Genomic DNA, 144,179 nt, shown 5'->3' on the forward strand with positions numbered 1-144,179 from the left:
TCATCAGCCCAGCCGAGAGGAAAATAAAATAAAATAGGAACATGACACAAATAGGAAAAAGACAGAAAAAAAGCTCAAAACAGAGACAAAGAGACAGAAAGAGCTGAAGAAACAAAGAAAAAAAATTGACCCCGTATATGCATGTTTCAGTGCAAATGTCGTCGAAAGACGACATTTGCACTGAAACAATGCACATTGCGTGTGCATTGCACATTGCGTGTGGAGAGAGTGAACAAAGCGTTTATTTGATGTTCTGCGCGAGAAAGCCGGTGATTTGTATTCTGGAAGCGCTGCGTTGCAGAGTCTCGATCCATGCACACAGGCGAACGAGCGCATCGAGGCACGTTAGACACGAGCGCTATCTGGCAGTTATCTTCGAAAACGATAGAAGGCGTTCGCGCCCACTATAACCTCTTTGGCGCCCACAGAGAAGGATGCGCGCCTGTCTCGGAGGCGATAAGGCGTAGAACGCAAAGCGACGGGCAGGCACCACCACCGTGTCCTCTTAGCAAAATGTTGGAAACACTTGCCTCTTTGAGCATCGCGTTGCACTGTCAGCGCAGCGTGATAAGCGCTATGGTCCTTAGAATTACTTGTGTGTGCCTTCTCTAGTGTAAAGACGTACATACGAAATATCGACGTGTTGTTGTGGTGCCTCAGATATGTGCAATAACTGCTTTTTAATTGACAATCACACAAGTATGAACGCTGAAACTCGAGCAATATTGGTGAGCGCTTGCGGATGGGGTTGGCCGCTTGGAGCTTCGTTTGATGCCGTTTGGGGTATTGTTTTAACGGAGAAACAGGCAAATGTACAGACAGACCGAAATTTTGGCGTCGAAGATCCCCAAGAAGGACTATCGTCTTTAATACATAGATAGAAGGAAAGCCGCTTAGGCCCTTCGCACATTTAGGCATGGTATACTAGGATAATGATGCCCTAAATTTTGTTAGCATTGCATCAAGTTTGCGTTGTATCAAGTGCGCTCCTTTCGCAAACGCGGCCGTGGCAGCGCGGGAAGTGACTTTCCTCCTCTCCCGTCCCGAATTACGAGTCTGATAAGCACGCCTGAAAGAGAGACCATGGTCCGCAGAGGCGGCGCTTCGTAGAGATGATAACCTTTAGAGCGCGCCCAACGCTAAACGCGTGCCTGTCGCGCCATCTCGCCACTGATAACACAAACGCGCTGAAGTTTCAAGGCTCTGGGGACTGCTAAACGGTTTATGGTGTACATAAACCGCTTGCCGTTAACACTCCCGTGCACGTATACGTTCCGTGCTGTAGTCGTTAGCTCAACTCGCTGCGAATCAAGAACTTGCTGGTTCGACTCCGCGCGAGAGATTCTTGTCTTCTCGTCTTTATCTTTGCAATCGCTTAGCACAATGAAATAGCGACAATGAAATATATATGCATATATATTTCATTGTCGCTTTTGTGTGGAAGTAGGTCAGCGGAACCGTGGTGGAGCCCGGCATAAAAGACTTTCGTGTTAAAATAATGTTATGGCATCACCATGTGACTGCATCATGGCGTCACAAGTTATGGCACTTGTCATGTGAAGATGTCAGCACATAACATCGTCGTTTGGTCAAAGGTGGGGCTGATCCCAGAAGCAGTGCGAAAGCCCGGGAGTTTCAAAAAGCTTGCAGGGCCTGCAACCTTGAAGGGAGTGCAACGCCAAAGTGCAGATAGCTTTCGGGGGGGGGGGGGGGGGGGGAATCGGTAAAGTTACTTAAAAAAAAGATGAATTTCGCTTTCAATAGAGTGTACTAAAACTATAACTTCGTGTCGCCTTAGTCGAATTCATAAGAGTCCATGTGAGTATTTGGTTGTTGCAGTTTAGAAGTGTATTTACTCTTGCAGAAATACTGCCGGTTGCTGGCAAAGAAAAATATAGATCGTCTATCTTTGCATGCGTGTAAATGCGTCATCTGTAACACGTTACGACGTTTGTAACACTTGTCGCATTTGCGCGCCATAGAATCCTTGAAGGACGCGACACAGAACAGGCATGCCATGCGAGACAGACCACTTGCATTTGATATTCAGTGGTGTCAAGAGCTATTCATTTTTTATATAATCAAGAAAGAATGCTCGACTCGTCCATGCACACCGTCTGAAATCTAAAGCTAAAGCTTTGAAGAAGTGTTTGGATTGCCAGATACAAAGAAGTCTCAGAGTTGCATTCACAGATTTCAAGTCTTACTTGCTTGGTTAAATGGCCCTTTTCGATATCTCATGGTACTATCTAGAACGCAAATATTGGAGGCGTCTTTGTAGTGGTGGCTTGATTTGCATTCGTTATTGAAGCACATGTTTGAAGAAATTGATTACGTGAACTGGTCTAACAAAGCTAATTTCTAACTATGTGCAAACCATGCGGCTTGCACAGGATTGTTATTGGCAGGAACTTGGGGTTGAGTAAACATGCGCGCTCCCAACGTAAGTGCTTCATTGCGCAGGAATGTGGGAGCCCATTCAGCGTGAAAAACCACTTGCGTATGCGCGTACGTTCAACTCTCCTCAATGGAACAGTGGCTAAGGCGCTCGGCTGCTTACACGAAGGTCGTGGGTTCGATTCCATTCGTGACCGTCACATTTCGATGGAGGCGAAATGGTTAAAGCCCGTGTACTGTTCGATGTGGGTGCTCGTTGAAAAACATCAGATAGCCCTCCACTACTGCGCCTGTCATAATCATATCGTAGTTTTGGGACGTTAAAGCCAAGATGTTATTATTGGAGAGGCAGGTACCCGCAGACCTCCATTATACGAACGTGATCGTCTAAGGTTCAACGCTTGTGTTAAGTCTGCAACTCTTGTCCTCCCGAGGTACAGTCATAAGCGAACAAACCATGTGGCTGATAATAATATCTCCAATTTTACGTGCGAAAACGATGGCATGATTACGAGGCACTCCGTTCAGGGAGTTCTCACTAATATAGCACGCTGAAGGGGCCTCTTATGGTCTGTCACCTGCGTCAAAACGAAAAGCCGCGGCTGGTAGTGAACCAGTGACATTGGGGTCAGCACCAAAACGCCTGCCCGAAAGAGCGATGGAGAGAGATGTGAAAATTGCGCATTCAGATACTGTGGTAAATAAATATCAAATTCTCCACCTCCCCTCACCCCTCACAACCCATAAGAAAAAGAAGACAGAGATGCCGAGTCTCAAAGCGCCACACATCAGGTGTCGACGACTTGCGGGCCGTGGACCGGTATTATGCAGCCCCGACAGGACGCCAGAATCCCGCCCCTTGCCCCTTCTTATCTGAAGCTCCACGTTACAGTTCTGACCTCAGGTGATGTTAATACATATAACCTACGGCTGTAAATTGTAAGCGGGCTGCATCATCGGCTAATTGATTTCCAGTAGAATGGACTGACTATTTAATGTACGGGACGGCTATGTGCTCTCCCAGGGTAGAGTACCAAGTGATCTAAATCGTTAAATACTTTTTCTAAACACACACGTTTGTGACGCGCGGCCAAAAAAATAAACATAAATTATATATTCTTATTTCGTTTTCAGAAATTTTAGTCAATTCACTGATTTTTTTTCTTTTCGACTGCAATGAACACAAGAGCCCTGACTTGGGCTTCAATATTTCCAAAAAGAAACATAAGAAGAAAGATAATAATCATAATAATAATAATAATAATAATAATAATAATAATAATAATAATAATAATAATAATAATAATAATAATAATAATAATAATAATAATAATAATAATAATAATAATATTAATAATAATGCTGAGTTATAACTTCCCAAAATTTGGCAGTTTCCACGTACTGTGGAAATCGATGATATGCGAAGCACGAATGAGAAATGTTGATATGTCACTTTAAAAACCAACACAACGTTACGAGGTGGAGGTAAATGTTGCCGTACATGACTTCCGTCTCATGATTATGATGTTTGGATGCGTCGTTTACCTTCCTCATCTATTCACGTGACGTGATACTAAATTAAATATATCTGGAGCTACCAAATGGGCGCAAGCACGCTGTGAGTGTGGAATGTTGTCATGTGTTTACATGACACGCGTGTCAGGATTATCATGTTTGCTCCAGTCATTTATTTTTTGTCATCCAATGATGTCACGTAACACCAAATTTAGTGTGTGTAGAGCTAGCAAAAAGATTGCCCGCAGCTTGCCTCGAGGGAACACTGAGGAGGATGCGGAGCATATAATTGGTTAACGGGGTGTTTAATTGCGACTTACTTGGGTCGATGGCTAAATTGGTTAACGTGGTTGTGAAATGGGGTGTTAAATTGCGACTTACTTGGGTCGATGGCTAAATTGGTTAACGTGGTTGTAGGAGGGGGTGTTAAATGAGTGAACACGTACGACACGTATGCGAAAGGGCGGCGCTGGTCGAAGGGACGTCGATCATTGTGTTTGTGGATTCGTTGGCATTCATTTCACCGCGACCTCGGACGTCGACGCGCCGTACAAACCAACCGACAAGCGGCAACCGAGCGAGCGAGCGCCGACCTTGACTATATATACAGCGCGACGGCGCATGCGCTGTCAGCTGTTGAATGTTCTCGAAGCGCGACGGCGCATGCGCGCGTCAGCTGTCGAATGTTCGCGAAGCACGACGGCGCATGCGCGTCCGCTGGAGAATCTGGAGAATTGTAGATTGTTCTCAAAGGGGAGAAGCGCGCGAGGCACAGATGGTGGGCGATGGCGTGACGGCGCATGCGCGCGTCAGCTGTCGAATGCTCGAGAAGGGGGAGAAGTGCAACGGCACATGCGCGCGCGTCAGCTGACGATGTTCTCGAAGCGCGACGGCGCATGCGCGCGCGTAAGATGGAGAATGTACTCGAAGGTTATCGAAGGGGAAAAGCGCGACGGCGCATGCGCGCGCGTCAGCTGCCGATGTTCTCGAAGCGCGACGGCGCATGCGCGCATCATCATACAGCTGGCGAATGTTCGTGAAGAGGAGAAGCACACGTGGTGTGTAGAGGAGGAAGGGTGCACAGATGGTGGAGGAGAGAAGCGCGCGTGGTGTGGAGAGGAGGAAGGGATGCACAGATGGTGGAAGAAGGAGGAGGAAGCTTGCGGACGGCGCCGCACTACAAGCCTCGAGTATTAGATGCTCCGCATCTAAAAGTCCGCGAGCGCATCGTGAAAAGCCCAATATACTCCTATGTAGCGTTGACGCACGCGCACGCTGGGCACAGCGACGGTATACGTTAGTAAAGCGCGAGCATAATTTGAGGCCAGGCGCGACCAGTGTCTGTGGGCGCGGCTTGACAGCAACCGGTGCGAAATGCGACATGCTGCATTTCGTGCCGAAGCCATAAAGTAACAATACTGTACCGCGATGCGTTACCCAGACAACACTGCGTCTCCCTCTTTTCATGGCGGAGGAACGCCGGACGCACTGAAACGCGCATTGCGTCAAAGCAACGCAGCGCGGCTCGTGCCTGTGAGTATATGGCAGGGCCGGCGCTGGCGCGGCAACGCCGGCGTGACAACGCCGGCGTGACACGACGAAATGAACGCCGGCGAGCACGCGCACCGCGTCATGTCGAAATGTATTGGCGCCTTGACTGTGGCATGTAGTCATGTTCTCACATGACGCGCATCTCATTATGGTCTTTGCACCAGTCAGATACCTCCGTCATCCATTTACGTACTGTAATACCAAATTTGGTATATGTGACGCTAATGCAACAGCCGTGAGTGCATCATGAGCGTGGCATGTAGTCATGTTGTTACATAACACCCATGTCATGATTTTCATGTCAGGGTCTGTCGCTTGTGTTCGCCATGCAATTATGTCATACCATACCAGTTTTGCAACATGTCATGTGAATGAAACCACCGCAAAAGCTGCAGGACCATGAGATGTAAAATCATGACATTCATAACACACATGACATGGTTTTGATGACAAGACTGGTCATATATGTTCTTCATACAGTCATGTTATGCCATACCAAGTTTCGATACCTTTATCGAAACGACCAGGACAGCTAAAAGCCGTTGGTGGCAAGATAGATAGATAGATAGATAGATAGATAGATAGATAGATAGATAGATAGATAGATAGATAGATAGATAGATAGATAGATAGATAGATAGATAGATAGACAGACAGACGGGTTCTGAGTCACCGAAGGTCGCTAAGAAATGCTTTGCATTTAAAAACTGCGATATGAATATGAAAGACGCTGTAGTGCAGACCACCTGGGATTCTTTAATGTGCGCCGAAATCTAAGTACACGAGCTTCAAGCATATTCGCCTCTACCGAAAGTGCGGCCGGTATTCGATTTCGGCGACCTTCGTGTCAGCACTCTATTACCACATCCATGGGACCTCCGTGGTGGCGCCAGTGAAAAAAAAAAAGACTTTTTGTCTCTGTCTCATATAGCAAGCTTTTATTGCAAAAACCAAATTAAAGAGCTTGTGCCTGAAACAAAGTTATTTATCAACGTTTTGCAAATGGTTCTTACTTTCTGATAGTCGTGAAGTAGTTGAACAAACACCCGTTAAAGTGCGTAGAGTAACCGTGGAGGTTGTTTATTGTGACATCCATCAAGCATACCACTCGTTAATGGATTCCATTAAACATGTAACGTATGCGCAAGCTCCCATAGCGACTCGGGACGGCTTTATGCTCTCCCATAGTAGAGTACCTAGTGCTCTGAATCGTCAACCACTTTTTCCAAACACAGTAAAGTTTTTAGCAGGACCAAGGTTTTTAGCAGGACGGCTCAGTGCTCTCCCATAGTTGAGTACGAAGTACTCGAAACCGTCAAACTTTTTTTCTAAACACACAAGTCTTTTTCGTGACCTCGACGTGTATTTTCTAGACGGTCGTCATGTCATACTCACTGGCCCCAACGCGGTGGTCTAGTGGCTAAGGTACTCGGCTGCTGACCCGCAGGTCGCGGGTTCGATTCCCGGCTGCGGCGGCTGCATTTCCGATGGAGGCGGAAATGTTGTAGGCCCGTGTACTCAGATTTGGGTGCACGTTAAAGAACCCCAGGCGGTCAAAATTTCCGGAGCCCTCCACTACGGCGTCTCTCATAATCAAATGGTGGTTTTGAAACGTTAAACCCCACAAATCAATCAATGTCATACTCACTGGAGACTAATTGTGTATCAGACACGCGAGCTGACGTGCAAGGTCCAGGATGGGGTCGCTCTGACTGCAACGCGCGAGAGCTGCGTCGCCTAGTGCAACATTTCTCTTTTATAGATACGTACAGACTAGTGCATGGACCAAAGTATGCCTGGACTTGGCGGCGTAGCACGTCGTCTAGTCGGTTGGATCGTTTCTATGTGCCGAGCGCGCTAGCTTCTTACGTATCGCACTCTGATGTAGTAACATTACCATCATCGCCTGTTTATATAACAGACCACCGACGAGTGACGCTCGAGGCTCACTTTCCCTATTCATCATCAGTGAAGCCTTGGCGTCTTGACATCCGCATTCTGCACGACACGCGTACACGCTCCAGTTTATCTAGAAGCTTGCGTGCCTCTCTTTTGGGATGCGGTCCGGAGGTGTGGGACGCGCTCAAGACACAGTGGCGTTTACACTGCTCAGTAGCAGGGCGGGCCATTAGACGCCATACGTCCGAAGAACTAGCGGACACTGCCACAAAGCTGCGTATTGCTCTTCGGGTTGATCGACTAACTCCCTTGATGCGCGCATGACAGCGAGAGTTAAGGGGTCGTTTTCAACGCCTCATTGCAGCTTCGTCATTTACGGCGGCTGCTTGGCGTTGCAGACGTAATCCATGTGCTGAGGTTCTACGCTTTGCGAAAAGCTCGCTTCTCAACCCGTCGAGTCGACTAGGAACTCCGGCGGCCAGATTCTTACACACTGCGTTGCCGCCGACACGTGATCAATCAGTTTTCCTAGCTCACTTTGCCAACATGGCTGGTACGACAATGTCATGACATCGCGGTACCACCGAGACAGCCACAATGTTAAGTAGGCTAGCTCAAATTTCATCTGAATTGGCTGAACAACTGTGCACAAGTCCGTCAGCTGACGAAGTGAAAGAGGCACTGTCTTCCATAAAGCGTGGCTAGGCCCCCGGGCTAGATGGGTTGCCTGTTGAGTTTTATTTAACGTTTTGGGACGACATTGGTGCTCTTTTCACCTCTGTTATTTGCCGCTGTTTCGGGAACTTTGATTTTCCTGATAGCTTTCGCGATGGTCGAATTGTTTTTTGATACCTAAACATGACCCATCGTCAGTTCGCCCAGAGGAGTTGCGACCAATAACGCTCCTCAACGTTGATCATAAAACTTTCGCGGCAGTTATCACTCGGCGTTTGAGAAGCCTGATGCCCTCCCTAATAGGTCATCATCAGGCGTGCTCTATTCCTGGAGGAAAAATCCACAGTCTCTCCTTTGTTACGCGCGATATAGTTGCGTACACGTTAGCAAGATCAGCTCGGGGACTCTTGGTTTCACTTGACCAGGAAAAGGCATTCGATCGCTTCTAACATAGCTTTATATTTAGCGTAATGGCAGCATTTGGCTTCTCACAAAACTTCATCGAGCTTCTCAGAAACGCATACCGAAATACACGCAGCACGTTATTTCTTGATGGTTTAGAGAGTGCGCTATTTCCGGTTACCCGTGGTGTTCGCCAGGGGTGTCCTTTATCCCCTGCGCTTTTTGTATTCAGCCTCGAACCATTCCTTCAATCGCTAATCGCTGATCCTTACGTTAGAGGCCTTCCTCTTCCAGGTAGTGGTACCGTGACAGTGACAGCATTTGCTGATGACATCACGTTGTATTTGAAGAATGAGGAAGGTCTCTCATTAGTTTTTCAGATAGAAAAAACGTGCGTGATGTTCAAGGCGATCTCTTGGAGTTTTTATGTAGCTCAAAAGAACATTTATTTGAATATATTTTGCCAAATGATGGAATAAAAGTGTAGAAAATAAGTGGGCTATTTTCTAACGCTGTTCCTGCCCACTTATACTATTCCGGCGCATCAGCGGATAAAAGTGGTGGTCGTCAAGGGTATGGTGAAATACTTTTTCTTCCCTGTCAGAGCGCCATCATTTGGGTTCTGGCAGTTCCACTGCACGTTGTGCCCCCATGGGACGGCCTTTTGCTCTCCCATAGTAGAGGACCAGGTACTCCAAGTCGTTAGGAACTTTCTCCAAACAACAGTAGGCACTGGATCGCTCGTACGGAAATCAGTTGAAGGCGTTTTAAGTGCAAATGCACTTTATGAGCGACCCTGAATCCGCCATACGCGGTGCGCTTCCTCCTTTCCCCTAGCAACGGCGCGAGGAGCGGAGTGGAGCGCCTGTAGCAACGGCGCAGCGACGTCACACACCACGTGATTGCGCGCGCTCCGCCCTCCGCTTCGTCCACGATTTGCTCGAGATCGGCAAGTCGTCATAGGTATGGATCCATCGCAGGCATCAACCTCGACCGCGATACCTCCAACAACGAGTACAATGCAATCAAATGCGAGCAATGCACGCAAGGCAGCGCGGCGAAGGGCCCGTGATGCCGAGCGCAAGCGGGCGAAGCGGGCCGCGGACATAAACATCATTATAGTGCGAATTTACTCTCACATATACGAGTAAACTCAACAAGATTTCCCGAGAGGGTCTAACGGTTCCTGTAAATCGCAATCTGATCATACGGGGCAGTTTACGTTAACTCACTGGCGAATGCCAACGGATTTTAACCTTACTCCCCCTTATAGCATCACCCCGTGCATTCGCGCTTAACCATATTCACCCTCGGGGAAATGCTTGGGAGTTTTGTTTATAAAGCCTTTCCTTGACTTGGCGTTTTGCTTGACTAGAGTAGATGTGTAGATGCAATGAAAGCAACAGTACCTTCAACCAGTAGTGGGGCACAACCATGGTATAAAATACAAACATATTGTTACACCGTGGGCACAGCCACCATCAGCGTCCCACCACTCGTTGAAGGAAACGCTTCTCCTTAATTCAATAAATAAGACTAATAAAGACGAAATAACAATTAAGTATTCCCAAACCATACCCAATTACGCAGCATTCACGCGAAATCCCCACCGCTCTGCGACGCATTTACTCGAATTCTCCTTGTGAGAAGATGCAAGTTGCTCTTTTTCTGCCTCTGTGTTACATCGCAAGCTCGTATCACGAAGATTAACTTGAAGAGTCTGCGCCGGAGAGCAAGCGTTCGGTCGCCGTTTTAAAACCGACTGGATAATTGTCAATACTTGCGCTGTAATTCAATGCACACTTAAGTTGGTAGTGTAATATGGACGGTTGTCTATTGTGGCATGCAGCTAGCGCCAGACGTGGCATTTGGCTCCCTTCAAAAATCTGGAGTGACTGCTGTGCCTACTACCTATTTACCAATTTGACCCATTTCCTATAGTGTCAGATGTGAGTTATATGCATTTGTTATTCTGTTGATGTGATTTCTCCTGTTTGCTCTATGTGAAAATGTGAGTTTTTGCTTTGTGGTGATATAATGTCATTATCATCAGCAGCAGCAGCAGCCTAACTACGCCCACTGCAGGACAAAGGCCTCTTTCATGTTCCGCCAGTTAACCCGGTCCTGTGATTGCTGCTGCCAATTTATACCCGCAAACTTTTTAATCTCATCTGCCCACCCAACCTTCTGTCTCCCCCTAACCCGCTTGCCTTCTTCGGGAATCCAGTTAGTTACCCTTAATGACCAGTGGTTATCCCTTCTACGCGCTACATGCCCGGCCCATGCCCATTTCTTCTTCTTGATTTCAACTATGATACCCTTAACCCCCGTTTGTTCCCTCATCCACTCTGCTCAATTCTTGTCTCTTGAGGTTACACCTACCATTTTTCTTTCCATTGTTCGCTGCGTCGTCCTCAATTTAAGCTGAACCCTCTTTGTATGTCTCCAGGTTTCTGCTCCGTAGCTAAGTACCGGCAAGATACAGCTGTTATATACCTTCCTCTTAAGGGATAGTGGCAATCTACCTGTCATAATTTGAGAGTACTTGCCGAATGTGCTCCACCCCATTCTTATTCTTCTAGTTACTTCAATCTCGTGGTTCGGTTCCGCGGTTATTACCTGTCCTAAGTAGACATAGTATTTTACAACTTGCACCATTACCTATCTCGAAGCGCTGCTCTCTTTTAAGGTTGTTCTACATCGGAATGTACAACTGTGAAAATTTACAATGTATTCCTGAGTGCTGATTCGTCACGCTTAGTTTATGCTTTAATAAAGAGGAAATGCAGCATTAAGGAATGACAGGTGCGTGCTGTCGTTAAATAGGTTTTGTCGACGGGACCTCATAAAAAATGATGCCCATGTGATGGTTATTTCGTCTTCCATGTAGAGTAGAGTACCAAGTACTCCAAATCGTTCACCAGTTTTTCTAAACACAGGCATCAATAAAGGGGGACGGCATTCTGTTCCCCCATAGGAGAGTATGAAGCACTCTTAATCGTTAAGCACGTTTTCTAAACACAGAAATGCGAAAGTTACAAATTTCCGTCTTGCATTTTTTTGCACGGCTTCACGACGCTGGTACGGCTTCATGCTCTCCCTTACTAGAGTGCTAAGTACTGTAACTCATTAACCTTTTTTTCTAAAAAATTACAATGAAATTGTACGCTTGCTCATTACTTACATAAGTCTCAAAGACAATTGTGTGATATTTTTTTTTTCGCTTCGCGATGTCTACTTTTTGGACATGTCGGTACCTCCACACAAGTCGTACGTCGCTCAAGGAATAGCAACAAGAAGAAAAGAATCAATAAAAACAGATAAAGAATGGAATAATCTCTCTGTAGAGGGGTCGCGGGGGTAAGTTAACACACCAAAAAAATTAAATACGAGAAGTGTACGAAATAAGTATCGAGAGCATGGAATTCACGAAAAGTGATTTTCCCCCGAAATCTTCATCTAGGCTTTTCATGGTGGGCTAACCCCGTGGAGTGTTCGCGAAAACTATCACCATAGCGCCGGCTCGTTCTTCGTCCTCCTTCTCTATATAGGCTGTATCGCTCCACGAACACGTTCCTCCGCCGTACGCTCTCTCGCGGCACCGGTAACTCTAGCGGGCGATGCAATAGCCACAGAATGGCCGAGAGGGCAAGTCCAGAGAGAGCGTAAGGAAGATAGGAAAGTAGAGAAATAAGCAGATAGAAGCAAGGAGAAAAAGAAATGGATGATAATATAATAATATACGTCCGAAACCAATACGAGTGACGCCATATATATATATATATATATATAGTCGAGAAATCCGGAAAGTGACGACCACCGGGTACTCCTTACGCGTGCTGACGTCGTACAGTACACGGGCCTCGACCATTCCGCCTACACCACAATGCTACCGCCGGGATCGAACCCACGACTTTAGTGTCAATTGATTGATTTGTGGGGTTTACCATCCCAAAACCACCATATGATTATGAGAGACGCCGTAGTGGAGGGCTCCGGAAATTTTGACCACCTGGGATTCTTTAACGTGCACCCAAATCTGAGCACACGGGCCTACAACATTTCCGCCTCCATCGGAAATGCAGCCGCCGCAGCCGGGATTCGATCCCGCGACGTGCGGGTCAGCAGCCTAGTACCTTAGCCACTAGACCACCGCGGCGGGGCACGACTTTAGTGTCATCAGCCGAACCGGGGGAAAAAGAAAATGAAATAGGAACAAACACACGATAGGAATAGAATAGGAACACGCACGAAAGAGCTGAAGAAACAAAGAGAAAAAAAATGGCCCGTATCTGCATGTTTCAATGCAAATGTCTTCGAAAGACGATAGTCTTGCGTGTGGAGAGACTGAACAAAGCGTTTATTTGATGTTCTGCACGAGAAAGCCGGTGAATTGTATTTTGGAAGCGCTGCGTTAGAGAGTCTCGATCCGTGCAGTGAAGGCGAACGAGCGCATCGAGGCACGTTAGACACGAACGCTATCTGGCAGTTATCTTCGAAAACGATGGAAGGCGTTCGCGCCCACTATAACCTCCTTGGCGCCCACAGAGAAGGATGCGCGCCTGTCTCGGAGGCGATAAGGCGTAGAACGCAAAGCGACGGGCAGGTGCCACCACCGTGTCCTCTTAGCAATATGTTGGAAACACTTGCCTCTTTGAGCATCGCGTTGCACTGTCAGCGCAGCGTGATAAGCGCTATGGTCCTTACAATTACTTGTGTGTGCCTTCTCTAGTGTAAAGACGTACATACGAAATATCGACGTGTTGTTGTGGTGCCTCAGATATGTGCAATAACTGCTTTTTAATTGACAATCGCACAAGTATGAACGCTGAAACTCGAGCAATATTGGTGAGCGCTTGCGAATGGGGTTGGCCGCTTGGAGTTTCGTTTGATGCCGCTTGGGGTATTGCTTGAACGGAGAAACAGGCAAATGTACAGACAGACCGAAATTTTGGCGTCGAAGATCCCCAAGAAAGACTATCGTATTTAATACATAGATAGAAGGAAAGCCGCTTAGGTCCTTCGCACCTTTAGGCATGGTATACTAGGATAATGATGCCCTAAATTTTGTTAGCATTGCATCAAGTTTGCGTTGTATCAAGTGATCTCCTTTCGCAAACGCGGCCGTGGCAGCGTGGGAAGTGACTTTCCTCCTCTCCCGTCCCGAATTACGAGTCTGATGAGCACGCCCGAAAGAGAGACCACGCTCCGTAGAGGCGGTGCTTCGTAGAAATCGATAACCTTTAGAGCGCGCCCAACGCTAAACGCGAGCCTGTCGCGCCATCTCGCCACTGATAACAAAAACGCGCTGAAGTTTCGAGGCTCTGGGGACTGCTAAACGGTTTGTAGTGTACATAAACTGCTTGCCGTTAACACTCCCGTGCACGTATACGTTCCGTGCTGTAGTGGTTAGCTCTGCTCGCTGCGAATCAAGAACTTGCTGGTTCGACTCCGCGCGACAGATTCTTGCCTTCTCGTCTTTATCTTTGCAATCGCTTAGCATGTATTTTACATTGCCGCTTATGTGCGGAACTAGGTCAGCGGAACCGTGGTGGAGCCCGGCATAAAAGACTTTCGTGTTAAAATAATGTTATGACATGACCATGTGACTGCATCATGGCGTCACAAGTTATGGCACTTGTCATGTGAAGATGTCAGCACATAACATCATCGTTTGGTCAAAGGTGGAGCTGATCCCAGAAGCACTGCGAAAGCCCGGGAGTTTCAAAAACTTGCAGTGCCTGCAATCTTGAAGGAAGTGCAACACCAAAGTGCAGATAGAAGCCCGGGAGTTTCAAAAAGCTTGCAGTGCCTGCAATCTTGAAGGGAGTGCAACGCCAAAGTGCAGATAGCTTTCGGGGGGGGGGGGGGGGAGAGCATCGGTAAAGTTGCTTAATATGAAAAAAAAAGACGGCTTTCGCTTTTAACAGAGTGTACTAAAACTATACCTTCCTGTCGCCTTAGTCGAATTAATAAGAGTCCATGTGAGTATTTGGTTGTTGCAGTTTAGAAGTGTATTTACTCTTGCAAAAATACTGCCGGTTGCTGGCAAAAAAAAAATATAGATCGTCTATCATTGCATGCGTGTATATGCGTTATCTGTGACACGTTACGACGTTTGTAAAGCTTGTCGCATTTGCGCGCCACATAATCCTTGAAGGACGCGACACAGAACAGGCATGCCATGCGAGACAGACCACTTGCATTTGATATTCAGTGGTGTCAAGAGCTATACATTTTTTTTATATAATCAAGAAAGCATGTTCGACTCGTCCATGTGCACCGTCTTCAATCCAAAGCTAAAGCTTCGAGGAACTGTTTGGATTGCTAGATGCAAAGAAGTCTCAGAGTTGCATTCACAGATTTCAAGTCTTACTTGCTTGCTTAAATGGCCCTTTTCGATATTTCATGGTACTATCTAGAACGCAAATATTGGAGGCGACTTTGTAGCGGTGGCTTAATTTGCATTCGCCATTGAAGCACATGTCTGAAGAATATGATTACGGGAACTGGTCTAGCAAAGCTAATTTCTAGCTATGTGCAAACCATGCGGCTTGCACAGGATTGTTATGCATTGAAAGATAACCAAAGCGTAGATGCTTGTCTAAGATGCACGGTAAATATCCTTCCTTTCTTGCTCTGCTCAATAAAAAGGTGCAGTTCGGCAATGGTGCAGGCGATTGGTTATATGTAGATTAGGATCATTCACGACATGGTGAGCATAATCTTGGTTATCTGCTTAGTAGGTCTAGTGGGACAGTATCCGCTACTTAAGTATGCAAAGACGATTTTTAAACTCGCATCACGGTGTCACCACAGACTTCTTTACTGCTGGCCGCCAGAAGTGTTCCCAGCCGCTGGTCATACCAGAGAACGGTTAGCATGCGTGGACAAGACCACAACTGTTACGTGTAACATTGTCCGGCCCAGAATTTGAGCCTGCCTTTACGTTCTGGACAATACGCCGGATGCTCACATGGATACACGAGCTCGAGGTGTGGGTCATAAACCGTCCCTGGGGTTTGGGGAGACAATACATCCCGCGGATAGCATTGCTACGAACACTTAAGCCAAATCATGCAGTCGTGCGCGGCAAGCAGAGATGAAGCTCTAACCACACGTGCGCGTCTCAACGCGTCAGTGCGTCGCGTGCCCACGCACTGACGCCCTCGCACTGAAGGGAGAGGGGGCGCAGCCTCGTGTTAACGCACGATCCCTCCCCCGATATGGAGAAGGCGTGGCGCCCTCTCCGTAGACAGGGAGGGGACGCGTGCTTGCGCGTTGTAACGCGTAAGTGTGGTTAGGGGGTTTGCAAGTAGAGCGCGAAGTTATCGTTTTCACAGGCGCGCACTCTCTCATGCAGAGGCCCATATTCACTCTCTTCCGAGAAGCCGGCACCCGTCGTTTGACGTCAAACAGCGAGTACGTGCTATTAGCCAATAGCCGGTATATAAATTTAGTGCAGCGTTTAGGTGACGTGCACCTCTTGGCAAGGGGTGCCGCCACGTGCCAGCACAGCGTATCTATACGCAGTGAGCCACACTGGCGCACCAAAAAAGCGACTGGAGAGAGCGATGGTGTTTCTTCACGCGCGTTCATGCTCATGACTAATGGAAGTTTTGCCCCCTGCCATCTCACCGTCTAGCGCGCTCGCCGGCACGAGAAAAGAGAGAAATAGCTTTAAGCGTGCAACAAGCCGCTGTGACTCTGCTTGTTCTCGACGTACACAATAAATTACTACAACAATCGATTCGTGAGGCAATAAGCCTAGAAAAGTTCTTCCTTGGAAAAGTTATTAAGGAAGTTGGTTACTTAGAAAAGTTGTCCATGCGTCATCGTTTAAGAGCAAGTGGCGACGAAACTGAATTTAGGGCACGCATTCTCTTTTACTTACATTGCTCATTCGGGTTACCTTCTTCCACGTTTTTTTATTCTTTTTTAATAATGAGGACTTTTCATTGTTTATACGCTCCAGTGGACAGGGTTGGCGCGTTCACTGGGCTCCGTCTACTACTCACCGTGTTACAAAGGAAGTGGACCTTCCAGAAAGATTCAAGATATTGCGAAATATACGACAAAAACTACGACAAGAACTAAGCTTTTTTGCAAGGACTTTTGATACGCGCAATATTTATATTAGTGCATAAAAAGCATTTGCGTTGCGAAAGCTAACAAACCTGAGTGACTCTCCTCCGTAGGTGATTGACAGGTGCATTGTGGTATTGTGGGTGGTTCTTGTATTTATTTTTAGGATATAACCGACGTGTAGACTTCGCCCACGAAAGAGACCTCGTCCTTTACGTATTGCGAACCCTATTTATTTATTTATTTATTTATTTATTTATTTATTTATTTATTTATTTATTTATTTATTTATTTATACTGCATAACAATATGTTGGCGCATGCAGGAGGGGTAATAGTGTGACAAAGTAGTGAAAGAGTAAAGTAAACGCAATAAAAAATTCATAAATATAAGCTGTACATGAAACTTATGCCAAAAATAGCCATATTGCACAAAACGAAATGCTCGCTTGACGCAGTAAAAGAATTGACACTTTTGACAAAAAGGTTTTGCGATAACATTAGGCAACTAAAATGTGACCCCATATATACACTGAAAAGAAAAAAGCTCATGTTAAGTCACGCATTAATAAGACAAAAAAAAACGCTCCTTAAGCAATAACAGGCACTCAGCACAACAACGGTTCGCATTAAAATGACAACCTTTTCAAGCACTACTTATAATTTGTGGCTAGCTTTTGGGTAAATGTTTTTTTTTTTTAACTCTTAAGGATGGCGGACATGAAGATGTAGGGAATCCCATTCAGTTCTGGTGCACAGATAAAAGCTGTTCATGTGAGATTTAGTTTTAGCAAATGTTTTTATAAAAAAAATGTGTCGGTGTCTAGTTCGTGTTTCTGGCGTAGTTACATAACGCCACCTATGCCATGTTATGTCTATGGCGACCTGACAAATGGCGACCTTGCTTATGCGTTCACCTAAGACGACTTGAAGGCGAAAGCTGTGTCTTTCTTCTTAGTTGATGCATTTTTATTCCACCAGCCGCCTCAGAAAGCTTCCTGCGCCTAACGTGCTTCAGCATTGCCTCCAAGATGGGAGGCCTTGCAAGCTTTTGCATCTAACCTAGCTTTATATTGCCTCCGTGATCGAGTCACCGTTGAGCAAGTGACAATGGCGTGTGATGACGCCATAATAACCTGTCTTTACTGACGACATGATGACGTCACAAATTTTCGTGACCTGTGATGTCTTTGTGAAGTCACATGATACGCCATTGCATGATGATGTGTTTTTTCATCATTCGTGCTGATTCCACCATCGCAACGAGCAGACGGTCAATTTGCCGCAGGCGTCGAAGGCTTCAAGCCTTGTAAGGAAAGTCACACACACACACACACACACACACACACACACACACACACACACACACACACGCACGCACGCACGCACGCACGCACGCACACACACACACACACACACACACACGCACGCACGCACGCATGTACACACACACACACACACACACACACACACACACACACACACACATATATATATATATATATATATATATATATGTGTGTGTGTGTGTGTGTGTGTGTGTGCGCGCTCATCATGACTAACAAAACAATATGTTATCTAAGTAGCTAAGGGAAGACTCGTTTAACCCGTGGCCCTCAAGTGACGTCAAGCGCCGCTATCGAGTGCGCAACAATAGGCCTTCGGCGACAATTAAATCCGCGCATGTTGACCGGTGCGGAAGTGGGTAAAGTGCACCTCCATTACGCCGACATCCGCCAACATATAACGCGCCCATTCTTTGTCGCGTACAATCGGCCGCGGCACGCGCGCATCAATTGCTCTTGTGCAAACCCCGCAAACGACTCGCGTCTGATGACCGGCCGCGGCAGCGCGTGTGATGGGCGATGAATCAACAAGCCCGAGTTGACAAGGCGCACCGCGGCGCAAAGAGATTTTTTTGGCCGGCTCCGTGCGATTGTGTAAGGCAGATGACGTGGGGGAGGGAAAAACTCGACGATAGGAGGGTTGTACGAGACGCCTTCTGGAGTGGAAGGCGAGATCAAAAAGTGTAACTTACGCGAGAATTTTAGTTCGTTCGTAATGTTCTGAAAGGTTGCGGACTCTGCCGCCGCGGTGGTCTAGTGGCTAAAGTACTCGGCTGTTGAACCGCAGGTCGCGGGAGGGAATCCCGGCGGCGGCGGCTGCATTTCCGATGGAGGCGGTAATGTTGTATGCCCGTGCGCTGAGATTTGGGTGCACGTTAAAGAACCCCAGGTGGTCGAATTTTCCGGAGCCCTCCACTACGGCGTCTCTCATAATCGTATGATTATGAGAGACGACGTAGGTTTTGGAACGTTAAACCCCACATATCAATCAATAAAAGGTTGCGGACTGCTGATTTACGATAGATAGATAGATATATAGATAGATAGATAGATAGATAGATAGATAGATAGATAGATAGATAGATAGATAGATAGATAGATAGATAGATAGATAGATAGATAGATAGATAGATAGATAGATAGATAGATAGATAGATAGATAGATAGGAGAAAGCTTTATGCTGATGCAGCTGGCCAGTCAGTGAGAACGCGCCAGTGAAAACGCGTTAGTGATGTCCATCCCTACCTCTCTTCTTTCTCTGACAACCTTGTACCGTCAACTGCATCCGGCCTAACGCACCAATTTTTCGCCACTCATCATACCAGCACCCAGGCAACACCTATCGCCAGAGAAACCTTCTCAGAAACACAGTGCAGAAGGGATTATTATAATCCATTCACGCTGTGCAGTTGAGCTGACAGGGCGCTGCATAAAGAATCGGCGGGCGTAGGCGCGCGCCAACGCTGGGCCATCTAGATGGACTTCACGGGCAGTGGCGTGACCGGCGCTAGATAGATAGATAGATAGATAGATAGATAGATAGATAGATAGATAGATAGATAGATAGATAGATAGATAGATAGATAGATAGATAGATAGATAGATAGATAGATAGATAGATAGATAGATAGATAGATAGATAGATAGATAGATAGATAGATAGATAGATAGATAGATAGATAGATAGATAGATAGAATGTGCAAGTGGAAAAGCCCCCCGCTCAAGTTTATAATGAGAAACGGTCTCTCGAAAGGTGTGGAGAAGGCGCCTATTTTCCTTCTCAGTCGATCCCCCCAGCCTGCCAGGTGTCCGAGTAGTGAACCATACTTGAATCTGCTTGCCATGACTCCATCTCTTTCTATGCGTACATTTCCGGCATCATTCATCGTTTTATTGGCACAAAACAACTGGTCCGCTTTGCTTCTTCGTGGTGAGCCCGGTTAGAACATCGGTCAATAATGACTTCCTTTAAGGATCAGCACTTTGGCCACCCGTGTTCTCTATAGATTTTTTTTTAACTGAGAGAACCATCCCTCCCTTTCTGGGCTGTTGCACGGGACCAAAAGCTGACGTCACACCCTCGGCAGTGCATTTTAGAAGGGGACGGGGGGAGGGGGGGGGGGGTAACGGATGTTAACAATATCCGAGACAGGATTATGGCGGTGCCCGAAGAGCCTCCGTTGACAAAGTGCATAGGCTACAACACAGTGACTGCCACTCCATGGAAATTTCGATATACCCTCCTAACGGGTCCTAAGGTCCGCGGCGTCTATCCGGTCTCCACTCTGAGGAGGAGCAAGCGTCCGCATCGCCGCACGGCAGCCGTGGTGGCCACCGCCGCTAATGATGTGCACCGCGCATATTCATGGCGGCGGAGCGATTCGCTGCGTCGGCGTGGTTCCGCTCCGCTGACCTTCGCCATTTAATTTGCCTGGGCGGGGAAAAGAAGCGGCGCGCCGGTGATCCGCGCCGAGATGTCTCTTGACGAGGAAGCCAGCGGCCGGAACTGGAACGAGGACGCAATGTGGACCGCCGCAAGCACGACACAGCAGCGCTCTGCTCCGTGATGCCTTCTCCCTCCTCTGCATCCCTCAAGGGCGTTCGAGAACGCTATAGTGCGGACATTTACGAGCGAGATTAAACGAGGAGGATGCGGTGGGGAGGGGGGGCTGTGTTGTTGTAGTGTCACTGGCTGGATTGCCAGGAGTATACCTGCCGCCCGGACTGTATAACAACTTTCTCTCACTCTCTATTGGTGTGTGAACGCGGTGAGAAGCTTGTGTTCACGCAGGCGAGATATATCTTTGCAAAGCAAGGATAGCAGAGATTTTCACGCGATGTTTACCCATGCAGATTGCGGCTATTACTTGTGTCATATGCGAGAGGGCAGAAAGACATGCGCGAAGCGCTCCGAGAAACGGACTGTCGGTAGGGAATGCAGCGCTCAGCTGGAAGTTAAAGGGTGGCAATGTGAATGAGCATACCATTGTGAAAAAGACAATCCGCAAACAGGAAGCCCAGTAAGGGAGGAATAAAAGAGCATTCTGTTGAGAGTACGCGTCATACAGCCGCTAGGAGTGACTGAATGGTTGTGTGAATTTAGCATGCGGGCATGCGTAGGTGTGCGTGCCTTTTGCGTAGGGAGGGGTTGGAGTGGGCACTTTACCGGCGCGTATACGTAGGCACGGCTGTCTGCGTTCGCTAACAGTGAACGCTGTGTACGATTTCGTGCAGATGAGAAAGCTTTGTGAAAGTGAGTGCGATAGTGATGTCGCCTTTGTCTGCGTGTTTTGATGAACTTGAAAGATAATACACTTTATATAGGCAAGTTATGTGCACTATGTCTTGAGAATTTGAGAAAAGAATGTTTTCTTTCATTTGTGCATCATGCGTTCGTTCGTGCATCTTTGCGCTATACAAGACAAATCGGGAATGGGAGGATTGCGCTCCTTTTGTGCGACTGCCTGGTCTTTGCCCACAAGGACTAGCAGCGCGCTCATGAGCGTGATCAACAAAGCTAAAAAAATCGAGGTTCCTGACTTTAGGAACTTGGACTCAGCCGGCGTCAGTCGTAGTTGCTTTAAAGGCACGGGTTCGTGCACGCGCGCGTGTGACAGAGAGAGAGATTGGAACTTTTCAGCACAGCGCTGGGAAAGAGCCCCAAGTTGTTCGCGTGCGGAAAAGAAAGCACTCGAGATGGCATACAGCCTGGACGTCGACAGTCGTGTCATAAGCGATTTTGATGCTTCTCATCGGCATCGAAAAGTTGGCTACAAAGGCGTTCATCCGGCCTTCGCTATTGAGCTTCCGGCGATGCCTGTTTGCAGTGCACAATTTCATCCTTGCTGTACAGGAAGCGTTGGCCGGTAGTCATGCGACTCCAGATTGCGAAAAGCACTCATGGGCCATACCACATGCACTTTATTTATTTTATTTATGACATACTGCAGGCCCAGGTAAGGGCCCAAGCAGGAGGGGCATGGGAAGTACACATTATAATAACCAAAGGGAAACAACATTGTAAGTATGGAACGGGAAAAGAAACAATACAAAAGTTGACATATAAACTAAGCATATGCAAAGCATATACTAGGCAAGAACAAAAAGGTATACACAAGGCATATACAAAGCATAAAAAACTTAACATCTTAACTGAGCAATAGCGTCAATATTGGACAGCCGTTCACAAGGCAAGTTGTTTCAGTCTGTTATTGTACGCGAAAAAAAAGAATACTTAAATACGTTGGTTTTAGTGCTATAAGGCGTTAGGGATTCAGCGTGGCGATGCCTTGTCCGGCGTGCTTCGAGCGGAGTTATGAAAGGCTGCAGGCTAAGGGATAAACGGTTATTTTTCAGCAAGAACATAAATTTTAGTCTGAGAATTTTACGCCGTAGTTGTAAAGTTGCACTTTGCACTGAGACACTCTGGCTTCCGGTTATGTCCCACAATACGACGTCCTTGTCACCTCCGTCGCGTGTCGTGGTACGGTAGGTGCAGTCTTGATTGTTGGCATCATAAGTGTAAGCTGTTAATCGATAGCGCATAGGAGCCCGGTCGACCTCGACATGACCACGTGACGTTGGTGCCAAGAAAGTGTGCTGGTGACAGTGGTCCAGACAACTAGCCCTAGCTACTTGTGGCTGGTAATTAATGATCTAGAAGGTAGTGAACCAGGTGGATTGTTTTATCTCTAATGAGTGCTGATCGTAAAGAGGCGAACAGAGGAGTATAACGAAGAAAATCCAATTGAAAGTTACATAATAGTCATCTGATTGAAATAAATAGATAATAATAAACAAAGAAGGAAGCTAATGGGCAAACTGTTTTTCACACTCTTCCACTCCTTTCTGTTTATATTTTATTAATTTATTTATTCCAGATCAGTAAATTACAAGTAATTTCCCGTACTCTAAATTTCTTTCATCTACCTCGTCTGTAGTCCTTCTCTTCATGGCGATTGCGAATAATATATTTCGCGTCTCCAATTAAGCGATTCACCTCTCAGAGATATTACAGCAGCACCTTTAGCGCAAAATCTCACCTGTAAAGAAGTCTCTGAAGAGGAATAGAGAGAGAGAGAGAGAATGAGAGAGAGATAGATAAAGATGCAAGGAAAGGCAGGGAGGTTAACCAGACGCACATCAGGTTTGCTACCTTGCACTGGGGAAGGGGTAAAGGGGAGAAAAGAGGTTGCAGAAAGATGAGAAGGTACACACAATCACGAGCACACTCGGGGAGCACACACAGTCTACAGGCGGTCGCTCAGGTTTGTTGACTTGAGGTAAAGTAGCAGTGCTTTTGTTGCTTTCTGCGCAACTGAGGCATATGCCCAAGGTCCTAGTATCTTCTGCACACAAAATGGTCCGGGGTCAAGTCGATTCCAAACCATCCGGAGCTGGCATCGCTGTGTGTCGTAGCAAGCGCAACTGCACAGAACGTGTTCGATGGTCTCTTCAGCTCCGCAGTAGTCGCATGTAGAAGTGTCTGCCATACCAATGCGAAAGGAGTACACCTTTGTAAATGCAACACCCAACCAAAGGCGGCATAACAGTGTCGCATCGGAGCGGGAAAGTTGTGATGGTAGCTTTAGCTCGAGCGAAGGATCCAGTTCATAAAATTGACACCTTTGGAAGCTGGTAGACGACCAGAACGTGCGTGTGAGATCTCGAGCCAGCAGGTAAAGTTGTCTTGCTGCATCATTCCTTGATAGAGGAATCGGGACTACACGGGTTCCTTCATAGGCTGAGCGGGCTGCATCATCGGCTAATTGATTTCCGGTAATACCGATATGTCCAGGCAGCCATTGATATATAATATCATGCCCTCGTGCAAGAGCTTCATGATGCCAATGTCTTATTTCTTGTACCAGTTGGTCATGACTCCTCCTACGCATGGCAGACTGCAAACTCTGAAGCGCTGCCTTCGAATCACAGAATATGACCCATTTTCCTGGACGTTCTTGAACGAGATATTGTAAAGCAGCCCTTATAGCAGCAAGCTCTGATGCCGTAGATGTAGTCATATGCGACAACTTAAACTTGATTGTCATTTCTGCAGCCGGAATTACAACGGCACCTGATGAGCTGCTGGATGAGACGGACCCATCAGTGTATATCTGCGTTCGGTCTAAGTACAACTCATGTAATAATAGCAGTGTTGCTTGCTTCAATACTACTCTGGAGTGACTGCTTTTCTTTTTGATTCCCGGAATTTCTAGACGTACTTGTTGCTGGTCGAGGCACCACAAAGGACAAGCCGTTCTCGCAGCTGGTGTATATCCTGATGGAATGCTGTTTAGGTGCTTGGCTATGACGTCTGAAAACGTAGCACGTGGTCTTCCGGAAGGTAGAAGGGCCAAGTGGTGGTCGGGGACACGGCTAGCATGTCGAATGTGCGCTCTGAGGCAATCCACAACTATATATGTCCTGACCGGATGGTCTTTGGCAAGCATGATTGTGGCATAAGTAGAAGCGCATCGGGGCAGTCCTAGGCAGATACGCAGTGCCTGACCCTGCAAACTCTCCAATGAATGAGTATTCGATTTGCAAGTGTTAGTCAGTACCGGCAAGCTGTAGCGCAATAGACCCAGAAATAGGGCCCTGTACAGCTGTAGCATGGAGGCCACAGAAGTTCCCCACGCTTTACCGCACAAGAATTTCATGATATGCACAATAGATAGCAGTCTCTTCTTCAAGTACGCACAATGTGGGCTCCACGAAAGACTTCTGTCGATTATTATGCCCAGGAAACGATGCGTCCATGCATATTTGACACTCTGACCATTGATGTAAACAGGGTATGGCGTCATTGGTTTGCGTGTAAACTCCATCATCGCGCACTTCACAGTTGATATATTTAGGCCTTGTTTCTGAAGGTATGCTGTTGTGAGGGTTGCTGCCCGCTGTATTCGTGCACGCACCTGAGGGCGAGTAACTGCACCACTCCAGAGGCAAATATCATCGGCGTATATGGATAGGCACACCAACTTTGGCAGAACCTTCACCAGACCAATGAGGGCCACATTGAACAATGTGGGGCTTAAAACACCTCCCTGAGGTACTCCGCAGTAGATGTAATGTTGGGAAGTTGTACCCTCATATGTTTGTATAAAGAAACCCCTGCCAGTTATATAATCTTTTATCCATTGAAACATTCGTCCACCAATGCCCATTGCTGCGAGAGAAGTGAGGATGGCATCGTGAGCTACATTATCATATGCACCCTTCACGTCAAGAAAGAGTGCTACTGATATGCGCTTGCGACTTTTTTCTTGTTGAACAAATGTCGATAAGTCAAGGACACAGTCAATGGAGGAGCGGCCTCGACGAAAGCCTGCCATGCAAGAAGGGTATTTGGTGTATCGTTCCAAGTACCACTCGAGACGAAATAGAACCATTCTTTCCATCACTTTTCCGAGGCAGCTTGCGAGGGCAATAGGGTGATACGCTGTAAAGTCCAATGGTGATTTTCCCGATTTCAAAAGTGGTATTAATCGACTTATTTTCCATTCTCGAGGAACACTGCCGCTGAGCCAGGAGTTGTTGAAACATGTTAAAAGTTCTTTTTTTGCTTTTTGTCCAAGGTGTCCCAACGCACTATAAGTAATACCATCAGGACCTGGCGATGACATGCGCTTAGAAGCGACTAACGCACCTTCCAGTTCTTCTATGGTGAACGGAATGTCCATTTCTGGTAATCGCGTCTCAGGAACGATCACGGCGTCGATGCTCTCGTTCATAATATTCCCGGCAACTCTCGTGCAAAATTTTTCAGCCACCTCGAGTTCTGTTTTTCCATGATGGAGTGCCAAAGCTTTAAAAGGGTGCCGTTGTTGTGGAGAGGAACGAAGACCACGAACTGTTCTCCAGATATATGACAGAGGTTTATGAGGGTCTAGAGATTCGCAGAATGCTTTCCAGCGTTCGCTCTCCAGTTTGTAAATTTGTCGTTGAATCTTTTTCTGGAGCCGCCTTGCTTCCCTCAGATCGTAAATTGATCTTGTGCGTCTGTATCGTCGTTCAGCACGCCATCGTATAGCTTGTAATTTTTCCAGTTCGATGTCAAACTGTGTTACTTTAGACGAAAATGGTAATTTACATTTGGACGCTTGCATAGTTTCCGCTATGGTATTTTCCAGGCTGCAGGCGAGGCCTTCTTGGCAAGCGTTCTCAACACGCGATGCAAAGATCGACCAGTCAGTGCCAATTGCAACACCGGAAGAGAAATTTTTTATGATACCATCGATCGTCACGTAGGTGGGTATGTGATCACTCCCATGAGTCTCAATATCGCAAAACCACTTAACTTTGTGAGATAAGCACCGTGACACCAATGTCAGGTCAAGGCAACTGCCATACGTGAGACCCCGCAGATATGTGGGGGTACCATCGTTCATGATGGAAAGGTCGTAATCGGAAGCGAATGTCACAATGTTCCGGCCCCTGGCATTCATCCTAGTGCTCCCCCAAAGCATGTGATGGGCGTTGAAGTCACCGGTGATGATCCAAAGCCGATCGGTTCTCATTAGGATGTCTTTTAATCTGTCGCAGTCAAATCGCGATGACGGAGATATATATCCACCAATAAGCGTGAACGAAACTGCATTCTTCTTCACACGAAGACACACGTACTGGTTGTCGTCATTTGAACTTATTGGGTGCGAAAGATAAGTCAAGTCTGTGCGAATGTAAAGAATTACTTTGCTTCGTTCTTCGCAAGCGGCTGAACAAAAAGCTTCATAACCGGACAATCGATAAGGCGTTGATACGTTTGGTTCACATATGACAAGTATAGGGAATTGATTGGCCCGAACAAATTGGCGAAAGTCCGAGATACGGGACTTCATGCCTCTGGCATTCCACTGAAAAATCGACGCACTTTTAACTTCAGTGTGGAAGATGAGATTTTGTTGAGCCATTGTGCTTATACGAAGTTAGCAAGAACTGGATTCAGTGCATCCAGTATTTGCAGTGCACTGTTAGCAGACGGAGATTGTATGCTGCTCAGTAGCGTGCGAATCGTGGCAATTAATGATTGCACGATTGCAGCCACTTGCCTGTCTTGGTTGGAAAGATCTCGAACCGGGACGATTGCAGTCACTTGCCTGTCTTGGTTGGAAAGATCTCGAACCGGGAGCGCGGACTGGCCGTCATGGAGCTCCTTCGGTTCGCTTGATGCTGCTTCCCTTTGAAGTGCAGGCCGATCGGTCACAGTTAGGGTATGCTCACTGGCTTTGTCCTTTACAGCCTTTCCCACGGCATGTGGTCTGGGAGGCAAAGGAGGTGGTACTGATGAGGGATCACGCAAACGTGTCGAGGAGGTAGCGGGCGTCCTCGAAGACCGACGTCGACGTGAACGACGCCTTCTGACTTTAGCTGCGGCTTCTCGATGAGATGAGTGATCGCGCACCATCTCCTTCAAGATGGCAATTTCCTTCTGAATCCGCGGGCAGTCCTTCGATGTGGCTTCATGGGATCCATTGCAATTAGAGCATTTCTTGACAGTTGCGACGCACTTATCCGCTTCATGGTGCTCGGCGCAGCGGTGGCATACCACCGAATTCTCGCAGACGCTGCTCACATGTCCAAGTTTCATGCATTTACGGCACTTGGAATGAAAATTTACGGCTTTGGAATGAAAGGCCGCACAGCATGTCTGAAGTACCCCACATTCACATGAGAGGGGAGTGATGTGCTCTTAAACGCAATCTTCACACAGCGAGACTTGCCTAGCCGGGTGACATCAACAATTGGAGTATCAGTTGTTGACTTGACAAGAAGTTGTAAGTCCTTATTGGAAATAGCGACATCAATGTCGTAGATCACGCCGGTTACTACATCACATCCCAAGGGAACATGAGAGCGCACCTGGTTGCCGTCCAAGTAAGTTACACTGCGCAGAACGCCCAACGCACTTGCGTGCAAAACGTCCACAGCCAGTATATTCTTTCTGGCGTTCGCTCTTATGTCCGTGATCTCATTTGGCACGAGCGTTTCCAGAGACCTCGACACAGACTGTCTGTTAAGGCGTTTCATGCTGACGGTAGGAAGTGCAGACAGAAACAGGATGGTATAAGTGTTCGATTTTGGCGCTTCACTTACAGTTTGAATAGTTGAGGATGAGGATGTCCTCATGTTCCTTCTCTTCGCCTTGCGGCCCAGCAGAGGTTGGAAACCGTCATCTGAGAAGTCCTCACTGCTGAGATAGTAAGCATGAGTATCTTCACTGTCGCTGTCACTCGCTTGTCCCATCCGCTTCCTGGAGGCGGCCGCCGCTGACGCCGCTGGTGCCGGCAGGCGCCCGGGGTGGTCTACATCCATCCCCTCCAAGGGAGCAGCGAAAACTGATAAACAGACTTAAATTACAACTTAAGTACGCCGGAGTTAGCAGAAGTAGCTCCTATTCAAAACACACTTCTTCGTCTTCTCTCTGAAGTGGAATAGGTTCGTGTTGAACTCATGGGCTGTTGCTCGTTTAATGGTAGCGATCAGTGTGGGAATAGCTTGCAATTCCCGAAATTCATTGCGTAACACGTGCCTATGCGGCGGAGGCTAATGTGTTATGAATGTGGTAAAGAAGATGGCAGTGATGATCACGACAGTACACGGGAACAACGATTGTTGTATGGATATCTCACTTTTTCAGGAAATAATGCTGTGACGACCCGATCGAAAGTCGCCCGCCTAGCATCAACAATTCTACATAGCAGATTAACTGCTAACCAATACAAAGGGTGACTCATTCAGTTATGGCTAATGGAGGACGTAAAATGTGCCGGAAGCAACGCAGGAAAAAGAAAGCATGCTCGTTGCCTTGTGCGTTCACGTATATAAGATAATGCCATCAATAGTCATCATCTATGCATCATTACACATTATTATTTCTCCTTCTCCCTCCGCTTCCTCCCCAATTGATTGTATTGATCCTTTACGATGCATATTTGCCCTATTAACACAGTCATTGGCCGTGCTTCACATGGAGACGAGGTCCTAGCTGCACGTGCTGAGGCTGGTCTTATATCCGTGTCTCTATCAAGACAGCCGAGTCTACGTTTTTTCCACGTCTTATGCCGCAAGCAAACTGTGCTCGAATGCGTTCTTTTCAGTAAGTAGCTAGCTGCCATAGGAGAAACTGCATAGTAGGAACGATGCCTAACGATTATTAGAAAGTCAATTTTGGTAACATACGCACTGGAAGGTACTATATGCATGGAAGACCCAGCCGGACGGTCACATTAAGCCTCACATGAGTCACTTGACACTGTCGCCCCAACAACTTTTCGTTTCGGTCAATGACGTGCTATCGCCTACTTACCCACACTCAATTGTATACGGAGCAGGTGGACCACGCACTGCCGGGCATGCACAGCTAACTCGCGTCATCCGGAGGCCTTGTAGCCCTTATCAAGGGTGACAGTGTTAGAGCTGAGGTCACTACAATACAAACGTGGGAGGTGTCAGGGGTGGAGAGGAGGTTTCTCATCTTCACACCACTCAGCTTTCGACACCACTTGGCGACCATGATGTAGAAGGGGGAGGAAGGGGGGGACAGAACTCCGCGCTTTCTTGTGGAACCGCGAGGCGGGGAAAGGTCGTCGCGCCGAAACGAAGGCTTCGGAGGGGTGACAACCGGCAGCGTCGGCGTCTCGACTGACCTTCCCTTTTGTGGCGCGCCGACGATCTCGTTAGGTGCCTGCTCTCCGGAGAAGAACACTGTTGCAGGGACGACTCGAGCGCGACGGGGCCCCTGCTGACGCAACGGGGCCACCTTTAACGGACTCATTAGACCCTCCCCGCGGTCGCCCCCGTATTGCGACGCCCGATTCCATTGAACGGCGCTGACCCCCACCACCGGCCCGTTGTTGGCACACTCGCTCCCTGCAGCCCTGGGGTCCGACTGCCACCTAAATGAACCCCCCCCCCAACTAGTCTCGTCTTCGAGATACCACCTATATCGTTGGTATAGGTATGCCGTATAAGATGGGAAAGGGAGGAGGCTTCGCCCCCGTCATATATAAGGGTGTTCTCGACATCTTTGGCGGGACTCTGTGGTTGCTGAGACTTGCCTTATACCTGTGTGCTCCGAACGTCGTCATACACCTGCAAGGATTCGTGTTCTGTCAATTTTACACCTCGGCATCGGCAAGACGGCGCGAAGAGATCCGAGATGAAGGTTGGTAAATTTACCGATTACATTCGAATTGGAAACAGTCTAAACAGCGTCGATAGAGAGAGATGTAGATTTATCAGTGACCAGTGTATACCTGCGGCGTCTTCGATGGAATACACCAGCTCCACTACGGGAAACTGTGTTGTATCAGAAATCGTGGAAGTGCATTCTGTCGGACTTCCCGGGTTATAGAAGCGAAAATACTCATACATGCCATTCTAGCATGCCCGGGGTCCTGCATCACATGGGAAGCGAGCTGTGTCCAATGCATTTTCCTTCGAAGCAACCGAAGCTTTAAAAAATTATTTTGCCGTTACAATATGTCCTAGCACGACTCTGAGTCACTATGGTTCCATTATAGTGCAGTTCAACAACGTCATTTTTGACTTTGAATGCTTGCACCGGGTCAGAAGTGTACATGTCTGAAAATGATGCAAAGCGCCGAAACCTTGCAAGGCATGATTGTACATCTAGAACGCGAAATCATAATAGCTACAGATTTATTCAGGCTTTAGTAAATCTGCCTGAGGTAGTCATACAAATTCCTTCTTTACAGCCTTTTTCATATGGCAGAAGCTCGTGGGCGATGTCAGTGCTCATTAAAAAACACAAGATGGTCGAAGTTTCCATAGCTAAAGCGTCCCTATTATCATATTGTGGTTTTGGGACAATAAAACGTAAATATTGTTATAATAGTCTTTATATAAGTTAACTGTTCCATCTTCGACTTGTAATACATCTGATTTTGTTGTCTGTGCAAAATGATTTATGAAACCTCTCCCGCTTACGGTTCTCCATATGAAATGTTCGGATTTTTACATGCACCCATTTGACCGTTTAGCAGGTCGCTTGCGGTGGATTCGTTCGAATCATTACGCCTACCACTGCCATTCCCGTATAATAAGATGCACATGCTCGCGGAGACAAGGTGCTTCCTCTGGTATAGTTGGACACATTCTCACAGAGAGAAAGTTACACAAAAAAGAATAATGGTATGAGGGTTGGCGTGCACTGATTGGGGCGCACCGATGAATTTAGCACTTGAAACACCTCTCGGAAGTCTCTTTTGCATAGATGAACTTATCTCTCGAACTTACCGTAACACGGTACTTCGCACACCCGTCGTCGAAACTAGGAAATGTATCACCACGACATAAGCCCAAACCATTTTCAAGAAAATGGTGCAGGTTGAGAGTGGCAAGTGTACCGATAACACCATCACGGCCTGTTGTGCCCGGCGCCAGAGCTGACGAGGGAGCGGCGTTCCTTTTGATGTTCCTTTTGGTCGCCAAACGGGTTGGCGGCCTGTGTCCGCCATGTATTGTTCCCACCTGGCCGGGGGGGTGCGGCGTCTTGCCGCCACGGCACCGTGAGCAGTTCGGGAGACCACAAGTGCAGCTTCTTCTTTGGAAGATGACGGCGGCGGCGGCGGCCGGGAATCGTCCCGCTAATTAAACGAGTCGTTCGGCGACCATTTGAAGCTTGTTTACGGCGGCCTTTTCAATGGATGCAGTCATGGCCGGCGCCAGGGCTGGCGGGGGAGCGGCGCTCCTTTGGTCTTCAAACAAATAACCGAACGACCGGCTGCCTACGCCGGCCCTGTATTGTCCGTCCTAGCAGGAGGGTGAGACGTCCTGTCGCCACGACGGAGTGGGCCGTTCGGGGGACGACAGCAAATGCGACATCTTCCTGGGAACAAGAGGTCGCGGCGGCCCCCGCAAATCACCCCGCTCATTGAGCAAACAGTTCGGCGAACCCTTTGATGGATGCCGTCCTGAGCGTGGGACCTCTCGACCAGCGACACACACGACGAGGAAGAGCCCTGCTGGCACCACCTTTGAGTGCAGTGATCACGCTTCAATTTTGAACGTTCACGTGGACCGTGCGTGCTCGTCACCCTCGCGGGTAATGTGTGATCCGTGATTGGACGGTGCCCTCTGTACGCGGTCCCCGATCTAGGGATCTGGGGAGGACAGACCCTTTATAATGAGCCCCCACGGCTCATTCGGTGTGCTTTTTCGAGAGGCAGAACCAGGGAGAACGATGTAGAACCAAGCACCATGTAGCGCTATGTTAGGAGTCATGTAGAGGCTTGCCACGTTTGAGAGCTCACCGTGTAGGGAGTTCGCAATGTATATATTGTAAATAAACCCTCTTCAAGTCTCTCTTCCTCCTGCCTCGACAACTTCATCCCGGACCTCCGGTGTCTGGAAACTCCGGTCGCAACAACTGGTGGCAGCGGTGGGATACGAGTCTGCGACGGAGAGCGACATGTACCGGAGGCCAGCCGAAAGCCCTGGAACTCGGCGGGATCGAAGCAGCGTACCACCACCGCACGTAATGGGGTGAGTGCCTGGCTTTGTGCTTGAGATATATCGAGTCTTTTAGCCTAGATTCGTTAAAAGATAGATATAACCAACAACTGCCTGGCCACTGTGGTTGTTATCTCAGCACAAGGCAGCACTGGATGATTATCTGAGCAAGTACGCTAAAGCAGGAAAGCTTAGATGATTCAATAGGAACAAGTGGTAATGTTTCAAAATTTCTAAGGGTACGTTGCGGGTTAAATTTTAGGATGTTGTAAAAAGCAGGAGTGAAAATTAACAGGAAACAAGTAGAGAGGGATGTTGGCCACGTAGTGCTACTTGGGTGCTTAAGCTTGTGGTCTCCGCTGTGAGATTTGCCAGGCTTCAATTTCTCTAGACCCAGAATTGAAACGCTGGTGGGTTTGTGTTTTGTCACAGCTGAGCCAAAGCAAAGTAGTCGCCATGGATCTTACGAGATTGACGAGAGAGAACCTGCTGAACCTGTGTTGGGATCTGGAGCTAGATTTTAATGATGATATGCCTGCTTCTAAACTCCGCGAAGTGATTCTCGAAAGCAATAGTGACAATGAGGAAATCGAGCACTTCGGGAATATGTACTTATTGGACCAGGAGGAGGAAGTAAAAAGGGCGCAAAGAAAGGAAAGATGGCGCCAGGAGGAATTGGAAGCTGAGCGCAGGCATGAAGAACATATGGAAGTACAAAGGGCGCAAAGAAAGGAAAGATGGCGCCAGGAGGAATTGGAAGCTGAGCGCAGGCATGAAGAACATATGAAAAGGATGCAGGAATTAGACGAAGAGATAGATAGGATTCGGCGTAGAGGGGTGGCATTGCAGCAGAGTGGTCAATCCGTAGATGTAGCGCACGAGCGGTGCAAGGTAGCGGCGGTGCCGTTTAAGGTTGAAGAGAAGGCTACAGGTCAGAAAGTTGTAGATGTAGCGCACGAACGGTGCGATGTAACGGCGGTGCCGTTTACAACTGAAGCGGAGGCTACATGTCTGATATCTGTAGATATAGCGGCGGTGCCGTTTGAGGCCGAAGAAAAGGCTAGTGCCTGTAAGGGAATGGAACAGGTTTTAACCCATTCTGAGGGAAAAGAGCTCGCGGTCGCAGCAGGGTGTGAGGGTTCCGTGGTGGTGGAAACGGAGTTAAGATTAACAGAGTGTTCCATCGAACCTTGCAGCCCTGTAGACCATGTTGATGAGCATCAGAGGCGGACGAAAGGCTCCAGGTTTGGCACCAAGGAATGTGCCAAACGGAGAAAGCGTCCGAAAAACAGAAGCGCGGCAAGGCTCGCGATCAGCGCGGCGCGTTTGACGAGGACCTTCAAACGGCGTGGCGGATTCGCGAGAAAAGGCCCGTTGTCTTCTCTGACTGGCTCGAATCGCATGCGTCTAAGCGGCCGGAGAGTGAGGAAAAGAAAAGCGCAATCTACGCGGCCGCGGTCTAGCGATGAACTGATAAGTGATCATCAGGACTGGGCGCGCGAGACGGCGGAGGAGCATATCGGTGATGAAGAACGTCAGAGTAGGACGAAAGGCTCCCAGGTCCGCGCAAAGAAGCGTGCACAGGGGAGAAAGCGTCCGAAGGGCAACAGTAAGGCAAAGCTCGCGATGAGCACAACGCGTTCGAGTAAGGTTTTCAAACGGCGGAGTGACATCGCGAGAAAAGTGCCGTTGTCTTCTCTGACGGGTCTGTATCGTATGCGTCCGAACCGCCGGAAAAGAAAAGCGCATCGTACGCGGCAGTGTTGGAAGGATGAATTGCTAGGCAATCATTCAGACAGTGCGCGCGGGAAAGCTAACAAGCAAGTGGGTGCTGACGAGCATCAGAGGTTGGCGAAAGGCTCCGTAGACGGCACGAAGAAGCGTGACAAACGGAGAAAGCGCCGTAAAGACGAGGCAAAAATCGCGACGCGTTTGAGGAATGTATTCAAATGGCGGAGCGAAATTTCAAGAAAGTTGCCGTATCGCAAGCGTCCGAGCGGCCAGAGAACAAAGAAAAGAGAAGCGCATTGTGTGCGTAAGTGGTCGAGGGGCAAGAGACCCTTCCGTTGTTCTCGCGGTGCATTGGACGGGGTGCGGGGCAAAAGAGTCGGTGGTTTTCGAGGGGCAGGAAGCGACAGCAAGTCGGCTTCGAGGAACGTCGCGGGGTTCGGTAGCAGGGCGATTGACGCGTGTTGTAGACCCCGCTTCTCGAGAAAATCGTTCCGGGCGCGACCACCGCGAGTTCGACTCAGAGTTGTTGCGAACAGCTGTTAGCCTCTCGGAAAACGTCGACTCGGGACTGTTGAAAGGAACATTTTGTTTGTTTTTGTGATTTTGTAAATAACTCGTTTGTACTTTGTTTTCGTTAGCGCTCTATCATTTTGGTAGCCTATATGCGTTGTATAGATCTATTGGAAGGATAGTGACACGCATTAGAGCGTACAGAATTAGGCGTTTGTCATCGGCACCGGAGTTGGTTTGTATGCGTCCGAGCCGCCGGACAAAACGAAAAAAAAAAAAGCACGTTGGGTAGAAAGGCAGACCCTTTCGTCGCTCTGTCGACGGCATGTTTGATGGACTGCGGGAGTGCGAGGTACTCAGCGAGAGTAAGAACGCAGGTTGTCAGCGCAGAGCTTTGCGGGGGTCGGAGGCGAAGCGAATGGGTTTTGCCATTGTTCCAATTCCCGTTCGCCTAGAAAGACCCACAGGACGCGACGCCGCGCGTTCGTCTCAAAATTAAGTGACAGCGGTAAGCGTTTCGGAAGGCTCTCCCGCGGATTTGTATTTTTTAGTTTTGAATATCTGTTTTGACTGTTTAGGTCAGTTTTCCTTTTGGAATGTGTTCTGTACTTCTGCTACTAGATAGCGTTTACGTAGCAGGTACCATGCTGTTTATTTTTTAAGCTTTGTATGTATTGGTTTTAAAGGTAACCGTTTTGCGGCCGTATAACGACACGTTAGGGGCGTTTGTCAAGTAGGACCGACGTTAGAGACGAATTTTGAGTGAGCGCACGGACGCAAGGATATTCTTGCGAGGTTTTCAGGATTCATGCGAAACTTTTTTTGTTGTTCATTTAATGTTTTGTTCGCATGTGTCCGGTGTGTAAGAAAAGCTAGCTCGTGAGTTTATATGTATGCTTTGTGAAAGTGGCAACAGCAAGGGAACGGTTAGGTGGTATCTCATCCAGGCAGGAGCACTGTGATGTGCGTTTGCGGATGTATAATAAAGATGTTCCTGATGCAGGTACAGCACGGCAGTTATGCTTTCGTCTTCTCAAAAGGAATTGACGACTGGCTTTGGCGGCACTAAATTTCGGGAACTAAAAGATAGCGTGAAGTAAAATGCTTTATTTTATGAGTATGATACCTGGTGGGTTACGGCGGATTACTCACGCAGGCACTCGGGTATGCCACGGTGAGCGCATCACTTGACAGTTAGTTTTCTTGAAAGCAGTTTGATGGGAAGATTATTATCGGATCGGGATTAGGAGTTTTGGTGAAACCTCAGAGAAACGTCCCGATTGCTGCTTTGTGTTTGGTAATACTGCTTAAGTAAGGTTGCTTTTGGATAATTTGTCGGACTCGACGTGTCTCAGTGCGGGCAGGGTGCTCTCCCGTGCCTGTGGTGGTGTGTATGAATGCTTTTCCCAGAGGGGAGCCACAAGGAACGAGAGGGAAAGAGTCCTTGGCTGAGCGTCATCAGCAGTGGCCTGGAAGCCAGCACTACACAGCGACACTTCGGGCAACCTGTGCAGCTGGTCACCCTCAGGTCGCTTCTCCCGCCGGCGGACGAGCTGTTGTGCCCGGCGCCAGAGCTGACGAGGGAGCGGCGTTCCTTTTGATGTTCCTTTTGGTCGCCAAACGGGTTGGCGGCCTGTGTCCGCCATGTATTGTTCCCACCTGGCCGGGGGGGTGCGGCGTCTTGCCGCCACGGCACCGTGAGCAGTTCGGGAGACCACAAGTGCAGCTTCTTCTTTGGAAGATGACGGCGGCGGCGGCGGCCGGGAATCGTCCCGCTAATTAAACGAGTCGTTCGGCGACCATTTGAAGCTTGTTTACGGCGGCCTTTTCAATGGATGCAGTCATGGCCGGCGCCAGGGCTGGCGGGGGAGCGGCGCTCCTTTGGTCTTCAAACAAATAACCGAACGACCGGCTGCCTACGCCGGCCCTGTATTGTCCGTCCTAGCAGGAGGGTGAGACGTCCTGTCGCCACGACGGAGTGGGCCGTTCGGGGGACGACAGCAAATGCGACATCTTCCTGGGAACAAGAGGTCGCGGCGGCCCCCGCAAATCACCCCGCTCATTGAGCAAACAGTTCGGCGAACCCTTTGATGGATGCCGTCCTGAGCGTGGGACCTCTCGACCAGCGACACACACGACGAGGAAGAGCCCTGCTGGCACCACCTTTGAGTGCAGTGATCACGCTTCAATTTTGAACGTTCACGTGGACCGTGCGTGCTCGTCACCCTCGCGGGTAATGTGTGATCCGTGATTGGACGGTGCCCTCTGTACGCGGTCCCCGATCTAGGGATCTGGGGAGGACAGACCCTTTATAATGAGCCCCCACGGCTCATTCGGTGTGCTTTTTCGAGAGGCAGAACCAGGGAGAACGATGTAGAACCAAGCACCATGTAGCGCTATGTTAGGAGTCATGTAGAGGCTTGCCACGTTTGAGAGCTCACCGTGTAGGGAGTTCGCAATGTATATATTGTAAATAAACCCTCTTCAAGTCTCTCTTCCTCCTGCCTCGACAACTTCATCCCGGACCCCCGGTGTCTGGAAACCCCGGTCGCAACAGGCCACGTTGAGGTCGTAGTAGTTGATTTCAGACTGCATGCCAAAGCGGCAAGACAATCCGATCTTCTGAGGGCGTTGAAGATCAGACATGTAGCGAAGCCTGAATTTATTTTTTTAGGATGATTGATTGATGATATGAGGCGTGCAACGTCCCAAAACCACTATAAGATTTCAAAAGACGCTGTAGTGAAGGGCTCCAGAAATTTCGACTAACTGGGGTTTTCGAATGGGCACCCAAATTTGAGCACATTGCTTTAGGATGATCAGGCCTATCCTAAAGACATGCGTGCGATACTTTAAGTTGCATCATTATGACACATGTGTGGAACATGGTATCCTAGGACAGGGTCTATTACGCTGCACGCAACACAAGCACCCATCCCGGACGTACTGTAATCGAAGGCGTATGCGGACCCGTCTAGGGAGGGGGAAGATATACAGAACCAGAAGTTCATACATACATACAGACAGACAGACAGACAGACAGACAGACACACAGATAGATAGATATATAGATAGATAGATAGATAGATAGATAGATAGACAGACAAATAGATAGATAGATAGATAGATAGATAGATAGATAGATAGATAGATAGATAGATAGATAGATAGATAGATAGATAGATAGATAGACAGACAGACAGACAGATAGATAGATAGATAGATAGATAGATAGATAGATAGATAGATAGATAGATAGATAGATAGATAGATAGATAGATAGATAGATAGATAGATAGATAGATAGATAGATAGATAGATAGATAGATAGATAGATAGATAGACAGACAGACAGACAGACAGACAGACAGACAGACAGACAGACAGACAGACAGACAGACAGACAGACAGATAGATAGATAGATAGATAGATAGATAGATAGATAGATAGATAGATAGATAGATAGATAGATAGATAGATAGATAGACAGACAGACAGATAGATAGATAGATAGATATATAGATAGATAGATAGATAGATAGATAGATAGATAGATAGATAGATAGATAGATAGATATATAGATAGATAGATAGATAGATAGATAGATAGATAGATAGATAGATAGACAGACAGACAGACAGACAGACAGACAGACAGACAGACAGACAGACAGATAGATAGATAGATAGATAGATAGATAGATAGATAGATAGATAGATAGATAGACAGACAAATAGATAGATAGATAGATAGATAGATAGATAGATAGAGAGATAGATAGATAGATAGATAGATAGATAGATAGATAGATAGATAGATAGATAGATAAATAGATAGATAGATAGATAGACAGACAGATAGATAGATAGATAGATAGATAGATAGATAGATAGATAGATAGATAGATAGATAGATAGATAGATAGATAGATAGATAGATGGATAGATGGGTGGATAGATGGATAGATGGATAGATGGATGGATAGATGGATAGATGGATAGATAGATAGATAGATAGATAGATAGATAGATAGATAGATAGATAGATAGATAGATAGATAGATAGATAGATAGGAGAAAGCTTTATGCTGATGCAGCTGGCTAGTCAGACAGAACGCGCCAGTGATAACGCGTTAGTGATGTCCATCCCTACCACTCTTCTTTCCCTGACAACCTTGGTCCGTCAACTGCATCCGGCCTAACACAGCAATTTTTCGCCACTCATCATACCAGCACCCAGGCAATACCCGTCGCCAGAGAAACCTTCTCAGAAACACGGTGCAGAAGGGATTATTATAATCCATTCACACTGTGTAGTTGAGCTGACAGGGCGCTGCATAAAGAATCGGCGGGCGTAGGCGCGTGCGCCAACGCTGAGCCATCTAGATAGACTTCACGGGCAGCGGCGTGACCGGCACGCGATGACGCTCGTAAACACCGTGGCGCCCTGAGGGCTCCACAGTATTTGGACGCGCCTCCCTGCTTCGAGCGTCGGAATAAACGTCTCACCAACGGGGACCCGAAGGTCTTTCTCTTGCATGTGTCATCCTCTAAACAACGAATGGCCTGGTGCACGAAGCGAAGACTGAGTTTTTACAAAAACGAAGTACTATAGGGTATACACTGCAGCAGCCGACAACTTCCCAGCAGATCGCATTAGCATAGGGCGTACGAGACGGCTGCGCAAGCTTCGGAATACTGAAGAATGCCACCAGCGTCACAGGAAAAAAAGATGCATAAACAATAGAGCGTGGCGCGCCGTTGCTGCTGTTGTCTCGACGATCGGCGCGCATAGTGGGAGCAGCACCTCGCCTGTAACTCTTTTTGTTTGTCTCTCTTAACCGGCAGTGGGTGACTGGCGCGCTCCTTGTCGTTCGTGGTCTGGCGCAGCGAGAGCACGCGCCGTACTTGTCTGAGTCACCGGCGGAGCACGAAGACGTTAGCATCTGCATTTTTAGCGGAGCGTGCATGCATGCATCCGCAGTGCGCACATGTACAGTCGTTATACGTGGGCCACGCGACTCCCAGCCTTGTCCTCGCTTCATGAAAATGTGACCCCGCCCCCGTCCCAAACCTCCCAACGAGACGCGGTTGCTTCTCGCTTAGAAGAACTTGTTTTTGTTCATGTTCACCTTCTCTTGTTCCCTATAGGAGGAGGTTGGCCGAGAATTGAGTGGTCTTATAAAATATTATGGAATTTGTTGTGGGAATAGCTGGCGAGGATGATGATAATGATGATGATGATGATCATCCTTGGGTGATTGGCACCAATCCACTCACTCAGCCGGATCTACCGAGAGTCGGCTGGATCATATAGACCTAATTTATTATTATTATTATTATTATTATTATTATTATTATTATTATTATTATTATTATTATTATTATTATTATTATTATTATTATTATTATTAAGTGCTAACAGAGGTCACAGATTAAATAGTAATGAAGCCTTAATTATGATGGATCCTATATTCGGCATCGTCTTTCTTCCGCTGCTGCTTTGGTGCCCGAATTTCTTCCTCGGTGCTCCTCGCTTGCCTCTATGTAGAGTTTCTTTTGCGTGGAATTCTGTAGAGTGGAAAACAGCGACTCATTGCGTAATGCGTTGCATGTGCCCGAGAAGATCTGGTGTGAAAAAAAGAAACTGACAAAAACATTTCAGCCAGCTTGCAAGCCGCAAGAGCTGCAGGACACTGACTCCTATCTTGTAGGACACTAATAATTTCGAGCATCATTATTATCATGACTTCGTATTAGTTATTCTTATTAACGACGACACAGGGTATGAAACCATGGATTTTTCTTCCATCGGTAAGACATCTGTGCCATCGAAAAAAAAAAAAAAAGCTTGTGAGCAGGCGAAGATACGCCATTTCACTTGCAGTCGTCCAGGCAACGTCTTGGTGTAGGATAGTGGCTTTGACCTTCCGTTTATGAGATCGCGGTACCGATTCTGGCCACGGGGCCACGAAATCAAAATGTACCGGCCCAGTCACGGGGCGTTAGCGTCACGTTGAAAAAAATCTAGATAATCAAACCTAATTAGAAGTATGCTGCTAAGGCATTCGTCATAATCAGTTTGTTCTTTTCATCATAGACACTTGAAAACGCTAAATTTTCATTTTCTTCTCTCTCTGTCTCTTTTTTTTTTCAATTGTCGCCCGAAAAATAAATCTTCACTACACCACCTAGTGTATAGCCCTTCACAAAAAGTAATCGCCATTGTAGGACAGCGGTGATAAAAGACAGCCCCCCCCCCCCCTCCAAAAAAAAGTAAGAAAGGAAAAGGGGGTGGGGGTGGAGGAGAGTATTCAGGGCACGAGACACACTTAATGCGACAGCTGCTGAGAGGCTAGCGCCCAATTCTAGTCCTCTATATAGTGCTGTCCGCGTCTTTTCCAAACGCGATATCATGTTGCACACACGACGGGTTAAAAAGTGTTGACTGTGTCCGGCATGGTCTAGTGGCTAGGATACCTGGCTCTCACCCAGGAGGCCCGGGTTCGATTCCCGGTGTCGGAATGATTTTTTATATTTTTTGCACCTATATTCTTATTGCTTTTTTTTCTTCTCTCCTGAAGTATTGACTGTTGTCAAGTCTACAGTATAAGCTGCCGAGTGCAATATAGCTCTCTACGATCAGCAATTGCCAGACGGATTGCAGATATGGTAGAACAGCAGTGATAAGAGTGTCGAAATGAAAATAAAAGAAAATTCAGCTCCACTCGGAAAAGTCACTTGATGCGATAGCTCCTGAAACGCTCGCTCGCACTTATAGAGTCCTTATCATAGTGCTTTTCTCGTCTTTCCTAACGATAGAGCATCTGTGTCACTGCCCTCGCTACAGCGCGCAAAGACTGCAGCTAGCTGCTGCGTTATAACCCACGAACAGTCAGTGCTCGAATGCCGGCACCATCCGTATTCTCACAGAATGTCGGTCTAGGCCTCATCGAGCTTTTTGCGTCGTAGTGGCCTATTGAATACGTTGTACCACCCCCGATTTTTTTTTTCATGTCGCGGCTACTTTTCTATTTGCTTTCCTTCTCATCTCATCCCAATTCTCCCTCCCCTTAGTGCAGTGAAGCAAGCCGGATGCTACAATTTGGGTTGACCTCCCTGCCTTTCTATCTATCTATCTATCTATCTATCTATCTATCTATCTATCTATCTATCTATCTATCTATCTATCTATCGCAATTCCACATCGCTTCACGCGCTAGCCACGAGCAGAAAAAGCGTTGTATGGCTCTCAGTAGGCATGTCCGGCATGGTCTAGTGGTTAGGATACCTGGCTCTCACCCAGGAGGCCCGGGTTCGATTCCCGGTGTCGGAACTTTGTTTTTTTTTCTTTGCACTTTGTGCAACGTCTTTAAACTGTTTTCTTCTTACAAATTTTTTTATTTCGTTTTTCAGCAACCGTGCACCACGGGTAAATTCTCAAGGCTAATAATTATTAGATGCGAAGCAGCTCTTGACTAGCCTTGTAACCCTGTCCCTCCGTACGAGCGCGCCGCGCACCGCAGGTGTTGGCGCGGTGCCAAGTAGGTCATGCCGCTGCTGCACATTGACGTGACGCTCCCTTTGCAGTGCTCGCTGACATCACTCTCTCACTCGCCTGCTGCGCGCTTGCCGCTGCCGGCTCATCCGTTTGCCAGCAACCCCTGCCGCGACCTCCGATATCAACACCGCCGGCTTGTTGGTTCACGCGCAATGAACATGACGCGCGCCTAACGTACGCGTTGAAACATATCTGTACGTGTTACCTACGAGGCTTATGCCAGCCATCTCTCCAAACAAGTTTTCCAGCGTTCACCGCAGCACCCGCGTTAGCATCATTGAACCCGTGACGCGACCCGGGCGCAACGCTGCTGCTTAACATCCGATCAGCGTTCCCTTTGGGGAGATGGTCCAAGTTTTTAAAATCATTATTGTGGGTTGGTTGAATGACAATAAACTGGCGCCCGGCCCGGAGTAATAGCAGTTTGCTTTTGCAAGGTCATAAAATCGTGTCTGTCGCAACACCCGGAATTGTAGTAGGTACCAACATAGTTTTCTAAATATACACTATAGAGGGAACTCTGGCGCTAGTGTCTATGGGAGCTGCAACACACGGCGCTTCAGTGAGCATAGAATTGATGGGTAGTAGACGGATTTGTATAATCTTCGTACTTCGACTTCGTGTGTGTTCGTGTGGCTTGGAACTGTTTTTTCACGAAGCAAAAATGAGCAAGAGCTAAGCGGTTGCGCTTCACCACCTTATTCTTTTAGGCTTACCTTTTCAAATTGGGCCACGAAGTTCATAATGGTTCGTTCTTTCTTTTGAGAAAAAAAACAAAACACAGCAATAAACAAAGCCACAAGTACGATTCGCCTCCCGAAAGTACGACGACTAGGCCAATCCGTGTACTACCCATGCTCGCCGAATGATCGCAGCGCCAGAGTCCCCTCTGGTTAATTTTAGGAAACTCTATGGTTACCAAGACATGACCATTCCTAGAGGGGCCTCTGCTCCAGCCTTCTGAATGCATTTATAGATGTCATCTTGCACCAACTGGTGTATATATTCTATATCGCGCCATAGACTTATGGAACACAATTCCTTTTGCGACTAAACAACCGACGATGAGCTGACACTTGTGGCTCGCTCTTTTGTTATTGTTTGTGCCTTTATGATCTCTCCAACGTTTGTGATTTTAAGATAACGGGTGATTACGTGGCAGCTTGAAAACATTGGGTGAGGAGCCACAGTCACTTCATTCAACCAATGGGTCTCACCGTGATCTTCTTTTCATTAAGCGCATCGAAAAATACACCATGCTATTCCAGCTAGCGTAAGTAACAGCACTTGTGATGACGTGCTTTTTGTAACTGTTGTTGTCTCATCAGAATCATCATATCCTCAACGAACAAACTTGCTTAAAATTCGAGAGTATGCTATTCTAACTATTTATCAAAAAACAGCACTTAGACCATGTTATCTTTTCTTGTTTTATTTTTTTCTCTTTGCAGAAATCGTTGTACTCTGCATAGCAAGGGTACAATGTTCACCCGCAAATAAACTTAAAATGTGAAAAAGCTTAGACATTCGCTCCATGACCCATAGCTAGCCACCCTCCGCGGTGGTGCTTTGGCGGCCATTTGGCGGCCTGGCGATGTTTGAGGTTGTTCTTTCCATTCTTGGAGCGATCGCGTTTAGCACTCGGCTCTCTGTTTACTTGGCCCTTCGGAAGTAGAAGGAACGACTCTCGTCGAGTGACTGGTAACGTGGGGAGTATAAGACAAAAAAAGACGTGGAGGCGTGGTTGATGCGTTGGCGCGGCTGATTGCTGAGGACCTTGCGAGATCAAGCAGTGCACTGCGGCGAAGCAGGAAGTTCTCGAAGGCGTTGATGAACGTTAGAGCGTCCATATTTTACGGACCGTTGTTTGTCTCGCCCAGTAAGTGCCTGCTTGTTGTTTGTTTTTTTGTTGGTTCGTTTGTTTCCTTTACCTGGCGCGAAGGTCACGTGGGAAGCAGACCGTCTTTTCCCAGCTCGTCTCACGGCGTAAGAATGCTCGCTTTGCGCGCGAGAATGCTAAACGCAATATGTATGGCGGCGTTGACTCGCCAGCATTTTCTCCACGCTGTCAAAGGCACTGCAAAAAGAGCAAGAATAGCAGGCTATCGCCTAGCCTGAGTGCTCCGTTGGTGAGCACAACAAGGTCTCGTAATTCGCTGACTCATTCCACGTCAAGTGGGAATATGGGTTGCCGAGTGAGTGGCATATCACGTTAGTAGGCGAAAAATAAAAAGTAAAGGAGATAGTTTATGACTTCGAAGCTCACGACAGACTGTTCAACGTAATGTAGCGACAGCTTTAACACAGCTCGCACTTACTAACGTAATTCTGTATTATTCTGCCAATTATGGAAATTTTGTTCTTGTATATATTTATCAAGTGTTGTTTCCCATTTTTACATGTAACATGCCCCTCCCCTCTGTAATGTGAGAACCCTGAGGGTACAATAAATAAATAAATAAATACTAATCTTTTATATGTGTGGTTTAACGTCCCAAACCCACCATATGATTATGAGAGATGCTGTAGTGGAGGGCTCCGGAAATATTGACCACCTGGGGCTCTTTAACGTGCACCCAAATCTGAGCACACGGGTATACAAAATTTCCGCCTCCATCGGAAATGCAGCCGCCACAGCCGGGATTTGAAGCCGTGACCTGCGGGTCAGCAGCCGAGTACCTTAGCCACTAGACCACCGCGGCGGGGCGCACATGCTAATCTTTAGCTTGGGTAATCGGAAGTGGTTCCTTTGAAGTTTGCACCCACGTAATTCGCAGAAGCTTTGAGCTGTGATATCGTGAACTGCTCCGAGTTGTCACTTCGTGGCGTCTGCACTCGCCTTTGCACAAACTGAATTAGCGCACCAATATCTTTCTAAAGTGACACAGAAAGAAAGCAAATTTTTCTCATATTTGTAATGTATTCTTTCGCAATTCCAAAATCAATTTCGCCTCCAAACGATGCAAGGTAAGCGAGACAATGTGTGAAATAGAAGTTTTGGTGGTGCCCACCAGAACTTGCGTAGTTCCCTATAGGTAAAAATGAAATACATGGCCCCCTGAGGCGTCCAGAGATTTAATATACTCAGTTTCAGATAATTTCGTTCATCCAATATCGCCTAAATACGAGAGATACATGTTGAAATCCGAGACGGCCCGTATTTTAGCGTCAGATTTAATGGTGAGACTTTGAGCTCACATTTCTTCTGCTCTATTAAAGCTGCAGCGGTGGAATTATTGACATTTAGAATGATTTAGAATGAATGTTATCATTCTAAATATTTCTTTTTGTTTCTTTTTTTCTGTCGCCCCGCCGTGGTGGTCTAGTGGCTAAGGTACTCGGCTGCTGACCCGCAGGTCGCGGTATCAAATCCCGGCTGCGGCGGCTGCATTTCCGGTGGAGGCGGAAATGATGTAGACCGTGTGCTGAGATTTGGTTGCACGTTAAAGAACCCCAGGTGGTCGAAATTCCCGGAGCCCTCCGCTACGGCGTCTCTCATAATCATATGGTGGTTTTGGGACGTTAAACCCCACAAATCAATCAATTAATTTTTTGTCATAAAAAGCAATTTCGAATGCCGAAAAATGCGTTTGCATAGTTCCCTTGGGAACGCGAGATCGATAGACAGTGCGACAGCGCAGTCAGCCGTGCTGATAACATAGTTTAGCAACGGTTAAAGGAAAGCAACGCTCACGCGCTGCGAGCGAGACAGCAAAACGGTATTGTGGCACACGTGACTCAGAGCCACCGGAGCACGGAACACTATAGAGTGCGGGTGAATGAAACCGAGTTTTCATCAAGTTTTCTAGTTTTAACTGTTGCACCTTCATGACCCGAGCAAGTAACCGATTCAGCTTTATTTTTTCACATTTTCTTTTTAGACAGCGAAAGGAACATTCTTTCCTTATTTGGCGGCCTAGCGGCATTAAGCATCGCTGTTCAATGTCATGCTGCGGAAAGCCCTTGCGCCACCAGCCCCATGAAGCGACACTGAACATCGTTGCTCGTTTCAGCACAACCTGTTGATGTCCTAAATAATAGCCGGCTTGTTTCGTGAACCTTGATAACACATCGTCATGAAGCCGCTCGAGACATGCCGTATGTAATTCGTCTGCTTCGTCTGCTTTGCAGGCTGAAAAGGCTGCCACCATGACAGTGCTTTTGAGCTTAATAGCTGGGAACCTCGCCTTTCCTGGCGCGGCGGAACTGGCGGCCCATATGGACGAAATACTGCCACCGGAGCAAATACAAGACGCCCAGGTAAATCGATTGCCTTAGTGTTTTCTTAATTACCGAATGTTTTTTTTCTGCTTCGCAATCAGCTATATCGTGTGGTCATCACAGATGAATCGTGTCGCACAGCTTCGCGCTCAGCGTGATTATAGGTATTGTCCTTTTCCAGGTGGGCGGGAACGAGATATGTTTATTGTGGACATCTCTATTAGGTCTGTTCACGGTCATCACGCTTTCAGAAGAGGCTTAGCGATACATCGTACTCTGCTTAATTGTCCTTGTCCTGCTTTTCTTGTTGCTTGCATCCTTTCATCCGCTTGACCGGTGTACCGTGCCTACGCAAGTTTTTGTGGCCACCATATTGCTGTTTGTTTCTTCATCAGAAAGCAGCTAGCGGTTGAGAAGTGTGCTCCGTGCGTAGTGTGTTTGTGTGACCACGTCTTGTTGCTGGTGGGAAAAAAATGTAACAAAAATACAGTAGCTTTGTGAACCTTGTACAAACCACTCCATTAAAAGACACAATCCTGCTATTGATACTTGGGCTTATAACGTGCATTAGACGCACTGCAGATAGGCAATCGGCATGCGTCTGTACCACCACTTGTCATATTGCTCCACATTTTCCTGTCCTCCCTTTACCTACCGCGTAATTACACAGCAGCAGTATGGCGTCATGGCCTTCCCCCTTCTTCTCAGATTATTAATGTTCCTCTCTCCCAAATCGCGGAAGCACAATTTTCCGTGCGTAGTTAAAAAGACCTGAAATTAGTTCGCGATTGCTTGGAAGAAAGTAACGTTGCACATTATGCTTATCGGAGGTTTCAATCAATCAGCATTGGCTGGAAGGGCTTTGTATAGGCACTAAAAATCAAGGGTAAGTTCGCATTAGTGATTGAAATACGACTCGACTGGAAGCGAGGTTTGACGCTCGAATGCAAGCCCTGACAAACGGTCTGCTACCAACATAAAGATATCCTAAATTGCTACGTTATGTCTTGCGCTGAACAATGCTTGGTCAGCTGATTAGTTAACGCAGCGTTCAGCTGAATTGCGGTGCGGCATTCACCCTGTAAGTTAGCTGGGCTTAATTTTTTCCTTGTGTCAAGCGATTCGGTTGCGGAAAACGTTGCAGTATAGATTATTTCATACCCAGGACTTCCAGAGACGGCTGGGATATTTGTAATATTTAAGGTCCAGTGAAATGGAATAGCCACGCAGTCCGTGTATACTTACCAAAGAAAGATTTAATGGCATGTTGTGGGTTTCTGGTGCCGTATAACTGTCACTTTGTGTCCCCCGCTAAGAAAACGTTGAATTCCAACTGATGTCGTTGTTTAGGCCAAGTAGCGCTGTCCATTGCCCTGACCGGTGCGACGATCAGTCTGATGGTCGTGCTTCTCAGGACACCGGTGCCGCGACCAAAGAAATCGCTCGCCAGGAGTATGCCAAGCCGCACTTGACTTTTATGTACAACAGCTACGACCCCGACCACCGACAGAGTTTAGTAGCTAAACGGAAGAGCAGTAGCAGAACAGCTTCACCTTCCAGATACACTGTGGCCCGGCACAAAGGTCAGTTGTCGAACGAGACTGTTCCATCTTTGACACCGCCAGCCTCGTCAGGTGGTCTGATCTTACCTACTCAGAATAGCCGCCCACTGAGAGGACTTCTGATGCTCGTGCAGCCTAAATTTGGTCAGAGCATTGAATCATTCACAGTAGATGGTTTCCTACGAGCCGCGTGTGACGTTGTGAGTTCCGGGATGATCAGCTCCCGGCTGACAGCGCGTGGGGGTCTACTCGTCGAAGTCAGCTCTGCAAGCGTCGCCAGAAGACTGCTGAAGACCCGAACTCTCTGTGGTCTAGCTGTCGATGTTCAGGTTCCCAGGAGTGATCAGCAGAACGTGGGTCTCATTCGTGACGTCACAAAGTGGTACACGGACGAAGAGGTCGCCGATCAGCTCAGTTCACAGGGCGTCGTCCTGGCTCGACGCGTAAAGACGCGCCCACGTGAAGGCCAGAAAGGGGCCGTCGTGTCTTCTGAGGACAACGCGCAGCCGACGGACAAGGTCGTGCTCGTGTTCATGCCCCACGAAAAGCGACCGCGGTACGTCACGCTGGACGCGGTCGACCACGAAGTGGAGGAGTACAGGCCCGATGTGCCGCAGTGCTACGAGTGCCACAGAGTCGGCCACGTCGCCAGGCACTGCCCGTTCAATCTGCGCTGCGCGCGATGCGGTGGACCTCATCCTGCGATGCACTGCGATATGCAACGGATGCGCTGTGTCAATTGTGGTCAGGGACACCGGGCGACTTACAGATTCTGTCCTGCCCGTCAGAGATGGTGTGGCCTGCGTTCCGCGAACGCCGCCGGCAATGCCAAAAGTGTGCTCCCGAACTTCCAAAATGTGATCCTCTTGCCTGACAAGAAAAGCGAAGCAGACACTCCCACCGAATAGAACACATGCTCCTAGAGCAATTCATTGACGCTTGCCCTTTTTCGAAGTGACATGCAATCTCTTCTATACGTTTGCGCAGAGCCTAAAGAGCGGTGGCTGTTTGTGCCATGATGACGTGTGTAAAAGCGCTAGTAAAAGCCGTAGCCTGGATCTCATGTGTCTTCGTTAATGGCAGACACAGAAAGCTCCCTATGTGTCCTGTCCTATAAGTCTCTTTTCATCCTGCATTCGCTCTTTTTCCGTGCAAAATCGAACTTCATTCCGTGTTATGCTGGTCTACACAATGCCAGGCTGAATGCCTAGTTCCTCCACTTCCTGCCGTTAACTTTCAAGATATACTCGCACTTCGTGCTATTGTAGCTGTAAGGGTTCAGAGTATGCAGCCCATGCGGTAAAGACCTTCAGATTCTCAGCAATTTTCTTTCATCTATACTTCCGGATCAATTTGATATACTAAAGCCTTATCACCATCATAGCCAATTCGTTGTTGGAGTGTGGCTTAAGCGTTTGTTGTTGTTTTTTTACTCTGTCCTGAGGTTTTGCCGAAGCAAGCACAAATCAAAAAGGTTGCTCCTTTCAGTGACGTAGTCTAATCTATTCACTGTTTGATTATTTCATCTCATTACCACTATACTTACAGAATTGTTTTTTGCTGCGTGCTCACATCTGAGTATGTAATTTGGGGAATATAAGTGGTCGCTGGGCTAAAATAGCCACTATTTGGTTCCAAACTCTTAATTCTTCTATTTTCAAGCTCCTTTAAAACTGAATAAATTACGTGTGATTATGCACATACACGTGAATATGAACGTAATTAAATCACGTGCATATTATTATACGCGGTATAGAGAATCAATGCATTTCATCTTAAATTTTGGCAGCATCAGGCCTACTCTGAGGACAGAGCGAGAAAAAAAGAAAGACTGAGGACGATGTAATAAAGGGGAAAAGGGTAGGTTAACCAGAACAGATATTATGTTGGCTACCGTATACACTGTACTGTGACAGAAGGAGACTAAAGGGGTCGATGCGGAAGAGAGGTAGAAAAAGAGCACAAGCACGCAACCACTGGTGATCATTGCAGAAGACCGCATTCGTCTGTACCGAAGTCGCTCAGGAAAGCTCGTTGTTAGCCACTAGACCACCGCGGCGGGGCTTCTCGCCGATGTCAAAAAATGCGTTAAGCTGTGGTCGACGCTTGTGCGAAATTAACGCGAGAGCCTTAGGCCTGTATTCACAAAGCTTCCTCAGCTTTACTTCGAGTTTTTCTTATCAATTGGAAGCCTTTGTTTCGCTTAATGTACAAAGTAAGCTATAGTATTTATGAACCAATCTTGTTGTCATCTTTTACCTCGTTATCATGTTCATGCCTGCACAACGCATGTAGAGGATGCGAAAAACTTGAGGAAACCTCGAGGTAAGGCCAACGTTGGTTTGTGAATACGGGCCTTAGATGCCTCGCGAAAAGCGAAAATTGACCTTTGGTGGCCTGCAGCGTCAACTCGAGTGACTCGAAGAAGCATCACTTGATGATGCCAAAGATAACCAAAAGTTCTTACGTCCATATGGCGTCGCTATGACGTTCATATTACTTCGCTTGCTTACGTCACCGCATGATATCGTCCCTTGGGTCTAAGGTAGCCGATCACAGAGGCAGTGCAAAATCAGGGTGATGTGCAGGAATGTAAACAGAATACGTTTTAGCAAGACTGTTTGCTTTCCCACTACGGCGTCTCTCATAATCATATGGTGGTTTTGGGACGTTAATTCCCACATATCAAACAGTCAATGTTTGCTTTCCTGGTCTAAGGGAGCCTGCGAGTTTTTATTAAACAATTGGAAGGGTGAACGGTTAAGCTACACGCTGATTTTATTGTGCAAATTATACGGCCTCTATTGAACGGCACTCATATTATCTTTTCTTTTTTGAAGGGCCACTATTGTAATCTTTTGTAGAAACTCGTGCACTTTATACCCACGCACTGCGTCCCTCCTTTGCCGAAATAGGAGGAAGCGCCCGTGGCCGTGCCTGCCCCCCGGCGTCCCTACTCGTACAGCTACACGGCGACCGACCCGCGGGACGGCTCGTCGCACGGCCGCTCCGAGACGGCGGACGTGACGGGCCGCGTGACAGGCTTCTACACTCTGCGCACGGCCGACGGCCGCAGCCGGCGGGTCAACTACGTGGCCGACGAGCGGGGATTCCGCGCCGAGGTGCTCACTAACGAGCCCGGCACGGCCAGCCTCAATCCCGCCAACGTCGTCTTCAGGTGAGAGACGCCTACACAACGATGCACGTCTTCTTCTCTCCTCAAATGTACCCCGTGTAGTTGTCCTCACTGTAATAATACACAGGGGCTATCGCTCCCCATTGCATCGTGCTGGCCGAAAACAGAAAGAAGGCTTTCGCCAATATCATGGGAAACCATTCCCCAATGTGCACCTCATAAGTCATCACAAACGAGGGTGACGACACCTGCCGTTTCTGGTTTCATAACTATACCTCCGACTTGCGTCAGCGACCGTAGCCTGCACTATAGTTTTTGTTGCGACAGACATGTGCACAATATTGTTCATTGGCCATTGGTGACCACCATGGCCCATTATGATGGTGTCTATGCAGTCTGTACCTTTGTTTCTTTCTTTCTTTCCCTTCAAAGCTCTCACTCCCCTCTATCCTAATGCAGGGAAAAACACTGAATCCTTTTTTTTTTCGACGAAATAGCTTCCCTTGCATTTCACGTTTTCTCGGTTTGACCCCTCTTACTCCAGAACCCTGCTGTACGCCGTCACCACGCAACCTAACATTGCTTTCTGACTGTTAAAATAGGACGCTCCTTCCATGATTACCACTGCCATCCCTCCACATTTTCCTCGTGATCGTTATCGACATTGCATCACCAGCACCGCGGACACAGGCGTTACTGCTACTTCCGCAAACACCGAACACCTGTCAAACATCGAACACCTGTCAAAGTCTGATTTAGGGAGTGTGTGTCACCACACCTTCTAGCACGATAGAAATGTGCAAGAGCTTCAGTGTGGTTTCTGTAGTCAGCCGTTCTTGTGACCGTCTGTGGAACAACGATCAGAAAATATTTCAATTTGTCGGACGTCTCCTGCTTATGCAATTGAGCCTATGGCGCACTTGAGAGCCGTTAGCTGCTGTTATGTTCGAATTAGCTGTACTTCTTAATATTGCTACGTATAGCTATATTTCTTCTTATTCTACGTTTTTCTTATATGTATCAAACTAATTACTATTTTGCGCTCAGATTGTAAACCGGAACCGACACGGTTAACCGTTTGCCCTACGTTTCTTCCTCCTGGGCTATTTCCTCCCGACGCCAGATCAAGAAACAAACACCAGCAGTTCACTTCTACGAGAACTTATCAAACTCCGCAATTACATAAGTGACTGTGCGTTATAATGGTCATGCTCTTCGTTGGTTTAGAACAGATTCCAGTTATGAATATGCAATTGTACTAATACAAGCGAAGCAAATGACAAATTATACCGCCTGTTGTGAGCTCGGTGGCCTGACCGCCCCAACACATTGCGGAAGGAAAAATTAGCAGCCGTTAACTGCGTGGCCATCCATCCAAGACCGCTGTGGAAACGAGCCCCGCACATCATGCAGCTGTAGGATTAAGCCTCGGAGTATTCACGAACCGCGTATAAGTTTTGTCCTGTTGGAGGTGTCGATTCTCGTGTTTCGTTTCGCCTGTTTTATATCGTATTTTAATAGGTTTCCGGATACTAGAAGTGTTGCCTGTGCAGTCGATGAACGTGCTTCCGGGGCTATAGGAGCGAATTATTTGCGAAATAATCCGTGCGTGTACCATCGGCGATAACACCTTCCCTCGTTCTGCATATCTTAAACCAACCGTCGGCCTCGTGCTCGGAAAGTTGTTGCACTTGAGAAAAAAAAGATATGTACGGAAGTGATCCATCTCGAGGGCTTTGGATCCGCTGACAGGCGTTGAATAATATCATCCCACAGCGAAGGTGCTCGCGTGGAAAAAAAGGGGGAGGGGGAGGGAGTCATTCTTGGTTTTGTTTTCGAAGTATCTCTGCTCTCGCTACGTTTGGTCGATTTATTTTCATTTTTCGTGAGCTAGTTCACGTGCGAACGACGCGAGGTAGACAGGAATGCGGCCGAAATGATGGCGTCATGACTAAGGTAAAGAAAAAGGGGGGAAAAAAGTCACGCCTAACTTTAACTACTAACCGAGTTCAAATTCCTTCCGCCTGGAGACGGTGTGTATAGAGAGGTACAAAAACCCAGTTTCGAGATGGTACGATCCATATGGCTAATTATACGGTATAGCGCAGCGCAATCGAGAAGGATGAGCTAATTGATGCTTGCTCTTATTGCATAGCCATATTTCCGCGCTGCGTGGACTCGAAAATGCCGTTTTTTTTTTAATATACAAGACGAAAGCTGGCGCATAGGGTCTGTCTGTTGAGCACGACGTCGAATGCTTTCGTTTCCCGCGACCCTGTTACACCGAATGCCGGGATACTTCCTTGCTCAAATATTTCACATCATACCGAAAGAGCCTCGAGCGATTGGCCTTATAAGTTGTTGCCTTACGGTCAACGGAACTGCAATAACCGGGTCGTTGTTTATGTTTTCTTGGGAGTAAAAAACATCCCTGCCTTTCGGAATGTCCGGTGCTGTGGCTCGGTGGTCATGGTGGTATAGGTTCTTGAGCGGAAGGACGGGGGGTTTGATCCCGGTTTCTCGTAGGTCGCGTTCTCGATGGAGGCAGAACGTGAAAGTCCTGTGCACTGTGTGTTGTCAGGTGACATTAAAGAACAGTGGTTGGTCGAAATTATCCAGGGTCTCTCCACTGCGGCACCTCTCATAGCGTGAGTCGCTCTAGACCGTTGAAGCCCATAAACAAGCGAACCTTTTTGGAATGTTCCCACATACAGGCGGCCGAATGAACGTATAAAAAACACTGCTTGTACAGTCGTGGTTTATGAGCGTGGTGACGTGCAAGTCTCCTGCGAGCGCACGGACCACTGCAGAGTGTTCGTGGCGCAGCGATATCTTATTCCGTTTGTCACAAAGCACGCTGCAGCTATAAACATCGAGTTGTACGTTAGGGAACCAGTCTGGTTTTGCACTTGTTACGACTGCAGCTTTCGCAATGGCACGCCGAGTAAGTTGTTCCGGTGGTGTACGAAGTATGATGCGCCAAAGACCCGGGTAGTGGCAGGCCGGGGGCGTCCCACAGTGCACATGATAGACTATTGAGTTCACGCGCAATGATATGATATATATGCACCGCTGATGGAAGCTGTAGTTTTTCTAAGCGCAGTGGCGTTCTGCTGTGGAGGTCTTATTCCGACCGGCCTTCCGCGTTCGAGAAACCTGCAGCCCAGCTTGGACGTCATCGGTTACCCGCAGCTTGATCAATCTTAGTGGTGTGAACCTGTGTGCGAAATAGGCGGGAATGGAGCCTATTGGTTTAGCAATGCTATGGCTGAGGCGCGAAGGCTTAAGTCTTCAGCAGTTATAACTAACATGGCCCGTGTGTCACTGTCATTTGTGTGCTAGCGTTTCAAACATTATGATACGGATCGGCCACCGTAGCGTGTCTAGATTGAAAACCAGCAGAAATGCACTATGACCACGGTTGCCGGGCAGCCGCCATCTAGTCTACGTACGCATATATTGTAGATAAAAGCGTGCTTGAAGTGCACATCATGTTATTTATGGTGGTGTGAGGTATTGATCCCAATGCATATCGTTGCAGTATACATTACGATTGCGAGGAGCCCGAGGAAATTACCCAGATGTCACTTTTCATGTCGTTGGACAACTTACTTTCCGTCGCCGCGTTTAAGCTTAAGAAAACTGCTAAAACACAAATGAATAAGGCATAATTAATTAAAAACCGATGAATGAAAGAGCATTTAAAACAGACACACAAATTATTTTGCGATTGCGTGAGAATACCAGGCGGCTGCTTTTATTTCACCAGACCAATTTCATAAAGCTGTACTGGAGTTTAATACATTTTATGTATTGTTTTATGCATATATTTGTTGAATGTACGTGGAGGTTGAAATGGCACGCGTTTATGACCCGAATCAAATTGCGCACTGCATCAAGACACCCCCGCGCAATATCCAAGAACCGAAGCATCAAAAATGAGTGTGGTGTTTCTTCAGCTGTTTCACTCTCAGTGGGGAAGTGGAATTTTCTAAATAATGATGCATCGCTTATTTGTTTCGCTCGTAATCACAAAACGTGTGACCGACAGGCTTACATCCCATACCGAGCGTGTAAAGATTACGCCATGCATACAGCGTCACGTGACAGTTGTCACGCCCATTTTCCGTCATTTTAGAGTGCTCGTTATAGTGACGGCGTAGTGAAAACACGCCATGCCACGCGGACACTTCCTGTATACAGAAAGGTGAATCTATAGACTCGTATACCTTGTTTGTCATTTGCGCCTTAAGTTTATAGGACATCAATCAGTACACACAGATGAAGAGCCAGATAGAAACTGAAAAGAAGTGAGAAGGAAACTGAAACAAAAACAAGTGACTGCTGGCACGCTCCATGAGTCATGCGTTCCAATGACGTTGAACTGTCCCCATGTGGCAAGACCACGCATCCATGACTAAGTCTCTGACGAAACCCGGAAGCGACATCGACGACTTAGTCGTTTCGATGCTGGGCTTACTTCAGTTGGACGCAGTATACGCTGTTCACCTTCGTTATACTTATTACTTGTCCTCTCTTTTCAACGCCGTCTCGATCAGCCTCGATCAAGCCGAGCAAAAAAAACGCTCCGAGAGTCGTACGTCACTGGCAAGTCCGAGACATCCGGAACACGAGAAGACGGGACGACGCGAACGATACCCGTCGCATACCAGTCAGTCGAATGTACTACCGCTGTTGCTGCTGCTTTGATCCGAACCGCGAGCATAAAACGTACGCTGCGAATCCGTCGTCAGTAAAGACAGACGCCGCGGGGCCCTTTTAACGATGGCCCCGTGCCACGTCTCGCAGTCGTCTTCGCGACGCCACTCTTGACAAGCGAGGTACGACGAGAAACAGAAACAAGGACAAAGTGCGAAAGAGAAAGGAATAGGTCGAGGTTCTTTTAATGCGGCATTTTGGCGCGTCGTACCAGCGAGGTGAGAGATAGGATGTCCAAAGGAGCGGCATAAATTAGCGTCCTCCCCACGCCGGATGTCCCGTTGTCGTCGCCGTGAAATCGGCACGAGTCCGCGGCATTCACGATCGCGCGTCAAACGAGCTATCAACGTTGCGAACCGGCGATCGATGTGATGCTTGTACGTACGGCAAATTAGTTGCGTGCAGTGAGTCGGTGTGCACACGTATAGGCAGCAGCGCGATTCTGAAAAATACCTGGGCACGTGGCGGCCTCTCGCAGTGGCCGCGGCAACTACGCTGCTTACGATGCTCTATCAGCCAATATACGTGCCATGTGGTTATGTGACATAATTTCTAGAAAGAAGGAACGATATCCAGGTGATTTTGAGAATCAATTGCAAGTTCCAAGCCACGTGCTACGCTATCATGTTTTCCTCGCGTGTTCAGAAACCACGATTACATATATGGTCAGCGTTGTCAGACCATGCTGAGAAAGTGTTGCGGGGCCCTTTAATCTCGGAATAATGGTGGTGTTGTAGACAGAAAACTAGTTGTGATAACGTTAATGCCACTTGGGATATTTTCTAAGCACCCATTCTGTGGTGTTCGCGATAAAAACAACGAACGTCTTCTCCTGCAACACCAAGTTCACAATAAATCCTCCATATGGACGTCAGTCATGCCTATCCCAAGCTAAATCATGAAGACTTCTTACAACTTTGTAAACTTCTACTATAGTGTTGCAACCGTGCACCTTGTATGTTGAGAAATTCCCATCAGAATATTCAGGAATAATCACCAACGTATCGCTATAGAGCGTGTACACGGCGGGCGCAGAAAAAGGCGACAAGCGCCGGCGGAGCAGGCGAGTCCGTGCCGTGACGTCACATCGTCGCGACTGCAGCGACGCCAGTGTTCGTTCTCGGGCTAATAGTCGTACTCAAGAGACAAACGTGTTTAGAAAAACGAACAATTGGAGGCGCTGTGAACAGCTGTAAGCTCTGCTCTGAGAGAGTGGTAAATGGCCCTATGTTTGGAACACAACGAAAAAAAAAAATTACCTTTGAGTGCTATTGAAAATAACTCTGTATTTATTTGTTGTCTGATGCGGGAACACTTTTTCACAGCTCATCTTTTTTGTTCTGATCACTATGGGACGGTTTAGGGAGTAATTTTTAACCTCATTGGTACTACAGGTACGTTAAGCATGGTTTAGAGAAAGTGATTGACGATTTAGAGCCCTACAAATAAAAAGCGGTAAGCTCGCCTTCCAAAATCCGCCATGAACATTTAGAAGCAAAACAGAAACCAGACTGATGTTTACTTGCAATTGTGTCAGATGTGGGAGGTACAATACATCTATTTTCACCATAAGACATACGTTTGTGTCACTGGTGTTGGCTAAAAAATCTGAACGTCCTGTCAAGCTTTATCAGAAATTATGAAGTGACAATTCAGCCAAGGTGAATACTTTAGGTAGAAATGACAGCCGTTTAGTTCGAAACGTGCCAATATTCAAACTAAAAGAGGAAAATACTTAGGCTTGCAACGTAGAACAGCCAGCGCAACTCTGTGGGTATGTAAAATGGAAGAACTAAATTTTTTTATGCCAAGAAACCATCGCAGCTTTGGGATTATTTGAGATATGCAAAAGGCGGCCTCTAGTAATTGTTGCGGCGTAATGAAGTTCAACCAACGTCAACGGCAAAAACGAAGGACTGATGAGCAGGGGCATAACCAAACGTTTCTACGCGGGGCGGAGAAGGCGGGGTGCAATCATACTTTATGTATGTGCGTGCGTGTGTTTTAAATTCGAAGCATTTCTCAGCGAACTTCGGCGACTTTGAGCGTATCTATCTATCTATCTATCTATCTATCTATCTATCTATCTATCTATCCACTTGCGACTTTTAGCTCTCCTGGCCGATAATGGTCATCATCAGCATCATCAGCATCATCATCATCATCATCAGCCCGACTACGTCCACTGCAGGGCAAAGGCCTCTCCCATGTTCCGCCAGTTAACCCGGTCCTGTGCTTGCTGTTGCCAATTTATACCCACAAACTTCTTAATCTCGTCTGCCCACCTAACCTTCTGTCTCTCCCTAACTCGCTTGCCTTCTCTAGGAATCCGGTCAGTTACCCTTAATGACCAGCGGTTAACCTGTCTACGCGCTACATGCCCGGCCCATGTCCATTTTCTCTTCTTGATTTCAACTATGATATCCTTAACCCCCGCTTGTCCCCTAATCCACTCTACTCTCTTCTTGTCTCTTAAGGTTACACCCACCATTTTTCTTTCCATTGCTCACTGTGTCGTCCGCAATTTAAGCTGAACCCTCTTTGTAAGTCTCCAGGTTTCTGCTCCGTAGCTAAGTACCGGCAAGATACAGCTGTTATATACATTCTTTTTTAGGGATAGTGGCAATCTACCTGTCACAATTTGAGAGTGCTTGCCAAATGTGCTCCACCCCATTCTTATTCTTCTAGTTACTTCAATCTCGTGGTTCGGCTCCGCGGTTATTACCTGCCCTAAATAGACAGTCTTTTACAACTTGAAGCGCACTACTACCTATTTCAAAGCGCTGCTCTCTTCCGAGATTGTTGTACATTACTTTCGTTTTCTGCAGAGTAATTTTAAGACACACCTTTGTGCTCTCCTTGTCTAACTCCGTAATCATGAGTTGCAATTCGTCCCCTGAGTTGCTCAGCAGGACGAATTGCAACTGATAATGGTATCGACACCAAACTAGGTATGCCATAACATGAACGTATGACGAACATAAGTGACTGGTCGTAACATAAAAATCACGACATGTATGTCATGAAAACCATGATTTACATTTCATGGTCTTGCTGTTCTTGCAATGGTTTTGTTCACGTGACAAATTGCAAAAGTGGTATAGAATGACATGACTGCATGGCGAACAGAAGCGACAGACCCTAACATAAAAATCGTGACATGCGTGTCATGTAACAACATAACATGACAACATGCCACACTCATGATGCGCTCGTGGCCGTTTCGCTAGCTTCACACATACCATATTTGGGATTACGGGTCATGAATTGATGATGAAAGTATGTGACTGGTGCAACCACGATAATCATGAGATGCGTGTCATCTAACAACATGACTACATGCTAGGCTCATGATGCGCTCGCAGCCGTTTCGCTATCTTCACGTGTACAAAATTTGGTATTACGTGACGCGTATGGATGACATAGGTAAACGACACGTCCAAACATGATAATCATGACATGCGTGTCATTTAACAGCATGATTACATGTGATGCTCATGATGCGCTCGCGGCCGTTTCGCTAGCTTCGCATATGCTAAATTCGGTATTGCGTCACCTGAATGGATGACGAAGGTATGCGACTGGTGTGGACATGATAATCATGAGATGCGTGTCACGTAAGAACATGACTACATGCCACACTTAAGGCGTCAATACACTTCGACGTGATCCGGCGCGCGTGTGCGCCGGCGTTCGTTTTGTCGAGTCAAGCCGGCGATGCCACGCAAGGCGCCTATCTGCCTGCGTTATACTCGCAGGCTCGCGCTGCGCTGCGTTGCTTTGACGCATGCGCGTTTGAGTGCGCCCGGCGTCCCTTCACCACGAAGAGAGGCAGACGCAGTGCTTTCAGGGTAGAGCTGCGTAACGTCATCGGCGCGAAATGCAGCATGTCGCATTTCGTGCCGGTTGCGGCTGGGTCGCGCCGACGGACGCTGGTCGCGCCGGTAGCGCCTGGCGTCAGACTAGTGTGCTCGCGTTTTACTAGCGTAGCGTCACTGCGCCAAGCCTGAGCGCTCGCCAACATTACGTTGGAGTATATTGTGCCCTTCATGATGCTTTCGTGGCCGTTTCGCTAGCTCCACATTTATCAAATTTGGTGTTACGTGCGTCAATGGATGACGAAGGTATAAGAATATATATATATATATATACACACACACACACACACGCACACACACACACACACACACACACACACACACACACACACACATATATATATATATATATATATATATATATATATATATATATATATATATATATATATATATATATATATATGTGTGTGTTTGTGTCAATGCTTACTTAGTCAATGTAACGTGGAAATTTGTCTACGTTTATTGTTTGAAGAGCGTTCGATGAAATGAAACCAAAGTGGCTCATTAAAGAAACAAAAAAAATATTGATTGAAAATTATGTCCCCAAGTGAAGCCCGACCTGTGTGGTTTTTCCTTCGACATTATAAAACGTTAGCTTACAGCGACGAAAAAGTGGCTATCCCCTTGCATGACCTGCCAAAGTAAGGTGATGAATTCTTCAAGGCAGGCACTTTTCGACATGTGCCTTTGTGCGACTAGTTTCCATGAAAAAGCCTCAGCGTCTTGGCGAACTTCATTAGGGATCACCTTTCTCTTGCTTCACGAAAATATTGCAACGAAGGGCTTGGATCCCTCATGAATACGGAAAAATGATGATCGGTGATGTCGGTGGTATTGCATACTGCTAGGAACGTACTTTCTTTGTGAACGTTTCGGAAATGAAGTCAGATAGCGCGCTCTGTCTTATCTGACTTATCCGAAACGTTGTGCACACAAACAATGGTTATTTTTTTTAGAACTGATCACTTAGAGGGGAAAAAAAAGATGGAAGATGACACAGGAAGAGAGAAAAAACGAGGACGTCGTCCTCATCTTTTCATTTGTCCTGAGTCTTTTTTTTTTCTTTTTTCTTCTGGCTCTATGTACTCGTGCATTACCATCACGCCCAATTTCACACTCTGGTCCTTTTAGAAGGCTCACACGCTCGTATTTTCAAATGTCAATCACGAGCAAAGTTGCATCTGAAAAAGGCTCGATTGCGAGTGAAATTCCATCATCTCAAGCGTGCTTCTCCGCATTCTGCACCTGGCTGGCGAGGGGCGGCGTTATGCCGAAAGTCTCGGTGGTAGCAGCGTTTCACGTGAAAGCCCGGCGGGAATGCGACACGGCTCCCCGCCTGTTTCATAACGGTAGACAAGGTCAGGTCGTCACCCCTTGGTCATCTGACGCTCGAGGAAGCGCAGATTACTGCCGTCCCTCGTGTAGCATCGATCAGCAGCTCGGGCGTTGAATAGCAGCTCCGGAACGCGTACTCATTTGCATGTCACGATGTGTTTCGTCATTTGCGTGCGTAAACGCGGTTCCCCCAAAACCACGCCCCGTTGACCGCACAGTGCATAATATAATATGGTCATTTCACTTGATTTTTTTTAACGAACGAATGCCCCAGATTCCTTATCAAACGCTAAATGTGACCGTCGGTGCCGACACCAGTGACGGAAAAGATCATTTTATGATGTCGTCATCATGACGTCACTATAACGTCACGCGATTTCATTACATGGAATTGTCACTTAACGGAATTATTCTGGGAGGTAGCGCGAAACCTCCTTATTAGCAAATTTCCCTTTTAAAAGGCGTTTTCAAACAACACTTATTTCTGCAGTGCTGTAAACAAAACAGTTTTTGAACAGTGGGTGCATTAAATTCTGAGTCACCTTAAGAGAAAAAAAAATGGCAGCATATCCACGGAGTGAATGATGGAGAGTGGGGCGAAGCATTCGTCCGTCCATGCGTCCGTCTGTGTGACCGTCCATGCGTCTGCTTGTGCGCCCGTCCCTGCGTTCTTTCGTGCATCCGCCCCTGCGTCCGTTCATGCGTCCATCCATGCATCTGTTTGTGTGTCCGTTCGTTCATCTATTCAACACTCCAAGTCCCACCATTTCGCATCTTTTTATCATATATTCCCCATATAGAAGCACCGCCATCCAGCGGACATTCCAAGGACTAAACGAGAGGTGGCACACGCACACTTTCTTACGGCCTGCGCTTTGGGTCCACTTCCCACCTTTAACCACCTCGAGTTCATGGTATATTCTAGTTCACTGTATTCATGGCACTGCGACCAAACGCTCGCTAAACCTTTCGAAAACCAAGGAGGTTACGCCCAGCGAGTATAACGTAGCAACCTTTCCCTGTCAGATAGGGCTCAATTTACATGCCAATGGCTGCTAATGAGAAATGAGAGACAGGAGAATTCGGCTTTTACTTTCTTACGGCTTGCGCTTCGTATCTACTTCTCATTTTTAACCACCTTGAGTTCATTCATGGTATATACAAGTTCATTGTATTCATGGCACTGCGGCTCAACGCTCGCTAAACCTTTCTAAAGCTAAGGAGGTTACACCCAGCGAGTATAATGTAGCATCCCTTTCTTGTCCAATAGTGCTCAATGTACATGCCAATGGCTGCTAATGGGGATCGCAGCGTGCGCGTTGACTAAAAGCCGAATGCTCATGTCTCTCATTCCCCATTAGCAGCCATTGGCATGTACATTGAGCACTATTTTTTATTGTTAAACAACGCACAGAAGAAATCTCTCACTGGCACCACCTTGGAGGTCAAGTGTTATACCTATTTCGTGTATGTGCCACTGGTGGTTACATACGAGAGACGCCCAAGCCACGCCATAAGCGTGTTAGCGTCTCTCGTCGTTGTTAGCGTCTCACGGCGTCTCTGGGCTGGCGGACGCCCGTCATGGCAAGCCAGCCCCCGAAGAAGGCGCTAGCCTTCGACGTAGTCGTCCCCGAGGGGACTAGTCCCGAAGACGTCGTTGACGCGACGTCTTCAATAGTAGGAATCGAAGAAGTGTACTGCGTTCAGCACTTTGGAGGCCGGAACTACCAAGTTACCGTCAACAGTGAGGCCGCACTGGCCCAAATCGTAGACGCGTCGCACCTTATCATCCGAGGAGAGCGCGTCGCCATCGTACCCCTGGGACCCCAAGTGACCCAAGTGACCGTCCTGTTCCTGCCGTGCCGCGTACCCAGCGAAGTCCTCGCACAAGCACTCTCTCCCTACGGGAAGGTGCTGCACATCACCAGAGGACTCATGGGATCGCGCCCAACCGTGACCACTGGGACGCGATACGTCCGCATGGAAATGAAGGCTTCGTCACCGGTGCCCAACTACCTCAAGGTCGCGGGCCATCGAGTGACCTGTGACTATAAAGGCATCCAGCGAGTGTGTCGTCGATGTGGAGACAGTGGGCACTTCCGCATGAACTGCACAGCTCCGTTTTGTGGAAGGTGCGGCGTTTATGGCCACGACGGGAAAGGCTGCTCGCTGCCGTGTCGCCGTTGTGGGGACCCGCATGCCACCGTGGCCTGCACCATCAGGCCATCGTATTCCGAGGCGGCATCTAAGGATTTCCCTCCACTTCAACCAGGAACGCCATCTAAGAACAAGTGCGACGATTCGTCGGCGCGAGCTGTGGTGGCCGACCACGACCAGGGTGTGCCAATCGCGGCGCTGCACCAGACGCCCACTGCGTTCCCAGCGATTCCGGGCCTGGTAATCCCTCCAGGTACTGAAAACTTAAGTTCCCCGCGTCCCGTGGCCATTTCTGAGGAATCGCAGGCCAAGCCCTCGTCAGACGAAGCGCCTCGTGAGGACGGCGTCTCGGATGGGAATATTGCATCTGAGGCTCCTCGCGTTGCTGCTCTGTCGACAACAAGTTCAGGTGTCATCGAGGAGTCTACATCTCAAGACGACGACGCCTGCATCTACGAGGACTCCAACAGCACCGCGAGTGAGGCGCCCCTACAAATTGACGAAGACACCAGCCCCAGTGACATAAGCCAGGACAGTGGAGACGTCTTTGTACCATCCTCGCTCAAACACCCGGACACCAAACGCCCCCGGATCACTACTCGTGACTTAGAAGCCCCCACCAGAGACAGAAGTCCCCTGCGGACTTCGACGCGATCCCGGAAGCCCCGAGCCTCCGGTGGATCGCCTGGCCGGAAAAAATGACTCAGCCACTTGCGGGGCATTGGCTCCCGCACCTGATAAAGGTACCCCTGCATTTGCGTGATCCGATAGTATGTTTTCATTTTCCCCATGGCTCTTACTCTAAAAGTTATTACTTTTAACGTTCAAGGTTTCCGAAATCCACAAAAACAGGCTGAGGTATTGGCTTTTGCACGTTCAGTGCACTGTGATTTGCTGTTCATGCAAGAAACAAATTTTTTCAAGCTTTCTGATGTACTCGCTTTCAAGCGCGCGTTCAATTTTGATTGTTTCTTTTCGTACGCCAGCACGCAATCGACTGGCGTCGGAGTCGTTATTTTTAACCGAGGTCTTTTGCGTGACCATCATGTTTCCTTCGATGCCTTCGGACGCGTGCTGGCGTTCGACTGCACCTTTTTTTCGTTAAGAATAAGATTTGTTGCCGTGTATGCCCCAGCGGCACGCGAAAACTCAAACGCGTTCTTCCAATCTCTTGATGCGTTCCTTTTAAATTCCCGACATGTGGTACTTTTAGGGGATTTCAATTGTGTCTTAGACTCACACGCAGACGTTCGAGGTCCGGGTCGCGGCCGGTCAAACTGGAATGCCAGAGAACTCGAACGTCTAGTGCAGCAATTGGCATTGAGTGACATTCATCAAATTGTGCATGGCAGTAATTATGCCTATACTTGGCGTCGAGCAACGTCGAGCAGCCGAATTGATCGCGTGTATGCATCCCCCAGTATCATTACCTACGTTCACGACATTGGGGTAATGTCATTGCCACCGACACCGGTGTACATTAGCGACCATCGGCCGGTTATGTTATCTCTCCGCCTGCCAGCGGGGACGCCAACGGTTGACAGACCATGGCGTCTCGATTGCCGTGTCCTCCAGGACTCTCAGGCTACGGAAAAATTATCCCGAGCGTTACGCGCATCGCTTATTGGGGCCGATGTAGCTGATTGGGATCGCCTCAAAGAACAGTGGCGGCATCATTGCAGTGCGTCGGGCAGAGGACTTTGCACCCGTATGTCAAAAGATGCGTCATTGTTAATCCAGAAGATACGCATTGCCAATCGAGATCCCAGTCCTTCCACTGTAATGCGGGCATGGCAAGAGGAGCTCATTGAACGGTACCAGCGTATTATGCGCGCTTCTTCACTCTCGGCTGCAGCTTGGCGCTGTAGACGTGCACCCTGTGCGCACCCTGAGGTGCTAAGGTATGCACGCAGAGCTCTGCTTCGTCCACCAGGCTCGCCTGCCCACTCGCTGAGCTCTATCACCCCAGCTGCTGCGGGTACGCGCGACTTTCAGGAATTCACTCAACACTTTGAGTCAATAGCTAAATCTGGTGCTAATGTCTGTTACCCAGGATCCGTTTCTTCGCATCCTCTACTAGCAAATTTACCTCATGATTCCAACATGTCAAATGACGTCCTCCTATCACCGCCATCCGATGACGAAATCAAAGGCGCATTAGACGCAATGAAAAAGGGATCGGCCCCAGGGCCTGACGGACTGCCTGCAGAGTTTTATGTACAGTTCTGGCCTATCATTGGTCCAACTATGTCACGCGTCATTCGCAAGTGTTTCCAAGATATTACACTTCCAACTTCTTTCCACAAAGGCCGTATAACACTAGTTCCCAAGAAAGACCCAATGTCCACGCGACCAGAAGATTGGCGCCCTATTACCCTACTCAATGTAGATTACAAGCTCTTGGCTAACATTTTGGTGCACCGAATCAGTCCATTTCTTGCAACATTAACCGCTCCCCACCAGGTCTGTTCTGTTCCGGGCCGAGAAATACACACCCATACGTGGTTAACGCGTGACATCATCCAATACACCATTAGCCGATGTGCGCAAGGACTGTTGGTTTCATTAGATCAAGAGAAAGCTTTTGATTTCATAGAACATGGCTACATACTAAATGTTTTACATGCATACGGATTCCCGGATAAGTTCATTGACCTTATCAATGCGATGTACACCAATTTAGAAAGTACCCTTTACTTAGATTCCCGTGAGAGTCACGCATTTAGAGTCACGCGTGGGGTTCGTCAAGGGTGTCCCCTCTCCCCAGTGTTATTTATCCTTGCATTAGAGCCCTTCTTAAGGGCCGTTGAACATCACCCGCAGATTCGTGGCTTACCTCTACCCGGTAACACTCAAGTAAAAGTCGCTGCATATGCAGATGATATCACTCTCTATGTACATAATGAACAGTCGCTGCAGCATGCTCTTGATACATTCCATGATTTCGGTATTATCTCCGGTGCAAGGTTAAACTTTTCTAAAAGCCAGTATTTTTTCATTGGCAACCCCAGCGGTCGTATCAACATCACGTCGCCTTTACAGTGGTCTCCTGAGATTTCAATACTCGGAGTTACTTTCACTGTATTCGGTATACAGGATAGCATCTGGTCATCCGTTGTACAAACTCTTCTAAATGATATCGAAGCAGCCAGGTACTTCGAATTCCCCCTCTTGGAACGCCGATACTTAACTCAAACGGTGTACCTAGGAAAATTTTGGTACCTTTGCCATTCTGTTAAACCACCGCTCCATGTCTGCAGGAAAGTGCAAAGCTGCATCAGTTCATTTTTTTGGTCTGGTGGCACAGAATTGTTATCGCGTCCAGCGTTAGCTCAACCGCGAGATCAAGGCGGTTTTGCATTCCCCGACGTTTCCGTCACGGCTTCTACATTGTGCCTCCGCACTCTATTGCGAATACTAAGCAATGATGACATGCCCGCTCAGACACTGGCTCGTTACCATCTGGGGCCATCACTACGTGTCTTCTTGCCGGATAGCCAATTAAACAAAGGTCCCCAATCAACTGAATTACCATCTTTGTATCGAGCCCTTCTGGCATTTCACCGACGTTTGGAAGTTACGTGCCCAGAGATAGAGGTGGCCGATTCTAAAGTGGTGGACACAATGGCCGCCCTTCTACGGCCCTTGGTGCCCCAGCATCGTCAATCTGTATTGAACCGCGCTTGGAAACCAATAACTGCCGCAGTGTTGCCAGGGCATCTAAGAGACTTTGTCTGGAAGTTGGGCTGGGGCTTGCTCCCCACGCGAGACCGGTTGCAGCGATGGCAGGTGGTTCGCACTTCCACTTGCCCCAACTGCGTCATGGTAGAGACCAATCGACATGCGACGTTTGAATGTGTGGTTTCCCGCCTTTTTTGGCGTGCGGTTAATGCTGGTTTTCGGGGACAGGGTGTGCGAACTTTCGTGTCCAACGGCCGATTTCCGCGTAGCCGCTTCTCCGCTCTCTTAATAGTTGCGGGGCTGTTCAGCCTTTGGAGAAACCGATGTGAGGCCGTAGCTGCCAATTGCCGACGGCGTGCCTTGTGGCCGATACTGGGGAGATTGAGACGAGAGATCCTCGCGTTCCTCTCCGAAGAGCTTTTCTTCCTCGGGGAGCAAGAGTTTCTGCGGCATTGGTCGTGCCCTTTCGTCAAGGTGGAACACGAAAGGATACAACTCATTTTTCGACCGACTTGGTGCTAAGCAGCGCCCGTTGAGTTGTTATATATGATTTCGTTTGTTACAAATTGTGTTTCATTTGGCTCTATGGTATCGTTATACTCTTGTATCGTTATATCACATTGAATTTTTGTGTACATGTATGCCAACATAATCATGTATATTAGAGCAAATGTCTTCACTGTAACGTAGTGATGTTAGTCGTGAAATATAGATGTGCAGAAGTGTATGTGCCCTGTTACTGGAATGGTATGAAGCTTTGTGTTCTGTACATGCTGTAAATAAACTTTTTCTAAACAAGGAGCTGTGTACATGTATGCCAACATAATCATGTATATTAGAGCAAATGTCTTCACTGTAACGTAGTGATGTTTGTCGTGAAATATAGATGTGCAGAAGTGTATGTGCCCTGTTACTGGAATGGTATGAAGCCTTTGTGTTCTGTACATGCTGTAAATAAACTTTTTCTAAACAAGGAGCTTCGCCCCTAAAAAAAGTAGAAGCAGTGATTCAACTCATGCACCAACCACACCGTAGTGCGCCAACTTGAACTCACAGCGTCATCCTGATAGAATCGACGTAAATCTTACCAAATTGTGCCGGAGGCTCGGGTCTCACTGTGTCAATCACCAATCGCACCAACGAAGCGTCAAACTCGTCAAACGTTAAATTTTGAGGCCGTAAATCCAAGAGGCTGTAAATCCAAGAAACCGTCAATTCGAGAGACAGAAGCTGACTCAGGTACTTCACATGCGCACGTACGTGCTAACATTTCCTTGTGTCGTCGAGGACGTTGGGTCTCTACCTCACAGAATCTCAACCACCACGATGCCGAGACGTAATGGGCAGACGTGGCCAAACTTCCTTTGAATCACCGCGAAAGGTTTCGTATTTATAAATGCCTGTTGATTCTTAGCAGTCATTCTAATCCCCTCACCGCTTTCCCCAGTGCAGTGCGTCTGGTTTGACCTCCCTGCCTTTCATTTCTTCCCTTCCTCCTCCTCAATAAATTTTCGCTGAGAAGGAGGAGGTAATGGTAAAGCTTTCTTGATCAAGGGATTCTGGCACATACGTCCCATTCGGGCCCATATATGTATACGTTCGCGCACGAATTCACTGCTTTAGCGTTCATGGGTTCATGAAGTTCCATATGACGTGGGCGGCCCCGGCCAGTGTCGATCTTCTGCGCGGCCGAAGATTGCCACTCTTCTTCAAATCGCTCTTCTGTATATGTATTGCACGAGACAGGCTTTCAATCGAATGTAAGGAACGTCCAGCATTGACTTTTGCACATAAACAGTGCTATGAACTCGCAGTGTATGCTGCAGTGCTATTGCGAAAAAAAAAAAGAAAAAAAATAAGACTGTAGGAAAAGCTCCACTATAATCGTAAGCGTGGTTCCCAACACAGGTTCCCTATAATGGGGGTGAACAGGGGAGGCGGGGGCACGCTTACCCTTTTCTGCGTGCCCGCCTATTACTGTAATACAACGCGCAATTTCAAGCTTCCGGCGCGCCCGTGAAGCGCTTCGATTATTTCCGCCTTCGCAAACGCAACGCGACCTAACGCGTTACTAGCATCTCCGGTTACAGTGTTTACCCGCGTACCTTAACTGCCGCGCGTGAGCGCATCCGCGTCTCACTTCCGGTCTTACATAAACGCGACGACGACCGCACTCTTGATCTTCCGTCCGTCCGGGTGATATCTCGGACTTCCACGCTCTCTTAACTTTTCATGCCTATTCGGCAACACCAGCCGTCAACGCAACTCTAGTGCTCCCCCCCCCCCCACCTTTCTCTTTTCAAGAAAGCATGAAAGAAGCATAAAAAATAAACCAACCAGAGCCGGTCAACCTTTTCGCGACGCGTGTTCCGAATCCTGCGTACGAAAAAGCGGTCTTCTTCCATTCGTTCTGTGAGCAATGCGACCCCGATCGCTGCCTGAAGAGTTAGTTGCTAGTCGCTTGCACGCCGTGTGATGGGTGACTCGCTTTCATTTTTTTTTCTTTTTTCTGTGCTCCTTCACGGAGATGCCGGCAATCAGCCAGCCGTCCGGCCCGGCGCAACTCGCATTCGGCGTGGCTGAAAGCGGGACGTTTCTGTGTAATGGCGATTGTCCGCGGCCGCCAGTCTCTCTCTTCCTCTTCTATTTCTTCTTCCTCCTTTCTCTAACCCTCGGACGCGTGTTGAAAACGGCCCGAGACCATGTTTGGCATGCAGTCGTGCTCCATTAAGGATATCATTCGTGGCGTCTCTTCCATGTCTATAGTTCTTTCAGTGTCCTTGTGAAGGGAGATACCCCCGCCATATACAGACGTATAGACCTGCAGGATTGACTTCGTTAACCCTGCTGATAGATTGTGTAGCGCGTCGTGGTGATCCAGAGAAAGGGGTGCACGCGCCGTTGGCGTATGGTCTATACCTAAAGGTGTGTGATGCAGTTTAGACACAAAAATCGATCAGAACTCGCTGAATGGTCAGGAATCGCTGAACGTGAATGTCGCTGTAGCCAGAGTTTCGGCAAACGGACTCGTCTTCGTCAAGACAGCAACGAAAACAAGTCTACTCTTCGAAACGTCGGCAGCAGTGGCATCCTATGAACTTCCGTATTGTTTGAATACTTGCGCGTGAGAATACTTTAGTACTAGACACAAAGCGAGATGTATGTATGTATGTATGTATGTATGTATGTATGTATGTATGTATGTATGTATGTATGTATGTATGTATGTATGTATGTATGTATGTATGTATGTATGTATGTATGTATGTATGTATGTATGTATGTATGTATGTATGTGTGTGTGCATGTGTGTGTGTATGTATGTATGTATGTATGTATGTATGTATGTATGTATGTATGTACGTACGTGCTTGCATATATGTGTTCATGCACGCATGAGTGCATATGTGTGTGCCTGTTTCTTGGGCACAATCTGCTGTGGTCAGTGAATTAAGGTATTGCCAATGTTTTCACCAGCTTTTGTAATTGGCTTGTTAATGAAATTTCATTATCTATACAGTGCATACGCGGCGTTGTCGTAATGACGACTCTGTATAAAAAAATTGCGGGACCTTAAGCTTCACCTTTAAGAATTGAACGCGATTGTGGTATTCTGTCCCTAGCGTACTGCGTTCAAAATGGCTTGTGTCAGTGAAACTTTCGCCTAAGGCTGCGTTCTGTATAATGGGTATAGCATGCTTGAAAGCTCGAGCAATGGTGCGAGTGAAATCTTTTTCGAACTTGCTTTGCACCCTCTACGCGGCCCTAAGGGAAAAGGTAACAGTAACGGGCGTGCCTTTTGTAGTGGGTGGCGCGCTTAAAACCATGAATTCATGATAATCGCATGTTCTGACGCTCGATTGAATTGTACGCTTGTGCCACACATTATTACTGCGATATTGCAGGTCGCATTGTGAAACATGTATACAAAACGCATGTGAATGTAAAGCATTAAAATTACTTTCACTTCATTTTTAAGCAGAGGCGTGGCCCTGTGGCAGAACGATTGCTTGCCACGCAAACGAGGCGGGTTCGATCCTTACTCAGACCCAGAATTTTTGTATTCTTTAATTCATTGATTGATTGATATGTGGGGTTTAACGTCCCAAAACCACTATATGATTATGAGAGACGCCGTAGTGGAGGGCTCCGGAAATTTCGACCACCTGGGGTTCTTTAACGTGCACCCAAATCTGAGCACACGGGCCTACAACATTTCCGCCTCCATCGGAAATGCAGCCGCCGCAGCCGGGATTCGAACCCGCGCCCTGCGGGTCAGCAGCCGAGTACCTTAGCCACTAGACCACCGCGGCGGGGCATTCTTTAATTCATTCTGCGTCACCCTCGATTTCTTTGGTCACACGCAAGATTATAACTTTTCACTCACAGCCAACGACGTCCACACCAGAATTTCTGAGAAATGGGCTCTTTAATGCTGTCGCGATAAAACTTACATAATGTGTGAAGTCTGACAAGCTATAAGCGGGACCAGCGATTTTAATTCTATTTTTTTTCCCCACTTATGTCCCATTTCATAGTTGCGCGTCTTGCGAATTGATTCCTCGTCGTGAAAATGCGGCCACCGCATGGCCATGTTGTCTAACCTGTGACCTCTTTCTCAGCAAATGGGTAGACACTGCACATCTGAGTCATCCATTCTCTTCATTTTCTTAACAGCTAACTTTTCTTTCTTTCTTTATTTATTTATTTATTTATTTATTTATTTATTTATTTATTTATTTTTTCATATGTGTGGGGGTTGCCGAATACACTTTGTTCTCACTCCATTTCTCTCAAACTGGCGGAACCCTACAATGAAAGTCACGTGGCCTTGAATTCGCGGAGGGCCACAAAAGCAAGTGATTTCGTGAGATCGAGTCATTCGTTCGTGTATTTTGGCTCGATGCCGAATGCACAGATACCTACTTACAGCAAACCGATGTTTGCGCTTGCACGTCAAATTACTGCAGAGTGAGCAACAATACTACACGCGAAACTGTTTGTAGTAGACGCGCACACTCCAGCGTACAAGAATCCGCTTATATAGACGCACCTCATGCACGCATATACACACAGGTAGTACAAACGCACGCACGCACACACACACTTTCCCTTTGTCATCTATTTTTTAAGCGGATGAAGCCCAATTGTGCCTCGGGATGGCGCGGACAATCCCGCGTTATTTTCCTTTGCTCTTACACACACACACTCACACACACACACACGCACGCACGCACATACATACATACATACATACATACATACATACATACATACATACATACATACATACATACATACATACATACATACATACATACATACATACATACATACATACATGCATGCATGCATGCATGCATGCATACATACATACATACATACATACATACATACATACATACATACATACATACATACATACATACATACATACATACATACATACATGCATGCACACATACATGCACACATACATGCACACATACATACATACATACATACACTCGAAAACACAATTTTTAAACAGTAAGGCATCTCGCCATTACTTCCCATCTGGCGCGCGTTATGCATACTTTATTGTAAGGAAAGCAACATGATGTTTCGACTAGAAGCCCCCAGAGATGCCCTGCCGGTTCGTTTATAATCACGAGCGTACAAGAGAACCTGGTCTGAATGCGTGCGCATCCGGTGCAAGACGAAAGAGAATGAAGCCCCCCCTCCCCTTGATTCACCTCTCAACGCCTCGCCGTGTGCGAGTGATTTGGACACACCAGCCCGCCGCAGCAGCAGCACAATGGGGCCGTCCGGAATCGATGGCGTTTCTGCGGGCGGACGTGCGTGCAAGTTGTGCAGGCTCGCAAACCAAAACGCCGGAAACAATGACCAGCGCAGCAAGCGGACTAGTATATATGTATGCATGTATATCGCCGCGTGCTCCAGTCGTGATTCGCCTCTGAAATGCGCTGGTCGCGCGTGCCTCCGGACTCTCGCTCTCTTTTTGTGTACTTTTGCCGTCCTTGGGACTTTGTTTTGCCCCGTGCATAATGCACGCTGCGTGAGTCACGCTCAGTGGAGACACCTGGCGGTACGTTGAAGAAGTAAACCTCCTGTTCTTTTTTATTCTTGTTTCTTTTTTCTCCTTTTACTTTTTTACCGTTTTGTGAGCAACTTCTTACCTATCGAGCGTTGCGCACTCTCCTCAAGAGAATGAGAACTCCAGTGCGCACTGCAAGTTCTGGATCCCTTGGAGCGAGTCCTCACTAGTCTTTTTCAACACTGTATCTGATTCCAATATTCATCATGACAACCGTGGATGAACAGGTCTCAAATATTTCTCAGTGCCGTCTTTCTGGGTGTGCGCAGCGAACGCTGAAATATGTGTTCCTGTATCACCTATGCTCCTTTTTTTGTCTCCTTCGTTTATCTCTTCTTTTTCCTCCCCCCTCCCCGCATAAGGTGAACTGGTTGCAACCTGGTTAACCTCCCCTTCTTTATGTTTCCACCCCTCCTCTGTCTCTCTGACGTGTCTGTTCAGGCATTCAACACTTGTGCATTCGCCTAAAATTTTGACGTTTTATAACAGTTGCAAGAAATGTCCCGATGCAATACTTCGTGCGTTTGAAAAAAAGTGGTTGACGATTCGGAGAAGCATATCTTCTCCGCTATGTACTTCGTGATGGGATGTAGAAACTTGATGCACAATAATTAGTGCAGCTTGCATCTTGAGTCGCTCAAGGCTGGTTGACAGCAGAGCTGGGGGCCGTATACCCGGTCCTGGCTTTCGGCTGGGCTTTTACACTTCGACCTCACTCTTTACCACCGATTGTTGATTTGATTGATATGTGGGGTTTAACGTCCCAAACCACCATATGATTATGAGAGACGCCGTAGTGGAGGGCTCCGGAAATTTCGACCACCTGGTGTTCTTTAACGTGCACCCAAATCTGAGCACACGGGCCTACAACATTTCCGCCTCCATCAAAAATGCAGCCGCCGCAGCCGGGATTTGAACCCGCGACCTGCGGGTCAGCAGCCGAGTACCTTAGCCACTAGACCACCGTGGCGGGGCTTACCACCGATTGTTGTACATTACTTTACGATACTGTGTTTAGAGAAATTTATTCTCACAAACAGTGAACATCAATTACAATCCAACAAAACATTGCGACAGAACACAACGTCCACAGACACGCCAAAAGTTGTTACAAAAAGATATGTTTACATATGTAAACGGAACACAACATACACAAATACACAAGAATTGTTACAAAAAATATGTCTACATAGGCACAATACATGGTAAACGAAGAATACACAAATTAAATGTAAAGATTTGTATGTTCGGTGTTTACATAGTACTTACAAGGTATTTGTGCGAGTAATAAACAAAGATTAACCTACCAAAACCAGGCAGGCCTGAAAACGAGCTTTACACGTCTCTCACAGACGAACACAAAAGGGCAGGACCAGTGTCGAAGGAATTCCTCCTCACCCAGAAAGAAGAGTTCCTCCGACAGAACAGATAGTATTTCTTTGTACAGTCGCTCCGAAATCGGGAAGAGAGCGTGACGGCGACGACCTGCTGCAACAGCCTCACAGCGATTGCGCTAAAGACAGTGGGCACCAGCAACAATGAGAAGTCATGCGAAGCGGCCTCGAGAATAACGCCGAGAAGAAACAAAGTGGTTTACTCCGAGGCCACAAAATCCAGCATGCACAGCCCTCTAGAAAACACGAGCAACGACGCAATGTCTTAAAACATGCTGATTTGTTTCCCGTAGAAAGCAGTTCAGGCATGTTGCTGACCGGTCCATTCTCCACCTTTCGAGGCGGTCAAGAGTAGGAAGAACGCCCCACCCCAGCCACCTCATAAAGTCCCGGAGGTGGCCAGGCAGAAATTATGCCGTCAGCGTGCTCCAAAACACACGACTAGAGCGGGCGTGGCGTGCCGGAGGAACTAACAGGATCAACGAAGCGGCTGTTGTGTCAATGATAGGATTGTCTAACACATCTACCCCAGGACAAGTCGACTGGATATGACGAAAAAACGCGACGGCTGTTGCATAAAATGAAGGAAGTGTTACTGATTGTTGTCCCCGATTAATACCGACGGTGGGTGCCTAGGAAATATGCCAGAGTTCGCGTGGGGGATTCCTTTCCTTGTACGAGGCGCAACAGGAAGCGCAGGGCTAGTAGCCGCCACTGTATTGATACCGAAGGGAAAGCAAAACCTTCATGGGAACGCTGCTGTCCTAACGCCGCACGAGAAACCAACTCACTGGCACCGGACCGAAAGAAGGAACACAAGGCAGACTGCAATGACCTCACGATGCGTAAAGGTTGCTGCTCCACGTAAGAAAGGTATACCAAAGGCGACCGCAGAACACAGTCTGCGCAAGGTACCTCTGCTCAAGTAGCGGGAAGTCGAAATTTTGTGCGTTCTCAGTTTTTTTTTGTTACTTCGTCGAGGGTGTTTGACCAAACGGAGATGCAAACGCCGTATAGTGGTTGTATAGAATTCCTAAAATGCGAAAAGACGCAGCCGGCTGAAGAAGAAATGTGGAGCAAAGTCTGGAATTTGGACAGCCGATGAACAAATACCGGGATTTAGAGAGCTTTAGCGCGGTCCCTGAAATGTCGCCATACTGAAAGAATAAACGAAGGCTATGTGAAAGACTATCTTCATCTGAAAAGTGCAGGGTTATGTATAGTTAAAAAAAGATGTGACTTTCACGGCACTGCTGCCCGGAAGCGCAAGACCCCGGACACGCGAATCCACTTCTAGAGCATGCATACAAAAATGGCTCAAGGCTGAGGACAAATAGAACAGGAGACAAGGGGCATCCCTGACGCACCCCACGTGTAATAGAAAAGGGAGCACTCTCTCAACCTTCTAGAACTAGAGTGCTTTCTATACCAGAGTAGGTATGTCTAATTAATTCCACAAAAGAACCAGGACAAACAAAGGCTGTGAGCACTTTAGAGATATACGTGTGCTCTAGTCGGTCAAATGCTTTCCCTTGGTTAGCTATATTGATGTACCGCCTCATTTATCATGGTCTATGTGTTTCAGGGCTATCCACACAACATCTTGTCAATACTAATAACACCAGGTTTTCAGCCTGTCACAATTTCCTTCTCCCTAAAGTGCGTAGCAATTATGGAAAACTAACTCTTAAATTTACAGGTGTATCCGTATGGAACAACATACCACTTGAAATAAAGTTATGTCCCACATTCTATTCGTTTCGCAAAATGTTTAAAGAGTACCTAATCACAAAACGTGTTTTCTAAACTCTGCCGTCGTGCCTTACTCCTAATTTTAGTATTTCTTTTACTCACTATACCACTTGCTGTTACACAGAACTTTTCTTGACTTGTTATTATGAAATTTTAACCATTCTTTGTTTAATTCGTACAAAGTGTTTTTCACTGCTTGCTGCATTGTTATCGCAATTGACTTATTCTCTAACGGAGGTCCCCCCGACAGTTTTCTAACTTCGGGACCTCCTATGTACTGTAGAATTTTATTCATGTAATGTATGCATTCCTGAAATAAAGTTTGATTGATTGATTGATTGATTGATTGATTGATTGATTGATTGATTGATTGATTGATTGATTGATTGATTTATTGATTGATTGATTGATTGACCACGCGCAGATTGCGACAGAGTATAAGCTATGATATCCCGGGTGGTAAAGGACAAGCTGTGTATTTCTCGTCCAGGCTGTAGTGAAGACGCGTCCATTGCTACGGAAATGAAGTGACATATAACGAATGTTTTCTAGCTCTGTTAGTTTAATGCCGCCTTTCTTCGCCAGGTTTGGGGTTTTAATAGGACGGATTTTAATGCATCCCTTTGCGTAAGATGCCACTCCCTCCTACGCATCAATTTTCCATTCTCGTCGCGATATTAGCTTTTTTTTACGATTTGCTTCTTATCAAGCAGCATTTCACTGAACATTACAAACGAAAATGATCGTTCATTATATAACCTTAGTAACCATTAGTAACGTTTTTATATACAACTTACTAAGCGTTGGATAATTTTACCGGTACGTACACTTGAAAGCGTTGCGATTTGTTGTTGGTATCTAGGTTATGAATCGGCGGAAACCACCTGGCAAGGTCAAATGCTTGGCTGACCTTATGCGGTTGGAGCTTTTACTAACGCAACCCAAAGTGGTCATCCTGTGTGTTATGACTGGACCAGGGTGCGGTGACGTACGGCCTCTGGCTCAAAACTGCACCACTACAGGACTTAGAGATATGGCGGGAAGACAGGGCGCTGAACAGCAACAATAAGCCATAAGCAGTGAAGTAAGCTGAGAAGTTTCCTGGTGAATTCATGAGACAGGTCATATTGTATGTGATGGTCTAACTTGGATCATCAGTTGATTTCAAGATTGCAATAGTAGCAGCACGTGTTACTTCTCGAGAATCATCTGGTCACTTCTATTGTTTTTCTTTAACACCAAAGCATAAAGCTTGTTTTTAAGTTGTGCAAGAGTGCGGAACAACTTTTTTACCGCTTTTAGGTAAAATGAAGGCGCTGAAAGTTAAGGAATAACTCCTGTAACAAATTTTATAGCTTAGAAGACAGTATATTTGAAATATTTGGCCTTTTACGCGGACAAAAGTGTTGGAAATAAGCGGGATACTTGCTGAGGCTTTTGTTCCCTGCCCATGCTACTAGGCAGCGCTGGCGCAAAAAACCGGAAGATGTACTCACGTGACTTCTTGCCTCCCAACCAAGGCTCCCGACTCATATCTGTATGCTGCACCTTATTTTTGCCTGGGCGTTGTCTACACTCAACGCTACGCGCATCCTAACCGGTCATGCAGACTGTCCGAGCCGTGAGCGCTGACATGTGAACAACAGTGTGACCCATCTGTTGGGCGACTGACCTCCGCACGTTCCGGAATCGAAGACGTCGGCTTTAACGTTGATAGGCATCGGCGAGAAAAGTCTTCGTGAAACTAGCCTTTTGACCGCGATGTCAGACCTGACCTCCGAGCAACTGCGGCAAGGGCACTTAGGCTTTCTGAAGGTCACTGTACTGAAAACTATGAATTTAAAGAAAACCATTGTGTTACGTGGCTGTTGTACACACGCATTCCCTCTTCCTGCCTTCATAATCATCATCATTGCTATTTTCCTCCTTTTTTGTATTGAGTAGCAGGCCGAAGCGCACAAACTTCATGAGGCCGACCTCATTGCTTTCTAGTAACTTTTCTTCCTCTCTACCCATGACTTCGCAAAGTTAGTGATCTACTGCAGCGCCAAATATCGGTAGGGTGGTCGACGTGTGAAGCTCGAAAATTCCCGCACCGACAAAAATGGTTTATATCGTGCTGAATTGTGACTAAGGAGTATTGCTGAACCATTTTACACTGTTCTAGCACTGGTTACAAACTTTCGTGGCGTCTACGCTCGTTCGATTGACAAATATGGATTATTATTTATGTGTAATGTTATTAACAAAAAGTCCCATTAAGTTTGTTAGGTGTAGTGTTGATTTTAAAACTTCGTGATTGTTCTTGGCATTAGCGTGGTATTGTGAAACTTACTTTGTATTGCTTCTTCATTGCGGTTTGTGGAATTCAGAAGATTATACACATATCATTGCAGATAGGTCTGTTGTTTTTCACTCAGGGAATAATGCCGAGACAGGTGAAAATATCAACAGGTGCAATCAGCCAAAGCAAATGGAAGTTTTTTTTTTCTCTTTCTGTGGCCACATTAGCATTTTGCTTCACGCGACACACACCGCCAGCATAAATTCAAACGGTCTCATGGAATAAGCGAGCTGAGCACCCTTCACGCACTGTGACGGCGACGCTAAACTTCAAGTTACTCAGCATACAGATTTATATATAATTTAGTAGCAGTTCCAAATATATGTTTGTCGACTTCTCCGGCTAGAAGAGGACAAACTCGGAATGTTGAATATCCTCAAATGCATACTACTCCCACGCAGGTGCGAATAGTCTCAAACGTAGGTGTTGCACTACTTCTTGGTGCTTCACCTATGGGTAAGCCTGGAAATAGAACAAAATGCCGAAGCAGTTTCGGAGTTACTCGCTTTTGCGTTGTTACGATTATCATACATATAGGGCGTTACGTTTTACGCGCTTAAAAAATGTGTAGACTCATCAAGCAAGCTTCTACAGCAATGGGTAAAACATCTGTGTGGGCGTGCTCACACCCCCTGTAAAACTGTTTTCGCCTTATGGCACCCGCGCGTCGTAGTTGGCTTGATTGCAGCGAATCGAGAGCTCTGCCGCTGTGCTTCCCAGGTGGTGCCAGTGGCGCCGCCTTGCGAAAGCGAGGTTACAAGGGGGTAATGAAGGGGAGAGCCCTTTTTCTTTTGGTGACTTGGCGTGGTCTTGTACTACAGCGTATATTACTTGAACAGCCAGCTCTCAATGGAGGCCCATAGCGTAAACAGCGCGGCTCGTTCCTGCGTACTCCCACGTTGAACCGAAAGTCGACATTTGGCGCATCTATTTTGTATTCGTTATGTTGTTAGTGCGTGTTTAATTCACAATTGACAAACATTTGACGTGCTACCGCTGGTAACTGTTAGACGCGACGTGTGAGATCACTGTAATCCACGGTGTGTTCTGCGTCCATTTGTTGCAAGGGAGGTGGCTCTCATCGGACTGGCAGCTGTATATATGAACGGGTCGCGAAGCAAGCATCGGCCAATGCGTCGCCGCAGTGCTCTCGTATCGGTTGAGCTGTGAACTCGCGTTCCCGTCGAAGACTTTACGAGCTTCGTCGCGCGTGTCGTACGCATTTGTATACGCTCAGTTTGACCGCATTCCGGCGATTCACTGCTCTCGGTGGGACGGTGCCGATAAAATTCGAAGCAACGCTATAGCTGCTTGAACCTTGTTTGCACAATGTAGACGGGTGCTTGTTTTCCTGCACGAAAGTTTGTCGACTGAAAAAAAAGGGAGGGGTGAAAAAGAAGGCAATAAATAAATAAATAAATAAATAAATAAATAAATAAATAAATAAATAAATAAATAAATCTGTTTAGCCGTGCTTCAAGTACATAAGCTGAAGTGGTGCCTGCGTTATGCTGGAGGTGTATGCTCATGTTTCCATCGGATAGGGGCGAGGGATTTATCGGACAGCACGTTAAATACGCTCCATCATTAAATACGCTCCGTCCTTGAGGCAGTCTTAAGTATTCAGGTTGCAACATTGGCTCCCCAGATGGAACGTGTTTAGTTATCTCTCTCTCTCTCTCTAGCGGCTGTGTGCGTTGCGTGCTGTGTTGCATAGCAATGAATGAAGTACCAGCTCGAGTGACACAGTGTCATTCGGATCCGCTATACAATGACATCACATAAAATACTTCACTAAAAATTGTCCAGGTTTTAGCCTTTACAAATCATCGCCATCCAAATTAGCGTTAAGATGTTCGTGCACGCGTTTATTCTCGATGCCTGGCTGAAAGGATTCACTTGGGCTGTATCGCATTGGCGTTCGTAGTGCTGATGGGGGAACATTTCCAGCTCTCCTAATTGGCCTGCTGCGTCTCTGTCTCGTATTTGTTAGCGCTCCTTTCTTATTCATGGTGTTGCTTATGGACATTGCGGGAGGAAATCTACTTTTCCTAAATTAGTTTATTTCGAAAGACTGGGCCAGCTTGGCCCAAGCCAGATATTGAATGAATGAATGAATGAATGAATGAATTAATGAATGAACTAACGAACGAACAAATGGGAACGCAGGTGACTAATTTGTTAATCATTCCAGTGAGCTAGAGGTGGTCTTCATAGAAAACTTTGTCAGCAAATCATGCAGAGCTTCGTCATTAAAACTAGTTTTCGACCGATTACATTGGCGAGTTCTTTCAAGTTCCTCCCCTTGCTGTTTGTGTTGGTCTTGGACGCCTATGCACACAAAAAAACACATTTCGCCTGCTTTAGGAGCCGTATTTCGCGAGTCAGAATAAATATATTGCACATAGATGCGCAAGTTCTGTAAATAGTGCTGTCACATGCGCTTGGTAGTGTCATGTCATTCTCAGACACGGCTGTTTGATTTCACCCTCCCCTCCCCCTACTCTTCACGGGGACCGCGAAACATTATATTTTATGAGACATTGGGTCTGCATGTCCTCCACACGATGACCCGCAACCTATCTGTCGCGCTCATTGTGTTGGCGATGCCTATTCTCGATCCAATTTAAGCGCTAGCCGACGATGTAGCGTGTACGATTGATTGATTGATTGATTTGTGGGGTTTAACGTCCCAAAACCACTATTTGATTATGAGAGACGCCGTAGTGGAGGGCTCCGGAAATTTGACCACCTGGGGTTCTTTAACGTGCACCCAAATCTGAGTACACGGGCCTACAACATTTCCGCCTCCATCGGAAATGCAGCCGCCACAGCCGGGATTCGATCCCGCGACCTGCGGGTCAGCAGCCGATAGCGTGTACGACAGAGCAGTCGCATACGCTTTCTAACATGATCTTTGTTGCGACCTTGGAGCGAAACCTTACGCGGAATTCCGAGGATGGGCTTTTCCCCCACTTCGGCGCTGCGCGTGAATCACAACCGCGAGATGACCAGCCTACTTCGAAGCTCCGCGAGATGACCAGCCTACTTCGAAGCTCGATCGAAGGTGTCGGTACGTGTGTTCTTTCGAAGGAGTGGACGCCATTCTTCATTTAAAGCATGACCTCGGCAGCCTATATTCTACGGTGCTTCGAAAGCTCGAGGTGGGCCATCTTGGTTGCATCAATGCATACTTCGTTTCACAATAACCAAGCGTGCTTTTTGAGCAGACGACGCCCTCGCGATAAATGACAGACGGTGGCGTATAAAAGTGTACGTACATTCACACAATCGCAATGGGTTGCGATTGGCCTACAACAGCCCCAGAAGTGGTAGGTTGCTGCGGAACAATGAGCTGCTGTTTCTCAATTCACTTATGGGCCTCTAGAAAGCCAGTGTCAATTTGAAGTTTGATTCTTTGCGCACAAAGGGTCACCGAACTTGCGTTCGTGTAGTTCGAATTCAAGCTACGCAATTATCTTTCGCTCGCCTGCCCAGTGGCGTGACCAGGAGATAGTTTAGGTTATTCACTATCCCCCTCTCCCTCCTGTAGAAATATTTACATGTCCTATGTGTATGCAAATACACAAATGTGTGACGGAGATACCCCAACGAACAAAGGAAACCTCTGTTCATGAAAAAAGAATAATATCTAGAGTTTTGCGTCCCAAAATCACAATATGGCTATAAAGGACGTCGTTGTGGAGGGCTCCGAAAAGTCCGACCATCCGGAGTTTTTAACGTGCACTGATATCGTACTTAATGAAAGAAAGGTAACCTAAATTCCAGTGCTCTGTAGTGCTAACTGCAGATGTACCCCATGGTTCATTCAAATTGTGGGGCCTTTGTCTCGGGAAGTTGGGAGAGAGAGAAAGAGAAAAACTTACTTTCAACACATAATTTCGACAGCTACTGGTTCTTGAATATAAAAACATGCATATATACGATTGTCCCCATCGCGACAAAACCGCCATTGGCTGACCAAACCTGCACAGCAACCATTTCCCACCACTGACACTAGCCGGTTCCGTATGCCGTGATGTGTTACGCCGAGATAATTGCGACGTTTTGTACTCTGCGTGCACACCTACGGTCTGCCTGTATAAGTGCGATAGGCCTGGGAAAAGTCGCGATCTGGGCGTGTATTTCTACGGACGGAGGTGAATACGGAAGCGATTTCGATAACAAAGACCTACGCGTGTATACAACCTCGCGATCGTGGGCCACGCCGACCCCGCTTCCAGACCGCGGTGGCCTCCATTCGCGTGAATAAAGCACGCGATTCGATTCCCCAGACGCTGACCTCGCGCTCGCCATACTCTGATTTAACCGATTCTTCACGAGACATGGATTAATAGACTCCGAGTTTATAAGTTGAGTTTACACCGGCAGACAGAAGGTTATAGGTGGCCAGATGAGATTAAGAAGTTTGCGGGTATAAATTGGCAGCAGCAAGCACAGGACCGGGTAAACTGGCGGAACATGGGAGAGGAGGCCTTTGTCCTGCAGCGGACGTAGTCAGGCTGATGATGATGATGGTGGTGGTGGTGGTGGTGATGATGATGATGATGATGAAGAATCTCCTGTGTACAGAGAACATTCTCTTCAAAAATTGCGGTGCTACATTTGACGAGGATACGAAGATAAGTACAAGACAGGACGGTACTGTCATGTACTTATATGTTTATCCTCGTCAAACGTTTCACCAACTAGCCTCGCAACGTGTTTTGTTAGAACAACGCTCTGAGCTAGTCTGAAGCTCAGCTTAAAGAAAAAAAAAGAAAACAGATTGCGAGTAATTTGTCAGGGTGTACTCATGCTTACCAGTACACTTTCTTGGCTCTCGAAGACAAAATATTTTGTGTCAGTACCCATTCAAGGACGGCTGTTGCGTGTGCGCTATTTGTTATCGAACAATCAGAGCAGTGCACAGACAAGCGAAGCTTTTTTTTTTACTTCGTTGCTAAGGACCAGCTACGGCTAGTGCAAAGGACTCTGCCATCGGTGGCTACAGCCATGGGTACCTAGAATGAAAAAGTCACCCACTTCATGGCGAAGAGAACGCACGTCTGGTCGTAAACAAACTTTAGTTATCTATTGCTCTGAACCACACAAAACGACCTCCAGCCGTTTCTCTCTTTTTTTCCTGGCTCCACTTGTTCACGTTGCGGTATCGAATTGGCGTCACGCTTCGAATTTGCGTTATAATTTAGTTATCGGCTACAGCCGCACCTCAGCTATAATCGAACAATACCTATCTAATCTGACCTTGAAGTAAGAATGGGTGACCTTAAGCTGTTGGATGTGTGTGACGGTGTTTGGCGTATATAGTGCCAAATGCATTGTCCGGTCTACCTATGCTCGCATGCGTCAGACATTACAGTCAGCGAAGGCGAATGTCTCGTGGCGAAGCATATCGACGAGTCCGTAACGTCATCAAAACAACGGCGTCGAAACAACCATTATTTTATATGCAAATTTTCATCGTAACCTCTTCGCTGAAGGACAATCGCGAACCGGCCGTTCAGTTCGTAGCTGTTTGCGTTGATTTCGTATTTTCGTCTGCGTGACGCCTAAAGCTCAATCTTATACCTCGCCCAGCCCGGAGCGTCATTGCGCGCAGCTTCGCAATGCCGTGCAATGCAATGCGCTCACGGTCTCTGGGGTTTGGGGTGTCATTATCGCTGTGCGATATAATGAAGCATGGTGAATTTCGAGCCACCTTGAGTCTTTGAAAACCCATCCAGATCTACCTGCACTCACGTCCATGCTTTTAGTCCCCAGTAGATATGTTTGCTCAGGCAAATAGTCGAACCCATGCTCTTTTTCCTAGCAGTGGGCAACCAGAGCGCCATGTCATTGTCCTGCAAACATACGTGTCACTCAAGCTGATTGGTTTTGTAAAGCTTGCATCATCTTGCGTTTAACTCAGCTCATACAGCCAAAGCTGCAGTTTAGACCCTCACTAAAATTCTTCAAACACGCTCTTACGGCCGACAAAAGTCCGCTCAATTTGGAAGCTGCTTTGTGTAATTACGAAGCAGTTAAATGTGCCTGAAGTACAGCTCTGTTGTGCGCATTGACTCGTTGTAGCACGTTAAGAAAGCCAGGATTGAAGTAGTTAAGCTTTTCATAAGATTAGGGAATCTCGAACACGTGTGCTAAGCGAAGCGGGGGAGTAACGTTTTGTTCTCGTGTACGTTCGACTCACGCCTGTTTATAAAGTGCAAAAAAATAAAGGAGCGAGACTAAGCGGTCGAGCTTAAACATTACTCAAACGCCCAGGTGTCCAAAGCAGCGATAACGCCGCACCTAACGCGACAGGGAATGGAAATCTGCATTTCAGACGACCCGTCGCGGCGGGCCCCCGCTCTGACGTCACTGTTCCGAAGAAGAACCGACCCGTCGTTGTGTGTGCATCTCCGACAATCTCCTTTCTCACCGTTGACCCACCCGCGACTGCCTGGTGTGGCGCGCCCACCAACCGCGCAGCATGTATCAGTCGGGACCCGCGCCTGGTCGAGCGAATGCGTTGACATTGTGACGCAATATTTTCGCATCACGCACTGGCGAAGCCGCGTTTCTCAAAGCCCGGCTCCTTCGGAGAGCGAGAGAAGATCAACCAAATCCCCGTCCCGGGGCACATTACATATTCCCGACAGGAGCGGCGGCTCTGGCGCACGCGATGCGGTACACACCTGCTTTCTGTCGCGGCTTCAGCGTCTTCCACGACAGACAGGCTTCGTTGGCCCTGCGTAATCGTCGCGAACGTGCGCTGGCGTTACGCAGCGTCCTCCCGACGCGGCCGTTAAGATGTGTACAGCGTCAAGAGGTATAGTTGTACAGAGCGTGCTAGGTGTGCAGGTATAGTGTTACATCTTGCTCGTGCCTGGCGCGAGCCTGTGTTTTTCTTTTTTTGAAGTGAAGAACAAGCGTTCATGCCTACCCCCCTTTTCCCGCTCAACTCTTCACAACTCGCGCGGGGGCTGCCCACATTGCGGCTGGATCATCGTCGGGGTTCTTGGACGCGAATTATGCGTAATGCCATGCAGGAGCAAACAGCGGATCGGCGGTGGCCACAGATCTTCCCGCAGCAGCAGCAGTGCCAGTGTATGTATACGCGCTCGGAGACACAAAGGCCCGTCGGTCGGCCCGTTCGCTACACACGGAGCGTGACCGGAGTATTCGACGCGCCCGCTTCTTTTAAGGGCAGTAGGCTCACGAACGGAAGTGCAATCCCACCTCGGCCGCCTGTGTGTGCCAGTCAATATGGTAAACAGTCGGTCGTGCGCGCTCGGGGCACGCGCCTCTCCTTTCCTCGCGTCCGCGGAATGCCCTGCTGCTGGCCACTCTTTCTTTCGTGACTGGCGCGCCGGAGCAGCTTCAAGCAGTACGAAACAGCAGCAGAAGCAGCGACAGCGCGAGTTCGAGCCGTGCGACTCGAGCAGAGCGGGGCCGCACTGTGACGACGCTGCTGTCAATCAATGTTGCTGACACGAAGCGCGTGCGTGCGTCCCTGTTGCTGCCGGCTGCATACGCCGCTGGCTGCTGCCGCTGCACCCTGCATTGCGTAGCGTGCGTTCATCGCTGTCACATCGCTGGAGGAGCCCCGATCTACTTGCACACTGAGATTAACGGTTCTTTTAAGTGCAACCGGCAATAAGGGTCAGTGACGGAGGATCGCGAGGTTGATAGACGCAGGGCCCAACCGCATGGACCGTATTTCAGGCGTATTTTCGCCGCCCGTCTTGCGTTATAGTAGCTGTGTTTGCCACTGGTCGGCGTACTCTATATAAACGCAACTATAAGGTTGCAAAACATCGCTGGAGGTCGCTCAGTGGTGTTCATACAATCGAAGTACTTCCGACATGTGTTATTAAAACATTCAGACAGAGGCTTGTCGATGAACGGTTGCTGATGTTGGCACCAACTTCACGGATTGTTATTCGGACGTATCACTGTCACCCATGTTGTTTCATCATTGTTTCCACACCGTATGACGTATATACAGTGGAACCTACGTATACGATAACGGATTTTATGAGTTTCGGGCGGATACGACTTTCTCTGCAGTCCGGGACAAGGCCGATCGGCCTGCACTGTAATAACCTGTGGTTGTCGCGAACCGTTTTTCGCCCCGTGACGTTTGATACAAGCGTTCGGTACCACGCAGGTTCGAATAGGTACTGAATGCGCTAAGACACGGCAAAATGTGCATGCGAACCTTGGAAGCCCTACGCCCCTTGCGCATTCGTCTTTAGACTACAGGTGGCGTTGGCGCCACTGTTTTTTTTTTCAATCATGACACGTGTTTCTGTTCTCCAGACCGTGATTTTGTACTGTGTTCTGGTCCTGGTATGCCTCCCACATCGATGCAAGCCATGTACTCGCGATTAGCTGTCCTATGGCAGGTGGGCGAGCAGCGAAAAAGGAAGGTTATCACGGAGGATCTAGGTCTCGCAACTTCAGCAGGCACGATCAGTGTTAGGAAGGCTCACATCGGCCAACTCTCTGATTTGCGAGTGTGAGATTCGATTGTTGAGTACCCCCCCCCCCCCTAGTAATACCTCCCGCCAGCAGACATCCCACGATAAGAAAATAACAACGAAGGACAGACTGACAGTGGTCCTAAAATGTTTTGCGCTTCATCCACGTGTGCAAAGCGCCTCTTGGGTGTCTTTCGCTGCAATATCCTAGTGTCATGTGAAAAGAGCGTACTAAGATTAGAAATGGGCTACTAGTGGTCAAAGAATTTAACCCGTATGGTTCCGCGCACGCGTAGTATATTTACGACTACAAGTACGGTATCAGTTCAGCACAAAGAAAAACAAGAAACGACCCGGCATATCCACGACGTCAATGATGATAAGTGGGCGTAGCAGTGGGGATAATCATCCGTGACATTGACCCCTCACGCATGTGAATGAGCGCCAAGTGGTTTGCAGTTATATACAATGTTTATTGGTCAATACTGGTGTGTGGCGTTGAGTTTTAAATTTCGTTGTGCCTTCATTGTTGCTGCCTTGTGGTGTCTGATCTAGCTTGAAGTTAGCAAAGACGAGGTCTGGGCAGATTCTCCTGTTGGTAGTTTCCAGTCGCACGAAATGCACCGTTGAGCATATCGAGACGTCATCCACTGCACAAACCCGTCATTGTTCATGATCCTCACCGTCATCCACTTCATTGTCATCAGCGTCATCATAGGCGTGAGCAGGGTTCTTTTCCACTGGTTGCGACGGCTCGTCGCAATGCCCCTTTACCTACTGAGTCAGTGTATGAGGCATACTTTGCGTTCCCCTTCTTATATGATTAGCGTGCCCCCCCCCCCCTCTGCCCCCTCGTGCGCACGCTTATGAACGTCATCGTCATGACGTATAGTGGGTACCTTGCACGTGCTGTGCCGAAATGGCAGGAATACAATGTGTGGTCGGCAACACCATTGTTCTTTATTACCATCATCATCGTCATCGGCGGCTACGGCGCACAACGCCAACGGACAAACCTCGACCATAAGGAGCTTCGCTCCTACAAGGACAACGTGGCAGTCCCTTTTCGGCTATAAGCGCATCTTTTCGACTATCAATCGTTTCCTTCCTGCCTGCCCTCCTCTCTCCTCATCTTTCCTCTTGCCTTTGCCATCCTCTGAGCGTAGGGTAGGCAATCGGACTGGTTAACCAAATGTCCGGTTAACCTGCTTGCCTCCTCCCTTTCAGGGTGAACACCCTTAATGTCTCATAATCGCGTCCGTCCGTCTCTCCGTCCGCGCTGCCCTGGAATTTTGCTAGCTGTACCCTCTCCCCACTCACACTCTCTCAGCAATCATGTTATTCAGAGTGTAAATATTCAGAGTGTAAAGAAATAAACATAAAACATCAAAAAATGTCCCCTTCTCCCCGAAAGGAATCGTGAGGAAATGCGAATGCATTTCTTGCACCGAGAGTAGACGGCGTAGTAATTTTAATGGCGTAAGTCAACGACAAGATGAGGATTCGTACCGTAACCATTTATTTACACATTGATAAGCACATGTTTGTGTTGTCATTGTACCTTAATCTTGGCGTTGTGGTCGCTGAAGTGTCCAGTCAGGAGGTCTTTGAGGAGCATGCGCACGTCACAGTTTGAAATAAAGGCGAGATCAATGCAACTTCCAGTAATGGTAGTCGGACACCTGTTGGCAGCACAAACGCTACGAACACGTTCCAAACGCACTGCATTGAGTCGGTGACAAGTCACGTTCAAGTCAAGGAGGTGGGGCTCCGGTTGCTAGGGGCGAGGCTAAGCACACGTGCCCGCAGCTGTTGCTGACAGCTGCCGACGCCGCAGCGGGACATGGAGGAGCTCCGGTTGCTAGGGACGTGCACGCCCACAGCTCTTGCTACGGGAGAGGGCGGTGGACGGATCCCGACGGACGCCTGACAAAGCCCGACTAAAAATGCATTGGCATTTAATAAGACATGGTATAGTCAGTCGTATAGCCACAGGCTTTCTCAGAACACACTTCGGAATTTACAGTGTCCTTACATTTTTGTTTTATTCCTTTCTTTCAACCATCCCCTAAACAACACAGGTCGTCTGCCAGGCTGCCGTTCCCGTCTCGCGGTCCGACAAGCAACGCCGCCGCGTCTGCAGCGGCGTCCGCGGCCTCCGCAGCAGCCGCCTCGGCGGCTACGTCGTACGTTCCCGTGTCCGTGCTCCTGCCGTCCCAGACCGAGAGGCATCCGGCCAGGACGATCACCGTGCCGCCCGGACACAGAGCCATCATCGTGCCAATCGAACCGGAGCAGGACACGACCGGGAAATGAAGTTACGCCCCCCCCCCCCTTTCTGATCTGCGACCGAATCTGGACAAGTTTCAGAAACCACGAATGGCACGCTGCCAGTCCTGTACTTGTTCGTTGTCCTCACTGTTTGTAAATTTGTGTTGTTTTAAAATAAAATATGTCTTGAATATGCATATGTCATTCTCCCCCCCCCCCCAATTTCGTTTCGCTGTGTTGACTATTTCGCATGGTGCAGTTACTGTATATGCTACCCCTAGGTAAAAAAAAATGGTAAGGTGTACAGGCACTCTATCACGCATTAGCGCCGCCTCCATGGGCTGTTAAACTAATGGTTTCTTGTTGTTGTTTTTGTGCATCACGACCTGCATTACTAAGGTCATAAAACACCGAATACATCAAACCAAGTTTTGCACGCATATGCGCGTACCGTAGCACTGCTGCACAAGGCCGCAACTTTAAAAGGCGGCACCGCAACCCATTGATGAAGTAGTCTAAGAGCGCGATTAAACAAGCGTAGTAAGTAGCGGCTACTCACTTTCGCTATCACGTTAATACTAATATATATTCGAATGTTCGGACTGATATCCATCTACAAATACATTTAATTGTGTGTTCGCACTGTTACTCCCTTGCTCTTCAAAAAAAAAAAACTTGCCCCCCCCCCCCTGAAAAATAAAGAAATGAAGATTTTTACCTTTGCGGGCCAAATATTCACGGGCCTTGTCTGTTTGAATTTCACGCCTGACTTCGTAAGCCATGACGCGCGTACTCCTAACATGTCTATACTAGCAGAATCTTCGTGCTTAGACGTTCATTCGAGACCTTTGTACAGCAGGTTATTTGACATCATTGACCTCGCGCCTATCACCCTTCGTTTCCATAGTGTAACTAGACAATTCACATCTGCATCCCGTCCACTAGATCATTCACACCAGCCCATCACTTACGTTCTTATACTCTTAATTATACTCGCACACGCTGCCACACACACGTTTGTACTAACTATACTCTCTTCACTCCCACTCTCTCCTTTGAAATTAGTGAAATTTCGCAGTTTACACGCTTTATTTGAATCGTCACTCCACTTGTAGCGCCAAGGTGCTAGAAAGCCCGGTGAGGAGATTCTTGAGTGACTATAGTTTTCTTTGCGCACAAGCTTGATCTTCTCATCTTCAAATTTGAGGACGAGAGAGATAGAGCCACGCGTACATAAATACGCTGCCATAAAAGCCACTAACTGTTTTGACCAAGAAAAATCCACTGGTCGAAACTATAAGGAGGCTCTAGCGACATTTAACGTACAATAGTTACTCAGCTTCAGACAGACAGACAGACAGACAGACAGACAGACAGACAGACAGACAGACAGACAGACAGACAGACAGACAGACAGACAGACAGACAGACAGACAGACAGACTATCTATCTATCTATCTATCTATCTATCTATCTATCTATCTATCTATCTATCTATCTATCTATCTATCTGTCTGTCTGTCTGTCTGTCTGTCTGTCTGTCTGTCTGTCTGTCTGTCTGTCTGTCTGTCTGTCTGTCTGTCTGTCTGTCTGTCTGTCTGTCTGTCTGTCTGTCTGTCTGTCTATCTATCTATCTATCTATCTATCTATCTATCTATCTATCTATCTATCTATCTATCTATCTATCTATCTATCTATCTATCTATCTATCTATCTATCTATCTATCGAAATCAATGCCTTTTCTCTAACACCGTACAATTCAACACTCGCCGTTAATGCAGACGCACTTCTCCAGGCACTCTGGAAAGTGGTCCTCCATCATTTTCAGCATGTCAGTGATTGCCTTTATGGCTGCAACAAGAGAGACTGGCAGACTGCTTTCTCACAGCTTTGAGAGGTATTCGACACTATTGTGAAACGCTGATTGCAAATCTGCATTCGCTGTTACGATGAGGCAACACAGTGCTTTATCATGTACACACCTCTGCTGCTATTCTACAACACGCGCTTCCGTACGTACGCACATGCCTACTACAATAAAGAGTTTTAGCACTGCGTAATGGTGCTACGTACGCATCACGCAAGTGCCTTCCGTTATACGGGGCGTCGTTTGCCACTAATCGGCTTTTAGTACGCCGTAGTACCCGCGTACGTAACGAGCGTAAAGCGTGTTGCGCCGTCTGGTAGATCAAAATAAAATCACGTGTTGTTGACAGCCGATGTGAGCCAATCAAAGTGTTATAGCCAGATTATGGCCATACTTTAAGCCACAGAGCCGGTCGGTGCTTGCCTTAGATGCCGCCATTTTGCAAAACGAAGTCTCGCGCTGTCGCGAACTTGTTCGAGAGTGGCGCGGTCACCTCATACGTACGCACGCACGCATCTCATGCGTGCGCACGTAGCGGCTGCGTACGTAATGCGATACGTGCGCGTTACGGCCTGCGCATGCGCACTACGCAGAACGTGGCGTCCTTACGTACGCAATCCCGCCTCGTACGCAGCGTACGCAGTACTAAAACTCTCTAATGTCAGCTCCTGTTCTAGCCAGCGCCCGTTATCTCCAAGACTGGTGGACGCGTACGGCCCCTTTCAGTGCAAGCGTTTTGGTATCTGTGACGAAAGTTTACAGTCACTTCGAATAGAATCAATATTACCTTTGATGTCCATCCCTATCGGGATCAACAACATCGGCCGACCGTCTTTGCAAGGGTGCAGAATCGTACCTGGAAAATTTTCCTTTACGAGCTGCATTAAAATAGCAATACGTATGTGGCACGTTAGTGGGAATTCGCGGACTCGAAAGGTATGTGAGCAAATACGCGCACATGCAGATAAAAAAAGGAAATGCAAAAACACCATCCGATTACCCAAATTAGGAGCTGCATTTAGGACAAAAGTGCGCTATGGGTAAACTTTGAAATAGAGTATAAAAAGATAAAATATTGCTCTCCCTTTTACATTGCGCCCCTTTCTTCGCTATGTCTCGCTTTTCTATTTAGTTCTCCAAGTGGCCGCCACATGAAATTCAAAGCTCGCGTGTATGCCTATGACCCGAAATTCGAAGGCAGGTGTAAACTCCTGTTCGGCTGCGTGGGCATTTTTTTTCTTCCAAGTCATTTTTCTTTGTGGCTCGTTTGTATATATAAATTCACAAACATATACGGCACATGACGGCAACGGCGATAAAAACAGAAAAAAAACCCTCTGAAAATGTTCACATAATTGTTGTCGCAATAAAATAATTTACTGCACTGTTCCAAATTATGTGTTGTCTTGACATCTAGGGATAAACAGTTTCATACTTTCATGCCACTGAAGTAAAAAACCCTTCGTCGTCAGCATTATAACGTCTGGGAAACTTGAGTCTAACTTCTGACGAAGTTTATCCAGCTGGGCAGCATTGCATCCTAAATGCATTTCTCTGTCAGTTTTTCGTGGAGTTTAGTAGCGTTAAGTTGTTGGTGTGAGAGAAACCTTGACAAATGGCTTGGTTAATACTGAACACATTTATCACTCCGGCAGTGTTCTATAGATAAGAATGTTTGAACGTAGACTTTGAGAGATGATTGAAAAACGGAAGGTGATTGAACTTACTTCCGGTATTTCGTAGCGGCGCGGCATGTCGTCGATGGCGTTTTTTCCCCGCCATGCAATGTCCTAATTGTAGGCGACACCAATGAGAAAACAACACATGCGCTAGTAAGGCGTGCGAAAGACACGGGATCTCAAAACAAAAGATGTGAACTAGCGTAGTGTGATCCTCACTCATATCGCAAGAGAGAGAGAGAGATAAGGGTGCAAGGAAAGGCTGGGAGGTTAACCAGGCGCACATCCGGTTTGCTACCCTGCAAGGGATAAAGGGAAGTTGACGCATTTTGAAGGCACGTATTGCATAAGGATGGTTGAAATTCAACACCTCCTGAATCAAGACCCTTAACTCATTTCAATGTGCTCGTAATTTCAGTTGTACATTGATCCGGGTAAAACGATTCGCTACTATCCCTTTAAAGATTTGTCCGTACCGTAGTTGCGTGACTGGCGCCGCTAGAAACTATCGCGTTAGCATGTGTGCGTGGTAATCGTTTTATACTCACGTTACAATGCATGCGCTCGGCCTTGGCGTCGTCGAAGTCCCGGGCTATACGCACCACGGAGCACATGAAAAGTGAAGATGGATTGATCGAAGTGCGTCTCGTAGTAAGTCGGGTTGTTGCCGAATTGTTCAGTGAAGCATGCACGTTTGTAGAGGTCATGTGTTTCTTTTTGCTTCATTCATTCATTCATTCATTCGCTCATCATTTATGAATTCATGAAGTTCATCATTATAGATTTCCTTTAGCGAACAGAGGGAGCATCGGTTCTGCTCCACTCACGAGATGTTCGGAACGTTTCCTTTCAGTTCTTCATTATTATTTTTCTTAGCAAGTATCTTTTTTACGTATGTGGTTAGTCGTGATGTGGATCGAAAAATAGACAGAAGTATGCATATGATTCCTCATGCCGTTATTTTAGTTTTACTCCTCCAGAAATGAACCAAAATATCCGGCACAACAGCCTAGCTCTTAATACATTTAAGATGAAAAGAGAGAGAAAGAGAGAGAGAAGAGCATGTTTTACTTTTTTATGGGATTCCTGACTTGTCATGTACATGAGAACTTGTTATGTACTTGAAAGTATTCAACGAATAATATTAACTCTTTTGTGGGTTTCATGAATTTCAGATGAGAGAGTCATGGAACTCCCTTTGGAGTCGGGAACCCCCTTCGAACGCTAGAACTCCCTTGGAAGATTATCATGACCCTCTGGTGAGAGTCATATTAATATCTAAAGGAAGTTCAGGTGTCTCCTTAAGGAGAGTCGTATACATTACAAGTCGGCAGTCACACCAAAGAGTCGAAATACTTCTTTTCTCTTTCTTAGAGTGTAAATGAGTTGAGTAAACGATGGGCTCTAAGCATGGACCTGGTCGGCTACTCTTTCTAAACTGACACAGTGATCAACGCTGTTGTGTGTGCAACCTGGTGAACCTACGTGGCCTTTACTGTTTTTTTTTAATTAGTACTTGTCCGTTTTGTTAATGATCGAGTCCTCAAAGATACGCTTATTGACTCGTTTTGCCATGGCCCTCTCAACGTCAATACAATGCACGGCAAATCAGCTGTAGCCTGTCACTGATCTCGAACGTAAAATAGCCCTCTCACCCCGTAGCCAACGAAGCAAAAAGGCATCCGTGTACAAAAACTTCTTCACATCTCCAACGGCCTGCCGAAACTGCGAAGACATTTAATCAAAATCGTCACAATGATGATGTCGTGTACACCCTTATTCACGGAGTGTATTGAGTAAAAATGGAAGCAGAATGAGTGCAATGAAGAGTATAAAGCTGAAAAAAAGCTCCTTTACAATACTTCAAAGGTATTACAGTATTTCATGTGCATGCACCACTCAAGCAGAATTTTTGAATCGAGCTATAATCACTGGTGAGTGATATTCGGAGAAAATTTCCCTTCGCAAGTTCCATGAAGCCACAAACAGAGGAAACGAACAGCAGAATACGGACGCTGAACTTCCAACGGGTTTTATTAGGAACGAAAATGGCCTTTTTTGGAGCACAGTGAAGCCGCGTGGCTATAGTGAACATGCGTAAAAAAAAAGGGGGGGGGGGAGGGGGTCCGACGAAATGCCTCAGAGCTAAGTTAACAACTGCGCATGGAGGCAGAGTGTTTTTTTTTTTAAACTCTGACGGCGCCTGTCTTGTTGACTGTGTTTTTTGTAACCGGATCGTTTACTAGTGAATTCTGTCTCGAAAATTGGCCCTGTTTGAGTACCGCACGTTGGGAAGAAACTCGTTTACTCCTAGCAGCAGAGCTCTATGTTTACTGGCTGGGTTGTGCCAAAACACAATGTGCTATAAATATATCCGTAATGATAATGACTTTCGACAACAGAGTACAGTGATAATACCAGCATAAACCGGAAGGTAACAACAGCGCGTCTTGAAAAGCAGGTCCGGTCAAGGAACAATATGGCAGTATTAAGTACATTTAAATCCCAAACTCTGCCCTGGTGTCATCACAAGCTTTAGTATATTGCAATGAGCATGAGCGTACAGATACCAGAAAAAGAATATATCTTCATTCCCAACACCACAGGAGCTTCATGCCTTTGCATCTATAAACTGAGAGAAAATAGGTCGTCACATGACATCCATGTCATGAAGTGCCATTTATGGCCATCATACACTCATGCCATACTGAATGTGGTACATATCGTTTTAGTGAAGTTGCCGTGAAAACACCAATACCATGCCGTGTATGTCGTGGAGCCCATGACATGACATTCATGCCATTCAGGTTCATCACACACACGTGCCTATCTATGCCAACGTTTTTATATATCGCATGCTTATAAAACGATGGCTGCCGAAGCATCTCGGGGCGTCATGTAAATTATCACGCATATGACATGCATGGCGTAGTTTTGTAGTTATATAGATAAATAGCCGACAGCAGGCAGGCAGGGTGCTCAAACTGCATTTGGCTCACCGAGAAATAAAATATTTAGCTCAATTTGGGAAAACATAGACCAAATGAAAATAGAGCTGGTTGCTTCCATGCCACCACCCCTTTATAAAGAGTACGCTAGTCCAACTGCGATATACTCGATACTTTGTAGTGGTGGCATCTAGACACGATTTCCTTGCAACGACTGAGGCGATATGTCTCGAGGCAGAATGCCGGGTAAAGAGCCATTCTCTACAGTACGGAAAATTGTGCATGAAACGCAGGCTGTCCGTATATAGCTTAACTTTACAGTCACAAATGCGTGCTCTATGAGATCGGCGAGCGTATGTGACGTGCACCTACCTGTTCCAACGCCTCTTGTTGATGAGCGCTCAAATTTCCTAGGTATCCGCTCATGATCGCAGTGGCAGCTACTTATTTTATTTATTTATTTATTACATATTGCAGACCCTTAGGTCCAAGCAGGTGGGCAGTTAAGGAGACATAGTTGAAAAAACAAGTGGCATAAAGATTGTTGGGGTGAGTGTTTCATACACTCATAGTGAACAGAAGGAGCGACATAGCAAATTATTTCATGATAACGCATGTACCGCGAGGACATGGCCGCTCAAGAGTCACATTTTATTATTGTGCGTTTTTTCTATTGAGCTCCGACCCCCCAGGGGTGTCACTCCCGTCCCGTTTACTAGGGAGGCGATCGCCGGGCTAATTCCAAGGGCCGAAGTATCGGCCCCCCGAACCGCACCACGAAAGCGTGGACAATTTAGAAGTGGTCCTTTTTGGCGCGCCAGCGGACGCCGGCTGTGGCCCAAAGAACAAGTCAGAGCCGAGAGTTGATAAACAAACAAACTATATTCTCAATAATGGCAGATCGAAAACAATACACAAAAAAACACACTCCACAATAGTTGCATACAATATGTCACCAATCAAACCAATCAATCAACGTACTACACAATACAATCAGCCACACTTGAAACAACGGACACGGACAACAATACGCACTACAATGCAGTCGCATGCATTGAACAACCAAGACACTTAAAGACTAAAGCGATAGAAAACCTATTCAGTCCAAAGTTCTTGGAACCAAAGTCTAGATGATACTCTTCCGAGAATCACTCACTCAAAGTCCAGCGTTGTTGTCGTTCCGCAGCCCTCGAAGTTTCTCTTCTAGGAAACCTCCCGTCTTCAATTGGCCACTCTTCAAACTTCAACTTCTTCGCCGGAACACGTCGGCTTCACACACGCAGCGGTTGCCACGCGTCCTCGCTCAATAGCGGTAAACACACGCTCTTGCCTGTAGCTCGAGCCTTCACCCACTGGTGGAAATCCTCTTCATCTCCGGCTTCGTCCCTACGGACCAAAAACCTTCGCCGACTACACGGCGGAATCCCTACGCGCTTTGGCGCTCACTTCCGTCTCCTCCTGCTTTCTCGACTCGGCTGCTCGATTAAATACGTTCCGCGCCACCTTCCAGAACGTTCTCCTCATTTCGTCGGCGCGATGCGCAGCGAAGGCTGGGAAGAGGGCGAGACGGTTGGAAGTCCCTCCGCGTCGCATGACTCAACTCGGCGTGGCCCCGCCCCCTTCGTTCTAGAAAAATCGCGGGCTTGCTGGGCCGCCGATGTGGGGTGAGGAGGTTCGTCTGCGAAGCCATGTTTCTGCGGCGAGAGCGCGCGCCCGGGAGCCGTGGATGTTTGTTTTCTTTTTTTTTCTTTTGACCTCGCGGCGTTTCTCCCGCCCGTTGTCGCAAGAATTTGGCGGCGCGCTCAATTTTAGCGCTCGTTCTGTGACACTGCCCCCCACTTTAAGAATATTATCTCATAATATTCAAAACCACACAAACGAGCGCGAACAGTCACCACACACTCTCACAGACTGTAACACCATCAGTCGCTCATGACACTTGTTGAGAAGCTGCCTCCGTGGCTGCCATCGATGCCACCACTGTTGAGAACGACGGACCGATCCCGCCGCTTCCACCACTGTTGCGAACGACGGGCCGATCTCGCCGAAGCCACCACTGTTGCGTAGCGTAGGTTTATCAGCTCGCGACTGCTTCTGCGCAGAGCTGATAAGACGAGCGGACGAGACGACGGTGAGTTAAACAAGGTTTATGTACAGCATATATACAGAGGCGTTACAATTTCGGCACTGGGGCCAACAGAGACTCGAAGAGCCGAGCTCTCCTCTCTAACACATAGGTCAGCCCTTCGCCTAAGACCGCTGACTCACACACATGTCGGCACTCCGACATGGGGACTCCTCTCTCTAGGACTGCCGATCGTGACGCGCCGCAGGGCTTCTTTTATTTACACCGGGTCCAACCAAAAGGTCCAATCAGAAGCGCCGCTGGCCGCCAGGGCAGATTCTCCAATGGGGGGGTCGCCGCGCCATGCGTCAGACCACCAGACACGAGACCGCCGGCTCGCTGTCACGTGCGCAGATGACTCAATGCACGTGGGCCAGAGACGCGCCGCGCGTGTTTACGCCGTTCGCGCCAGGCAGACTGCGGGCAGGCCTTGACCCAGATTGCCTTTTTCAGAGGCACGGCCGTTTGACGAGGACTCGCTGGCATAACAGCACCCCCGCCGCCAGACAATGCACCGGAAAGACGAGCTGCTTCCACGGGGCTCGGATGTCAGGTGCGCTCGTTCGCCAGGTCCCTCCAGGTTCGCCTCCAGGGCCATAGGGAGAATACAGCTCCAAACTGTTCCGGGAACACATCCCATTTTTGACGACGGATCCCAGCTCCACTGGCTTGTCGCCACAACTTGTCGACCAGCTTCACTCGTCTCTTCTGACCATCTTCGGTTTCAGCACTTGTCGACGGTTCTGCAACTTGCTAAGAACGGTTCGACAACAGACAACACACGACACACGCAAGTGCCCTCGGTCACCCGACAGAACACCAGACAAAGTATAGTTCAACATATACCTATCTACGTGTCTATCGGAATTTCGTTCCCTCCCTCTACATCAAGAGCCACATGTGGGACACAAGGCTCTTAAAATGACAACTCAATTTTTTTCCCCACGTACAACAACGTAACGAATTAGAATACCACATAAAGTTGGCCCCTTGAGATCACTCTGAACGAGAGCGCTCAGCCCAGGTCGTGATGAGGTCAAAATTTTGCCCCGAATCGCCAGCGAGAAACCGAAAGGTTGAGAAGGTACTAGCTAGAACGCACTGCTCAATGCACCTGCATTAGCGTTTAGCTTTCCTTTTTTTTTATAGCGAACGTCAAAGTTGCGCTGTGGAGCAACATGCTCCACCTCAGTAACCGGCCACTTTTAGGCGACGATACCTATGCGGCACCAAGAGCGGCTCACACTTGCGACGTTGCACAGGGGAACAACGATACGGCTTGCTACGGATTGACTCCTCACCGCTTAGCGCGATATCGTGTTCGATCACCCTCGTGTTTCCGGGACGGTTCGAAAACACATCTTCAAACACCAAAACAATCTTTCTCAGGTCCTCTTTCCGGACTTCACTTAACCTAGGCTCTAGGTTTATCTGCTCCCGGATTACTTTCGATCCCCCTTCAATTACCTCACTAGAACTCAAAATTCCTGCTTCCTCTTCCTCTGAAGCATTCAACAACAGATTTACGACCGCGTGATGTTGAACGTATGGTTTCATCAAGTTGTAAATTTTGTCCGGCCGCCTTCCTAATTTCACTTTATAAGTTGTATCGCAAGGCTTCGATAATACTTTGGCGGGCCCTTCCCAATCAACCTCAAGCTTGTTCCTTTTGGATGGCTGCAGCAGCATTACCTGATTATCAACTTCAAAAGCGCGCTTCACCGATTTCTCGTAGTGCTCCTTCGACAGCACTTGTGCCGCATTTTTCTGACTTTCCACTAGCGCTTCAATTTGGCTTTCCACTAGCGCTTCAATCGAGAGATCCTCACGCTGCTCTCGAATGAGCGTCTCTCGATCAACTCTCGGCAGCTCGCTCCAACTTTCCGCTACAGGCGAGAGCGTTGCAACCCTCTCGCTCTGACTCAATGGCGCCATGTCGTCTCCCTCTACCGCGCCGGCCGTGCCGACCGCTTTCGCGACGGGCCGCTCGCGTGACTGCTCACATGACTCATGCGGAAACTTTCCTTTCTGGGGTTCCGTCGACCCGCCGACAAGGTCACTTGAGAGTTCACCGCATGGAACCAGGTCCAGCTTCCGCGAAAGCTTTCGCGCTTGCGATCGCGTGAGAGCCATGCACGCTAAGTTGGGGAAGAATGATTTGCCCTGCTCTTTGAGAAGCTGCTCCGAGTTGTTGGAGAAAAGATAAGAAAAACGATCATTTAGCGCGGCAGACACAGCCGCTTCGGTGCAAAGCTTACCGAACGGGCCTTCAATGACAACCGTGGCGATTGGTAAGCGAACACTCTGCTCCTCGGCGACTTGCCTGATCCACGCGCATTCTCCTGTGAAATCATCCGGAGACACCAATTAAGGATGGACAACATCCATGGTTGCCGCTGAGTCTCTAAGCGCTCGGCACGTTTTCTTATTTACTTTCATTTCTTGGAGATACGGCTCCAACAACCGCATGTTTTTTTCTGATTCTCGGATTGTTGCGAAGGCAAATTTTTCCTGACAGTTTCTCGCGATGTGCCCTTCCTTTTTACAGTTGTAGCAGATTAGCGGCTTCCGTTTGTTTTCCGATTCAAATGCCTGTGTGGTGGAAACCTCACTCGATTTCTCCGCTTCTGTTTGCCCTTCCCCTACACTGTCCTTCGTAAGAGACGGTTCCTTCTTGAAATTACGGTGCGGAGCGGATTTCCGTTGATCAGGTTTTTTTGAAAAGCCCTCTTTCCTTTCATCCTTTTCAACGCGCACTGCCCTGCTATGCAACTTTCGGCGAGCATAATACTCCTCAGCTAACTCAGCTGCCTTATTTAACTGTACTTCCCCAAGTCTGTCCTGCAGCCAAAGTCTGACATCCTCCTCGATGCAGCGGTAGAATTGCTCCAATGCAACGCATTCCACCACTTTATCGCGGTCGTCATAAACACCTTCGCCCTTGAGCCATTCAATCAAATCGGCTTTAAGACGAAACGCGAAGTCAACGTGTGACTCATTCCCCTTTTCAGCATACCGGAACCTTTGCCTGAAAGCCTCGGGTGACAATTTATAACGTCTCAAGAGCACTTCCTTCACCTCGTCATAGCTCTCAAACGCTTCCCTCGACAAGCAAGTTATCGCGTCGGACACTTCGCCGGGAAGAAGAGCTAGCAGGTTCCGCGCCCAAAGAGACCGCTCCAAAGCGTTTCGCTCACAGACGTGTTCAAACTTGACGAGATATTTCGCCATGTCCTCGCCTACTACGAACGGTGGCAATTGGTCCCTGATTCTAAAACCGCTGACCTGAACTGTTGGAGAAGCTACGCTAGGCGCCTGCGAACACTGTAGGATTGCCAATTCTAGTCGTTTCAACTCTAGGCGCTCTTGTCTCTCGGCCTCCTCGCGCTCGCGACGTTCGCGCCTTTCAGTCTCCTCACGTTCGCGAGTTTCTACTTCTCGCCTTTCAGCCTCCTCGCGGCGTGCTTTGATATCCGCCCAGGCCTCATCGACTTCCTCAGCCGACACTCCCTCATCCTTCATGATCTCAAGGATCGCTTGCTTTCGTTTCGCACGGCCTAAAGTAATGCCGAGTTCCTCACAAATTTCGATGAGTTCCTTCACCTTAAGGTTCTCCATCGTTCACACTAGCCTCTTGCTGTTTGCCCCTGTTAACAATTTACTTGCCGTACCCACTATAAGCCTACTAGCACGACGCGCAAGCAATATTTCACACTCCAGTGTTTACCCCCTCCGCATTAACTTCGTTTTCAAAGCACTTCGACTTTGCTTGAAACGATCAAAGCTCACTACAATGCTTCACACAGCCCTTCTCTAAACTACTACAACCTGAGCTAGAGTAGTCTGGTGAACTGAGGGGAAAACATCAGGCACTCACCGCATCGATGTCGCTGACGCCGGCCGATCCCGCAGCTGCCAACCACTGTTGAGAAGCTGCCTCCGTGGCTGCCATCGATGCCACCACTGTTGAGAACGACGGACCGATCCCGCCGCTTCCACCACTGTTGCGAACGACGGGCCGATCCCGCCGAAGCCACCACTGTTGCGTAGCGTAGGTTTATCAGCTCGCGACTGCTTCTGCGCAGAGCTGATAAGACGAGCGGACGAGACGACGGTGAGTTAAACAAGGTTTATGTACAGCATATATACAGAGGCGTTACAATTTCGGCACTGGGGCCAACAGAGACTCGAAGAGCCGAGCTCTCCTCTCTAACACATAGGTCAGCCCTTCGCCTAAGACCGCTGACTCACACACATGTCGGCACTCCGACATGGGGACTCCTCTCTCTAGGACTGCCGATCGCGACGCGCCGCAGGGCTTCTTTTATTTACACCGGGTCCAACCAAAAGGTCCAATCAGAAGCGCCGCTGGCCGCCAGGGCAGATTCTCCAATGGGGGGGTCGCCGCGCCATGCGTCAGACCACCAGACACGAGACCGCCGGCTCGCTGTCACGTGCGCAGATGACTCAATGCACGTGGGCCAGAGACGCGCCGCGCGTGTTTACGCCGTTCGCGCCAGGCAGACTGCGGGCAGGCCTTGACCCAGATTGCCTTTTTCAGAGGCACGGCCGTTTGACGAGGACTCGCTGGCATAACACACTTCACATTCACAATAGCTCGCTCGATACAATCTTACATTGTAGTTCATTTCCACAACACGTGAAATATAGCCACAGGTACATGACTACAACACTTCATCACTTATTCCAAACAACACAAACGTACAAAGTTCTCTCATTACAACAAATATATAACACTATACATCACATCACAGCACAGAACACTTTGACTCGCTCGACATACACTTGAGACACAGGATAACAAGAACATTAACACAACATATGTCACTCAGCACTGCCAAACACAATCTGATTCCACCTCAGCACCTATCCTGTGTGGTTCGAGCTGCGCTTGCGTCCTTTCTTGCGGTGCTCGCTCGATCTCTTCTTGTGTTTCCACGTTCTTTTTCGGCGAGCCCTTTCCAACGACGATATCTGAGGCGTCGTCTCAGCCATCGTTGTCTCTTCCGACACCGTTAACGCGTCATTACATTCGACGGGTCCTGTCTGTTTATTTACCCGCTTGATAATGCCTCTACATTTTGCCCGGCTGGCCAACTGCGTCTCCTTTACGCTGTCGGTCGGTTGAGGTCGTGTCGACGTAAGTCCGGTTGCTCGGCCCGTGAACTTATTCGACACGATCGTCTTCTCCTTCGCTGTCTCTTGCGCCGCAGCTTCACCTTGGGCTCTAGTGAGATTCGTCACGGGATGCTCCTCCACTGTATCTCGCGACCGCTGTGTTGGCGAGGGCTCTATCTTCGGGTCTTCTCCCAAACATTCTGGATCACTTGGCCCTCGCGCCCCGTCGATGTTTCCGATGACAAGGTCATACAGGGGGGTCGTCATGCATAAAGCAGTAACCTTCCCGCTGAAGTACGGGGTTTCAATCTCGATTTCTGCTTCGGGAAGCATCCGAACTGTACGGTCAATTAAGCAAACCGGTTTCGTTTTGCCTGTTAACTCCCTTTCCCGTACCAAATCTCTCCGCACGATAACAGTGGAGCTACCGGTATCTCTTAACACCGTAATCTTTTTGTCCGCAACTTTTCCAGGCAGCGTTGGCATTCCTTTCGTAACACCGGTTGGCTGTTTTGACATTACAGCACCCACAATAGGAATTTTCTCCCCATTCTTCAACTCTACGAATCCATCGGTGACCGCATTATTATCAGATTTCGGTGCCGCTTGCACACAGGATACCTGGTGAGTTTGACTCACTCCGTTCCGACATGCATCTGCTTTGTGCCCAGTCTGACCACACTTGAAACAGTTTACTACCGTAGGGCTCGTAAAGATCGTTCGACAGTTTTTCGCGCGATGACCGACTCGGTTGCACAAAAAAAACATCGCGGAATGCTCTCTGGTGCACGCTTCTTTTCTTCGGGAGCCAATTTCTTCGAATCATCGGGACACTCCTTCTTTACCTTGGCCAAATTAATGCCACCTTGCGCTTCCAAGAATTGATCAGCCAATTCAAGCATGTCTTCAAGTGAGTCAGCCTTCCTCTCTTTTAAGTACAGTGACAGGCTTGGGTGGCAACTAGTAAGAAATTGTTCTCTAATTAGGAGCTCTCGAAGTTCATCGTACTCCTGCGCTGTCCCTGAAAGTTCAATCCACCTGTCGAAATAATGGCAAAGTCGGGCGGCATACTGCGTAGCCGTCTCCCCATCAGCTGGCTTTCCTGTCCGAAATCTGTCCCGGAATCCTTCCACAGTGAATCTAAATCGCTTCATCAAAGCCGCTTTCACCTTTGCGTAGTTGGCTGCATCGGTCGGCGTCAGCCTACCGTACACACTGAGCGCTTCACCACTCAAGCAAGTACTCAAAGCAGTTGCCCATTGCTGTTCCGGCCAATTCTGGCTCCTCGCAATCGTCTCAAATCTGTGGAGGTACGCGTCTAGGTCTTCCTTCCTTTCATCAAACGCTACGAGCAGCTTGCTTGGGTTCAAGCGGAAGCCGTGATCTTCTCGTTCGCTGCTTTCAACTCTAGCTTGGACGGGAGTTTCACTTCGCTGTTGCAAACGGAGCCGCTCGAGTTCCATCTCGTGCTGCCGCTGCCGTTCCCTTTCAGCCATCTCCGCTTCTCTTTCTTCTTTCAGCTGCCGCTCCCTCGCTTCTCTTTCTTCTCTCGCCCTTTCGGCTGCCAACTTCTCTCTCTCAAGCTCCAATTTCAATTGTTGCTCTCTTTCTTCCTTCGCCCTTTCAGCGGCCAGCCTTTCTCTCTCCAACTCAGCTGCTTTTTCTTCCTTGGCCCTCTCAGCTGCCAACCTCTCTCGTTCCAACTCAGCTGCTTTTTCTTCCTTGGCTCTCTCCGCTGCCTCTTTCTCCTTCTGGCTAACCCACTTCCGTAGTTCGGCGCCAGAAAGACCCATCTTCTCACCAAGAGCGACTAACTTTTCGAGATCCATTGTGTCTCGCCAATAAAGTCTTGCTGTGTGCAAAAAGTATCTGCCTAAATCAGCCTATCGGAACACTCTCCTGCACTCGTTAACGAGAACACTGAACAACACACAAAATCGTTCCGATAGCACTATCAACAACTCGAGGCTCTTTCTTACTACTTTGGACACACTGTGCACCAAAAGGTCCTGTCGCGGACGCCAGAATAATTGTCACTCCCGTCCCGTTTACTAGGGAGGCGATCGCCGGGCTAATTCCAAGGGCCGAAGTATCGGCCCCCCGAACCGCACCACGAAAGCGTTGACAATTTAGAAGTGGTCCTTTTCGGCGCGCCAGCGGACGCCGGCTGTGGCCCAAAGAACAAGTCAGAGCCGAGAGTTGATAAACAAACAAATTATATTCTCAATAATGGCAGATCGAAAACAATACACAAAAAAACACACTCCACAATAGTTGCATACAATATGTCACCAATCAAACCAATCAATCAACGTACTACACAATACAATCAGCCACACTTGAAACAACGGACACGGACAACAATACGCACTACAATGCAGTCGCATGCATTGAACAACCAAGACACTTAAAGACTAAAGCGATAGAAAACCTATTCAGTCCAAAGTTCTTGGAACCAAAGTCTAGATGATACTCTTCCGAGAATCACTCACTCAAAGTCCAGCGTTGTTGTCGTTCCGCAGCCCTCGAAGTTTCTCTTCTAGGAAACCTCCCGTCTTCAATTGGCCACTCTTCAAACTTCAACTTCTTCGCCGGAACACGTCGGCTTCACACACGCAGCGGTGGCCACGCGTCCTCGCTCAATAGCGGTAAAAACACACGCTCTTGCCTGTAGCTCGAGCCTTCACCCACTGGTGGAAATCCTCTTCATCTCCGGCTTCGTCCCTACGGACCAAAAACCTTCGCCGACTACACGGCGGAATCCCTACGCGCTCTGGCGCTCACTTCCGTCTCCTCCTGCTTTCTCGTCTCGGCTGCTCGATTAAATACGTTCCGCGCCACCTTCCAGAACGTTCTCCTCATTTCGTCGGCGCGATGCGCAGCGAAGGCTGGGAAGAGGGCGAGACGGTTGGAAGTCCCTCCGCGTCGCATGACTCAACTCGGCGTGGCCCCGCCCCCTTCGTTCTAGAAAAATCGCGGGCTTGCTGGGCCGCCGATGTGGGGTGAGGAGGTTCGTCTGCGAAGCCATGTTTCTGCGGGGAGAGCGCGCGCCCGGGAGCCGTGGATGTTTGTTTTCTTTTTTTCCTTTTGACCTCGCGGCGTTTCTCCCGCCCGTTGTCACAAGAATTTGGCGGCGCGCTCAATTTTAGCGCTCGTTCTGTGACAAGGGGTCACCTCCACTCGTGCAGATCAAAGCAGCTACCAGCACAGTTAGTACATAATTCACGCCAATAGAGCCCAATGCACTAGCTGAGTGGACTAGAGTGCGCGAGCGAACTGCGGACAGCTCTCGGGAGATCTAACGCAGTCCGGACGGGCACTATCATATCGCTAGCTGTCCGCGTGCGTCGTCCATCTCCGAAGGTACTCACTGTGCCAAGATTGTCGAGACGCGCTGTTTGCCAGGAACAGATTATGGCACTTGCACGTTGCACGAGTGGCTACAAACTGATAGTGGGTCCGAATGCCGCATAGGACCCCGACAGACCTTGAACCTTGAAATATATATATATATATATATATATATATATATATATATATATATATATATATATATATATATATATATATATATATATATATATATATATATAAGGGAAAGAAGTGTCTACCTAAGGGCTCGTTTTTCCGTGTTTTAAAACAATATTAATGAGATCTAACAGTCTAACAGACAGTAATGCCAAGGAATGTACAGGGGAATATATATATATATATATATATATATATATATATATATATATATATATATATATATATATATATATATGTGTGTGTGTGTGTGGGGGGGGGGGCATTGGACGGACTATGTCCACGATTGCCCCACCGTGGTGGTCTAGTCACTAAGGTACTCGGCAGCTGACCCGCAGGTCGCGTGATCGACTCCCGGCTGCGGCAGCTGTATTTTCGATGGACGTGGAAATACTGTAGGACCGTGTGCTCAGATTTGGATACACGTTAAAGAACTCCAGGTTGTCGAAATTTTCGTAGCCCTCCAATACGGCGTCTCTCATAATCATATGGTGGTTTTGGGACGTTAAACCCCACATTTCAACTATGCCCACTTCAGGCCAAAGGCATCTCCCATAAATCGCCAATCGACCCGGTTATACCTGTGAACTTTTCAATCTCATCCACCCACCTAACTTTCTGTCTCCCCTTTGTGCGTTTGACTTCTCTGAGAATCCAGTCAGTTACCCTGAATGTCCAGCGGTTGCCCCCTGCCTAGGTGTTACGTGCTCGGCCCATGTCCATATATGCTGCGTGATGTCAGCACTATCATTAACCCTGGTTTGTTGGTTTGTTCCTTTACCCCTGACCCACCATGCTCGTGTCTTTTAAGGTTACCATATTTCTTTCCAATATATATATATATATATATATATATATATATATATATATATATATATATATATATATATATATATATATATATATGAAACATAGCTGAAACATAGCTTCTATACTCTTCTAAATTTCCCCGGTGTAGGGTATATCACACCACAGTCAGTCTCAACTGGTTGACATTCCTGCCTTTCCACACTCTCCTGTTTTCCTTCCTTCCTTGCTCTCTCGATGAGTTCGACTCCCAGAGCCGTCGGTCACCCACTGGTGTTCATAAGAGTGAAGTACTTACACCGACCTTGCGCTGTGTGTTGTGTTCGTACTCACCTCGATGCGTTTACCTTTAAGCAAGGTGAAAAACAAAACAATAACGAGTACAAAACTGAGAATGGACACAACCCATGTGAGAAATTGCCAAGGATTATCAAAAGACGAGGGGCATGCGCAGTGCCAATGCGCACATGTGTTCTTTGTGTTTACGGCTCGAGCACCACATTACTCGATGTGGCCATCATCGAGAGTATCCGGTAGCCGTGGCCTCATTGAAGGCTTTCTTGCTGGTTGGCGGCCATACGTGCCACCTTGACATCGGTCTGGGAACGTCCTCGCCGATGGTCGAACGCCGTTGTAGCCGCCCAAGACGAGTGTTAGTTACTCTCCCTTGAACCGGTTTTCATCGATCAGAGGAAAAAAGAAAGAATGTCCTCAAAGAAGTAGGTGATCACCTTGCCCGCTGAACAATCTGAATCAGAAGCAGCTACGAATAGTCGGCGTCGAGAGATATAGGATTGCGGGATATGTAAAAAAAAAAAAAGAACCCAACGTTGCATTTTTCGCTATCATGTGCTTCTAAGTGCTTATAAGTACACAATAAAAACTCGTTAACTCGGATTTCATGGGACCGAGAAAAAAATCTCCCTTTTGAAAAAAAATAATAATTGTCGGAAGTATCATAAAAACAACAAAAAAATGACCATGACGTTAGTGCGTTCTCATTTTCTTGATGAAAATATATGTAAATCCTGTCCATACAGTGCATGAGAACGGTGTAAGAATCACGATTCTTGCCTTTGCACCATAGTTGTACGTAACACTCTCAAGGGATTGGTTACTTGTAATCACTTCTATTTTCTTGAAATCCTGTGATATAATCAATTACGTTTTCCGATCTGTAATGTTCCGGGGAATTCAGTTACATTTTTATAACTGGTTACCCGTAATCAATTACTTTTTTTAATCAAAATCAAGTTGTAGCCAGACTTCTAATTCACCTCACATTCTGAAAGTATGCGTTCATTATGTGTGGATCCCCCGTCCTATCAGGCGGGAACTTTGCATATCAAGAGCCTATTTTTAGTCTTTTTTCAGGCCATACCCGCTACTCCTGACACGAGCGCCGGCGATTGCGAAGAGTGCCACTTCATAAACTACGTTGACACCGTTGCATCGAAGCGCAGCTACGAGTCGGTGCGCAAGGTGTTCCTACGTCAACATAACGCCCTTCCCATCGGCGAATGCATTGAAAGAGTCTTCAGTGTAGCGGCTGAGCTCTTAACATGGCAACGATGAAGAATCAGCGGTGACAACCTCGAAAGACAACTTCTAGTGAAAGTCAACAGCGTGTAACACTATATGTCGCAGAAGCCGCAGTAACCAGCGTTGTCTATACCATTGAAGCCACTGTATATTATTGTGTTTTGTGTAAACTTGTTGACAATAACACTTTGAAGGAAAGTAACCGAAAGGTAATTGATTTCATTTCTGTAGTTTCTGTAGAATAACGTTTCTGCAGCTGCAATTGTAATTCGTTACATTTTAAAAAGAGGAAATGCAATTGTAATCGGTTAGTTTGTTTCTATAAAGTGTATACAGGTCTCCTTCGTACAGAGTGAGACTGTGGCTCAACCCCCGTGACATAACGTGCTCACCCGAAATGTCATTACCGTAGCTGACTGACGCTCCCATGTTTAATGCGCATGCCCCATAAAGTGAATGGGAGCATATATCTGTCGTGGTATGGGTCAGTTGGTAGGGAATAAGACGCGTTATTCGAAGGTCGCAGGTGCGGTCTCTGCCAACGGCAAGTTATCTTTTCATCCACTTCTATTTCTTCACATTTACTTACTTCTAATAATACCCCTTCTACTTTCTTTGGCATAATTGTCTGTCAATTCTCAGCGATATTACATGTTACGCTGTGAAGCGCGTGTACAGGACGCGGGCGTTTGGTAAGCATGCACGTTACTTTCACAGCATTTCCATTGATTGATTGATTGATTGATTGATTGATTGATATGTGGGATTTAACGTCCCAAAAACCACCATATGGTTATGAGAGACGCCGTAGTGGAGGGCTCCAGAAATTTCGGCCACCTGGGGTTCTTTAACGTGCACCCAAATCTGAGCACACGGGCCTACAGCGTTTCCGCCTCCATCGGAAATGCAGCCGCCACCGCCGGCATTCGATCCCGCGACCTGCGGGCCAGCAGCCGAGCACCTTAGCCACTAGACCACCGCAGCGGGGCTCACAGCATTTCCAACCACACGAACTTATTTTCCCTGCATTTTCCAGCAGACGTGAGGCTGTATGGTAGAACGCCCGCTGTCCACTCAGGGGACCCGGGTTCGGACCCAGAAATTTTTATTATTTATTTCATTTTTTGCATATTCCTCGATTTTTCGGTCCCGAAATGATGACTTTTCGCTCAGAACCAACGACACTGCCACCAACGCTGACAATGTCTGCGAAACAAGCTTTTTAGCGCTGTCACGCTAATCACGCTAACAATGCACTGTTTTACGTATTCACAGCAACGCACTGCGTCTGGGCATGGGCAATTCAGCATCGCGCATATGCACGCGCACGATGGCGGCGGGGCAAAGGGGGACACGATTTCTGTCCCTTCCCCACCTAATGTGGAGCCCTGCGTCACAGATATATCAGAGGCTAACCCTGCATGTTTACACTCAACGCATAACGTTGCGAATGCAACCTGACGTGTTGGCTACGTGATTAGCTTATTCCCAATTGATCCCTCCTTATTATTGTTCCTTATTATTATTTTGTTACCGCCACAAGTCATAATTTGCATATCTTATACGTATAGGTCTTGCTCGGCCCATGGGAAGTCTTCTGACTATTACCCATCGATACGAACAATAAGTTGCGGATGTCGTCATTAGGCACGCATTCGAGTATCTTCGGGCCTGACGGAAGGTTTTCCTCAAGGGAGCCCGCGCGGTGCGAATGCGCTCCGTACTGTCTGCGCCTCTTCAACAACATAATTGAAAGCAACGCATTGTTACGTAAACAAGATCGATGCACAGCGGACAGTACCGACCAGTTAAATCATCAGAGTCTATCTCGATATGCCTCTGTGTATAACGTAATGGTGGTTGCAGCCTCACTTCATACGGGGTTGGTTTACCGTGCGATTAGGAACTCGTTTGTCGTTTTCACCCGTTGTTCTCTTTCGACATCAAGACGCGATCCTTGGCGGGTTTGCTTACGTGTCCAGCTCTAATCACCAGAAGCCTGTCGATGCTTGGTTAATGAAACTACGCACGACCACGCTGGTGACTTCACTCTCGTCGTTGATGGGTGTACCCTGTCACGAGACCTTCGGATCCGACCACGGTGCCCGCGAGTCCTATTTACAACGCCGAGCAACGAGGCAAGGACTTCGTACGAAACACGCGCGCGATCGGCGCAGACAGACAGACACTCGCGACTTTCCCCGTTCCTCCGTCGTCGGTGGCCGCTCGCTGCACGTCACGGGATCGTCGTAAACAGCGCCCTCGCCACGGCCAGCGAGCGCGTGCTACCGGGCCCGGCGATATCGGCGTTCGAACTCGAAACGACCGCCCTTGGCACAGTATGTAGCAGACGACGCGGTGCCAGTGATTGCCATGAGCGCCGTAAAAGACGACGCAGCCGCCGCGGTGGATCGGCTGAGCGCCAAGGAACAAGCCGCCCTCGATCAAGTGAGCGTGACTGTACGATGCAGTTATTAGACGGGTGATGCGTGCGCGCTGTAGTGCAATGAGTGCCGCGCGTAAAGAGGCGACTAAGAGCTATCGACTCGGTGATCCAGGGTTTTTTTTTTCCAGTGCTGCAGTGGCGCGCCATGCACCCGGCCGCCCGAGCAGATGCCATCGAACCAGCCGTCGATGGCACGATTATAATTGCTGCTTTATCTCTATCTCTTCTTTTTATGACACCATTTGAGTCCTGATTAGATACCGCCGCTGGGGGAAGGCCACACAGTGTAATGGCTGCGCGCCAGAGTCCACGATATGCGTGTGGGCCATCATCAGGGGTTTCCTTTCGTCATCATAATGTCTAGACAATAATAATAATTGTTGGGTTTTTACGTCCTAATACCACGATACGATCATGAGGGACGCTGTAGTACAAGACTCCGCAAATTTTTCACCATCTGGTGTCCCTTGCACGCACTAGATCTATTTAATGGCCCTCTGGCTTTCATCTAATTGAAACCACTGCGAGTGGGATTCGGTCTTGCGACGTTCAAGTCAGCAGTCGAGTTTCATAACCACTAGACTACTGAGACCGTATGAAAGGCACCTAATCATCCAATTATGTCAATTTATCGGCCTCTTTTGAAGAACTTTACGAGCCAAAACCACGATATGTATACGGTGCATGCGAGGTACTCGGAAGTAATTTTGAGTACCTGGTCAGGGTTATTTAAGGCGGTTTTTTAGGGGCGAACTTCCTTATGCCGTGGGTCACTCCTTCCTCTGTAGTAGTATTAGTAGTTGTATGTAGTCAACTCTAGTTTATGAGTTGCTCTATAGATGTAGTTGTTTGTATATGTCCTCGGGAATAATATATCTTGATGGCGTTAATGGTTTTCACAGTATATTCACTGAGTGAATGATGAGTGGGGCAAAGTGTCCGTCCGTCTGTTCCAAGGGAACAGACAGACAGACAGACAGACAGACAGACAGACAGACAGACAGACAGACAGACGGACGGACGGAGGGACGGACGGACGGATGGACGATTCATGGTTTACCGATAAAACCTTCTGACGCTTCGCTCCACTCTTCATCGTTTCCTCCGTGATTATGCTGTGATTTTCGTTGTCTTTTTAAAACCCGACAAAAAATGCGTTCGTCATGGCCAAGTGTTTAGCCCATGCTCACGTATTTAACAACGTTACACCTCAGCCGATAAGCCGCAACGCTGGCTAATTCAGAAGTGTGGCAGCTTGGGCTAGTTGCTATGGCATGACGATAGTTATAGCGCGAGAGCAGAACGACGACACACCTTCGTGTCCTTCTTGTCTGTGTGTCGTCGTTCTGCTCTCAAGCTATAACTATCGGCTGGGTAGTGTTTCTTTTTGTGTGGATCGCCATCTTGGCTTTCAAATATGGATATGTGCATGTGCCATTCCACCTATTATAAATGCACTGCTTGTGCGAGGCCATAGACTGTATTGTTTTATGATGTACCATTTGTGCTGTTGTATAACTATACGCCTACAGACAACCTTTCGAGCAAAAAAAAAAAATATTTGCGAGACCCGAAGAGCAATGGTTTCGTGGCTTTCCTTCAGACGTGTACGTTTCGACAGTTCCTTTAGCATACAGTCGATGTGGGGATGTGAGAATGCCTGAGCAGCTTTTTCTCCTGTCAAGCCACACGAAGAACAAAAGATTCCTTACGTACCTGATATTTTGTACTCTCATGAAGTTTTATTTTATTGTATTGAATGCGCTGTACAATAATCTTTTGGCCTGTCGGTACAGTAAGTATAGTAATTTTTTTGCACAGTAAGTTCTTCAACTTTTCCCTAACTAAGCAAAGAAATTGATGACGCAACAATGCGTTTTCGCACGTGTGTATGAATTATTTTCGTTCTCAGTTCGAAAACACGCTGAAGCTGTGCTGAAATTCTTCAGAGATGCGCTTCGTCTCGTTAATGGTATGCATCGAACGTCGTCGAGGACGTCTTCTGAGCTTATAAGAGCTTGCGACAGAAAGTATCGCTGCCACTACCACCAACACCTATCCCTGCAACTATAGTGCAATCGAAGGCGTAAATCCCAACGAAGTGTCGCGTTTTACCTGCTGTTGCGTTTGCAAATGCTTTGCGTGCGAGCACTCAAGCAATCTATACACTGATCTTTTATAAGCAGTTATTTTTACAGTAAAACCGCTCATTTATAGAAATGCTTTCGATTGCTTGAGGTTTTTACTTGCCAAATAAACAAAATCCGCGAAGAATTTCTTCGGAGAGTTGTTTTAGCGATTCGTAAGCGTAGAGTATTATTTCAGTTTGTATTCTTTGCTGTAGGATGCTGTTTTCAGGTGGCAAATCGGCATGATCAACAGGTCGTGGTATTGAATCCAGACCATGGAGGCTGCAATTTCAATCGAGGCGAGCATGCTTGGGGCCCATTGACTGTGATTTTATGTGCACGTCAAGAAACACCAGATGGTCAATAATTTCGGAGCGCTCCACAACGGCGCCCCTCGCAATCATATCGTGGTTTTAGAATGCCAACCACTAACAATTACCCATGAAATTACCTATTGCAAAGTATAACACGACGTATTTGATCTTTATAGCACACGTCAGCACATCTAATGGCCTTGTGGCACGCTAATGTCTTGGACAACGATACGTGCGTTTAGCATCAAGTCTTCGCCAAGTAGGAAAATTTTCGGCGAGTGTGTGATCCTCCGTGTCGGCTTTGCACCTTGTCCTGCTGCCGGAGCCTTCACAGAATCTGTTTTCCGGTTGCATTTACATGTGCTATCTTTCTGAATAGTGCATCGTAACCAAAGAACGCTAACACTGCAAGCCCTATTCTAGGACTATATATTTGTTGCAATGTGGCTACGTTGCCTTCATGTGGCACAGATGTGTTGATATTTTACAAGCACTAGCTTGTGGCCTATCACAGTGATTAAGACACCTGATTTTGTAGCTTGGTTTCGTATAGCCTAGTTCAAACATGGCTCACTCAAGGAAAACTTAAAAATGAAGTCTACAAATACGGGTATAAAGTTGGACTTTGTTCTATTGACGAGAGCACGCCTATCTCGCACCCAAGTGCTTTGGTGGTATACCCTCGCTCCCAGGGACACCATAATTTGTTTGAAACTGCCAAGGCGCGCCTGATTGATTTGTGGGGTTTAACGTCCCAAAACCACTATATGATTATGAGAGACGCCGTAGTGGAGGGCTCCGGAAATTTTGACCACCTGGGGTTCTTTAATGTGCACCCAAATCTGAGCACACGGGCCTACGACATTTCCGCCTCCATCGGAAATGCAGCCGCCCCAGCCGGGATTTGAACCCGGGTCAGCAGCCGAGTACCTTAGCCACTAGACCACCGCGGCGGGGCGAAAGGCGCGCCTCAATAGCATGCCATGCAGTGGCTCTGGCATGCAGTGGCCCACTTATAAAAAGTCATCTGGTTACCACTGCGCTGTCATTTGATGCGACAACAACCAGCGCAAGAGGAGGCGATTGCTGAGCACCTGATGAATTAAGTTGCTTTCGCAGTCTGCAATGCCCGTGCTGCAGACATTCCAAAAGGCCTCCTCGACGTTTCACACGAAATCAGTATAAAATTCTAGCATAAGAACAACACGAAACATGATTGCAGCTGCACTATGGTTGTGAAGTTTCGCGTTTGATATGCAGTGCATCTGCTCGCGTGGCAATTGAGGGTGTTGCTTCGCCGCGCTTGCAACAAATGGCGCCACGCGCTTTTTAATATGGCAGCAAGCACTGAGCTCACGGTGTTCTGGTGTATAGGCGGAAAGGCAAGTTCAACTGTTCCTGTATCTGGACTGGGCAGAAATATTTAGAAAAGTATGGAGTCTACAAATATCGAAATATGTGTGCTGCAAGTCTAAAATACAGATACTTGGATTCATATTTTGTTGACGTGACGGGATATTTCAGAGATGCGTTTGCGAATAGACGATAAAAGCATTCCGGAATACGAGCCCAGATACAATTACTGGGATACATTTTATCTCAGGAATGCTGATACCCCGAAGTGACGTACACTATTAAGAGCGGCATAATAATGAGAATAATATCGCAGCGTATTGAAACTCACAAGTAAACTATATCGCCCGAATCACTAACGAACGCCAGTGAATTCAGAGAAAGCATACATATAGTTTTTAACACTGCCAATCTGTTTGTTAAAAAAGTTTCTCCGTTAACGGCACTGAGCCAACAGGAGCTCCTTTATCTGATAGACAGCGTCAGATTGGCTGCAAAACAAGACTCGCGGAACAGCTGTACTGAAGTTGTTTCAAACTTAAGATAATCAAGTTGTTTCTCCCTCAGGCAAAGCAGCTATAGTCACAGAAAAACAAAGGAGCGCTGCACCAGCTTTCTGAGAGAGCGATTTTGTCGACAAAGCTGACTGACAATACTGCCTCTGCGCGTTTGTGTCGTATATATAAGCGGCGCCAGGTGGTTCACCACATGGGCCATTCTGTGCGTGTATGGAACCCTTCGTCGCCCTCGCTGTGTCGCCGACTGGCAGCGCTCATTTCCCTTGCTAGCACACACACAAAATAGTATCCATTTCTTTTTCGAAAACAAGTTTTATCATTCCCGCCAAAAATTTAACAGATACCCGCGTCCAACAAAGTGTCGCTATATAATCAAGCTGTAATTCTATATCACTACTGGGGTACAAACATGATTCTAAAATGTACACTGATACTGAAATACAGATGCTCAATTATATATAAAAGATAGTATCATGATACTGCCCAGCCCTGCCCTGTATTCAGGCTGATTTGCTTTGCGACATGAAGAATAACTCCCTTTTTACATGTATTCCTTGACGGCGGTGTTGGCGTGACAGGCATGGGCGGACGGCTATTTTTCTCGATGGGTGTGCATATAAATGTTTACGCATAAACACGCACGCACACACACGCACACATGCCCGTTTAATTCTGTGGTAGAGAGAACTTTAAGACCTCTGTAACACTGACGACATAGCTCGGAAAGACTTAATTTAGCTGTCCACCGCGGTGAAGAAGGGGCTATGGTGCTTTGCCACTGACTCGAAGGTCGCGGGTTCGATCCTGGCTGCAGTGGTCGCATCTCTATCGAGTAAATGCCACAGGCCCGTGTACTGTGTGATGTCAGTGCATGTCAAAGAACACCAAATGGCCGAAATTTTCGTAGCCCTCCACAAAACGCGTCCCATAATCATATCGTGGTTTTAAATGCGGAGTATTTCTTAGCGAACTTCGGCGACTTTGAGCATATCTATCTATCTATCTATCTATCTATCTATCTATCTATCTATCTATCTATCTATCTATCTATCTATCTATCTATCTATCTATCTATCTATCTATCTATCTATCTATCTATCTATCTATCTATCTAGCCGCCTACGACTTATAGCTCTCCCGCCCGTTTCGATAATGGTATCGATACCAAACTTGGCATGGCATAACATTACTGTATGAAGAACATATTTGACTAGTCATAACATGATCTACATTTCAAGGTAGTGCAGCTCTTGCGGTAGTTTCGTTCGCATGGCATGTTGCAAAACTGGTATGGTATGACATGATTGCACGGAGAACACAAGCGACAGACCCTAACATGAAAATCATGATATGCGTGTCATGTAACAACATGACTACATGCCACGCTCGTGATGCGCTCGCGGCAGTTTCGCTAGAGTCACATATGCCAAATTTGGTATTACGGTACGTGAATGGATAACGAAGGTATGTGACTGGTGCAAACATGATAATCATGAGATGTGTCTCACGTAACAACATGACTATTTGCCACGCTCATGATGCGCTGGCGGCCGTTTAGCTAGCTTCACTTAGACCAAGTTGGGTATTACGGGACGTGGATGGATGACGAAGGTATGATACCGGTGCAAACAAGATAAACATGAGATGCTTGTCACGTAACAACATCACTACATGCCACACTCATGATGCGCTCGCGGCCGTTTCGCTAGCTTCACATATGCCAAATTTGGTTTTACGTGACGCCAATGGATCACGAAGGTATATGTGACTGGTGCAAACATAATAATCTTGAGATGCGTGTCACGTGAGAACATGACTACATGCCACAGTCAAGGCGCCAATACATTTCGACATGACGCGGTGCGCGTGCTCGTCAGCGTTCATTTCGTCGCGTCACGCCGGCGTTGCAACGCCAGGCGCCGGTCCTGCCATATACTCGCAGGCGCGCGCTGCGCTGCGTTGTTTTCACACATGCACATATCAGAACATCCGGCGTTCGTGACGGAGCTCCGTCGCGAAAAGAGGGAGACGCCGTGTTGTCTGGGTAACGCATCGGCATAGAGTAATGTTACTTTATGGCATCGGCGCGAAATGCAGCATTTCGCGCCGGTTGCCGTCGGGCCATGCCGACAGACGCTGGTCGTGCCTGGCGTCAAACCATAGAAAGAGAGAAACAACTTTATTCATGGCATAGCAAGGTCGGTAAACTTAATTTGCCGGTGGTTCTGAGGGTGGTGGCCAAAAGCTTGCCACGACCGTTTCGGCCCAGTTAACCACCGTCAAACCATAGAATGCTCCCATTTCGCTAACGTAGTGTCGCTGTTCGCAGCGTGCGCGCGTGTCATCGCTTGTCACACAGGTCCCGTTAATTCGGGAGGCGATCGCCGGGCTGATTCCAAGGGCCGAAGTATCGGCCCCCCGATCCGCACCACGATAGCGTGGACAATTTAGAAGTGGTCCTTTTTGGCGCGCCAGCGGACGCCGGCTGTGGCCCAAAGAACAAGTCAGAGCCGAGAGTTGATAACGAACAAAATTATATTCTCAATAATGGCAGATCAAGAACCATACACAAGTATGCACACTCCACAATAGTTGAATACAATATGCCGCCAATCAAACAACGTACTACACAACACAATCAGCCACACTCGCAACAACGGACACAGATACGCTCTACAATGCAGTCGCATGCATTGAACAACCAAGACACTTAAAGACTAAAGAGATAGGAAACCTATTCAGTCCAAAGTCCTTGGAACAAAAGTCTGAATGATACTCTTCCGAGAATCACTCACTCAAAGTCCAGCGTTGTTGCCGTTCCGCTGCCCCGAAGTTTCTCTTCCAGGAAACCTCGCGTCTTCAATTGGCCACTCTCCAAGCTTCAAACTTCTTCGCCGGAAACACGTCGGCTTCACACACGCAGCTGTTGCCACGCGTCTTCGCTCGATAGCGGTAAACTCACGCTCTTGCCTGTAGCTCGAGTCGTCACCCCTCAGGTGGAAATCATCTTCTCCTGCTTTGTCTCCACGAATAAAACCTTCGCCGACTACACGGCGGAATCCCTACGCGCTCTGGCGCTAACTTCCGTCTTCTCCTGATCTCTCGTCTCGGCTGCTCGATTAAATACCTTCCGCGCGAGATTCCAAAAGTTCTCATCGTTTCGTCGGCGTGATGCGCAGCGAATGCTGGGGGAAAGGTCGAGAGGATACGAGGGCCGCCCGCGTCGGATGACTCGACCCGGCATTACCACGCCTCTTTCTAGAAATTTCGAGTGCTTGCTCGGCCGCCGATGTGTGGTGAGGAGGTTCGTCGGCGAGCCCACGCTTCCGAGGGAGAGAGTCGAGGTCCCGGGAGTGTTTAAATGTTTGTTTTCTCTTCTCTTTTTTTTTATCGTTGACCTCGCAGCGTCACTCCGGCGTTTCGACGCGAGAATTTGGCGGCGCGCCCTTTTTTGAGCGCTCGTTTTGTGACACTGCCCCCCACTTTAAGAATATTATCTCATAATATTCAAAACCACACAAACGAGCGCGAACAGTCACCACACACTCTCACAGACTGTAACACAATTCGTCGCTCATGACACTTCACATTCACAGTAGATCACTCAATACAATTGTACATTGTAATTCAATTCCACACACATTAAATATAACTACAGGTACATGAGTACAACACTCCATCACATATTCCAAACGATACAAATGTACGAAGTTCTCTCATTACAACAATTATACAATACTATACATCACATCACCGTAACAAACATTTTGACTCGCTCAACATACACTTGTGACACAGGATAACAAGAACATTAACACAACATATGTCACTCAGCCCTGCCAAACACATTCCGATTCCACCTCAGCACCTATCCTGTGTATTTCGAGCTGCGCTTGCGTCCTTTCTTGCGGTGCTCGCTCGATCTCTTCTTGTTTTTCCTCGTTCTTTTTCGGCGAGCCCTTTCCAACGACGGTATCTGAGGCTGCGTCTCTGCCATCGTTGTCACTTCCGACACTGCTAACGGGTCAAGACGCTCAACCGATCCTGCCCGGTTATTCACCTGCTTGTTCACGTCCCGACATTTGGCCTGGCTGGCCAACTCCATCAGCTTTACACTGTCGGTCGGTTGAGGTTGTGCCGACGTAAGTCCAGCTGCCCGGCCCGTGAACTCATTCAACACGATCATCTTCTCATTCACTGTCTCTTGCACCACGGCTTCACCTTGGGCTCTAGTGAGATCCGTCACGGGCTGTTCCTCCTCTGTATCTCGCGGTCGCTGGGTTGGCGAGGGCTCTATCTTAGGGTCTTCTCCCAAACATTCCGGATCATTCGGTCCTCGCGCCCCGTCGATGTTTCCGATGACAAGGTCGTAAAGAGGGGCCGTCATGCATAAAGCGGTAACCTTCCCGCTGAAGTTCGGGGTTTCAACCTCAATTTCTGCTTAGGGAAGCATCCGAACCGTACGGTCAATTAGGCAAACCGGTTTCGTTTTGCCTGTTAACTCACTTTCCCGTACCAAATTTCTCCGCACGATAACCGTGGAGCTACCGGTGTCTCTTCACACCGTAACCTTTTTGCCCGCAACTTTTCCAGGCAGCGTTGGCATTCCCTTCGTAACACCGGTTGGCTGTTTTGCCATTACAGCACCCACAATAGAAATTTTCTCCCCATTTTTCAACTCTACGAATCCATCTGTGACGGCATTATTACCGGATTTCGGTGCCGCTTGCACACAGGATACCTGGTGAGTTTGACTCGCTCCGTTTCGACATGCGTCTGCTTTGTGCCCAGTCTGTCCACACTTAAAACATTTTACTACTGTAGGGCTCGTAAAGTTAGTACAACAGTTGCTCGCGCGATGAGCCACTCGGTTACACAGGAAACATCGCGGAACCCTCTCCGGTGCACGCTTCTTTTGTTCGGTTACCGAATTTTTCGAATCTTCGGGACACTCCTTCCTGACCTTGGCCAAATTAGTTCCACCTTGCGCTTCCAGGAATTGGTCCGCCAATTCAAGCATTCCTTCAAGTGACTCAGCCTTCCTCTCTTTCAAGTACAGCGACAGGCTTGGGTGGCAACTAGTAAGAAATTGTTCTCTAATTAGGAGCTCTCTAAGCTCATCGTACTCCTGCGCTGTCCCTGAAAGTTCAATCCATCTGTCGAAATAATGGCTAAGTCGGGCGGCATACTGCGTAGCCGTCTCACCATCAGCTGGCTTTCCTGTCCGAAATCTGTCCCGGAATCCTTCCACAGTAAATCTAAATCACTTCTGCAAAGCAGCTTTCACCTTTGCGTAGTTGGCTGCATCGGTCGGCGTCAGCCTGCCGTACACACTGAGCGCTTCACCAGTCAAGCAGGTACTCAAAGCAGTTGCCCATTGAGGTTCCGGCCAATTCTGGCTCCTTGCAATCGTTTTAAATCGGTGAAGGTACGCGTCAAGGTCCTCCTTCCTTCCATCAAACGCTACGAGCAGCTTGCTTGGGTTCAAGCGGCAGCCGTGATCTTCCCGTCCGCTGCTTTCAACTCTAGCTTGAACCGGAGTTTCACTTCGCTGCTGCAGACGGAGCCGCTCGAGTTCCATCTCGTGCTGCCGCTGCCGTTCCCTTTCAGCCATCTCCGCTTCTCTTTCTTGTCTCGCCCTTTCGGCTGCCAACTTCTCCCTCTCCAACTCAGCTGCTTTTTCTTCCTTGGCCCTTTCAGCTGCCAACCTCTCTCGTTCCAACTCAGCTGCTTTTTCTTCCTTGGCTCTCTCAGCTGCCAACCTCTCTCTCTCCAGCTCAGCTTCTTTTTCCGCTTTGGCTCTTTCGACCGCCAACCTTTCTTTTTCCAGCTCAGCTGCCTTTTCTTCTTTGGCCCTCTCAGCTGCCAACCTCTCTCTCTCCACCTCGTCTTTCTCCTTCTGGCTTACCCACTTCCGTAGTTCGGCGCCAAAAAGACCCATCTTCTCACCAAGAGCTACGAACTTTTCGAGATCCATGGTGTCTCGCAGATAAAGTCTGGCCGTGTGCAAAAAGTATCTGCCTAAATCAGCCTATCGGAACACTCTCCTGCACTGGTTAACGAGAACACCAAGCAACACACAAAATCGTTCCGATAGCACTATCAATAACTCGAGGCCCTTTCTCACTACTTTGGACACACTGTGCACCAAAAGGACCTGTCGCGGACGCCAGATTAATTGTCCCACAGGTCCCGTTAATTCGGGAGGCGATCGCCGGGCTAATTCCAAGGGCCGAAGTATCGGCCCCCCGAACCGCACCACGATAGCGTGGACAATTTAGAAGTGGTCCTTTTTGGCGCGCCAGCGGACGCCGGCTGTGGCTCAAAGAACAAGTCAGAGCCGAGAGTTGATAACGAACAAAATTATATTCTCAATAATGGCAGATCAAGAACCATACACAAGTATGCACACTCCACAATAGTTGAATACAATATGCCACCAATCAAACAACGTACTACACAACACAATCAGCCACACTCGCAACAACGGACACAGATACGCTCTACAATGCAGTCGCGTGCATTGAACAACCAAGACACTTAAAGACTAAAGAGATAGGAAACCTATTCAGTCCAAAGTTCTTGGAACAAAGCCTGGATAATACTCTTCCGAGAATCACTCACTCAAAGTCCAGCGTTGTTGTCGTCCCGCTGGCCCCGAAGTTTCTCTTCCAGGAAACCTCACGTCTTCAATTGGCCACTCTCCAAGCTTCAAACTTCTTCGCCGAAAACACGTCGGCTTCACACACGCAGCTGTTGCCACGCGTCTTCGCTCGATAGCGGTAAACACACACCCTTGCCTGTAGCTCTTGTCGTCACCCCTCAGGTGGAAATCATCTTCTTCTCCTGCTTTGTCTCCACGGACAAAACCTTCGCCGACTACACGGCGGAATCCCTACGCGCTCTGGCGCTAACTTCCGTCTTCTCCTGATCTCTCGTCTCGGCTGCTCGATTAAATACCTTCCGCGCGAAATTCCAGAAAGTTCTCATCATTTCGTCGGCGCGATGCGCAGCGAATGCTGGGGGAAAGGTCGAGAGGATACGAGGGCCGTCCGCGTCGGATGACTGAACCCGGCATTACCACGCCTCTTTCTTTCTAGAAATTTCGAGTGCTTGCTCGGCCGCCGATGTGGGGTGAGGAGGTTCGTCGGCGAGCCTACGCTTCCGAGGGAGAGAGTCGTGCGCCCAGGAGTCTTTGAATGTTTGTTTTCTTTTCTCTTTTTTTTATCGTTGACCTCGCGGCGTCACTCCGGCGTTTCGACGCGAGAATTTGGCGGCGCGCCCTTTTTTGAGCGCTCGTTTTGTGACAACGCTACATTGGAGTATATTGGGCCCTTCATGACACTCTCGTGGCCGTTTTGCTAGCTCAACATATACCAAATTTGGTACGTGACGCCAATGGATGACGAAATATATTACAGGTGCAAACATGATAATCCTGACACGTGTGTCATGTAAGAACATGACAACATACCACGCTCATAACGTGCTCACGGCCGTTTCGCTAGCTGCCGATATATTTAATTTGGTATCACGTGACGTGAATAGATGAGGAAGGTAGACACATCCAAACATGATAATCATGACACGTAAGTCATGTACGGCCTCATTTACCGCCACCTCGTAACGTTGTGCTGATTTTAAAGTGGCTTATCAACACTTCTCATTCGTGCTTCGCATATCGTTGATTCCCATTGTACGTGCGATCTGCCAGTTTTAATCAAGAGCACTTTTTTAAAGGAATGAAGCTGAATTTACAGCGTAAATACCGCAAATGTACAACGATATCTGAAGCAATTATTATCGACCAATGCAGCATAAACATTTTCAATCAATTAAACGACACCTTCTTTGACGCAGTATTCGCTTTTTTTTCAGTTATGCAATCTGTAAGAATATTTATTAAGATTTTGCAGCGTAAGCTCCACGTGTGACACAGAGAAGAACGGAGATTTTTTCTAGATAACGGTAAGAGAAAAAAAAAAAGCCCGCTGCTTCTGGGCTTTGTGCTAAAAATCCTCTCCGACACGGGGGGGGGGGGGGGGGCTCCGAAAGCAGGCACTCATTTGCTGCTTTTTTCATCGTCAGCAGTTGAACAGCTGCTTACGGGACGGATTTTTGCTGTCCCATAATAGGGTACCTAGTACTCTAAATCGTTAACTACTTTCTCCAAACAAACGCAAGGCGAAGAGGCTTTCCTTCGACGATGGCGCAAACGTTTCTTTAAAGTAAGAGAGGGACAGCTGAAGTTTCCAGTTGTCCCGTACTAGGCATGCGCCCACTCTAGTACGCATGCATAAGTGTTATCCTGTTAAATGCGATTAACTTGATTCTTTTTAATTGTTCTTTCACTTGTAACATTTGGATACTCAGTGATCAATTAGATTTTGGTGTTCATTTGTAAGATGTATAAACTGTCTTTACTTGTTTTCGATGTTTCGTTTGTAAATGTACAAGTTAAGTGTACAATAAACTTCCCTTTCTCAATGTACGCTGCGTATAGCAAGGGTTGGGGCCAGCTTTTAGCGGGATGGCTCAGTGCTCTCCCGTAGCTGAGTACGAAGTACTCGAAATCGTTAAACATTTTTTTGTAAACATGTGTGCGCACCCACTTGGTCCAACACATTTGCAACGTTGTAATTGGGACGGCTCACTGCCCTCACATAGTAAAGTACGAAGTACTCAAAATCGTTAAACACTTTCTCTAAGCACACATTGCCATCCTCAATGACGTGCGCACGTGCTTCGCTGCATCATCATGCACTACTGCATATGATGTAATTTTGTCAACACGCATTCATCAAGTGTGAGGCCCACGGGATGGCTTCATGCTCTCCTATAGTAGGGTACCACGTACTCTAACCACCGTATTCTAGAACGTCCGTTTACTCAATGCTTCACCTCGACTTGAAAAAAGTTGATGGGAGCGCCGTCTGTAGGCAGAGCAAAGCACTGCATATCACCGAGAATCTTCAGCAAATCTCGAGAAGCACAGCGTCATTTTCAGTCGAGCAGCGGCGCAGTCCTCATCGCTGTCACGTGAAGGACGAAATTCAAGTCGAGGAGCGTTTGTGAATACGGGGGTAAATCGTTGAACACTTATTCTAAACGCACACTTCCTCAGGTTTCGGTGGCGTGATTTGGGACGGCTCCTTGCACTCCCGTCGTATAGAGTACGACGAGCTACTCTGAATCGTTCACCACTTGCATTTTTTCTAAGCACACATGTCATGTGATTGTCTTATTCGGGACAGCTAATGGCTATGTCATCGCAGATTGCGCATAGTATTCTAAAGCCTCCTAAATTTGTCCTGAACTCTTTGAGTCACCAAACCACTGTGTTTACGGTTCTTGCACGTCTTAGGGATGGTATCTCGCTTTCGCATAGAAGCGTACGGGTAGTGTGTTCTGGAACGTCAACTATTTTTTCTAAGCACAACACTATACGTAGCACGGCAAGGGTGGCTTAGAGCTCTATTACAGAGCTCAATCGTCAATCTCTTTTCCCAACACAATGTAACTGGTGACCAATGCATCCCATTGTCATCATTTGCGTATCAAGGCATTGCCGAGAAACCTTTCCAAGTGAAGCCTGCCGTAAGTCACACAGTTCAGTGGCGCCGTACGTGAAGAATCAGGTGCCGGTGAGCGTACCGAAATGCGGCCTTCAAAGGCGCACGGACGGGTAACGTGGTGTATTTGTATACCGCGTTATTCGATAATATACTCTCTCTCCATCGTGGGCTTGTCAGTGATCAGCAGTTTCCATAATACGGCAATTATGATTTTTTGAGGTTGAGGGGATAATGTGTCATTTCACGTTGTCACACTTCATTGTAGCCAGGACATGAACGCATGATCTTTGTTACCTGTAGCTATTGATGTGTCGCTCTGCCAAACGCGGGGATGGAAGACCCATTACCGGTATTGAGTAAGGAAGCGGAAAGGAGGCCGCATTGTGCAAGCTGAAAGAAAGAAAGAAAGAAAGAAGGAAGGAAGGAAGGAAGGAAGGAAGGAAGGAAGGAAGGAAGGAAGGAAGGAAGGAAGGAAAGAAGGAAAGAAAAAAATAAAAAAAGAGAGAAGCAGTAGTACGTCAGGTGCGCATGCGCCAATGTTCGCTTGCCCCCATATTCCCAACACACGCAAGAGCCCCTGCATTCTTTAGGAGCGAAGCTCCTTAGGCCTGCATCCCGCCGCCGCCGCTGTCGAAGCTCCCTGCCGCATCACCGGTCACAACCCTCTCCTACCTGTATCATTTTCCCTCTTTCTTCGTCTTTGCCCTCTTCCTCTTTTTTCGCTTCTGCCTTCTCACACACACTCTCAGTCGTTCCCGCCACAGAGCTCAGCAAACGCTCTCCCCACCCACTTCCCGCCCTATCGCTTATATAGTAGTAGAATACCAGGGTATTTTTTAATAGTAGAATACCAGTAGCTTAATACAAGGGTATATATTTGTAAAATACCAGGGTATTTTTCCGCGCTGTGCTCCGTACCGGGCTGCAGAAATTAGGTGCCTTTTTTCCTCTTCTAACTACTACCGCCACCACATACGACTGCTTATACATCATCCTTTCTTATCAAATGTTCTTTGGCTTGAACACAGAACACATTATTTAACTTGCGGACGCTTGGCTGTTACTCCAATGCAGTACTTTCGCGAGAATAAATATCGTCCCGTGGTTGTCACGACAAGGATGGCGGGAGTCAGATCGTTATGAAAAAACACTTTGTCCGTTGGAATTGTGCCCACAAAAACAAGCGACACGCTCACTGCAACGAAAGCGTCAAGCGAAATGAAAAGAACATTTTTCTAGTCCGCAAGTGCGCTTCTCTGCGATGCATATTCGCCCTACTGGTGGCGGCAACGGTGGTGCTTCAAGTGGAGACGAGGTCCTAGTTGCACGTGCTGGGGCTGATCTTTCGCCCGTGTCTATATCAAGCCAGTTGAATCAACATTTACCGCGTCATAGCGCAAGAAAACTGTCGCTCGAATGCACTGCTTGTAGATGCGTGTAGTAAGAGACTTGCTGCCAATAGTAGGGCAAACTGCATAACAGAGAAGTGTACTTGAAGATTAATCTGATTGTCCGTGAAGCGCGTTGGCTTGTATGTATTCCTGTTTGAATCATTCATAATTATCGCTGGTGCTGGCCTTAGTAATGTAGATGTGAGCACGCGTAATAAAATAATATCTAGGGTTTTACATCCCCGAAACCACGATATGATTATGGCAGACGCCGTAGCGAAGAGCTCCGTAAGTTTTCATCATCGAACAGAACACAGGTCTCTACCATTTCGCTTCCATCGAAATGCGACCGCAGTGCCTGGACCTACGGGTCACAGACGAGCAACCTAGCCACTGTTTCACCTAAACGTGCAATCAGTGCGCTTAAATGCATCATAAACCATTTATTATCAGATTCGCATCTTTACTTGTTACATTTCTTAATTTTTTGAATGTTAAAAAAAATGCAGTGCCTTTTTTCTGTTTTTTTTTTACATTCGACTAATACCTAGCAACTACCTTATTCCACAGTTTCGAATATCAACGGCCGATCTTTCGATACCATCACGGGAAGCCTGGTACCTGCTGAAATGGCTGCGTGGTAAGTTTGTTACCAGTGCGTGCACACGTGTCCTAGGTTTGCGAAAATTTATGAAATTACGGCGTTTCACGGGAAGCAGTCAAAGTATGATTATGAGGTGCGCTGCGGTATGGGGCTGTGGATTCATTTGTACTGAGTGCGCTTGTTCGTCGTTCAGTTAGTTTGGCGCATACGGGTCTTTTTTACACCTCTATCGATATGCGGCCATCGAGACGCGTTGGAATCGAACCCACCCTTTCGTTACAGTCGCGCATCGTTACACCCGCTAAGCCGACAAGGGGGGTCCCCCGAATCGCTCGCATACATGACAGGCTGAAAAAAATAAATAAAAGAAGACACCTGACAAAATATTTGAATTTTGTATATAGTTTAGAGAGTGTATACATAGAAATGTTAAATGTTCAGTTATCTATGATTTTCAGACCTATAATATGTAAACACTTCTCTTGAGTGTCGTTCGGGTCTGTCTTTTTGTTACCTGTTAACAGTTGTAATTTCATTATGTACGTGACCACTTATTTGTTCATTACTATCTATCTATCTATCTATCTATCTATCTATCTATCTATCTATCTATCTATCTATCTATCTATCTATCTATCTATCTATCTATCTATCTATCTATCTATCTATCTATCTATCTATCTATCTATCTATCTATCTATCTATCTATCTATCTATCTATCTATCTATCTATGTATCTATCTATCTATCTATCTATCTATCTATCTATCTATCTATCTATCTGTCTGTCTATCTGTCTGTCTGTCTGTCTGTCTGTCTGTCTGTCTGTCTGTCTGTCTGTCTGTCTGTCTGTCTGCCTGTCTGTCTGTCTGTCTGTCTGTCTGTCTGTCTGTCTGTCTGTCTGTCTGTCTTTAGTGGTAGTAGCCTAGTGGTTGTATGTCCACTGTAGGTTAATACTTGTCACGGTCAGTTCCCAGAAGCAATCATCATCATAATAATTATCATAATCACCGTGCTAATTGTCGTTCATGCTAATCGCTGCCTTCTGGCGGCACGCATTACTTCGACAGCCAGGAAGTTCGACACGAAAGAGGCCAAGAAAATGCTGGTCGAGGTGAGTGGATATCATGTGCACATTTCTCTGCCTTGAGGAACGTCAGAAGTTATCAAAGGTTCGCGAACGACGTCATCGACGCTATCATATTGATTCTACAGTCAGCCAGTCAACTTGGTGAAGGAGTTTAGGGAGAGAGCTACAATAGTTGGCAAGCGTTCGTCATAAAAGAGGAAAGACGTGGCAAACACGGATGCAAGAAAGAACTCAACACACCACAAACGCGATTGCTGGAGTCTTCTTTCATGAGTCCGTGTTTGCACGTCCAGTCTTTTGGCGAAGAAGCTGACACGTGATTGCGATTCGTGTAGTTATCACCAACAGCACACGTACAAGGTGCGAATATTTATGCGCAGTAATATGATGTTGCACGTGATGTCATATGCGGTAATGTAATGAAATTAACACCGCGATGACTCTGACATTGAAAGCTAGGTTGTATACTAATTAACCAATCACCTGCTAGCGCCAAGATTTATAACGAAAAATTCCACATAATGCCCGGCCGTGTGGCCGTCGTACATTGTACGCTCAATCCGATCGCACATGGACACTGCACACTCCAAGTTGCGACTGGTAATACTTGTGTTTAGTCTCGACCATCCTCTCTTTACGACGTTAATAGCGAATATCAATGAAAATTTCTGCGGCTTTACGTGCCAAAAACAAGTAGACCCCCCCCCCCCTCCCTCGGCATGCGGAAGGGGGGGGGGGGAGGGGTCTACAGGTTACCTTTGGCAAGCTAGGTCACTTAACGTTGACCTAAATTTGAGCACCCTCATGTTCTTGAACTTTGACCTTAACCGAAATTCGGCTGTCTGGGTCGGGGCTAGAACTCCCATCCTCGGTATTAGCAGCGTGACAGCTTACGTGCAAAGCAACCACGGCAGGTCAATTCTCAACTAGGTATAGCATCGTTCACAGGTGCCTTATCATCCAGCATGTTATTTTGGTGCTTGTTTTGTTGTTTTTTTATTTAAAGAGAAAACGCTGTGTGTCTGATTGCAAAGAAAAATATGGCGTTTGTCTCCGATTGTTGAAGGCCCCCTAAACCACCCAGTGGGCGAAATTTACTTGCGGCGTTGCAGTTGCGCATAATGTGCCCCCTGACATTCGGAACCCGGGAGCGAACAATCGCTATGGATCCGTTGTTGTTGTTGTTGTTGTTGTGAAGCACGCATCCAAAAACGATTATGACTGTCAGCCAAACAGGTGATGATGATTGATTGCTGCTTAGATGAGGATGAAGTGCATACTAGATGTGTGCAGCATGTACTTCAGCCCGATAATTTATTTAATTGCATGCTATAATATTTAGACAATTACACTCAGCTTTATTGGGAAATAAGTTGACGTTAGGATGCCAACCGATGGCGCGAACAAAATGGTATCGCTTTGAATCCTAAATTAAGAAAGTATTTACTGCCACATCGAAACCATCATCGATGTTTCCTTGCACAGCACATCGCTTGGCGGAGAAAGAACGAGGTGGACAGCATACTGGAGGACTACCGACCCCCCAAGGTTAGTAAGTACTACAGGCGGCAGTTTTCGTTGAGCAGTATGAGGCAGCTTCACATTTTGCGTGTCACCTAGGATTATTTATGGACCAGTTAATAAAGCGAAAACCTTAAATGCCGCATCAAACGCGATAAGTAACAGTTGGTGGTGGCGTCAGCACAGGGCTGAAAAAAAAAAAAAAAACATCACGTGATTGCGGTATGCTATGTGACGTCATTGTGTCGTCACAGCTCGCCAAAATTGGAGACGTCGTCGACGTCGTCATGACGTCCCCAATTTCTTCATACGAGCGATGACGTCATCACATGACGTCGTCGCTCGGTGGAAGGTGGGACGATCCCGGAGAAAAAACAAAACAATTTTCCGTGCAGAAAGCTTTTTTTTGGGGGGGGGGGGGAGGGGGGGGGAGTCGAGAGGGAGTGGGAAACAATGCCTTTGATTGTTGCGAGGTATTCTTCTAAGGTCATGGCGATCACTTTCGAGTCCTCTCAGGCATTGGCGTGATCACGGAGGACGGGGGTGGCTTCCCCCATTGTCAACTAAGATAATGGGGGGGGGGGGGGGGGTGCAAGTCAGCCTCATACATTGACAGAATAGGCGAGGGGGGCGGTGGCGCTTCGATCAACCTTCGCTACCTCTGCAGGAGAACCCTACACATGCCTATGCTCTCTGGCAATGTTACATCAGGCCGTGTGACTTCTACAGTGATTAGTTCAACACAGTGCCACTTTAAGGGGTTATCCTCAGAGTGCTGGGTGCATAGCATGAATGTGATGAAGAAAAAAAGTACTGCTTGCAATGAAAAATTAACAGTTCGCAATTTCTACAATGAAAATTTAGCCGGCGATGGAAATATGGCATTATCAAACGTGAACTAACATGACTTCGGCCCCTAATTAGTAGCATTACCAAAAGACGATACGCCCTCACAATGAGGGCAAGAAAGGTTCAACACCGGCCACTGGAGTGCAAATAAAATATCGGAATCAAGTGGACATTTTCACAATACAGAAGAAGCTTCTCCTGCCATAATAGGAGACATAAAATATGCAAGAAGAAATTGGTGCGAGGGCATTTTGTTTTTGCCAAATCAGTTCGGCGTCTTGCCCTGAAGTTTGGTGGTGTCTCCACAGGCCAACTACATTTTCGTTTTGGGGTTAAGGATGAACAACATTGCAATCTAAGGTTACTAAACAGCAAGCATTTCAGTCTTTTGAAGCTTTTACTGGGACATGGCATAGAAATCGCGAAAATAAAATGTCGAAATTTGTCGCGCCACACAGGCCTACTTGTGCTTAGGTTTGGCGCAAAAGAACAATAAAAAACAAAAACACGTGCCAAAAGTTTGATTTACTGTCTTTTCTACTAGTAATCGTACTAATGCCTCGAAATTTCCAGAAGTGTAAAGAAAGAGAGAGAGAGAGGAAGACAAGTGAATGGAAAGGATCCTAACCAGGCCGCACTGGGTTTGCTACCCTGCACTGTGGAGACAGCAAAATGAGAGATTAAGAATAAAAAGAGTTTAAAAAAAGAGCCATCTAATACGCTCGCATGCATAGCAGTGTTCACCGCACGTACGCAGAAGATTTCAAGCTGCGAACTATCGCAGACTACGGTGATCCTTCGACTGCCTAGGCTGTGATCCCTGATGCCATTAGCAGCTCGCAAAAACTGGCTCACGGGTGTCCAGGGCTTACAGTGCACTTCGAGCTGACAGGATCTTGGGTGTCATCGCTGTGTTGACGTAAATTAAAAGCACAATTCACGCTTCGCCGGAATGTGAGAAAGTAGTTTTGAGGGAATATATCATTCTTTAACGCTACCTGACAGTCTTGCCATTAAAACTTTCTCGAATTTCTGTTGTCTTTGGTGTCTTAATAGATTTTCTGTTGATAAGCGATTGAATGGGACGTAGGTGCTCCTGGAGTACTTCCCTGGTGGCTTCGTGGAATGCAGCCCTGATGGCAGGCCGGTGCTTATAGTTCCTGTGGGACAGGCAGACTTCAAAGGTATGAAGCCAAATAATGATGTGCTAGCTGAGTGCGTTTCGTAAACCCTCTCGTGTTTTCGAAAATTACAGTGCTGTCATGATGATGATTTTGACGAGGATGATCAGTGGTGTGGTGATCATTAGCAAACCCTTTGAAATGGAGTCAAATTACTGACGATTATAGTTCACCTGTATCCTGTTCGTTACCACCATATATTGTGTCTTTTGTTATAGCGTGCCGTACGTGCTACCATGTCTTTTTTTACGTAATCTTCTGTTTTCACATCTTTCTGTCATGTAAGTCTTTGTTGGAACACTTTCTATCAATCTCATCTCACCTGTAGCCTACACAGCAACCTTTAAGCAATCTTTTTGCCGTAAGACTTACAGAACGTTTACTTTCTGAGTTGCTTGCCCACCAACGAACGTGTACGTGAGTACTGAGGTGTCTTTGTCAAAAGTACGCCAGCAGTGTTGCCTGGAACAGTATACTGTTTACTTACAGGCTGTTGAACGCATGCCAAGTGTTCAAACACCAGGGCTAATGAATAAATAAATAATACTACTCAATAATTGGATCGAGTTGGAGTTAATATGATGCTAATGCTGCTACAACTGATTAGATATGTTATCCAACGTTAGAAATCATTTAGTCATTTATAGAATGTTATCTATAACAATAGCCAATACCAGCCAGCATTAGTCAGGGCTATAGCGTGTACTGGTTGTACACCAGTAAATGCAGTAGTTGATGTCAAGTGGTTCATAACTGCTCATTTCATTTATGAACACGCAGGTATGCTTGAAGCCGTGTCACGCACTGACCTGCTGCGTCACTGCATCTATCTGTTGGAGTCACAAGAGGAGCTCAAGAGAAATCTCACACTGCAGGTCAGTGTGAGAGATGATGGTTGGACTTATTGGTATGAATTATTAACTTGAATCTTATCTAATTGCTAAGCCCTGGCTGTTACATTTACTTATTAATAATAATTTCCCAGGTTAGACGGCTCAAACACACAACATGATTATTACAGGCACGATAGTAAAGGGCTGTCTTGCTGCTTACTCAGAGCTCTCGCGCGCCTTTCCAGTCCGGTCGTGATGCAGTTTTGTCGATGTCTTAAAAAGCCGCCAGGTGGTGACTTCTCGAGCAACTAACGTATATAGCTGGTGCAATGGTCCGTGACTAGCTAAAAATAAAAAGCGAAGTACACCATTCTTCATTTGTACTATGCGCATCAAGCTGCGGCTGCTCTTTACTATGGCGTAACATTCACGATGAACCAATGACAAATTCAGCAAGGCACTTTCGAGAAAAGAGCTGCTTTGCCACTGCGCCGAGACTGGCAGGCGTCTATTAGGTTTTCCTGTGGTGTTTCTTTGTCTAGAAGCTATTTAATCGACTCGCACTCCATCATTGGGGTTACTGCTCTCCCTCAGAAAAGTAATGGATGTAGTTGTGTTGAGTGAGGTCTTCGCCCCCAAACCTCGACTTGATTAGGGGAGATGCCATAGCAGAGGGCTCCAGAAACTTCAACTATACCTGCGATTTCTTTAACGTGCACCTAAATCTAAGCACATGGACCTCAAGCAATTTCGCCTTCATCGAAAATGGGGCCGCCATAGCCGGGATTCAATCCCGTGACCTGTGGGTCAGTAGCCAAGTACCACAAACGCTAGATCACCATGGTTGCTATATTACATTTTCCTTTTCCACCGTATTTCGCTAATTAGACATGCATCAATGCGGGTCCTTGCTCAGATTATGAAGCAAAAAAAAGGCAAAACACAGAAAGGAAACTGTAACGAGAAGCAACAAATACGCATTGTAACAAATACGCATTAACTCATCTAAGCACTGCGTGAGCTGGTTTGCTGGTGCGTGAGGGTACAGTGATAGTTGCAGCCCGAGATACGATGAGGTCAAAGATTTTGGATTCAGTTTGCTGTCATGAGCTAGCGGAGCTCGAAACTAAAGCGTTACTGTTGTTAGGTTCCTGTCAATATCATGTAGCGCATTTGTACAGATAGCTTGCACCAACGTCACGAAAACTACCATGTTGAATTACCAACGCAATGGAACCGAATTTTCCAATGCCACGTTACTATTATCAGCAGACCGCATGTAGGCAATTTTTTTTATTCATGCACAGAGGCCAATAACATTCCAGACACGTCGCTGTCACGTTGAAGCAAGTTAATAGCAACGGAGGCAGCTTTGACGTCATCACAGTCGCCATGTTTGAGTACCATTGTGTTACCAACGTGACGTGCAACTTTTCGATGGAATTTAATTATATATCTCATACTGCAGCTATCGTGTTCTTACAGCAATCTCCCCACCCCCACCGATGACTCTACGGTTTTCGGCCACGTTTACCGGGACATATTCGTTATCACAATGAATGTCACATCCTAATTGACCATATCGCTGTATACCAGAGGTTAAGTCCGTGACGTTCAGGTTAACAAGATTCCTGGAGCGTAGCCAGAAACTTTTTTCCTGGGGGAGGGTGGTGGTGACGGGGTTCAACAATGCTTTATGTACGTTTGTGTGTGTGAATTCGATTGTGTGCGTGTATTTTGAATATGAGCGTGTACGTGCCGAATCGAAAAAATTTTAGGAGAGCGGCTTGAATTCGCCTGCTTCACTGCAAAGTACCATTAGCCTCTGTTATCAATTATAATCTTAACGTTCCTTGTGACGCTCACAACTGGCCCTATACGTGGAGTTAAAAGTTGCACTGCCAAACTGCATATGGAAATCTCCCTCGCACAGTGACATATATCTTGTTGTTGTCGTCGTTGTTGTTGTTGTTGTGGTGGTGGTGGTGGTGGTGATGACGTCATTCGCTTCTGCGCAGAACGGTGGCGCTCGGATCGAAACCATGCATGTAGTGGCTGACATGGAAGGCTTTTCATTCTGGCAGCTTTCTTCTCTCGAAGGTAAGATGACTCCTGAGTGGAGCCGGATACCTTTATGGGACCGCCATTGGGTGTAACGCTACGGGGTGTGATTGTAGTTGAAACTTTCTAGTAACCAATCGAATACTCCATTCGGCCTTTGAATCAAGAAGGACAGTATATGTTACTAGGTTAGTCGAACAAACGAGTCAATTCGTCCTCTTCTAACGAGTCGAAGATAACCACTGTAGCGATCAAAATAATCATGTCCGATTTCTTCTGAAAACTGAAGACAGTAGCTGGTCCTTCTATCAAATAGGTATTGTTCGTACATGCAGGTATTTATTTACTGTACGAGAAGAAAAAACGAAACGATACATGAATGGTAGATAACTTAACTAAGTACCTCAAACAGTCAGCTGAGCTCAACTAAGCGTATGAACGGAGTGAAGTATGCAACCTCTTGACACTACGACCAGAGTAGGTATACAATTTTGTAAATTACGTAGTGGAGCAAGTCAAGTCGTGATCACGTTTTCTATTTCCCATTGTCTAGTTCAAGTGAAAAAAAAAAATGCATATTTGCTCCTAATTTTACACTCCAAATTTTAATGGTAAAAATTTGTAGTATGCAACTCACCAACTTCATAACACTAAACATTACAGTTGTTTTCCTTTCTTTCGCTCCTCCTTCTTTTTATATACATTTCCTAAAATAAGTGGCCTCTTACCACTAATCTGAGGCATAAAGTTAAGAGTTCACTTTTTTGAAAGAAAGTCTCGATTATAAAAAAAATCACCCTTTCAATATGAAAGTGGTATTTGTAAAAATTGTAGAAGGGAAATTCACTATTAGAGTCCAAGTTATATTTTGCTTTAGTTCCCCGTGAAGGGCTCACGTGCATAGACTAAAAAGTGTTTGAAGAGAATCCATGAATTCACTCTCGCAGTTGTGTCGGCGCTCACTGATGTGGTCCGGATGTACGAAGACAACTTTCCTGAAATTCTGGAGCAGGCTTACCTCGTAAACGGTGAGAAGCAATTGGATTCTGCGAGCTGGACTGCTTTGACGTTGTTTTTCTTCAGAACGGTGTCTTAAGCTCGTCGATATGCGAGTTACAGCATTAGCCAAAAAAAAAAAACTAGATTTATCAATACAGCTTATCTTACTCTCTTTTACTGACCCCCTAACAACGCTTGCACACGCACGTAGCTACATGCTTGTAAAGCCAGCTTCTCCTGCTTACTGCTTGTGCTGGGGTGAAGCCAGCATTGTGCGGGCCCTTTATTCGAGCGATTGCTCCACTCGTCCCGGGACAAACACCCAAAACTACAGTGTACTAGAAGTATTCTCTCTTTCGCACAGGCGTCGTCATAGCAATTGACATGCGCAGTCTCAGTTTTCCCTCTCTGCACAACCGTCTACGTCGAACGGCGACCGCCTCAAGCCGGCAGGGGTGCGTGCCTCGAAACCTCAAAACCTGTCATGTGACTCCCGCGCCGGCAATACGAAGAGGAATGTAGGCGGTACAGTGACTTATAAGGTCATTGTACCATCTTCTGGTTAAGCGTGATAGACAGCGTGCCGCTAGCTGCTTGCGCGTGTCCTGTGACACCGGCGCGTTGAATGCCCACGCAGCATTGTTTTCCGCAGTAGTTGCTGCTGTCGTTCGGCAAGCTTAATTTACCCGCCTCTCAACCATGACATATTTAAAAAGCGTGTTATATCCTAGATTGTCGTGTCAGTTTCTTAGGTCATTCATCGTAAAATGCAGTTTTTTTCTATGAATTATAAAATATACACAGATCTCGTAAAAATTTTAAAAATAACAAAAATATTGAAGGGTATCGGTCATAAACACGCCATAAAGAAAGCATCCGCCCAACTACAGAATGACGTAGAAGCAAGGCTTCACTTATGTTCATTTTTTTGTATGTGTGTGCGTCTTTGCACGTGTGTGTTTGTATGTGTTGGAACTGAGTAACCACGGTTTTTTTTTAATAAGGTAAAAACAAGTATTATATATATTGGTAAAGCGACTCCTACTAGAACTTGTATGGCAGTGTGTTTTTATCACTATTAAATATTCTGTCCCTATTGTCCGCAGACTCAGTTCTGTGCCACACTTCATTTGTTTTTTTTTGTTTTTTATAGCGCCAAGCCTATTTCCTATTCTGTGGAACATCATCAAACCCCTGCTGACTCAGAGGACCATGGGCAAAGTGCACATATTTGGACGAAGTGAGTGGTATTTCGGTAGCTTGTGGTAAAATAGCTACACACGTCATCCAATTTTGACTTATAACATGGCTTTTACAAACTGAAACAGCAACAAAGCACGGGCTACCTCGGTCATGATTGTGTTCACGTATATATAGCTGTCACACCAGAGCCCGCATTTGTATTGAAAGAACGTAAGTATGGGCTTGATGATGGTTGTATATACATGGTAAAACATGTAGCCCACTGTGAAAGGTAAAGATGAAAAATGAATGAATGAATGAATGAATGAATGAATGAATGACAAGCACCCAAAATGGGGGGAGGGGGCATGAGTAGGGCTATTTGATCGCATGGCTAATAATACTAGTAAGGGTATTCAGTACTTCTTGTTCCTTTATTGGACTTCAGCATATATGTGCATCAACCATTCACTTTAGAGACACTGATAACTACTGTATGAAACGTTGAGCACGAAGAGATTGTGCTCAACCATAAACTTCTACTGAAAACACGCAGTTAAACTTACAACACTTGTCTGACTTCTTATGAAGTTAAAGAAGGTTACTGGCTTGATGCGCCCCACACAAGCAAGCACTTGTACAAACTTGTATGATTATCACCTCCTCTGTCGGCTCATTCGGTCTCCGGCACAGAACGAGAAAACGTGGAATGAGGTAACAACAAAGGCACGCCAGGTGTATAATTGAACTTTTTCCTTAGGGATCACTCTGTATCACCTGATTTCGTCACACAAGACTGAAGTGAGTGTCACCTGAAAAGTGCCGCTCCATTATTTCTCACCTTTGAATGCTTTGCAGGTGGCTGGAAGGAGCTGCTGGCGAGTCGCATGAATGTTGAGCGGCTTCCTGTACGTTGGGGTGGCAAGCTGAGGGGGCCGGACGGTGATGAATGCTGCACAGACTTGGTAAAATTGATTCCTACTATCCTTCCTGCTTTATGTGAACTAAGCAGCTGTCTGGATGTGAACTAAGCGGCTGTCTGGAGGTATACGTACTCAGATCGAATCCTTGTGCCGCCAGAAACCAGCTCATTTCATCGCTATAGCAATCGAATGGACACTTGGAGGCGAAGTCTTGCCGTTGCCATCATGTTCAGTATAAAGTCCACTTCGATAACTTCGCCCCACTCATCGTATGTCATATCAACGAGCCAAAGTGCTTGAGGACGGCCAACAGTCACAGCTCAAGCAGAGGTGAAACGCGCCGGCCATCTCCGTAACATGAAGGTGCATCACGAAGTTCTGTGGGGGGTGGGGAAGAAGGCTGCGTCGCTCGCACACGAACTCCAAAATTTCATCAAACGCCTCGTGCGCTGTCTCGATAGGGATTAGCAGACAACTCATAGCCTTGTACGTCAGGGCTCTCGCCATTGACTTCGCGGTCAAGCGATAGACGGCGCGGAGGTCACTTCTTTCACTGCAGCGGCTGTATAACGTTATGTTTTGTCGAGTCACGCTAGATCAGTTTCCAAAGAAATTAGCTGCTGGCCGTCTTCGCATAACATTCCTAACTGTGGGTGTCGTATTCACTGCATCTCTCGTGTGGCTGTAAAGCTGTGTGTGGCGGCAATCTATTTGTGAGTGTGTAAAAAACCCTAGCCTATGTATGCGCCACAGAAACTCGGAAAACCTCGCTATTGAATGCTTATCCACTAAACAAAAAGATGGAAACACACGGCGGCAAATACGAATTGTCATTGTGCATGAAATACCGAGTACACGTGACGTTCTTGGCAAGAGGACGGATGTCATGCCAAAAATACGTATACAGCTGAAATAGAAAGTGTTGATGGAGCATGCGCTGAATTCAAAAAGGATTTCTGGAGGGACGTTTCACATTTTGTTTCAAGGTGTGTTATAGGCTATCGTTCGATATCCCATGCTTTCTCCATGTCGCGTGCTTCGTGTTGTATGCAATATAAAGATTTGCTGTTCATTCACTTCCTAAGAGTGCAATTGCTTTTTTTTTTTGTTCGAGTGAGACATCCTGCCTAGTGCACACCTACTTGTGGGTTTTCAAGGGTAGGGGGGGAGAGTGAATTTTGTAAGAGGGTTCTATAAAGTACAACATCTGTGGCATTTTCGCAACCTCCTCACCAGCCACCGGACCTTTTATAACCACAGAATTGTTTCTGTGACAGAGAAAGCATGAAATAGTTTCACGGTATTTTGAAATGTATGGGCTATAGTGTGCCTAAATGGCAACGAACTAAAACTACCGTGTGACATCGTTAAGTAGTGCAGGTTTCTGGGATTATCACCTTACTTTCAGAGCCAGTAAGATAGAGGGATAGCGTTCGTTAGTCATTTTTGACCAGTCAATATCGTTGTGAATTGCTGTTAAGGTAACGCATGTGAGCAACAAACTTGGGTTCCGCACGCAGATCTGCCCAGGTGGTGTCATCCCCGACAAGTACCGGCGAAAGGGGTCCGAAGCCGTGGGTGCCGAGTCGCGCACCGTCGGAGCTGGCAGCAGCTGGACTCTGCCGGTATGATATTTCCATCAACGTCTTGCTAACCATACACCCACGCCAAGCGCATAGCCAAAATTTTTTTGGAATGAGGGTGTTGGTGTTGGTGATGTTGCCACAGTAGGGGTTAGCCGGGCAGACCTGGCTGGCACTAGCTACGCCTGAGCTACTCTTTCCATGTAGTTTGGCTCTCCATACATCACGTATTTCGGCCTCTCGTAGAAAACGCAATAATATTATAGTCACTTGCTTTCGCATCAACCGCACACTTGACCGAAACACAATGTATTCACAGCATCCATGGGGGGACCCTCCTTTCTCCACACTGTCTTTCAATTTCTGTCTTGTTCAATCAACGATAATGTGCGTTCGTGCTTTCAACATCGGCCTCCCTCATAAATGGACAAAATCTTGTCTGTTTGCTTTTCTCTTTATTTCCCTCTTCCCCTTCCCCTGACGCTGTGCTGTGCTCCTCATTGTGCAGCAGAAACCAATGCCATATCCTAAACTTACCACTATTACTACGTGTGCCTGCACATATACGCATGCAAAATTGAAAATTCAGTTTTTTTTTTGGGGGGGGGGGGGGGGGGGTTGGAGGTGGTTTCAAACTCTTTGACTCCTCATCCTGGTCCCGTCAATAGCAAGTTCCGTGCTTGTTTCTGCGTACTTGTAAACTGATGCTGCTAACCTCGTTTTAGTCTGTACACATAAGTTACACCTAGCATTGATAGCCCAAGCTAACCCTTTTTTCTGTGACTTAGGCCTACGCATTTTCATTTTTAAAGAATGCCAGAATAGGTTTGTCTGGGGCGATACATTGTGAAACTTGTAGCGTACATTGAAAGGTACAGACGAATAATGAATGAATGAATGAATGAATGAATGAATGAATGAATAAATGAATGAATGAATGAATGAATGAATGAATAAATGAATGAATGAATGAATGAATGAATGAATGAATGAATGAATGGATGAATGAATGAATGAAACATACCCTGAGTAGGGGGTAGGCCATGAATCAGACAGTCTCTTCACATGGTTAGTAAATGGGAGTAATGGCAGCCAATGGTTCTTCCTTTATTTTTCGTCATGCAGGTATCCGTGGCGCGAGCAGGCTCAGAGCTGCGATGGGATTTCTGCACGTCGTCCGGAGACCTGAAGTTCACCGTGCGATTCAGGCCGAACAATGGAGCCAGGGACGCGGACGAGTCACGTGACCTGGTGCCTCCCACGATAATCCCGTGCTCTCGCCATGAGCCGCATAGCGGTAGCCTCCATTGCCAGGAGCCTGGAACGTGTAAGTGTAAATGGTAGCACTCATTCGTAACCGTTGTCGCTTCGGCCAAGTGCCTGTAATCGGACACTTTCCACTGAGTACATGGAAGCTTCAGCGCGTGAGCTTTGGTAAGGGGGGGGGAGGGGTTGCAAAAGAGGCGTTAGCAGCATTAACCTACCGTGTGTCATTTGTCAATGTTGTTGTAGTAACAGTAGTAGTAGGCGCAACACAGGTCTTGTGAACGGGGAGGAAATAAATAAATAAAACAAAATTATAAGGGGGGAGGATTTGATGCTCAAAATTATTATAGTAACGCTTGGGATGAAGGCGGGGGGAGTGATGCTCTAAATTATTTTAATAACGCTCGAGATGATGATGCTTGAATTGAGGCTGAACTGTTTTAGTCTGAATTCAAGCATCATTTCAGCTTGGGCGAATCGCGATATACTTGAAATAAAAACAGGGTAAAAGGCAGAAGACCAGTAGAAGGACACATACTGTAACAGCAATGATCACAGATTCTCAGCGTCATTCCTTCACTTGGGTTCTGTCTTTCGTGCTGTTCATGGTGTATGTTTATATTTTAAATACTGGTAGCATCGCTCTCCTATGGTTCTCACGGTGTGTGGAGCCCTGGATTTTTTCTCTTTTGTTTCTTTGTGGCACAGATGAGCTCGTGTTCGACAACTCGCACAGCTGGCTGACGCGCAAGGAAGTGAGCTACAGCGTGAAGCTGCTGTCTCCACCGACGGGAACTGACGGACGATGATGCAGAATAGACCAGTGAAGCGGCAGCGCGTCGCGGTTATTGCCGAATTCCATTGGGAGACACAGGAGCACTCAAAAGCACGCTGAAAGTGCTCTATTCAGAGCCGGCGTGTTTCAGCGGTCGAAGAGGAGTAGAAGCAATGCCATCCAGGGGTCAGAGGGAGAGCGCTTTTGCTGCACCGAGAGCATCCAGGAGCAGTTTGTAGTGCTATCCTTTAAAAGCGGAGTAGGCGCAGTCCACGAGTCACGTGGCTCGATTTTTCATCAGCCAATGAGCTCGGAGGCAATGGTAGCAACCTTCTGTAGCATGACCATGGTCCCTATAATATACTAGGGACTCTAGTTTGACACCGCTGTTCTCGCTTGCTGGATTCCGTGCCCACCGGTTGTGCCCTCGCGATCTCCGGTGTCAGCGTAGCTCTGGCCGACTGGGCTCGCCCTACGTCACCTCCTGCCACCGACGACCTTCGACGACAGTGTAGCTCTGACCGACTGTACTTGCTCTACGCCATCTACTGATGCCGACAAGAGCTCTCGCAAGTGGTGCCCCGTGCTCGGACTCTTGTGACCATGTTTCCATCTTTCCTATCTCTCCCATCCCCTCAGTTTGTTGACGCTCCTTCTGGCTTACCACCTCTCGCCCTGTTCGCCTTATTAGTGTGCCAGTATTCTAAGGACCCTAGTATTCGTGCAGTTTCTGTGGGTGGCGAAGGCGACGGATAGGGAGAGCACTCAGCTACGTTCTCTGGATGCGTCGTTGCATAAATGAACTATATTTAAGTGCAAAGTGGGATAATGGTGAAACTGTGACTGACAGATCTTGACCGTATTTCGCGGCCGTACTGCAGAGAACGTCTGTGTTTCGAATGATTTGGTCGCATGGTATATTTCCTCCCACTCGTCACCGTCTCACCTGCTCTCCGGAAGCGTGCCGCATTCCTGTGACTGGTAGAGTGGCCGTGCTCTCAGTGTTCTGCCCCCAACTTTTGCCGTCCCTACCCCTCTACTGTTTTCTCAAAAGAATTCGCCCTATGAGCGACGAGGTCGCTAAGGTCGATGTAGGTACTGTATATTGTTCCGTAGGGAGCGTACGCAGTAACTGCCAGTTTACATATGGGAAGGTGTGCGCAGGGCCCTCCATTGTAGAAGGGGGGCAACGTTCTGCCGCAGCCTTCCCTTCCCCCCCCCCCCCTCGAGTGGTATATAGCCAGGAATAGAACTCTGGGCCCGTGCCCCTCCCCCCACACTTCGGGTAATTTTTTCATTTTTTTTTGCCATTGCACACAGAGCATAAAATGGCACTGGATCATATCTGCCCTTGCTTAGTCCCTCCCCTTCAGATAAATGTGGTCCCCCTGCCACCGAAAACCTGTCTCCCTACGCCTGTCCCCCTCCCCCCTTTTTTTGGTTACTATCAACAACAAAAAAGAACAAGCTTCACAGTTTATGCGTACTTCTCGTAACGACCTACCCTTGGTCCTCGGCTTTCCTGGCGTAATTAAATGATTCTTGTAATGAAATATCCGGGGTCTTTGGTCGTCATTATCGTCAAAACCTTGCGTTGCCATACCAATGCACTTTAAGCGACGACGCTACAAGACCAAGGGGATTGGACACACTTCCCACTCTAATTATAAGGTAATTTAAGAAGAGCAGAAAAAGCCACCCCTCCTGCCTCCCCCCCCCCCCCCCCCTCTATTTTGTGAGCACGTCTATGCTGTGTGAGTGCCACTGGAAGACAACATGTCATTTTCCGAAAAAGCAGTATGCCAACAGAAATTGTGGTACAAAGTGCCGCGCAGGGGATGCAGTCTGGGTTTTATTTTGGGAGAGGTACAGCCGGCCATTTTTAAACCTGAAAGCGCGAGCATCGACCGCCGAGTCTGTAAGCGCCTGTTTCAGGCGCCCTGGGGTCCGGTTCCCGGTGAATAAAGTTTACTACCTACCTACCTCCCGGAGCAGCCTAGCAGAAGGCGGCTGCACAGGAACTCATGAACGCATAGCGCAGTGGGGTCGTGCGGGGACCCTGGGACGTAAGTGCCCAAATCCCTTGGTCTAATAAAGTTTTACCTCCCTCATCGCAGGCGAGCACGTATTTTCGTTTGTTTTGGCGCTGTGCTCCATCGACTGGCTTGTCGACGCTCGCACGTTCAGGTTTTGAAAAAAAAAAAAAAAATATGCGTGGCTGTACATGTGCATTTATAAGCGTACCTTATATGTGTGCATACAAACTAAATTTTAGGGGGGGGGGGGAGAATTGAGAGGGCGAATGGCACGATCACTGTCATCTATGTCTGTGTATCCAATGATACCAAACGTGAGACTCCCGTCTTTCTCTTTGCTCGTCAACCATGTCCCCATGGTCTTGCCAAGGACTGGATTGGAAAGATTTATTTTCAGTGGGAAATGAGCACAGCTCAAGCGTTTCGGCGGAGCTTTATATCATCCAGTCTTCCAGTACCAGAGAACTAATCGCAAGGTTGTTTCCACAACAACACGAGCTTAGTTAAAGATACGGAACAACCACCAGACTATCACCATTGTTAAACGCATCTATATCAGACACGGAAAGTTGTACGCTGTTCTATGAGTATACAGGTACACGCCGGAAAAGTTTGGCCATATTAACCTATATGGAAGCAGTAGTGCGCGTTATTGGTATTACGTATATCTCACTGAAACTCCACCGCTGGATAATAGAACGTTATGTCAGGTAGTAATTCCTT

At 47.3% G+C, this 144,179-nt stretch overlaps 2 protein-coding genes and 2 non-coding genes across 4 annotated transcripts; all 4 read left to right on the top strand.

Annotated features, from left to right (window-relative positions):
- The first annotated feature begins 29,931 nt into the window (after positions 1–29,931).
- On the top strand, positions 29,932–89,388 carry LOC142817249 (uncharacterized). Its single transcript, XM_075894314.1, has 4 exons — positions 29,932–30,043; positions 46,287–46,415; positions 50,854–51,116; positions 89,002–89,388. Exons 1-4 carry the CDS (start codon positions 30,038–30,040, stop codon positions 89,234–89,236), a joined length of 633 nt encoding a protein of 210 aa, XP_075750429.1. The 5' UTR covers positions 29,932–30,037; the 3' UTR covers positions 89,237–89,388.
- On the top strand, positions 41,048–41,119 carry TRNAE-CUC (transfer RNA glutamic acid (anticodon CUC)). The gene has a single exon. It is a non-coding gene; the product is annotated as a tRNA-Glu (tRNA).
- Positions 41,859–41,930, top strand: TRNAE-CUC (transfer RNA glutamic acid (anticodon CUC)). Its single transcript has one exon. It is a non-coding gene; the product is annotated as a tRNA-Glu (tRNA).
- Positions 89,389–111,063: 21,675 nt separating the features above from the next.
- On the top strand, positions 111,064–141,805 carry LOC119173879 (SEC14-like protein 2). Its single transcript, XM_075895363.1, has 13 exons — positions 111,064–111,275; positions 127,124–127,193; positions 128,228–128,271; positions 129,733–129,795; positions 131,708–131,801; positions 132,579–132,673; positions 134,650–134,731; positions 135,640–135,720; positions 136,845–136,931; positions 137,732–137,838; positions 139,317–139,421; positions 140,505–140,706; positions 141,354–141,805. Exons 1-13 carry the CDS (start codon positions 111,201–111,203, stop codon positions 141,452–141,454), a joined length of 1,206 nt encoding a protein of 401 aa, XP_075751478.1. The 5' UTR covers positions 111,064–111,200; the 3' UTR covers positions 141,455–141,805.
- The last annotated feature ends 2,374 nt before the right edge of the window (positions 141,806–144,179 follow it).

Source organism: Rhipicephalus microplus, chromosome 5, assembly GCF_043290135.1.
Source record: "Rhipicephalus microplus isolate Deutch F79 chromosome 5, USDA_Rmic, whole genome shotgun sequence".
Classification (NCBI taxonomy): domain Eukaryota; kingdom Metazoa; phylum Arthropoda; class Arachnida; order Ixodida; family Ixodidae; genus Rhipicephalus; species Rhipicephalus microplus.

Bases quoted from the DNA above. Each gene is read 5' to 3' on its own strand.
- LOC119173879 (XM_075895363.1), top strand. From the start codon at position 111,201: ATGAGCGCCGTAAAAGACGACGCAGCCGCCGCGGTGGATCGGCTGAGC. The intron at 128,272-129,732 runs GTGAGTGGATAT...TTCCTTGCACAG, and splicing joins CCAAGAAAATGCTGGTCGAG to CACATCGCTTGGCGGAGAAA. The intron at 131,802-132,578 runs GTATGAAGCCAA...ATGAACACGCAG, and splicing joins GGGACAGGCAGACTTCAAAG to GTATGCTTGAAGCCGTGTCA.
- LOC142817249 (XM_075894314.1), top strand. The intron at 46,416-50,853 runs GTAAATCGATTG...TTGCCGAAATAG, and splicing joins AGCAAATACAAGACGCCCAG to GAGGAAGCGCCCGTGGCCGT. The intron at 51,117-89,001 runs GTGAGAGACGCC...TAAACAACACAG, and splicing joins CCCGCCAACGTCGTCTTCAG to GTCGTCTGCCAGGCTGCCGT.